The sequence below is a fragment of the Narcine bancroftii genome, chromosome 1, assembly GCF_036971445.1.
Source record: "Narcine bancroftii isolate sNarBan1 chromosome 1, sNarBan1.hap1, whole genome shotgun sequence".
Taxonomy (NCBI): Eukaryota; Metazoa; Chordata; class Chondrichthyes; order Torpediniformes; family Narcinidae; genus Narcine; species Narcine bancroftii.
In genome coordinates this window covers 459,498,133-459,642,311 of record NC_091469.1, presented here as the reverse complement: position 1 = coordinate 459,642,311, position 144,179 = coordinate 459,498,133, and the positions used below count along the sequence as shown (strand labels likewise).

The 144,179-nt window shown below is 42.4% G+C and overlaps 2 long non-coding RNA genes across 2 annotated transcripts; one reads left to right on the top strand and one right to left on the bottom strand.

The window, feature by feature from the left end:
- The first annotated feature begins 65,598 nt into the window (after positions 1-65,598).
- On the top strand, positions 65,599-99,748 carry LOC138753697 (uncharacterized). Its single transcript, XR_011351374.1, has 2 exons — positions 65,599-65,680; positions 99,395-99,748. It is a non-coding gene; the product is annotated as an uncharacterized lncRNA (long non-coding RNA).
- On the bottom strand, positions 97,481-143,866 carry LOC138753703 (uncharacterized). The gene is made up of 3 exons (XR_011351375.1): positions 143,773-143,866; positions 112,281-112,340; positions 97,481-97,615 (listed from the first exon to the last, which is right to left on the bottom strand). It is a non-coding gene; the product is annotated as an uncharacterized lncRNA (long non-coding RNA).
- Positions 143,867-144,179: the final 313 nt, after the last annotated feature.

The window sequence follows — 144,179 nt, the reverse complement described above, 5'->3', positions numbered from 1 at the left end:
TGAGGCTAGGTTTTAGTGGAGCAAGAGCTCTTCTCTTTGGAGCATAGAAAAATAAGGTGGACAGCCAGCACCTTTAATTTTTCTCAGGGCAGGAGTAGCAAACATTAGAGGACATCTGTGCAAAGTGAAGGGGGAAAAAATTAGGGGAGACATCAGGGGTAAGTTTTTCACACAGAGAGTGGGCACCTGGAATGCCTTGCCAGAGGTAGTGGTAGAGCATGAAACAGTAGCAGTGTTTAAGAGACCCTTAGACAGACATATGGATGAAATAAATACAGAGGGTTACAAGGTAGGAAAGGGTTCTTTTTTTTTAATTTTGGAAGGAATATATAGGTCGGCACAACTTTGAGGGCTGAAGGGCCCGTAATGTGTTGTAATGTTCTATGTTCTATGCTAAATAGACTGGACTGTCTTCACAAGAACAAACTGAAAAATAGTATATTCATCATATTTAAGTAGAAAATCTTCCCAGGTTACTTTGAATGAGTAAAATCAAACAGCAGAAAGATGTGGATTCTTTGGGCAATGTTACAAAATCACTGGTATGGGCAGAAATGGTGTAATTAATTAAGGGAGCCATTTATGCATGACCACAGTTCTAACTCTCATTTAGTCACAAATTTATAGAGTTCTTCAGCACAAAAGGAGGACCTTCAGCCCAACTTACCTATGCTAGCCAAGCTGATTGTATTTGCCTGTGTTCTTGTCCCACTCATCTTAAACTTATGCCCCTTAAGATTTTACAAATATCTAGGTCCACCCTTCGCCTTGTATTCTCCAGCCTACCCAGCCTCTCCTTATAATTCAAGCCTGCCAGTTCTGGTAACATTCTCTTGCATCTTTTCTTAACCCTTTCCACGCAGAGGAGCAAAGGGATCTGGGGGTTATGGTACAGAGTTCACTGAAGGTGGATTCCCATGTAGACAGGGTGGTTAAGAGGGCATATGGTATGCTGGCCTTCATAAATCATAGTATAGAGTATAGGAGCTGGGAAGTGATGCTGTGGCTGTTTAAGGCATTGGTGAGGCCTGGTTTGGATTATTATGTTCAGTTCTGGTCTCCAAATTATAGGAAGGATATAGATAAGGGGGAGAGGGTGCAGAGAAGATTTAAAAGGATGTTAACTGGCTTACAGCATCTAGAGTACGGAGGAAGATTAAGGAGACTTTATTCATTGGAACGTAAATGGCTGAGAGTGGATTTGATAGAGATATTTAAAACTATGAAGGGAATAGATAGACTAGATGTAAATAGACTATTTCCCCTGAGGGCAGGGGAGCTGCAACATAATATTCTTACCCATGAGTTAAGGGTAAGGGGGCAACACTTTAGGAGAAATATTAGAGGTGGCTTTTTCACTCAGAGAGTGGTGGCAGAATGGAATGATCTTCCGAATGAGATCGTTATGGCAGGGTCCCTTCTGTCATTTAAGAGAAGGTTGGATGCGTACATGGAGGTGAGGGGGTTGGAGGGTTATTGGCGGAGAGCGAGAGGTTTGAGCTAATGGAGTTGTTCTAGTGAACCGGTGTGGACTCGAAAGGCCAACATAGCCTGTTTCTGCTCCGTAAATGGTTATATGGTTTTATGATATCTTTCCTTTAAGTGGATGGTCAAAGCTGCACACAATACTCCCATGGGATCTCATTAATATCTTGAGGAGCTGCAACATAACATTCTTGCTCCTGTATTCAATGCCAGGAGCATTGAAGGTAAGCTTGCCAAATGCCTTGTTCACCACCTTGTCTACCTGCTTCACCACTTGGAAGAATGTACTTTTCCATCAAGTCTCTCTGTTCTACAACTCCCCTAGGACCTTCCTATTATCATGCAAATCCTGACCTACCAAAGTGCAACATTTTGAACTAGTCCTGCCATTCCTTGGTCCAATTTTCCAAAATCATCCACAATCTCAGATATCTTTCTTTGCCAACCATTATGTCACCAATTTTGTTGTCATTCACAAATTTACTAACGTGCTAACAAAATTGTTATCCACATTATTTACATCAGTGACTGTCCCTGCTGCATGATCCTCCCAATAGAAAAAACAACCCTTCACTACCATTCTCTGACTCCTTCCATCAATCCAATGTTGGGTACAATTTGTTAGCTCATTCTCACCTTTCAGACCAGTCTAAAACACAGGACTTGCTAAAGTCATTTTAAAAAAAATTTTTAGACTTATAGCACAGTAACAGTGACCCATGAATCTGTGCCACCCAATTTACACCCAATTAACCTACACCTCAGTCCACTTCGAATGGTAGGAGGAAACCAGAACACCCGGGGAAACTCCACATAGGCATGAGGAGAATATACAAACTCTTTACAGGCAGTGCGGAATTTGACACCCTGGTCCCAATCGCCAGCATTTCCCTACATCGGACCTGACACATCAGTTCTATTGGTGATCTCTTCAAACATCACTATAAAATGTGTGGGACAAGGAAATCTTCCAGAATTATGGTTGAGTTCTATGCCTGTGTCAGAAATGGCCAAATCTGAATCAGATTTCCATCTGTAACATTCACTCGCCTGATCTGCTAGGCATTTCCCACAATTCAGCATTTCACAACTTTTATGTGTTCCTTTATTGGTAGGCCCTCGGATCAGGGATAATAATGCAACACCTTTACAGTGACAGCGATCGGGATCGGACTGGGGTTCGATTCACATGCTGTCTGTAAGGAGTTTTACGCTCACCCTGTGTCTGAGTAGCTTTCCTCTGGTGGCTCCGGTTTCCTCCCACTGTTCAAAACATACCGGGGGTTTAGGTTGATGGGGTGTAAATTTGGTGGTACAGACTCGTGGGCCAAAATTAAGCAACACTATCTCCAATTTCCTCTTCACCTCACATTCTTGTCTGACTTAGAAAAAAATGTCAATGCACCATTATCTTTAGCAGCAAGGTTGGTGCACATGGACTGCAGTCGTCAAAGAAAATGGTTCACTAACACTCTCCGATGAACAAATTGAGTTTCAAACCTATGCCTTCACAGCAACATCCATAAGCTGATATAAAAAAACTTCCCAAGCCTCCACTAGATGATTGTTGATGATGGTTTCTAAGTATATTCCACTGCATTCCCAAAAATAAATTGTCTCCAGTCTGCTGTCGTCAGTCACTTGTGTGTAAATCTTGTCCACATCATCCAAACCTCTCAATTGCTGGCAACAATCTGACAATTAATTTCCAAACAGATTCTCCCACTTACCCTTTGCAATCTGTCTTGGGAAACAATTTCACTTTGTTAATTTCACATTGTTTTTCTTTCTTATTTATGGGTCTTCTCCCAAGGTTCCAGGAGATGAGCAGGAAAATTCTTTATGGTGTTTATATTCTGTATCTTGCATGTTTTGTCACATACCTTAAACCTATGAATCCTAATTATCTCAGTCCAGAATAAAAGTTTCTCTACTTTATCAGTTACTATATCCATGTATTTTCAACAGGACATGTTGCATGGTTAACTGCTGGAATGTTTCTTGAACTCACAATCTTCTGATCCAGAATCAGAATTCAACATTTCTGTGTACTCAAGTAGTAGGAACTTCACACCAGCAGTTACTTTCTCACAGATTCAGGCAACTACTTCAATAGATATACAAGTTGAAAATACAAAAACGCATTTCCAAAGATGCTGGGTCTGAAATAAGAACAAAATACACACTATAAATGTTCAATAGGTCAAGTAGCATTGCAAGAAAGAGCAGGCAAGTTAAGTTTCAGATCAGTTGATCATCGACCTGAAACATTAATAACACTTTTCTCTCCATAGATGTTGCCTGTCCTATTGAGTATTTTGAGTATGTTCTTAAAGTTGCCACTTTATGATTATCTAAAACTTTTCAAAGCAGCCAAATAGACAAGTTAAAGATCAACAGATTTTGAGAGTCAAATGGAAAAGTTTTTTTTACAGAATTACAGTATTCTCTCCGTACCAGTCAATTCTTCCCCAAAAACGTGGAGCATGCTCAGACTACTTTCATAAAAGAAATAAATTTTGAGTGATTAGTTTGGTGTTAGGAAGCAGTCCAGTGTTGTCCCAATAAGGAATGTTTTTGGCAACATCCACGTCGTGCACAATTATTAAACAAATGGATTAGCCAGGAATATACTTGTTTGAAGGTTGAACCACCTAACTTCTACAAAGATCTTCCTATCACATGCCAGGATGAATCATTCACTCATTCATTAACTGTTTGCTTCTTGAAAATTTTGTTTGAATTATGTTCTTATTGATATCCAAAAGATTGGATGACCTTTCCAGATTCTTATGAATTTTTGACAATTCTAAGCATTGGTAAAATGGTTTATCGGTTGATAAAGAAGACTCATGCCATTAAAACAGACTCAGTCCATTTAGCAATCAGCCCACCTAGCAAACATCATTTCCACTGCTGCTTTTTCATCCAGTGCCTCATGTAAGTAACCACTCTTTGAACGACCAGCTCAATCATTGCCCCACTGATAGCCACATTTGCTCAGGGGGACAGTGAACAGGAATAATTTTCTTGCTTCCTGCAACATTAAGGTGGTCCCTCTGGCCTCTTCAAGAGGAGTAGTGTATAAGAGTAAGGAGATGTTGATGAGGTTCTATGGGGCAATAGTGAGACCTCATCTGGAGTACTGTGTGCAGGTTTGAGCCCCTAATCTTAGACAGGAGGTACTGATGTTGGAGAGAGTTCAGAGAAGATTTATGAGGATGATTCCTGTAAAGCAAGGGCTAAGATATGAGGAGTGTTTATCAGCTCTTCGACTGTATTCATTGGAGTATAGAAGAATGAGAGGGAATCTCATAGAAACATTTCAAATGCTGACAGGATTGGACAGAGTAGATGTTTCCCTTGGTGGGTGAGTCCAGGACAAGATGGTGCAGTCTTAGAATTAGAGGGTACCCATTTAAAGATTTGAGGAGAAATTTCTTTAGCCAAAGGGTCATGGATTTGTGGAATTCATTGCCACCTACAGCTGTGGAGGCCCGATCATTGGGGGAGTTTAAGGAGGAGATTGATAGGTATCTAATTAAGCAGGATATCAAAGGATATGAGAAAAAGGCCATAAATTGGAACTAGATGTGAGTATGGTTTTGCTAATGGTGGAGTGGTGGAGCAGACTTGTTGGGCCGAATGGCCTACTTCTGTTCCTTTATCTTGTGATCTTGAGATAGCAAATCTTGTTACTTCTTTATATCTGAGTCAGAAGGTACATTTACCAATTCAAAGACTACAGCCATTATTATTCCCGCAGGCAGCCCCCTCACCTTTGTGAAGGACAATTATGATTTCACATCTTCTTCATTTGAATGAGCACAAAATTTGAGACTGACATTTCAATAGCGAATGTGGAAGGTACTATCTTCCATATGAGATGTTAACCCCCATCGATGCCCTGAAGTGATAGAGAAGATTATATGGCACTGTTTCAAAAACTATTTATTGCAAAGTGAAAGGATTTTGCATTTATTTCACAGCAGCGGTACTCTATTCCCAGTGTTGTCATTATTGCAATAAATAGAAATGTCATATTCACATATTGTAAACTGATGAACACATGAGGCTACATATGCCAGAAAATCTGGTGCAAAATAAATAATCTGCAGGAGAAACAGAGGGTCTATTAGCTCAATGGGGGGTGGGGGGAATAAAGTGCCTGATTTGTCCTCAGAACCCGCACAGAGCAGCTAGTGGGAGTATTCATAGACATCTTTAATCTCTCCCTGCTTACAGGCTGACGTTAGCACCTGTGTTATCCTGGAACCAAAAAGCTGTTAACATATTTCAGGACTGATCCCACCCCAATTATACTTTCATCTCCCTCCTTTCATTCGACAGAAGGTACATGAACTTAAACACATGCACCTTCAGATTCAAGAACAATTTATTTCTTGCTCTTCTCAGACTCATCAAGGCAAAAGCTGATGTCCTTGCATTGATTTTTAGCAGCACTTTTCTCTGTACCAAACACTATGTTTCTGCACTTTTCTCCATGCCCTGAACTACTTGACATAGCTTAACACTGCACCCCAAAACTGTTGGCTTCTTTATTTGTTATTGCACCACTTGCCTGGATAGCACACAAAACAAAGCTTTTTTTTTAACTGTGTCAAGTTCAATTCCATTGTCACTCTCCCCTCGTGGTTGCCATGGTCAACTTCCTGACCTATCAAGACCAAGTCGCCTTTGTGCTCCTGCTTCCCACCCTAAGGCAGCCGACTCCATCTTCACTCTTCCCTCCCCCCCCCCCCCCCAGCTGGCTCTATCTTCCCTTTTAAGAACATAAGAAATAGGAGTCGGCCATCAAGCCTGCTCCGCCATTCAGTAAGATCATGGCTGCTCTGATGTTAGGCTCATCTTCACCTACCTCCCTTTTCCCCATATCCCTAAATACCCCTACTATGTAAAAATCTATCCAACCTTGTCTTAAATATATTTACTGAGGTTGCCTCCACTGCTTCAATGGCCAGAGAATTCCACAAATTCACTACCCTCTGGGAAAAGCAGTTCCTCCTCATCTCTGTCCTAAATCTACTGCCATAAATCTTGAGGCTATGTCCCATAGTTCCGGTTCTCCCCTACCAATATAAACAATTTACCAACATCTATCTTATCTATGTCTTTCAAAATTTAATGTTTTCATAAGATCCCCTCTCATTCTTCTAAATTCCAGCGAGTACAGTCCTAGACAACTCAATCACTCCTCATAGGCAAACCCCCCTCATCTCTGGAATCGACCTGTTGAACCTCCTCTGCCCTGTCTCCAAAGCCAGTTCATCCTTCCTCAAGTAACGAGACTAGAACTTCATGCAGTACTCCAGATGTGGTCTCAGCAATGGCTTGTACAGTTGCTGCTTAACCTCCCTGCTCTTAAATTCAATCTCTCTTGCAATGAAGGCCAACATTTGTCTCTCTTTGCCTGCTTCCATCATTCACCCACCTGTCTCTCAACTCCACCTCATCCTCGTCCCCATCCACCTCCACCTGTCCAACATCCTTCGCTTCTCCTCCATCAGCCTGCCATTTACTGACCACTGTCTCTCCCTTCTGCTTTTCCTCTTTATCTTTCCTTTCCACTCTCAGCCCTGATCTCAACTCAAGATGTCGACAAGTTCTTCCCCACACCCCCTCCCCCCCCCCACCCCCCCCCCAACACTGAAGCTACTCAATCTGCTGAGTTCCTCCAGCAGTTTGATTATTGCTACGGATTCCAGAATCTACAAGCTTTTATGTCTCTAAACGCCAGCCTTTACCTTTGGATGTAATGTTTCATGAAGTAATTCTACGCCTTCATATTGTGGTATCTCCAGGACTACCTGCAGAGACAATGATGTGAAATCAGCATGCAGTTACGTTTCACTTCATTGAGTAACCAAAAGCTCAGAATTACGACTGTGAATCTATGAATCCAACATTCTTCCACATCCCAGGAATTGCCTTAATGCAATGTGAAATACTGCAATGTATGACCATGTGCAGCATAAACTTTCTTCAGGCTGTATTGCAGTGGATGCCTCTGGGAAATGCTTTCAGGATATCAGATTGTGAATCTATGCTAACCCAGAATATTTTAGTCATTTATTTATCATAATCAATCACATGGTTTTTGTGTCTTTTATTACTTGGTGAAAATTGTCTCTGGTCATCTGAAATCTTCCATTGCATCTCAGGTTGGCTTTCACAAAAATGCTTTCCATCCCTGAATTAGCATTCCAACAATAGAGAGATTTTAATTTCTACCATCTTTCAGTGCGTGTTCTGCGCAATCACAGCAGCGTGCGCGAATAGTCCTACCCTGGATCAATATTGCGAAGTGTAATGATAAGGTAGTATTCAAAGTGATCTACAACACTGTTATACAGTGAGGATAATCTGAACTATTTTGTAACCATAGTAACTGTAGTAACAGTAGTGAACCACTGTGAGCGTATGTATACGTATATGAGTGTGTGAACAGTCTCCTGAGTTGGTGGAAGACATCAGAAAGCAAAATCTCTTCTGTAATTTGAATCTTGCATCTCTAAGTTATTTAAGAAGCCTCCCAAGTAACACAGACATAAGACACAACAGGCAAAATGAGTGGTGATGGGCTTATAGGTGAGTGGACTATTATTCTTCCATTGTGCCTGGCTATTGGCCAAAGGATTGAATGTCTCTAATATAGTACCATCATTTAACAAGGAAGGGAAGGATAAACCAAATTATTGCAGGTCAGTTAATATAACTTCAGTGATGGGTAATTAACTGGAATCAACTCTGAAGCACAGCGTAAAGCTTCATTAACCAAAGATAACATACATTTGTTCAGGGCAGATCATGACAGACTAAATTATTCTGTTTGTGTTGAGATAATTGATGGAACAGTTAGCATAGAGTTTAGCACAACACTGTTACAGCGCCAGGGACCGACCGAGGTTCAAATCCAGTGCTGTCTGTAAGGAGTTTCAATGTTCTCCCTGTTTCTGCATGGGTTTCCTCCAGGTGCTCCAGTTTCCTTCCACCATTCAAAACGTACTGGGGTTGTAGGACAATTGGGTGTAATTGGGCAGGACAGGAGGGCGTGTTACCATGCTGTTTAGCTAAATTTTGAAGCATTTTAAAAAATTTAAAATTTAAATGGATTGAATTTTTTGAGAAGTCACGAAGAAATCCCAATGAGGGCAATGCATTTGATAAGTTAAAAATTATTTGTCACAAAATACCTCATTCAATGAGAAGGATGTTTTTCTCTGTGAGCAAATTACCTTTAATTTTCACGCAGCCATGTAAAGAGCACAATTTACAGAGTATGGCTACGATGAAAAGGAAGAACAATTGACAAGAAACAAGGGCAGCAGAATAGCATTTTTGTGGGGTTCATTCCAGAGCCAGATGGCTGTGGGGAAGAAACTGTCTTTTAGCCTGTTGGTGTATATATTCTGGTTGACTGTTTTGAGATCTGTGTGCCTGCTGGAGATGTGGGGGCAGGGCTGGTAGTCATGGTGGGGAGCTGGCTGATGGATGACCTCAGTTTTCTTCAGGCTGACTTCCAGGCCAAACATTTTGGCAGTTTCCGCAAAACAGGATGTCATGCGCTGGAGAGCTGGCTCTGAATGGGCAACTAAAGCGGCATCGTCTGCAAAGAGTAGTTCACAGACAAGTTACTCTTGTGTCTTGGTGTGAGCTTGCAGGCGCCTCAGATTGAAGAGACTGCCATCCGTGCGGTACCAGATGTAAACACCGTCTTCATTGTTGTGGTCTTTCATGTCTTGTTTCAGCATCATGCTGAAGAAGATAGTAGAGAGGGTTGGTCCGAGGACGCAGCCTTGCTTCACGCCGTTGTCAATGGAGAAGCCCCCCCACATCTCCATCGGGCACACAGAACTCAAAACAGTCAACCAGTTTACCTACCTCGGCTGCACCATTTCATCTGATGCAAGGATCGACAAAGAGATAGACAACAGTCTCGCCAAGGCAAATAGCGCCTTTGGAAGACTACACAAAAGAGTCCAGAAAAACAATCACCTGAAGAAACACACAAAGATCAGAGTGTACAGAGCCATTGTCATACCCACTCTCCTGTTTGGCTCTGAATCATGGGTCCTCTACCGGCATCACCTAAGGCTCCTAGAACGCTTCCATCTGCGCTGTCTCCGCTCCATCTTCAACATTCATTGGAATGACTTCATCACCAACATCGAAGCACTCGAGCTGGCAGAATCCGCAAGCCTCGAATCCACGCTGCTGAAGACCCAACTGCGCTGGGTGGGTCACATCTCCAGAATGGAGGACCATCGCCTTCCCAAGATCATGTTATATGGCGAGCTCTCCACTGGCCACCGAGACAGAGGTGCACCAAAGAAAAGGTACAAGGACTGCTTAAAGAAATCTCTTGGTGCCTGCCACATTGACAACCGCCAATGGGCTGATCTCGCCTCCAACCATGCATCTTGGCGCCTCACAGTTCGGCAGGCTGCAGCCTCCTTTGAAGAAGACCGCAATGCCCACCTCACTGACAAAAGACAAAGGAGAAAAAACCCAACACCCAACCCCAACCAACCAATTTTCCCTTACAACCACTGCAACCGTGCCTGCCTGTCCTGCATCGGACTTGTCAGTCACCAACGAGCCTGCAGCAGACATGGACATACCCCTCCATAAATCTTCGTCCGCGAAGCCAAGCCAAAGAAAAGAAAGAAGTATATATTCACACTCTTAAACCTTCTCTAGATGGCCAAAGGGGCAAGAGAGTGTTTCTAGAGTGTGATTGATCCTTCGGAATGTTCCTGCCTTTCCTCAGCAGCAAGAGATAGAGATGGAGTTCATGGAGTGGCAGAAATTGGAGGGTAATTATAGCACCAGTGACCAAGGTTCAAATCCAGCACTGTCTGAAAGGTGTCATGGGGTTTTCCCCTGGTGGTCTGGTTTCCTCCCATCTTCCAAAAGTTACAGGATTGTTGGTAAATTGGGTGTAATTGAGCTGGATGGGTTTCAATGGCTGGAATTGCCTTCTACTACGTTGTAACAAAATATTTTTTTAATTTAAAAATAATGATTGATGGACAATTTTGTGACTGGAATCTTTTGCTAAAAGGATTCCTTAAGACTCAATATTTAGTAGAGTAAAACACAAATGTCTGCAGACATCGTGATTGAAGTAAAAACTCTCAGAAGAGAGATCTGTTGGATTTTCTCTCACTGCTCCCCATTTGTAATCTCAACATTTAGTGCTTGCTTTTGTTGTAAATGGTAATAAGTTTCAGTGCAGGGTGCGCGGTAAAGAAAGATGAAAACTCAGCAAAATCTGGCCATCTGGTTCACAGGGAGTATGAAATCTTCATGTTGTGGGAGGTTTGAGATGGTCGAACCAATTATGTATTAAATTGGCAAGTGGAATTTAATCCAGACAAGTGTGAGGTAATGCTTTCAGGAGGTAAACTCCTCAAGACAATAAATGAGAAGATGCAGAGAAATATGCAGGAAGGTATTAGCGATGAGAAGGGATTGGATATGCTTGGAGGGTCAGAGGTTGAAGAGCAATTTGATGGAAGTACTGTATATAAAATTATCAGGGATAGACAGAGCAGCTAATCAGAATCTTTTTCCTGGAGTGGAAGCCTCAAACACAAGAGGGCATAGGTTTATGGTGAGAAGGGGAAAAAAAATTAAAATACAGTTTGCGAGACAAGTTTTTTTTTATTGACAGTCCCGAGAAGATTCAGCCAAGAAAGGTGGTAGAAACAGATATGATAGCTGATTTTAAGAAACATTTAGACAGACACATAGATGGGCAAGGAACAGTGGAATACAGACCATGTACAAGCAGATAGGATTAGTTAGATTGGATCATGGTCAGTGTAGACATGAAGTCCAAAGACCTTAGTTCTGTGTTATACTGTGCAACTAAAGCTACAATGTGTTTTTGCTTATAGACAAATATATTCAAAAGAAATTAGAGAAAAAGAGAGACATTCAGATATATTCTCTCTCTCTCTCTCTCTCTCTCTCTCTCTCTCTCTCTCTCTCTCTCTCTCTGCCTTCTTCACCAAAAGTATCAATTAGTCCACTGATTTTTGTTTTTAATTTGGTCTCTTACTTTAGAAAATCAAAAGCATTGGGAAGGAATAAACATTTTTCAGTAATATAGGTGATAGTATTGTATAAGATGGGAAATCAAGTACACTGTATGTGTTCAGAATTCAAATCTTGCGGCAAAGAGAGATAACTTGGATGGATGAACTATATCTTACAAAAAGCCAGAACTTGAAGTCAGTGTTGCTACCCACAAATGTCATGAACCTTTGAAACACCTTTCAAACTTACTTCAAAAATATTTAACTATTAGCTACTCTTATAACAATTAGAAATATTTTTCAACCTTTGAAAGCAGAAAATTTCAAAAGGTTTAATGTTAAAAACACAAAAGCAAAATATTAAAAATCCTTTAAAATTGTTCAGTTTAAAACAATCTCAATGAATTTGTACTTACTAGAGTCCATCACAGAAACTCCCCTCCATTGTAATGAATGGGGAAGTGTCGCCTCTGCCAGATCCAACTGGCTACACAATGTTGGCTGCCTTGATGAATGGCAAGGAGTCTCTGCAACTTCATGCTCCCACACTGAAATTTATGAGCAATTTCTCAACTTCAACACATCAGTGTCTGAGCGAATATTCTGAAGTTTACCCAGGTTATTTGGGAAATATCATACAGTGCTCTTGGCATTTCATGGAATTGCAGAATAATAAGTATAGAAAAAACATGCCTTTTGAAGACCTAGTCCATAATGGCGTGAAAAAAAAAAGAGATTAATTGTGCTTTATAGCTTTTAGGCCATAGCTTTCAGATTAATTTAATTTTTCTGTTATCAAAATTTGAAAAGATTTTTTTTAATCATCACCCTTTCATGCTTGCACAGGCAAATTTTATTTCCTCACAATGTCCAGGCCAAAATGAAATATGCAAATTTGAATATTAGAAATTTCATAGACTTAGCAAACTGTAGAATTGAAAATATTTTCAGAAAAATATTACAACATAATGGTCAACATATGCTATTTAAATGTAATCCTCCATCAACATGATTAGAATTTATTGACGAACACAGTGATGGAATATTTGGGAATGTTTTTGGGAGATAAATTGGTAAAATTAGAGTAGGTTACATACATACACAAACTTTAAAACAGATCTTATTTGAAGTACTGAAGAATTCATATTCAGTGACTTTACAGAAGCTATGGAGAATACTATGCACATTTCTCAAGTAGGTGTTAATTGAAATGATGTCATGAAATGACTAGACTATTGTCTTGGAAGAATAACCGGAGCCAAATTGTCTGTTTTGGACCTTTTTGCAAGGCTTTTGACCTCTCTGCAAAGTGCTCACTCAGAGGTCATTGAGAGATTATTGTTTACCTAAAACAACATATGGAGCAGAAGACTAACTCCTATTGTTTGCTGGAGAAGGTTGGGGGGTTTTGCATTTGAGAGAGAGAGAGAGAGAGAAGGACATGCTGCTGGCAATTTGAATCTCAGATGGAGAGAGAGACAGAAGGGAGTCTTGGACTGTGTGTGACAGAAAGCTGTAACAAGCCAGGAGAAGCTTGTTGGATCTGAAATAGTAGCTCCAGAGTGGCAGATGGCTGGAAGTGCTATCTGTCTGATGTTTTTCTTGGTATAAGAGGAACAGAAGGGAACTCTGTGATAGCCTGAAAGGAAGAGGTTATCATCTGGAGAACCCTGATGGGGCAAGTTTCATCAGCAAGACATTGAGGTGACTAATGGTGGTACCTCAGTTGTGGAAATCCGGGGACAATACATTTCTCTCTGCAAACCAAGAGAACCTTCCTGAGTGGTAAACCTTTACCTTTTGAGCACCCAAGCCTGGTGAACTTTATGCATGTTAAATTCTGTGCTCAGTATAAGAATTGCCTGCAACCTGAGAACTTGGAAGAATGAGAAATGACATTGAACTGTGAACCAAAGAACTTTTCTTAGCTATACACACATATTACATACATGTGCACTTAGAATTGGAAGGGGGTTAAGTTAGGTTAATTAAGTTGATAGTGATAAGTTAAAGTTTGATTTTGTTTTCATGTTTAAAGATAATTAAAAACAACTTTTATTTAAGTAACCATTTATCATGGTGAATATCTATTGCTGCTGGGTTTTGGGATCCTTTGGGCCTGAAACAACACACAATGGCTTCTTTAACATTGAAAATATTTTCTCAGTGTCCCATGGGTGGTAAAAGGAACTGCAGATATTTAACATTTTATTTTGCCATATATGGCAAACTTAGATACCTGTATATGGAATGCATTAATGTTGTTCTAGTGTCTTTACACAATCTATGCTGCAATTGATAAAATAATTAAAAATGTTTGAACTTTTTGACTGAACAAGACAAATTAATTTCAAAATTTAAATTTGCTGAATAGCAAATCAAAACATATTGTCATTTCCAATAACATTCAAAGTCTTTTTATAAGTGGCTATGCAGTTAAATTTGTCAAGCAGGAAAATTGGACCCACTTAAATTTCCACATGTGTATAACTGCTTTATTTTCTATTTAAAATATAGCAATTGTTCCTTGACACTTTATTTGAGTCATTCCTGATTTATTGGCATTAAGGTAGCCCTTCAAACTGTCGCACACAGCTCATAGGACACTTACTGCACACAGTGTTTTCATTCAATTTAATTTGTCCTTTAGGCAATTTATAAAATATTCTCCATGAAAGGGGAATGTAAACTGTTCTACTGTTGCTTCCTCAGCTGTCTTTTTTGAGATTGTTCAAGTGGTGATTAAAAAAAACAAAGAAATCTGTATTCTTCTGAAACCACAGAGAGGAAGTCTGGGTGGAGCTTCTGTCAAAGATGCAGACACACTTTTGAAATATGGGCAATTCAGACAATTGCATGAAAAGCACTAAGGACTCCACGCTCAGCATTCCATTCAACTATATTTAACATGGTTGCACAGCATTCCCATTTGAAAGTTAATTAATGCAGGCCGGTCCGGGCACAGGGAAAGCAGCGGCGGCCCCGTCCCCTGTCCGGGCAGTATGGTCCGACCTAGGAGGGGAGGCAAGCCCCTCCAGCCCGGATAAGAAACCTGCATAGGAGAAGGCCACTCCGATATAGAACCTATGACCCAAGGACCTCGCTGTCACGTCCGAGCTTGCTTGGCCACAGCACACGAATCATGGGTGTAAAGGGTGGGGCCAGTACTGCGCACACTGCACTCCACCTAAAAGCTCCTTTGCGCAGGACTGAGGACAGGTCCACGTCCTCCCCTTCCACGTCCCCCACCACCACGTCCTCCCCCTCAAAAGATGCTCACAAACTCAAGCTAGCATGCTGGAACATCAGAACCATGCTAGACAAAGCCGACAGACACCGACCTGAACGTCGGTCTGCCCTCATCGCACATGAACTCCTCAGACATGACATCGACATAGCCACTCTCAGTGAAGTCTACCTTGCAGACATAGGCAGCCTCCAAGAATGCGGCGCAGGCTACACACTCTACTGGTCTGGCAAGCCTATGCCTATCTGGTGTAGGCTTCATGCTCAAGAACTCCATTGCCTCCAAACTCGAAAACCTCCCGACAGGCCACTCGGACCGGATCATGTCCATGTGACTCCCCCTTCAAAACAAGCGTCGCATCACCTGCATCAGTGTCTATGCTCCAACCCTCCAGGCGGAACAAGCAGAAAAGGACAAGTTCTACACTGATCTGCGCAACCTCATTCAACGCACCCCTCCAGTAGACAAGGTTGTCATCCTTGGCGACTTCAACGCTCGCATTAGCAAAGACTCAAAAACCTGGCCAGGTATCTTGGGCAAGCATGGTGTCGGCAAGTGCAACGACAATGGGCGCCTCCTGTTGGAGCTCTGCGCAGAACAGCGGCTTGTCATTACAAACACCCTTTTTCAGCAGAGGGACAGCCTGAAGACTACCTGGATGCATCCCCGATCCAAACACTGGCACCTCCTGGACTACATCCTGGTGCGAGAAAGAGACAAACAAGATGTGCTCCACACCAGGGTCATGCCCAGCACGGAATGCCACACTGACCACCGGCTGGTTCGCTGCAAGCTCAACCTTCACTTCAAGCCAAAGCCCAGGAACAGTTAAGCCCCCAGAAAGAGGTTCAATGTTGGAAACCTGCAGTCAGACGAAGTGAGAGGAAACTTCCAGGCAAACCTCAAAGCAAAGCTCAAGGATGCATTCAGCCTCACGGACTCATCCCCTGAAACCTTCTGGGAATAGCTGAAGATTACCATACAGCAATCCACTGAAGAGGTACTGGGCTTCTCTTCCAGGAAAAACAAGGACTGGTTCGACGAAAACTGCCAGGAAATCCAGGAGCTGCTTGCAAAGAAGTGAGTTGCCCACCAGGCTCACCTTACAAAGCCGTCCTGGCCAGAGAAGAAACAAGCCTTCCGTCATGCATGCAGCCATCTTCAGCGCAAACTCCGAGAGATCCAAAATGAGTGGTGGACTAGCCTCGCCAAATGAACCCAGCTCAGCGTGGACATTGGCGACTTCAGGGGTTTTTACGAGGCTCTAAAGGCTGTGTACGGCCCCTCACCCCAAGTCCAAAGACCACTGCGCAGCTCAGACGGCAAAGTCCTCCTCAGCGACAAGATCTCCATCCTCAACCGATGGTCAGAACACTTCCAATCTCTTTTCAGTGCCAACCGCTCAGTCCAAGATTTCGCCCTGCTCCAGCTCCCTCAACAGCCCCTAAGGCTAGAGCTGGATGAGGTCCTCACCCGGGAAGAGACATATAAGGCAATTGAACAACTGAAAAGTGGCAAAGTAGCAGGTATGGATGGAATCACCCCAGAGGTCTGGAAGGCTGGCGGCAAAACTCTGCATGCCAAACTGCATGAGTTTTTCAAGCTTTGCTGGGACCAAGAAAACTGCCTCAGGACCTTTGTGATGCCATCATCATCACCCTGTACAAAAACAAAGGCGAGAAATCAGACTGCTCAAACTACAGGGGAATCACGCTGCTCTCCATTGCAGGCAAAATCTTCGCTAGGATTCTCCTAAATAGAATAATACCTAGTGTCGCTGAGAATGTTCTCCCAGAATCATAGTGCGGCTTTCACGCAAACAGAGGAACTACTGACATGGTCTTTGCCCTCAGACAGCCCCAAGAAAAGTGCAGAGAACAAAACAAAGAACTCTACATCACCTTTGTTGACCTCACCAAAGCCTTCGACACCGTGAGCAGGAAAGGGCTTTGGCAAATACTAGAGCGCCTCGGATGCCCCCCAAAGTTCCTCAACATGGTTATCCAACTGCACGAAAACCAACAATGAGCTCTCTGAACCCTTCTCCATAAACAATGGCGTGAAGCAAGGCTGCGTTCTCTCACCAACCCTCTTTTCAATCTTCTTTAGCATGATGCTGAACCAAGCCATGAAAGACCTCAACAATGAAGACGCTGTTTACATCTGGTACCGCACAGATGGCAGTCTCTTCAATCTGAGGCGCCTGAAAGATCACACCAAGACACAAGAGCAACTTGTCCGTGAACTACTCTTTGCAGACGATGCCGCTTTAGTTGCCCATTCAGAGCCAGCTCTTCAGCGCTTGATGTCCTGTTTGCAGAAACTGCCAAAATGTTTGACCTTGAAGTCAGCCTGAAGAAAACTGAGGTCCTCTATCAGCCAGCTCCCCACCATGACTACCAGCCCCGCCACATCTCCATCGGGCACACAAAACTCAAAACGGTCAACCAGTTTACCTATCTCAGCTGCACCATTTCATCGGATGCAAGGATCGACAATGAGATAGACAACAGACTCGCCAAGGCAAATAGCTCCTTTGGAAGACTACACAAAAGAGTCTGGAAAAACAACCAACTGAAAAACTGCACAAAGATAAGCGTATACAGATCCGTTGTCATACCCACACTCCTGTTTGGCTCCGAATCATGGGTCCTCTACCGGCATCACCTACGGCTCCTAGAACGCTTCCACCAGCGTTGTCTCTGCTCCATCCTCAACATTCATTGGAGCGACTTCATCCCTAACATCAAAGTACTCGAGATGGCTGAGGCTGACAGCATCGAATCCACGCTGTTGAAGATCCAACTGCGCTGGGTAGGTCACGTCTCCAGAATTGAGGACCATCGCCTCCCGAAGATCGTGTTATATGACGAGCTCTCCACTGGCCATTGTGTCAGAGGTGCATCAAAGAAGAGGTACAAGGACTGCCTAAAGAAATCTCTTGGTGCCTGCCACATTGACCAACGCCAGTGGGCTGATATCGCCTCAAACCGTGCATCTTGCCGCATCACAGTTCGGCGGGCAGCAACCTCCTTTGAAGAAGACTGCAGAGCCCACCTCACTGACAAAAGACAAAGGAGGAAAAACCCAACACCCAACCCCAACCCACCAATTTTCCCCTGCAACCGCTGCAACCGTGTCTGCCTGTCCTGCATCGGACTTGTCAGCCACAAACGAGCCTGCAGCTGACGTGGACATTTACCCCTCCATAAATCTTCGTCCGCGAAGCCAAGCCAAAGAAAGAAGAAGAAGATTTGGAAAAGTGTGAACTTTCTCAAGCATAGCTTTAGTTGTGTTACAATTCACCAAAGGTCAGCATTTATTGCCTGCTCAAATAAGCCCTTGAGAAGATGGTGGTGAGTCATCTGATTGAACTGCTGCAGCCCTTGTGGAGATCTTAATCTCACATAGCTTTAGGTCAAAATTCCCTCATGTGGACCGAACAACCAATCAGGATTGTATGAAATCCAATAAATCCATAGAATTGTCTGCGAAAGGCACAGAAAAATGCCAAGCGCTCGATGATGGTGGGTCCAGAAGCATCAGTGGCAGAAAAAGCATGGTTGACATTTCGAGCCAAACCCTTAATGGAGACTCTTTAGTCTCAGTAAAAGGCTTTGTCTCAAAATGTCAACCATGCTTTTTCTCCCCCTGATATTGCCTGACCCACAGAGTTCCTCCAGCCGATTGTGTTTGGCTTCAGATTCCAGCAGCAACACTCTCCAGTGTAGCTACAGGAAAAAAAGGCCTGGAGTCCATTGGGCAATAACATCATTGCCCCACTTTTTCCTCATAGCTCAGGGATTTTTTTTTCTCCAACTCCTTTCTAGTTTCAAAGCACTGACTGATTTCACGATCTATTTGATTTCATCACGTTCATTGAGTTCCAGAGATACGTAATGTTTGCACGAAAGAAATCTCAAAACCTGCCTTGTATCTTCTGCTTTGTACACTCTGGAACAATCTGTCATTGGAAACACCTTTCCTCTATTTATCCTATTTAAATACATCATATTCCAATATAACTTTACCAAATCTCTCAATCATTCTTGCCCAGGGAAAACGATCTAAATTGTTCAATCAAAGGTGGAGAGCTTGAGAAAATATAAATTCGGGGAGGTGTGGTGCGATGGCGTAGGTGGGAGACATGGGTAGACTCCCCTCCCGACAGAACTCCTAAAAACCCGATTTTAAAAGTTTACGGTTTTTTTTTTAATTGAATATTTTGAGGAATAATGAGGAAAAACAAAGTCTCAAACAGTTAAAAAAATGATCCAGAAGCAACCATCAACTACTGAAGAATATGGACCTACCTTTGAGATGGAGCCTGGAGAGTTGATTTCTCATTATGCTCATCCACAGAGACCATCTTCAGGGAATGTACAATTGATTCGAGCGCCGACTCATTGGAGTGCCGGCTAAGATGGCACCGAACCTGGAGATGTCTTCCCTCGGACTATGTAGAACAACCTTTACATCAAGTTCAGCCTGCGGTGTGGAGGGAACCGATCTCTCTCAGCCCAGCGATGCTGGACCACTGAGGGAGAGGTTTATATCCTGCGTACAGATCAAGTTGCCATCACTTTCTGTGGAGGAAGAGGAAGGTGAAGTCGTTGGTGGAAATGAAGAAGAAGATGCTTACCCAGGAACAGAAGAGGAAACTGTGATATATAAGAGTAGGCCCTTAATATGTTCAGGAGAAATCTGAAACTTCTCATTATCCAGACTCTGAAGTTCAGTTGGATACTTTGTCTAAACAAATTGAAGTTATGTCAAAGCAAATGAATCAAGGTTTTCATCTTTGAACTTACTGGTATGTAGGAGAAAATGCTAACCATTAAGACTGATGTGGCAAAGTGTGTGAGGTTGGAGGATAAAGTTGAGAAGATTGAAGAGGATTTTCATAATTTGTCATGGTGATGTTGAGCAACGTAAAGAAAGGATGACGCCGATGGAGGATTCTTTTACTGGATGGGAATTACAACAAAATTATTTATTAAAGATTAATGCTTTGGAGAATCAGAGCCAAGGGAATAATGTTAAAATTGTTTGATTACCTGAAGATTTTGAAGGGGTAGACTGAGTACAATTCTTTCAGAAATAGATTCCTGATGTTTTGTTAAAGGAATATTTTCCAAATTGTTTAGGACTAGATAGCCTTTTCCTGGACAACCACCATGTTCCCTATTAATCATATGTCTGTCTTATCAAGATAGAAAACTGATTTTACGGGTTGCAGTTCAAAATGCAAAAAAAAAGTCAGGGTCTTTTGGTGGTCAAGAATAATAGTTATTTTTTTCAATGCAGATTTTAGTCAAGCTGTTTTTAAACATTGTAGGAAGTTTAATTCTGCCGAAGCTGTTTTGTGGAAGAAAGGATATAAATGTGATTTTTGATACCCTGCTATTCTTAAAGTTGTTTATGGAGAATTTCAATCCCAGTTTGTTTTTTTTTTAGCAATGATACTGAAGCTCTTACATTTGCTAATTCTTTGCCTGATAATAAACAGAAGAAAAGTCAAGAAAGTTTTTCTCAACAATTGAAACCAGCTCAAGAGGAGAGGAAGAGTGGAGTACAAGGGAGAGAATGTCATCATTTGGTTGAAATTGTCATTGATGATGATCAAGTTAACAGAGATTGGGGGAAGCTTATTATATTTGAAATTATTTACTTACGTTTTATTGATTGTTCTGTTCGGGGGAGATGTTTATTTTTTTACTTCTCCTTCCGAAGTTGTTAGCCACTTGTGGCATTAGTCTATTTCCATATAATTAAGGTAGGTAGTACTGTGGTACAGTACTTTTTTTTGTTGTTGTTGGTGTTTTTTTTTGCTGTTACGGAGTTTCTTTTTGTTTTATTCTTTCTATGAGGAGATGTGTCATTTTTTTTTGCATATTGATCATGGATTGGAGTCCCACTACATGGGGCATGGTGGTTTATTGAGATAAATTAAGATGATGACCAATTTAAATTTTGCCACTTTTAATGTTAATGGGCTCAATAATCCAATTAAGCGAAAAAAAAGAGTTTTGGCTTATATTAAAGAGTTGAAAGTTGATTTTACTTTTTTTGCAAGAAACAAATTTAACTGTGAAGGAACATCAGAAACTAAAAAGAGATTGAGTTGGTCAGGTTATAGCTTCTTCGTTTAATTCTAAAGCAAGAGGTGTAGTTATTTTGATTAATAAGAAATTATCATTTAAGTTGGAATCAGTAGTTGAATCAGTTGGTAGACTTTTATTTGTAAACTAAAGTTATTCAGAATCATAGACTTTGATGAGTATTTATGCTCCTAATGTAGAAGATGAGAAATTTATGTTAGATTCCTTTCTTAATTTGAATCAAGCATATGAAACAGATATGATTGAGGGTGACTTTAATTGTTGTTTAAATCAATTATTGGATACATCGCCAAAAACCATAACTAGGACTAAAATGTGTTACAGAATTCTGTTTTGTGTATCGGCCTATGTGTTGTGTGGTTTTACGTTAAAAAGTGACAGTTTGCTAAGAGTGTGGGAAACGGACAGAGCATGTGCATAAAATGGAAAAAACTTCTGGATTGGGACAATAAACCACCACTGGGTGGTGCTATGGAGTGGAAGAAGGCCCAGAGCATGAGTCATTGTCTGGAGGACAGTTTAGAATGTCAGGCATTTTAAAAGGGATGAACATTCCAAAGGTAGCTAGAAGGATCTGGTTCCTCTCTCTGCAAGCAACACAAGAAGACAACTTCGAATTTTGTGCTCTCTCTCTCTCTCTCTCTTTCTCCCAAAGATCTTTTGGCTTCATTTAACCAATAAACTGAATTTTGTTTATGATCTTTGCTTCGGTTGAGCTCGAAGTTTTGTGAGCCTTGTGTGTTTTGTGTTTGTTCTGTGTCTAAGTTTTTCTGTGGGCTGGTTGGAAATAAAACTTAGACTTTAATTACATATATTATATTTAGGCTGGGGAACTTATTAGTTTTACACTGTTATAGAAATTTGCATAGTAACGAGTGGGCATTGTTATAAAAGGGAGGATTTTGAATTAAAGTTTGAAGGTGAATTTTTTTGTTAATAAAATAATTGTTCATCTTTACCCCATGCGATATTCCTTCTTTGTGATTGCTGGTTTGATCTTGTAACAAATGGAAAAACAGTTGTTGATGTTAATGAAAGATATAAATTTAGTCGATATATGGAGGAGATTAAATCCTAAAGAGAAAGACTTTTCATTTTATTCAATTCTGTTAATAGTAAATTTGTTTTATGGATGCTTTGAATGCATAATTAAGAGGACAAATTATTAGTTTTACATGTAAAATTAAGAAACAATATTCATCTGGTTAATAAATTGGAGAAGGAAATCAAAATTTTATAAAAAGATTTACAACAGAATTCAATGGAGATTTAAAAAGTACATTTGATTAATATGAAATTAAGATATAATTCATTACTAAATTATAAATTTGAGAAGTTGCTACAGAGAACTAAACAAAGAAATTATGTATTAGGGGAAAGAGCTCATAAGGTTTTAGGTTGTCAATTAAAGATGGAACAAGTTTCAAGAACGATAAATGCTATTAGAAAGGATTCAGTGATTACATATAAACCTCAGGAGATTAATGATGTGTTTAGGGACTTTTATATAAAATTATATACATCTGAATCAGATAAAGATGAAGTTAAAATTGATTTTTTTTAAATCTGACCTTCATTTACCTTCTTTTACTAGTTTAGATATTAAAGAATTAGATGCTCCCTTTACTTCTAGAGAGATTATAGAAATACTTCAATTTATGCCTAATGGGAAGTCCCCAGGCAAAGATGGTTTTACTTCTGAGTTTTATTTAAAAATCAAGATTTATTAATTCCACTATTGATGGAAGTATTGAAACAGGCAACGGAGGTTCATTCTTTTCTGGATTCTTTTTCTCAGGCAATTATTACGGTTATTCTTAAAAAAGATCAGGATCCTTTGAAAACTGGATCTTATAGACCTATTTCATTGTGAAATGTTGATTATAATATTATAACGAAGGTCTTAGCAAATATATTGACAAAATATTTACCAGGTTTGATTCTTTTGGATCAGGATGGATTTATTGAAATTCGTTATTTGGAAGACAATATTGTGAAATTGATTTCTTTGATTTATATTTCTCGGGAGGACTCTAACCTACCAATGGTTATATCATTGGATGCAGAAAAGCCATTTGATAGAGTAGAATGGAGTTTTTTTTATTTAAAGATTTGGAAAAATTTTAATTTGGACCAATATTTATTGGTTGCATTCAGGCTTTATATAAAAATCCTACTGCTAGAGTTATGACAAATTGTCAGTTATCTTTGACTTTTACATTGAATAGATCTACTAGACAAGGCTGTTCTTTGTCACCAGCTCTTTTTGGATTAGTTATTGAATCTTTGGCTCAGATGGTAAGTCAAGATAATAACATTAAGGATATTAAAGTGAAGTCTGATGAATTATAATTAACTTATTTGCAGATGACATTTTAACATACTTAACAGAACCTCAGAAATCTTTAAAATTATTATATGATAGGTTGTAACAGTGTGGTGAAATATCAGTTTATAAACTTAATTGGGGATAAAAGTGAGATCATGCCATTAGCTGAAGCAGATATATATTTCTTGTAAACATATTGTTAAATTTAAATGGTCAGATCAAATTAAATATTTATATATAAAAGTAGATAGTAATTTTAGTCATTTGTATGAATTAAATTATTTACCATTGTTTTATAAAATAAAAACTTATTTGAATCAATGGAAAGATTTCTTTCTTTGGCTTGGCTTCGCAGACGAAGATTTATGGAGGGGTATGTCCACGTCTGCTGCAGGCTCGTTGGTGACTGACAAGTCCGATGCGGGACAGGCAGTCACGGTTTTACCGGTTATATTAATAGGTAGAGTTAATTGTGTCAAGATGAATATTTTCTCAAGGATTCAAAATCTTTTTCAATCTATTCCTTGAAAGATCCTTGAAAATTTTTTAAAGGATTTGAATTCTATTGTGGGGATGTTTTTTATGGAAATATAAAATTGTAAGGATAACTTTACAAAAATTAACTTGGAAATATGAATTAGAAGATTTACAGCTTCTGAATTTTCAAATTATTACAAAGCAGGATGATTAAAGTTTATTAGAATATTTGATTTGGAAAAGTCATTGGTATGGGCAAATATTGAATTATCTCAAATTAGTTAGAAGAAGATGGATCATTTTATTTATAAATGGAATTATAAGTTAATATGTAATTACAATTCATTTATTTTGATGCATTTAATGGAATTATGGAATAAAGTAAATGATGTAATAGGGTTAGGGTTAATAATAGGGTTGGGTACACAAGGGAAAATTTTAAGTAAGACACTTTAATATCAGAATAAGCATTTTCCTTTTACACTAAAAAATCAATTTTTGAAATTATGGGATGAAGAAGGAATTAAATTTGTACAAGATTGTTATGAACCAGGTTACTTTATTCCTTTTCAGAGAATGAAAGAAAAATATGAAATATCATCAAATACTCTGTTTTATTATCAAATCAAAGCTTTATTGGTAAATAATTTTGGACATACTTTATGGTTGCCTAGGCAATCTAAATTTGAAAGTTTACTTACTGATGGTGCAAAGAAAGGATTTATATCTGAAATGTATTCATTATTACAAAGTAAAATGCAAAAGTTGCATTTGCATAAATCTAGGTGCTATTCTGCGAAGAAATCATCGAGATCTTCAATTGGGACCAGCCACAGTAGATGGAATGACCTGAATAGACACCTGAGAAGACTTCATCTGAGGCACAACTCAGATTCAAGGACCATCAATTAGGAAATCGTCAAGGCACTTGAATCCTCCTAAGAGACTCATAGAGCAAATTTAAAGACTCCTGTTATAGAATGAAGTAGTGCTATCTTATTCACTCATCAGATTTTAGTGTATGTAAATGTGAAAACAATTTTTTTAAAATGTTAACAATGTTGATAATAATTAAAATGTAAGTTCCTGATGTTAAAGTTAAAAATTTCAGAGTTATACAACATGTTAGTTAAAAGTAAGCTACTTTTGTTTTAAGAAAGGGAGATGTAATGATGGTGATCATGTTTGCATGGCCACTAGCAAGGCCGTGATTATAGTTACTGTATGATTAGACTTGGCTGCCAGCAGGGTGCTGACACACAGCATGCAAGATCTGTAATGCAGGCTGGCAGCATCATGACATGCCTCATGGTGCTTTTGCATCAAGTTTAAAGTAAAGAACATTTTTCCTTCATCCATCTGTTGTCTAAGAACTCACACATACGAATACAAGATGAAACGATGAGAAAACTAATGGGATTGAAAGTGGACAAATACCCTGGTCCTGATGGGATGCAGTTCAGGGTACTGAAGGGAATGGCATGAGTTATAATCGATACATTCATAGTCATTTACCAAAATTCTCTGGATTCTGGGCAGGTCCTGACAGATTGGAAGACACCAAATGTCACCCCACTTTTTAAAAAGGAATGTTTAAAACTTAATGTCTGTAGACAGGAAAATGCTTAACATTGTCATTAAGGATGAAATAGCGACACATTTAGAACAAAGGGGTTCCATCAGGCAGCCGCAGCACTGATTCAGAAAAGGCAGGTTTTGTTTGTCTGGAATTCTTTGAGGATCCAATGGGTGTGGTAGATAGAGGCGAATGGGTTGATGTGGTATGTTTGGATTTCCAAAAGCATTTGATAAGGTGCCCACAAGAGATTTACCAATAAGCTACAGATGAATGGAGTAGGGGGAAATATATTGGCATGGATTGAAGATTGGTTAACTGACAGAAGGCAGAGAGTTAAGATAAATGTTTTTTTTTCTAATTGGCAGACAGTGGTAAGTGGGGGGCTGCAGGGTCAGTTCACCATTTACATTGATGACTTGGAAGAGGGGACAGAGTGTCGTGTAACTAAGTTAGCGCTTCATACTAAATTGAATGGAAAAGCAAATTGTATAGAGGATGTGGAGAGGCTGCAGAAGGATATAGTTAAGTGAGGTGAGTGGGTAAAAGTCTGGCAGATGGAGTACAACATTAGCAAATGCGAAGTCATCCACTTCAGTAGCAAAAATAGAAGGCCAGATTATTTAAATTGTGGAAAAGCTGCAACATTCTGTAGTGCAGAAGGACTTGGGAGTGCTTGTGCATGAATCACAAAAAGATGGAGATGAGGAAAAACTTTTTCCCAGAGAGTAGTGAATGTGTGGAATTTTCTGCCCAGGGAAGCAATTGAGGCTACTTCATTCAACTTATTTAGGTTCAGTTAGTTAGATTTTTACATAAAAAGGAATTAAAGGATATGGAGAAAAGGCAGGTAGGTGAAGTTGAGTCAATGATCAGATCAACCATGATCCTATTGAATGGCGAAGCAGGCTTGATGGGCCGGATGGCCTCCTCCTGCTCCTATTTCTTATGATTCTTATATCTTCTTATTTGTTGTATAAAGTGCACTGTTTTACCTATTGAGTTTCTCCTGCCTTGGGTTTCAATGGGCCATGCCCAAGTTTAGTCCAGGTTTTGTTTCATGGCTTCTTCATTTTAAGAAATAACCTGAGTACAGTCTTACTGAATCTTAACCAGAGATGAGGACAATTGGTGGGATCCAGTTTTCCTTCCTACTTACTGTTAATCTTGCTGAAAAATGTGCTTCGAGCTTGGAAGTTGAGGATATTATGTGGCTCATTGATGCAGATATATTGAAAGAATGGCATTGTACTGGAGCAGGGCTGGCATCCATATCTTAACAAATGAGTTGATTATTTTTTTACTTTAAATTTAGGCATACAGAACTGTAGCAAGCCATTTTGGCCCACGAGTCTGTGCAGCCCAATTTATATCCAATTATCCTAGGCATTTCAAATGGTGGGAGGAAACTCGAGTCCTCAGGGAAAGCCCACGCAGACACAGGAAGAACGCACAAGCTCTTTGCAGACGGCATGGGATTTGAACCCTGGTTCCGAATGCTCGTGCTGTAAAGGCGTTATGTGAACCGTTACATCAACCGTGCCGGCCTAAATAAGCAGGCTCTACCACTATGTATTCAATTTTGGTTAAAGGCAATTTGGGTGAATGGCAATTTAAAGTAACTGTGGTCCATTTATAGTCGGGCTTAACTACTTATTTTCCTACAATTCCAAAGTAAAACAGGTGTATTAGAGCATTTAGAGGAACGATGCTTGGCAATGTCTGACACGCATGGTGAAAGCTCCAATAATCTTGTTCCTACTGTTTTTCTAATTTCATTTCAATTAGTTTTCATTTATGGATGGGCTTCCTGCTAAGTCATCTCTCCTTCATATCAGTGCCTCAGTCCAAAGAACACTACCAATGATAAATATACTTCAGGCTCTAAATTTTCTAGTACATGCTATTAAACAATCTAATTAATTTCAGAGGTGGTCATGAAGCACACTAGAGAGTTAAAGAGTAACTTTTGATTGCATTTTCTATCTCAGTAATCAAAGTACATTTACAGTTTCTGCCAAATATGTAACCTACTCACATTTTGGGAGTGGGAACAATAAATAGTCTTCCCTTATAAATAAATCAAATAATTTATCAGTGTAATGCCTTAAAAAGGAAATGAAATACAATGGAAGCCTGTCATTTCATTACAGTAGTTAATTATCCATTTAATTCTTCTAATCATTGTTCAAGACACTTTAATCTTCAATTAAAGTGTTTAGTTCTTATTTATGTCGACCACCTGGGTTGGTGTGAGGTTGAAAGGATGTCTGAAAGCCTGGGAGTTACTTGTCAATTCCCTCGAACTATCAGGATGCTTATTCAAATATATTGTTGAAAGTTTTCCTTCTACTCAGAGAGCAGAGTGGCAAAAGCTGAACAAAGTTTTGCCATTCTGATTTTCTGAGAATGCTGGTGAGACTAGAGTGTAGAAGTGAAGTCTCAGAAAGCAACCTCCAGGTACTGTACGTGTCAGCATCTTTGTTCAGTCATACCTCCGTCCTATGGCCACTCCTCCCTTGTAAGTCAGAACTTACAGAACGTTATGAAGAACTTCACACTCTGTTCATGTAAACTGTTCTCCCTTCTGCCATTTGGTAGGAGGTACTGTAGCACTCGGGCCTTTATGTCCAGATTGGGCAACAGTTTTTTTCACCCAAGCCATCGAGCTCCTGAATTTCCAGACCATGTACCATGGACTTTTATTGTATACGTCTTAATAGTTTAATATTTCAATGTGTTTAAATTCTATTCGAACTTATATTTATGTAAATCTGCTCCATGGTTCCGGAGAAACACTATCTCATTTTTACCGTACAAAGTATGGTCTGAACAACAAATAAAGATGACTTGTTACCAAATTACAATATACAGCTGAGATAGGCATGGTAACCAAAGCTTATATTGGATTGATATCAATGCATGCATGCTTTCCAGTTCAAATTGTTGTTAAGAACATATGAACATAAGAAAGAGGAGCAGGAATAGACCATCCAGCCTGTCAAGTGCATCAAGCCTGCTCAATTATTCAGAGAGATCATGACTGATTAGATCAGTGGTTCTCAACCTTTTTCTTTCCACTCACATACCACTTTAAGTATTCCCTATGCCATAGGCGCTCTGTGATTAGTAAGGGATTGCTTAAGGTGGTATGTGGGTGGAAAGAAAATGTTTGAAACCCATACTTAATTGACTCGTTATGTGCATGGTTTCATAACTCCAAAGGAAATGGGTCAATGATATTTTTTATCAAGCAAAATATTTCATTAACAATTAGGTCTAGATCAGTGATTCTCAACCTTCCCTTCCCACTCATGTAGCACCTTAAGCAATCCCTTACTAATCACAGAGCTCCGATGGCATAGGGATTAATTAAAGTGGTATGTGAGTGGAAAGAAAAAGGTTGAGAACCACTGGATTAGATGATAACCCTAAATATATTTACTGAGGTCACCTCGACTGCTTCATTCGGCAGCAAATCCCACAAATTCACCACCCTCTGGGGAAAGAAGTTTCTCCTTATCTCCATCCTAAATATAGTACCCCGAATTTTGAGGCTATGTCCCCTGATTCTGGTTTCCCCAACTAATGAAAGCAACTTACTTATCTATGCCATTCATAATTGTATATGTTTCTATAAAATCTCCCATCTTTCTTCTAAGTTCCAGTGAGTACAGTCCCAGATGATTCAATACTCCTCATAGGCTAACCCCCTCATCTCTAGAATCAACCTGGTGAAGTAAAGAGAGGGCAAACAGACTCTAGATGCTGGAAAGTGAAGTAACAAACAAACTACTGCAGGAACTCATTGGGACAAGCGGCATCATTGGGAGAAAGAAGACTGTCAATGTTTCAGCCCAGATCCATTCATCAGGACTGATCACTTTTTTTTAATTGCCAAAGTAAAACAGGTGTATTAGAGCATTTAGAGGAACGATGGAACGAGGAACAATCCACACTTCCATGCAACTAGCTCAGCATAGTCTAAGGATCAACCCAGGCTTCACAAGGCTCTCCAGCTCAATATCCAGCAGATATTTAGATATCAGTCTTACCATAATGTTGAGCTTTTAATGCGGAGTGATCCACACTTTGTGTGATGGCATCACAACTTCTTCTAATTCAGTAGCACCATTAATCAAACTGAAATAAACAACGTGTCCAGCTCAAAAAACTGTATTGCTTTAAGAATGTTTTTGCTCATATTGTCAGCATAAGGTAGTAAAACACGAAAGTCTTCAGACACTGTGCTTGAAGTAAAAACACAATCCTAGAGTAACTCAATTGATCAAAAAGTCTCAAATAGCAAAAATAAAGACACATAGCCATCGTTTCGGGCTTGAGCCCTTAGAACATATAACATTAGAAATAGGAGCAGGAGTCGGCCATCCGACCCATTGAGCCTGATCTGCCATTTAATAAGATCATGGCTGATCTGATCATTGACTCAACTCCACCTACCTGCCTTTTCCCCATATTTTAATGTAAAAATCTATCTAACTGAACCTTAAATATGTTTAATGAAGTAGCCTCAATCACTTCCCTGGGCAGAGAATTCCACAGATTCACTACTCTCTGGGAAAAACAGCTTTTTTCTCATCTCCATCTTAAATCTACTCCCCTGAATCTTGAGGCTGTGTCCCCTAGTTTTGGTCTCACCTACCAGTAAAAACAATTTTCCTGCCTCCATCTTATCTATCCCTTTCATAATTTCATGTTTCTATAAGATCTCTTCTCATTCTTCTGAATTTGAGTGTGTGTAATCCCAGGCGATTTAGTCTCTCCTTGTAGGTCAACCCCCTCATCTCCGGGATCAACCTGGTGAACCTCCTCTGGATTGCTTCCGTGGCCAGTATATCCTTCCTCAGGTATGGAGACTAGAACTGCACACAGTACTCCAGGTGCAGCCTCACCAATACCTTGTATAGTTGTACCATTACTTCCCTGCTCTTGAATTCAAGAGCCAACATTCCATCATCAGGATTTCAAGAATCATTGTAAGACTGGTACTATGAAGCATTGGAATTAAGTCCTAGTGTCATAGTGGAACATCATTGCAGGTGTTAATCAGGTCAAAGGATTTAAGACAATCATACTCAGCAGATCTGCCTTCCCTGTTCAGAGGTAGTGTTGTTTTATGATGGCTCATAGTCCTGAACTTCTTGTAAAATCTTTTGAAGAATGTAATTATACTGATAGACCTAATTAATAAGCAAATGTTAGCAAATGAAATATAGAAATATGAAAAAGAGTCTGATGATCATTCCAAATATGGGAACCCACCAACAGCTCCCTCACCAGCACATCATAAGGGTTATTATTGATCGAAAGCCCACCTGGGTCAACCATAAGAATGGAACTTTCATCGACCACGAAATCAGGAGAGACCAGGATGAGAACCCTTACCCTAAAGAAAGACAACATCACCCAGAAATTAGAGAAATTTCCTCATTGATCCCTTTGCCATTGGTCCCAATACTTGGGTAAAAAGCAGCATGGATCAGACATTGAATTGAATTCAAATAGAATTGAATTTTCATTGTCACATACACTGAGATGCAGTGTAAGAACCTTTTTTTTTGCATGCTATCCAGGTAAATCAACCCACATTTAAATGCAGTAATGAAACAAATCCGCAGAGCGGAGTGTCACAGGCATCCAAAGAGTTATAAAGCGCAGTGTTTAGAGAAAAGTACAGTTTAAGGACATCATCTTTTACAAAACAGAGGAATATTTAGGAGTCTGATATCAGCGGGAAAGAAGCTGGTAGTTTTTGTTCTCAGGCTCCTCCCATTCTGCCCAATGGAAGATAGGGGAACGAAGTGGGACTGGAGTGAGGAGGATTGCTGCACATCTCCAAGCTTCCCCTTCCAACATATCCCTGCTCTGATAGCCGGCAGAATACTGAAGGATGAAAGCATGAACATTCTCAACTGACCTCAAAGTTTCTTAAAAGTATAGTGACACAGAAGGAAGCCATTAGATCCATCAGGTCCAAGTCAAATCAAGTCAAGTTTATTGTCATCTGATTGCACAAGTACAACCTGATGAAACAGCTTTTTCCGGACCTTGGTGCGAAACATGCAGACGCATAACCAGCCATAATTGGGGTCAGTCAGGTCAGACTCGGGGTCAGGGGAGACAGTGAGTCAGTGCCTGGTGTCGGATGAGAGGAGGAGGAGGAGCCGGGAGTTAATTGGGGTTAATTGGTAAGGGGCAAATAAAAGGAGTAGAAAAGGGGGGAGCAGCCAGTGAGGAGTGGCGCAGTGAGTGAGTGGCCCAGTGAAGGAGTGGGCACTTTGGTTCGAGGGACTTCGGTGAGCAGGGGTTAAGAAGGAGCTTATTAGTAAAGGGTATTATAGTAAGAAAGGAGGAAATGGAGTCAGTTGGGATAGTTAAGTGCTCCAATTGTGGGATGTGGGAAGTCAGAGACTGCACAGCTGTTCCTGATGACTACACCTGCAAAAGGTGCATCCAATTGCATATAATGAGTGACCGTGTTAGGGAGCTTGAGCTGCAATTGGATGAACTGAGGATCATAAGGGAAGCAGAGGCAGTGATAGAGAGGAGTTACAGGGAGACAGTCACCCCGAGAAGGCAGGAGTCAGGGAATTGGGTGACTGTGAGGAAAGGAGGGAGAGCGCCAGTGCAGAGTACCCCTGGGGAAGTGCCCCTCAGCAACATGTATTCGGCTTTGGATACTGCTGGGAGGAACAGCCTATCAGGGACGAGTGGTGGGGGTCAGGTATCTGGCACGGGGGCTGCCCCTGAGGTTCAGAAGGGAAAGAAGGATAAGAATAGGATTCTTGTAGTTGGGGACTCAATAGTCAGAGGGACAGATAGAAGGTTTGTGGGATGAGATCGGGGATCCAGGTTGGTCTGTTGCCTCCCTGGTGCAAGGGTCAGGGATATCTCTGATCGAGTACATAGCATTCTGCAAGGGGAAGGAGAACAGCCAGAAGTCGTGGTCCATGTGGGGACCAATGACTTAGTTAGAAGTGGGGATGAGGTCCTGAAACAGGATTATGTAGAATTAGGTAGGAAGTTAAAAAACAGGACCTCCAAGGTAGTAATCTCTGGATTGCTGCCCGTGCCACAAGCTAGTGAGGGTAGAAATAGGAGGATGTGGAGGATGAATGCATGGCTAAAGAGATGGTGCAGGGGGCAAGGGATAAGATTTCTGGATCATTGGGATCCCTTCTGGGGAAGGTCGGACCTGTACAAGAGGGACGGACTCCACTTGAACTGGAGGGGGACCAATGTGCTGGCAAGTAGATTTGCTAGAGCTGTGAGGGTAGGTTTAAACTAGTTTGGCAGGGGGGTGGGGAACAGAGGGTGAGAGCAGTGTCCAGGGAGTATGGCCACCTAGCTAGGAATAAAAAAGATAACAAAGGTAGGATGGAGATTAGGGTAGAAGGTAAAAAAGAGAATATATGTGAGGGTCATTCTCTGAGATGCATATATTTTAATGCAAGAAGCATAGTGAACAAGATAGATGAGCTGAGAGCATGGATAGATACTTGGGGTCACGATATTGTGGCAATTAGTGAGACCTGGCTACAGGAGGGGCAGGACTGGCAACTTAATGTTCCGGGATACATTTGTTTTAGATGTGATAGATCAGGGGGTAAAAAAGGAGGAGTTGCTCTGCCTGTTAGGGAGGACATTACTGCCGTGAGGTGGCAGGATGGTATGGAGGGATCGACCAGTGAGGCTGTTTGGGTGGAATTGAGGGGTGGAGGAGGCAAGAGGGTGCTAATAGGGGTGTATTACAGACCACCAAATGGGCCAAGGGAATTAGAGGAACAAATTTGTAGGGAGATAATGTATATGTGTGAGAATCATAAGGTAGTGATCATGGGAGATTTTAACTTCCCACACATTGATTGGGATACCCATACGGTTAGAGGGCTGGATGGGCTGGAGTTCATTAAATGTGTTCAGGATTGTTTTGCAAATCAGTTAGTGGAAGAACCGACTCGGGATGGTGTAATACTGGATCTCCTGTTAGGGAACGAGCTAGATCAGGTAGCGGACATTAATGTTGGAGAACCAATTGGGTCCAGTGACCATAATTCTGTTAGTTTTGGGGTAGTTTTAAGGAAGAGCAAGGAGAGGCCTAAAGTTGAGGATCTAGATTGGAAAAGAGCAAATTTCGTAGGAATAAGAAGGGATTTGGGGAGTATTTGGGGACAGGATATTTTCAGGTAAGGATGTTAATGAAAAATGGAGGCTATTCAAAAAAGCAATTTTGAGGGTACAGAGTAGTTATGTCCCAGTCTGGATCAAAGGAAAGGCTGGAAGTCATAGGGAGGCTTGGTTTTCGAGGAATATTGGAAATTTGGTTAGGAGAAAAAGGGAGGTGTACAAGAGGTATAAAGAGCAGGGAGCTGAGAAGTTGAAGGAGGACTTCAAGGAGTGTAGCAGGAATCTTAAGAAAGAAATTAGAAAGGCCAAAAAAAAGGCATGAAGAGGCTTTGGCTGACAGAGTAAAAATAAATCCAAAGGGTTTCTATAAGTACATTAAAAGTAAAAGATTAGTGAGAGATAAAATTGGACCCCTTGTAGATAGCGAGGGTAGGCTGAGTGAGAAGTCTGAGGAAATGGGGGAAATTTTGAATGATTTCTTTGCCTCGGTATTCACTAGGGAAAAAAATGTTGAACCAGTTGAAGTAAAGAAAAATAGTGGGTAGGTCATGAAGCATATAAGGATAACCGAGGAGGTAGTGATGGCTGTGTTAAAAAAGATAAAGGTGGATAAATCTCCTGGACCGGACAAAATATTCCCTAGGACACTCAGGGAGGCTAGTGGACAGTTAGTGGGGCCATTAACAGAGATATTTAGGATGTCACTGGCCACGGGGGTGGTACCAAAGGATTGGAGGCTGGTCCATGTAGTTCCTCTGTTTAAGAAAGGGTCCAAATGCAAACCTGGGAATTATAGGCCTGTAAGTCTGACGTCTGTGGTGGGCAAGTTGATGGAAAGTGTTCTGAGGGATGCTATTTACAAATTTTTGGAGGTACAAGGATTGATAGGGAGTAATCAGCATGGTTTTGTCAGGGGTAGATCATGCTTGACAAACCTGATTGAGTTCTTCGAGGGGGTTATAAAAAAGGTTGATGAAGGGGAAGCTGTGGATGTTGTCTATTTGGACTTTAGTAAAGCTTTTGACAAAGTTCCCCAGAGGAGGTTAGGAAAAAAGGTGGAGGCATTAGGTATAAATAAGGAGGTAGTGAAATGGATTCAGCAGTGGTTGGATGGAAGGTGTCAGAGAGTAGTGGTAGAAAATTGTTTGTCCAGTTGGAGGCCAGTGACTAGTGGAGTTCCTCAGGGTTCGGTCCTGGGTCCACTATTATTCGTTATATATATTAACGATCTGGATGTAGGGGTAGAAAATTGGATAAGCAAGTTTGCGGATGACACAAAGATTGGTGGTGTTGTGGACAGTGAGGTAGATTACCGTAGATTAAAAGGTGATTTAGGAAGGCTGGAGGTGTGGGCTGAGAAATGGCTGATGGAATTTAATACAGATAAATGTGAGGTGCTGCATTTTGGAAAGGCAAATTTAAATAGGTCATATACATTGAATGGTAGACAATTGAGGAGTGCAGAGCAACAAAGGGATTTAGGAGTTATGGTAAATAGTACCCTCAAGGCTGATACTCAGGTAGATGTTGTGGTGAAGAAGGCATTTGGAATGTTGGCCTTCATAAATCGGAGTATTGAATTCAAGAGTAGGTAGGTTATGATGAAATTGTACAAGGCATTGGTGAGGCCAAATTTGGAGTACTGTGTACAGTTTTGGTCACCAAATTATAGGAAAGATATAAACAAAATAGAGAGAGTGCAGAGAAGGTTCACTAGAATGTTGACAGGATATCAGGGTCTGAGTTATAGGGAAAGGTTGTGCAGACTGGGGCTTTTTTCTCTGGAGCGTAGAAGATTGAGAGGGGACTTGATAGAGGTGTTTAAGATTTTAAAAGGGACACAACAGAGTAAACGTGGATAGGCTTTTTCAATTAAGAGTGGGGGATATTCAAACCAGAGGCCATGGTTTGAGATTGAAGGGGGAAAATTATAAGGGGAACATGAGGGGAAATTTCTTTACGCAGAGGGTGGTGGGGATGTGGAATGAGCCTCCGGCAGACGTGGTCGAGGCGGGATCATTGGTTACATTTAAGGAAAGACTGGATCGTTACATGGATAGGAGGGGACTAGAGGGGTATGGACCGGGTGCTGGTCAGTGGGACTAGGAGGGTGGGGATTTGCTACGGCATGGACTAGTAGGGCCGAACTGGCCTGTTCTGTGCTGTAAGTGGTTATATGGTTATATATATGGTTATAACATATATACAGACAAACAATACAGGTCACGTATTCACATGTAGAAATAAACATTGTTTCAGAAATATGAAAGTTTTGGATGGTTAGAGTGAGCAGTCATTCACCATTCTCACTGCTGGTGGGAAGAAGCTATTCCTCATTCTGGTGGTGCTGGCTCAGATACTCCTGTATCTTTTCCCCAATGGGAGCAGCTAAATGATGCAGTGCGGAAGGTGAAGGGGTCTTCAATAATTTTGCGCGCCCGCTCCAGATGACGATCCGGATAGACCACATTAATGGAGGTTTGGTGGGAGGGTGGGGAGGAAGATTCCAGTGATCCTCCTGAGTAGCCAGAGCATCAAAGGTGAAGGGGAGAAGGCCAGGCAGTGGGGCTTAGTGGGAAAAAAGGATTAGCTCATGATTAAATGATGGGGCAGACTCGATGAGATGAATAGCCTGACTGTACTCTTACATCATCTGGCTTTATGGTATTAAGAAAAGTACAGTTTAAGGATGTCATATTTTACCAAAGAGAGGAATATTCAAGAGCCTGATAACAGCAAGCATAATGTTATATAACCATATTACAATTACAGCACAGAAACAGACCAATTTGGCTCTTCTAGTCTACACTGATCCAAGTACCCTCCTCTAATCCCACTTACCAGCACTCTGCCCATATCCCCTCACTCCCCCTTCCATCTATATACTTATCCAACTCTTTCTTAAATGACAAAATTGACCCTGCCTTCACCACCTTTCCCAAAAGCCCATTCCACACAGTAACCACTCACTGAGTAAAGAAGTTCCCCCTCATGTTACTCCTAAACCTTTGCCCGTCAACTCTCAACCCATGACCTCTTGTATTCATCTCTCCTACTGTCAATGAGAAAAGCCTTTCCACATCAACTCTATCTATCCCTCTCATTATCTTAAACACCTCTATCAAATCCCCTTTCAGCCTTCTATGTTCCTAGGAATAAAGACCTAATTTGCTCAATCTCTCCTTGTATTCCAGATGCTGAAACCCAGGCAACATTTTTGTAAATCTTCTCTGCACTCTCTCTATCTTGTTAACATCCTTCCTATAAATCAGTGACCAGAACTGCACACAGTGCTCTAAATTTAGCCTCACCAATGCCTTGTACAGTTTCATCATTACTTCCCAACTCCTATATTCTATGCACTGATTATATAGGCAAGCATACTAAAGGCCTTCTTCACTACCCTATCCACATGTGCTCTTACCTTCAGGGAACAATGCACCGTTATTCCTAAATCTTTCTGCTGCACTGCATTTTTCAATGCCCTCCAATCTACCACATATGTCTTGCTTTGATTATTGTTTCCAAAATGAAGCATTAAATACTTATCAGCATTAAACTCCATCTGCCATTTATCTGCCCACTCATCTAAGCAGTTTAAATCCCTCTGCAATCTTTGAAAACCCTCTTCATCATCCACAATTCCATCTATTTTAGTATCGTCTGCATATTTACTAATCTAATTTACCGCCCTATCCTCCAGATCGTTAATATATGTGACAAATAGCAACGGTCCCAATACCGAACCCTGAAGTACACTGATTGTCACCAGCCTCCATCCTGACAAACAATTATCTACTACTACTCTCTGGCACCTTCCTTCCTTGAAGCTGGAGGTTTGTGTTTTCAGGCTTGTATATCTTCTACCCAATGGAAGATGGGAGAAAAGAGTATGACAGAGGAGAGTGGATCATTGCAGATCTCCAAGCTATCTTCACCATCAATATTAAGTCAAGTCAAGTTTATTGTTATCTGATTGCACAACTACAACTCAATGAAACAGCATTCTCTGGTCCTTGGTGCAAAACACACAGACACTCAAACAGACATAACATACATACAGATTAGCAATACGCACGAAGGACAATTATTCAGAAATAAAACTAAATATCCCTGTTCTCAGCTGTCACAATACTAAAGGATGGAAGCACAATTGTGGTGAACTAACGACCAAATTTCCTAAACTTGGAATGACATGGGGAGAAGGCCATTAGATCCATTGTGTCCATGCCTTAACGTCTGAACACTAATTTGAACCAGCCAATTAACAACGAGATGTGGGAGGAGAGCAGGGCGCCCCGAGGAAACCCACATGGAGACTCTTCAGAGATACCACCCAAAGTCAGGTTTGAAGCCCCAGTCCATGGAGCTGTGAGGCAGCAGCACTAACTGTTGTTCCAACAGCCCTCTCAAGCAGTTTGGCTTCTTAGAAGACACTTGCCATCCTTACTTGGATAGCTAATATAATTCCCACATAGTTACTCTTACAACTTCACTGGGCTTGGGCCATTATCAAACAAACTTCAGCCATTCCAAGAATAGTTTATCCTCACTTTTTTTCAGGAAAGCTGGTGAAAATCAAAATGCATTTTCAACTTGGCACAATCTTACACAGAAATTAGTCTTTAAGCAGGGAATGTGCTTCGTTCCAGAAATCTTCATGAAAACACTTGAAAAATGATGGGTAATGAGAAAAAGGAGCCTCAAAACACCAACCCCATGGCTTTGCCCTGTCCATCTCCCCTATTTTGACATCTGCAGTGCAATTTTTCTTGTACAAGTCATATAAATGCCAAAAAATCTGGAGTAAATTTGGACATGAGCCAATCAGCTGCAAATGTGATGAGGATTACCTGGGGATTAAATGTGAAATGAAGTGTGAAGGACAGGAAATGTGGGCTAGACATTTTTATTAGATTACATAAGTATCTCCTGTGGTTTTGCTCTCAATAAATTAAAGGATGAAATTTAATGTGGAGTATATGCTATTACCCTCCTTACCACCCTCTCACCTCCCACCCACCCATCCACCGCCTCCACCAGCACATTAGAGGTAAGTTACAAAGAGCGTTAAATATTGAGACAGCCTTCATGATAATGAAACCAGCAAGCTATGCAAGGTAAGTATTGCATATCTGAGCTGAATGAGTGGAAAAGCCCGACTGTAAAGGCAGAGATTCTCTGTCGTTACATCGGGAAACTTACCTCTATGAATGCACCGTAGCTGGCTCCAAGGCTCCGCCTGCAATCCCATGTTGGGGAATGACAATTGGTGGAGCACAGCGCTCCATCCACTACTACTCTGTTTTTACAGGCAATCATAAATTTGCATCTATTGGCAAACACTCAATTACACAAATTCCATTTTATTCTCTCCATATTCCAATTAATTCTGCAGAGATTTTACTACTAACCCACATACAAGGGTCAATTTGCAGTGGACAATTAATCTTCCAGCCAATATGACTTTTGGATGTGGGAGGGAATCAGAGTCAGAAGGGGTGCAGAAGAAATTCACTAGGATGTTGCCAGGACTGGAGAGCTTGAAGTTAGATAGTCCTGGAGTATGAGAAGAATGAGGAGAAATTTTATAGTGAAATACAACAATTTGAGGGATATTGAAAGAGTAAATGCAGTCAAGAAATTTTTCTACTGAGGTTAGGTGAGATACAAACCAAAGGTCATGGGTTAATGGTGAAAGGGGAAAAGTTTAGGAGGAACAACACTCAGAAAGTGGTGAGAATGTGGAACAAGCTGCCAGCTGAAATGGTCATTACAGGCTCAATTTCCACATTTAAGAAAAATTTAAGACAGGGATGGGAGGGGCACTGAGGGCTTTAGTCCAGGTGCAAGTTAATGGGACTAGGCAGAATAATAGCTTGGCACAGACTTGATGGGGCAAAGGGCTTGTTTCTGTGCTGTTGTACTCCATGGTTTCCAGAGACTGGGACTTTATTCTCTGAAGCATAAGAGACTGAGGAGTAAATGACCTTTTTGAGGTTTATAAAATTTTGAGCAACATAGATAAAATGAATGCACATCGTCTTTTTTTTTCCCCAGGGTAGATGTTTCTAGTTTCTAGAGGGTAAAGAAATAAGGTGAGAGGCAACTTTTTTACTCAGAGGGTAGTTTTTATCTGGTTCATTCTGCCAGTGGAAGCAACAAAAGCTGGTACAATTATAATGTTCAAAGGATATTTGGACTGATATTTGGTTAAGAAATGCTTAGAAGGACATGAACCCAATGCAGGTCAAAGGGACTAACCCAGAATGACAACCTGGTCAGCATTTTCAAATTGTACTGACCCATTCTTCCAAGCTGTAACACTCTCAGACTTCCAATGACACCGAGAAAAAACTATATGGGTCACAGGGCGAGCATACAAACTCAATACAAATAGTACGTGTTCAGGATTCAGATGTTGATCATTGGACTCTCTTCCAGGGCAGGTGCAACTTTTGCAAGAGGGGCACATTACATCTAAACTGGTGCAAACTGATAACCTTGAGTGGCAAGAGGGCAAAATCGTCTTTGGCAAGCAGGATTTGAGAATTAGCAGCAGAGACCAATGGAAGAGTTGAGATGATTGCAGATGTTAGGGCAAATAAGGTCTGTAAAGAAGAGACAGGTAATTGAATGCAGTCAGACTGAAGGGCTGAAGAGTGTTTATTTTGATGTACATAGCATTATGGAGGAGGAACAGGACCTGAATCAGTACTTGGACTTATAGAGAGTGAGAATCAGAACTGGCAGCTCAATATTCCTGGGCTTATGGCTTTAGACAAGATAGATAGGGATGTCAAAGAGGTGGAGAGTTTGCATTTCCAGTCATGGCCAGTGTCACAGCAACCTTCAGAGTGAATGTAATCAAAGGCTCATCCACTGAGGCAGTTTGGGTAGAGATCAAAAATAAGAAAGGTGCAAAGTGATATCATGAATCAAGTCAAAAAAGAACAAAGGAAGTGCTTTTCTGCATGAGTTGATTCTGTATGAATAAAAAACACAGAGAATGATTTAACACATAAAAAGAATCCCAAGGGACACCTCAAATCACAAATTACTTTATGCTTTCAGCATGTTGAACTGTGAGTTCATTACCAAGGACAAAAATTTACTATCTTTTGATTGCATTTCTGTTGGGCACTGGGCATGTTTATGGTACTGGTGTGTGTGTCAGATAAGATGGGCAGATGACATTGACATTGGAGCGGCATTACTCTCTCTCTACTTTTTTGAAATGCAGGCCTTAATTATGAGATGGGTGCAATCATTTCAAAACAAATTCTTGATGATAATGATAAATAGTAATAAGTTTATTCTGATATACATTGCACAATGTATTTATACACCAAAACACTTACTGTTAAAATCACATTAAGATTGTGGCCATGAATATTGTGACATCAATTGTTGTATATAATCAACTCACATGGTTAATTTTTTTTTTAAATACCCTCCTATGGAAAGAACCAGTGACATTCAATCTCTCCCGAGCACACAATATACGCGAAAGAATTTCAAAAAGATTTAACCATGCGAATTAATCATACTCAAACATTGATGTCTCTTCATGTTGCCAGTTACAACTCAAGCTTCTACAATTCAAGATCCATTTTCTCCATTCACCTTAAGACAAGCAGTCGCAAGCCATGGTGGACAAGACAATATTAGATTCCAGAAACCATGAGAACCTGTCTGTGAATTGTGCAGTTTGAAATTGAGCCAATGTCTGGCCAGACACCTGTAACCTTGAAAAGATAAGCCAGAGCTTTGGCAGCAGAATTGGCAGGAAGCCCAGCCATATTATATGAGCAAACACAGATAAGAAAGCTTGTGTGCATATCCACAGATTCAAGATAATTCAGCTTCTCCAACTCTCTTAAAGGACAATGTAAAATACAAATTTGTTTACAATTCCCAGAAGCCAGGGGAAGCCAGGTTGCATTGTGAAGAACCTAAGATGGATAAGACAAACTTTTGTTGGGCCAAAGACCTCGAGCAAGCAGTTTTTCTCAAAGAACTGTTTGATTGTGAGTTGAGCCAGCAAGGTGGACCGACAATGCCTGGCAGGAGGTTAGAGTCAGTAGCAAAGAAGAAATGGCTTCAACTACCCAGCAAGGAGAGGACTCTGTCAAGGCACTGCAGGCTTCATTAGCTGGCTTAAAGGTTAGTGGAACTGGAAAAGATGATTGTATGTTGAAAATAAAAGTGGTGTTACAATAGTGCAGACAATTCTTTTGTGCTTTTGGGCAGTCGATAATTAGTGATACAAGGGAAGGTTCAAGAAACTGATTGGTAAAAACCTAGAGGTGCTAGTCTTCACCCAAAGGTAGCAATGAGAAGAAATTGTGACAGAGTGATGGGGTTCCTTTATGATGCTGGCTGCCTTCTTGAAGCAGCTCCTCACATAGATATCTTCAGTAAATGGGAGGTTGGAGCCTGTTTGCTATCTTCTGCAACCTTCTGCATTCCTGGGTATTCAAATTACCAAATCAGGCTGTGATGCAACTACTTTCCACAGTTCACCTGTAGAAGTATTTAATGACATACAAAATTTCCTCAAACTTCTTTAAAAAAAAGGTTAATTGGTGAGAAAATAAGTTGGTGTGACTTCTTCATGACTGATGGAGCCAAGAGAGGTCTTCTGAAATATGGACACCCAGGGTCAGGTTCAAGGTTCCTCACACACGTCGTCCTAAAATCAACAATATATTCCTTGGTCTTAGTGAAGTTGAAAGGAAGGTTCTTGATCTGAAACCACACTATTAGATTCTAGATCTCCATCCTGACTTATTACCAATGAGTTGGAGCTGAGCTTAACTTCACAGTCATGAGTGTACAGGGCTTAGACAAAAAGACTTAGCCTGCACCCTTGAGGTGGCATTGTTGATGGTTAACAAGGAATATCTTCTTCATATTGGAGTTGATCCACTCCATAACCAATTTCATCACAGTAGACATTAGTGCCACCAGAAAGTAAACATTGAGGCAGGCCACCTTTCTCCTCTTGGCAACAGAATAATGGATGTATTTTTGAAGTAGTTGGGGGAATCTGACTGTTGTAGCGGGAGGTTCAAAATGTCTGCAAAAACTTCAGCCAAGTTGCTTAATGCAGGTTTTAATAACTTGGCCAGGTACACCATCTGGGTCAAACTCCTGAAGGTTCTATTCACGTCAGACTCAGATTTGGAGAGCATAGAGACGCTGAGGGGTGTGGGGGCTCACGAAGGCTCATCATTGTTTCTCTTTCGAAGCCAGCACTGAAGCCATGGAGCTCCTTGCACTTAAAGAATCAGCCTTATTTGCCTTGTGTGTAATTTAAATATTTTTGTCTGATACAATTCTGGGACAAACTTTTCTGTGTAATGCAAATTTTTTTCTCTCTCTCTCTGACATATGCAGCTCTCTCTGACTCGGGCCAAGCGCAATGTTGGAGCAAGGACCTCAGGTAGCCAGTAATGGAGGCTTCAAGCTTCTTCTTGCATTTATAGCATTGGAGCAAGCAATGCATCTCTGGTTGAACACATGAACAGACATGTTCGGTTCACCAGAATCAGAACTTATTGTCATGAGCATTTAACAAAATTTGTTAGTAAAACTCAGATGTCTGCAGCCACCACGGTGAAGCTAAAAGCCAAAATTCATTGTTTTGAGGCAACATTTTTGTGCAAATATTGTGATAAATTACGTTTTAAAATAAATAAAGTTGTGCAAAAAGAAAAGAAAATGAGGAGGTGTCTATAGTTCATTGTCCATTCAGAAATCTGATTGAGGAGGGGAAGAAGCTGGTTCTGTGTGGGCCACTGAGTGTTCATCTTCAGGCTCCCTGACCTCCTTTCTGATGGTCGCAGTGAGAAGAGGGAAAGGTGTGGATGGTGGGGGTCCTTGAGGATAGAGGCTACTTTCTCAAGACCCTACATCTTTAAAATGACCTTGACAGAGTGAAGACCGATAACCTTGATGGTGCTGAACAAGTTCACAACCCTCTATAGTCTTTTCCTGTCCTGTGAATTGATATCTCCATACCAGAGAGTCATGCAACTTGTCAGAATGCTTTCCAGGGTATACATATAGAAATTTGCAAGAGTGTTTGGTGCTGTACTAAATCTCCTAAAACTCCTCACAAAGTACATACAAGCCTGCTTCATGATTGCATCAACAGAGAGCCCCAAGGACATATCTTCAGAAATGTTGAGACCTTGGAATTTGAAGTTCTTAACACTTTTCGCTACTGACTCCACAATGAGGACTGGTTAATGTTCTCCTGATTTTCCCCTCCTGAAGTTAGTGCAAGATTGTTGTTGTGACTCCAGGGACGGCGCCAAAATGAATGTTAGAGGGGGGCACAGTGCAACGCTTATAAACTTTCTCAGCGGGGGTTAGGAGTTGCTGTTAGATGCAGGGACCTACCTGCCGACGATCATTAACACCATCTTCCCCTCTGACATAGGAGATGAGGGGACTGTTTTTATTGCCCCAAGTGTCGCTAGACGCTACTGATGCTTGACACATGCTAGAGACGCGGCCAGGGATGGGTGGAGAGTTGCTAGCATGCGTCAAGCTAGACACTAGTGATACTTGATGCACACTGATGATGCAGGTGTGGCTGGTGGCAGGTCTGGGGGCGAGCAATGGCTGTGACAGTATGGGGGCACAGCAGATTCTCCCCCTTGGTACTGACCCTGTGAGACTCCATTCAACTAGTTGATCTATCTCACTCCTGTACATTGCTGTCTGTGATTCTGCTATTAACCATGATATCTCGCCAAATTTGTGTCTATCTTTCTTCCAATATAGTTATTTCTTTTTCTAACTTGTCTCTGTCCCTCATATATTCATTCTTAATCTTTGAGGTAACACTTATTATTTGATCTCTTAAATATGCTTTCAATGCATCCCAAAAATAAACTTATCATCCATTGATTGTAAATTAATATCACAAAATAATTTAATAATATCTTACAAAATCACAAAAATCTTTCCTTTTTAATAACATAGAATTTAATCTCCATCTATATACTGACTGTTGCTTTTCTGCAAACTCCATTACCATCAAAAATAGAGAATGATCAGACATTATTCTTGATTTATAATCAACATTCAATTCTCTTGAATGATCTTGAGCTGAAATTAAAAATAAATCAATTCTAAAATGGGAATCAAACTGATTAGAATCAAAGGAATAATCTCTCTCTCTCTAAGATGAACTTTCATTCATATATCAACTAAATTTAAATCCTTCATCAATTGTAGCATAGCTTAAGCTGCTTTAGACTGAACTATTGATCTCGAAGACCTATCTAATCAAGGATCCAAACAAAATCTAAATTCACCACCTATTAAAACATCTTCATATGCATCTGCCAAATTTTAAAAAAGTATCTTGTATAAATGTTTCATCGTCTAAATTAGATGCATAAATATTCAAAAGAGGCCACATTTCAGAAAATATTTGACAATTCACCATTATATATCTACCTGCAGGGTCTGTAACAATGTTCTGAATTTTATTTGGAAGCATTTTCTTAATTAAAATTGGTACTCCCGTAGTCTTCGAATTAAATGAAGAAAAAAATTACTTGATCTACCCAATCTCTTTTCAATTTCAGGTGTTCTTTTTCAGTGAAATGAGTTTCTTGCAAAAAATCTATATCCACCTCTAATTTCTTTATATAATTTCTTTCATTTTAATGAAAGACAAAGGAGGAAAAACCCAACACCCAACCCCAACCCACCAATTTTCCCTTGCAACCGCTGCAACCGTGCCTGCCTGTCCCACGTCGGACTTGTCAGTCACCAACGAGCCTGCAGCAGACGTGGACATACCTCTCCATAAATCTTTGTCTGCGAAGTGAAGTCAAAGAATGTTCTATTAATCCCATTAATATTAAAACTAACAATTTTAATTGCTTTGTTAATAATTCCTTATTTTTAAATTCCTTTTCCTCTCTACCATTAAAGAAGAATTACCAAACATTAACATGCGATCTCAAACATCACCACCTGCAATCCAATTAAATAGAACACAAATTAACAAAAGAAGAAGAAAAACATAAAATCCTACTCAAAAAGTGCCATAGAATATAGATATAGTGTTGCATCTGCAATGACAGAGCTACAGAATAAAGAGATGTCCACACAGTGCGAGGATGAACCAGTAAATGACTTTATTGTTTGAATTCCTAACGCTGCACACAGGGGAACTCCTACTTCTGGTCACATGGGGGGCCCAGCGGAGTTGCTGAGACTGCTGCTCTGATGGCGTAGATACGCTGCATGTGGATGGAGCTCTGTTGTGAGGTACGGAAAAATCTTTCTGCCTCCTTGGCTACCAGGTGTTGGGTGCTGAAATCCATGTTGGAAACTGCCGAGGAGACGTGTACTGGCAGCTTGGAAAGGAATATGTCCTCCAAGAGGAAGCAGTTTGTGTGTCCATCCGCGAGGGCCACCATTTCATGCATGAGCTCGGAGGGGTTCCTATAGTCCAGGCCCTGCATATTTAGGATGCAAACACCGTGCTCGTGCCAGCTGAGTCTGAGGGAATTGAGGAGGAAACCCCGGAATTGCTTGTACCTACACTCCGTGGCAGGATTACTTTGACAGCAGTGGCAGCATCCAAGTTGTTAACAATGTGCCAGAACTTGGTGTCCTCTGAGACAATGTCTCTGATGTGGAACTGTGAGTCAGCCAGTTGCAGCCAATTCCTAGGCTGGTTTGCCCAGAAGGGTGGCAAATGCACACCGACCACATTGGTAACGCCCATTACGACGGTAGTGGTAGCAGCATGCTGCATCCTGTCGCATTCGAGTTGGGTTCCAAAAGTGGGGTCACCACTGTAGCATTTGCTACAGCAGCGCTAAGAAATAAAGAGATGACCACACAGTGCAAGGGTGAACTGGTAACAGAATTTAGTATTTGAATTGCTCATGCTGCACGCAGGGGAACACCTGTTTCCGGTGATGTGTGCGCCAGCTTCCTGAAATGACATTAGTGTGTTGCACCTTCACTCCCTGGCCAGTGGTGCGTCACCCGGAAGTGGAGAGTTTCCCTGGGCAACATATGGCATCAACCATGGGCTTCTCCTTGGGAGCGAAGGGGGGCTCACGCCATTTTGAGTCAGACAACTGGGGCAGAGATCCGGCCAGTCTAACTACAATAGCACTCTCCTCAGCCCCCCCCCCCCCCCCCATTTTACGGGTCATGGTATTACCACAAAAACACACTTAAACTGTCAGAAATCAACACAAACACATCTCCCAAACCCATGGGAAAAAATTGTTAATTAATTAATCAAAACGTCAGTTTTCATCTAATAAAAAAACAAAAATAATGTTGCTCAGTTTTCTCATCTATGAAAAAGATCAAAAATTAACTGAAAAATGCAGAAAATAACATATTATTCATTGCAACAAGTCTGTACTACCAGATGTTTGAGTTTTAGGCAAATTTTGTGCATATTCCTCAGTTTGTGCAAAATTTGTAAAGAAAACATTTTGTTGATCTCGAACAAAAATTTTCAACGTAGTACGATAACGCAGTACAAATTTATACCCTTTGTCATACAATTTTTTTTTAACAGGATTAAATTCTTTCCTCCTATCTAACAAAGCTTGACTCAAATCTGCAGAAAAAAAAACTTTATCTCCTTCATAAACCAAAGGACCATGTTCCTTCGCCCTTTTCACAGCCAAACCCAAGAGCCTTTCTCTATCCTCAATTCGATCAAGGCCTCTAGGACCTCTTTCAATTAAAATCTTTTCTTCATAATGTTCTTCTCCAAATATCCTCAAGATCCACTCTTTTTTTTAAAAAAATTATTTAGAATTTTAAATCACGCAACATTGATATATTGATACAAACCTCCCTCAACCACCCTCCCACCTCCCCTCCCCACCTACAGAGAGAGAAAGAAGGAGATCATCAATAAAAACAACCATAATCAACGTTTTAGCTGCGGAAGCAGAGACGTCCACCGGAGCGACCGAGAGGTCAAATTTTAAGACCAAGAGTGTTTAAATATGGGCTCCACACTTTTACAAAAATAAAGATATTTATCTCTCAGATGATACATTATCTTTTCCAAAGGAATACAAGTTTTCATTTCATTATGCCATCTGTTCATGTAATAGCTAAATATTTTTTAGAAACAGCTAAAGCCAAATGTAAAAATTCAATTTGATACATAGTCAATCTCAACCCGAAGCCCATCGACTTAATATCCCCTAATAAAAATAACAATGGATCAAATGGTAAATTCACTTTTAATATCTGCTCTAAAAACGATTTGATTTTGTAACCAAAAGTTCCTCCAAACACTTTCATCTACCTTTCTGTTCAAATCAAGTTCCCATTTCATTCTTGATTTATGAACATATAATTTAGGCATTTTGTTTTGTAATATTACCATGAAATGCATATAATTTTTCCAGTGTTTTAGAATATGGGCTTTGGAGTCTACTAATTACACAATGAAATATGTGGCCTCCATGTTTTGCAGATCAAGAAATTAATTAGTAACCCAGGAAAAACATCCAGTTGTTGCAACATCCATAGGTACATGCATGCATTCCTGCAACATATATTGGAGAGCTGGCATATGAAATAAGAAACAAAGAAGTTTTACAAATCTTGCTTACAAAAGAAGCGTCACAAATATACTGGATATGTTCCTTTTACTTTCTTTGTGGAGCCAACCTTTTACAGGAACGCTATCAAGAGTGGCCTGGCTAGCTGAATCACAGTGTGGTACAGTTGCTGCAGAGAAATGGATCAGAGGTCAATCCATAAGGCAGACAGAATCACTACCATTAATGTGATCTAGTGGGATAGTTGTCTGAAGGGGATGTGTAAAATCATTGAGGACCCCTTCTGCCCTGCACACAGCATCTTTCAACTGCACCCATTGGGAAAATATCAGAGCCAGCACACAATGAGACTGAGAAACAGCTTCTTCCCATGGGCAATGGAAGGTTGAATGACCAAAGGAAGTGCTCACACTAACCAGCTGAGATACTCATATTTACGCAGCAATACTTATTTGTATACATGAATATTTGTCCTACATACAGTATGTATTGTCTGTATGTGTGTAATGTCTGGTTGTGTGTCTGCATGTTTTGCACAGGGGTCCAGAGAACACTGTTTCATTGGGTTATACTTGTTTAATCAGATGACAATAAACTTGACTATACAATATACATTCTTTAACTCAGACTTTAACTCTTTTTTGAATGCCTTCAGAGTCAGTTAATATTATGCAAACCCTTCCGGGACCAAGTGAAGTACTTAATCTTCAATCAAGTCAAAGAGGGAAAGGGTGCAGAAAGGATTCACAATAATGCTATCAGGGCTAGACACTGGAAAGGTTAAGGGTTTCTTCTTTGGAGCTGAGAGGTGACTTTTTAATGCACATAACATCATAAGGAGCAGAGATAAAATCGATGGTCACAGTCTTTTCCTAAGGAAGGAGAGTCTGAAACAAGAAGTCATAGGTTTAATATTAAAGGGGAAAGAATTAAAAGACACCCAAGCAACAACTTTTTCATATGGTAGTTGGTATGAAAGGAGCTGACAGGAAGTGGTAGAGGTGGATACACTCACAGCATACAAAACATTAGACCCTTTTAAGCTGCCATTTAAAATGGGGTTAACCGGGCAATTTGCCCAGTTAGCACCCCACTCACGCAGCAACTTGAAAGGGTCCGAAACGTTCAGGGTTGTCCCAATTCAACCAGGTCCCTGCCCTACCTCGGAGGTAGTCAGGGAACCCTGTAATACTCACCTAGGTTACGCCCTCCTGCAGCTTGAAACCAAAAATAGCCGACCCGGTTATTCCAGTGATGTCAGCCTTATGCATCACAGAGAAACCCCTGGTGAATTGCCTGCCATGATCGGGAGTGGAGAAAGAGGTCGCTGCCACGGGGCCAGGGTTGGGGGGAGGAAGGTCGCTGCCATGGGACCAGGGGGATGGAAACTCATTCCCACAGGGTGGGGGGGGTGCCATGATCAAAGGGAGAGGGGTCGCTACCACAGGGAAGGGGAGAGGAGTCACTACCGCAGGGAAGAGGCGAAGGGTCACTACCGCGGGGAAGGATTGAAGGATTGTTACCACAGGAAAGGGATGAGGGGGTCACTATTGCAGGGAAGGAGAGAAGGGTTACTACCACAGGAAAGGGGAGAGGAGTTGCTACCGTGGGGAAGGAGTGAGGGGTTGCTACCACAGGGAAGGGGAGAGGAATCGGCTGCCTTGGGGTGGGGGGAGCATGACTGATGATAGGAGGGAGACTGACAGCTGATGAGGGAGCGACTGACAGTTGGTGGAGGGGGGGGAAGAGGGGAGACCAGTTTGCGTGACACGTCACTTACCGTGTGATCGTGGGAACGAGATCCCCCCCTAAATGGCCGGGTTGGTGATTTACTGGGGCTATCCCCCCTCAGCTTGAAAGGTGCTAGAGGCACCTTTGCCCCACTAATTGCACCTGAGTCTCAGGAGGGCTACCCGGGTGCTGCAGCTTAAAAGCACCTATTGTTTTGACAAGTACATAGATGCGAAAGGGCCAAACACTGAAAATAAACTAAATTAGATGGTTAATTTGGCTCCCATGGATGTTTTCTTTTAAATTTAGATGTAGAGCACGGTAACCTCCATGCCACCCCCCTCAATGAGTAAAATCAGAGGGTCTCTTTCCATGCTGTATGGCTCTAATAAGGTAACATCAGTCCTCCTGAAACTGGATAAATAGAATGAGGTGCACAAGAAGTCCAAGTAAGCATGCTGTGGTTGGTCCAAAGCAGGTCCCCGGCTTTGATATTTAGCAGAGCTCAAGGGAAGTCCAAACCAGGTCTGCACAAATCATGGAAGATGTAGAGAGTTGATACACAAAGAGACAATTATAAAGTCTCCACTGGGCGACTATTCTCACCCAGAAAAGAGCATGGTGTATGTGGCAATTCAGTGGTTGGTCTACTAATGTGAAGGAGATATCATTATGCCACTCATAATGTGGTTTGACTGCCTGAATGCTAAGTTGCAGTTGCTATTCTTCATCTGTATATAGAGACGTACAGACACAGAGTTATTTTACCCTTTTTTTTCATTGGAGCCTCTTGCTTTCAGTATAACGAGTGTGTGTCTTGTGCTGTACTGCGGGAAAGATTCAGAACTTGCTACCACTGGAAACTGGGCTCCAGGGATCAATAGAAGTAAAAAAGGTCAAAGGCTTTGTCATTCAAGGATGATTTAGGAGTGCAGAATGATCCGTAGTTATACTGTACATAGCCATCAAGTGGAGATAGAAGAAAACACATGGTTCTACCTAGATTCCAATCATAATGGCTTATCCCAGTCCTGAGGTTTATGCATTAAATCAGTGAAAAATATGAAGGAATATTTTTTTAAATTAGAAATATACTTGGTTGAGTTCAGTATGTTTTTATTCTACAGGAGAGTTCAAAGTTATTTCTTAATAATTGATGAACTATTTCCTTCTCTTCGTTCAGTTGAGAATGTATGAAGGTTAGATTTCTTTCTAATTTTGAATTGAATTACTTTATTTTCGTGCATACCAAGGACCAGCCGGTGAAGTTGTGAGTGATTCTTTCCAAAAGCCACCACTGGCACACAGCACTCACCATGTTATATTATGTTCAAATGGGCTGATCTCATGATCTGCAGGAGGGACACAGTTGTGAAGCATACAAAGAAACTGACTCATCAGTGAGATGAGTTAGAGCAGTGGTTCTCAACCTTTACCTTTCCACTCACATACCCCCTTAAGTAATGCCGATGCCATAGGTGCTCTGTGATTAGTAAAGGGAAGCGAAGGTTGAGAATCACTGCTCCAGACCGAATCATTACTGAAATATTTTGCTTGAGAAAAATTTGTCATTGGCCTATTTCCATTGGAGTTATGACACCATGCACATAACTAGTCAATTAGGTATGATTAAAACAGTGGTTTTCAAACCTTTTTCTTTCCACCCACATACTACCTTAAGCAATCCCTTACTAATCACAGAGCAACTATGGCATAGGGAATACTTAAAGTGGTATGTGAGTGGAAAGATAAAGGTTGAGAACCACTGAGTTAGAGGAACCAGAAGACTGTGGAACTGCTGTAGCTGATAAACCACAGTGCTGGTACTGATGCAGATCTGGGAAGTGCAGGGAGTGGGGCCACAACCTTTCAGCACTCCGCTACGAGGGCCCACTGCCTACCTGTTCCACCCAACAGCTCTGTTCAGGTTCAAATTGCTTGTAGATGAGGGCCAGGAGTGGTTTTGATGGCAAAGATTTTGGAGGTCTGTGTCCAGGATTTCTGCCACCATATTTAGCAGCTCAGCTCATATTTAGGCCTTTGTGTGTTCTGAGGAAGTGGTGAGTCAGCACAGGGCACCAGAGCAGGAGAACACCCTTCCCCAGGCCACTGCTAAGAAGAGGAAGCCTTGGAAAGGACCCTGCAGAGCAGGAAACCGCAGCTCGAGCTTGGGTCTCAGCAACTGAGGGCATCACTCCAGGCTGCAGGATGCTGGCAACTGGCTTCTGGGGACCGGGACCAGGATCCATTAAGGCCCATTGATGAGGAGGCTCCCAAAGGTCTCAGGAACTGACAGCTTCCTATCTTCAAATGAAGTGGTTTTGAACCAAAACCAAAGATTGAGGAGGGGCAACTTGGATGCCTCAAGCTCAGGTTAAGAAGGCCAACATCACGCTGGGCTTCATTAGTCAAGAGCATTGGGATCAGGAGTTGTGAGGTGATGTTGCAGCTGTATAAATCTCTGATGAGACCACACTGTCAATATTGTGTTCAGTTCTAGTCGCCTCATTACAGGACAGATGCAGAAGCTATGGAGAAGGTGCAGAGAAGATTTACCAGGATGTTACCTGGATTGAGTTATGTTGAATGGCTGGCAGAAGCAGGGCATTTCTCTTTGGAACAAAGAAGGATGAGAGGACACTTAATAGAGGTCTACAAGATTAAGAGAGACATAGATAAGGTAAACAGCCAGCATCTTTTTCCCCTGGATAGGAGAAGCCAACACCAAAGGACATCAGTACAAAGTGAAAGGAGGCAGGCTTAGGGAAGACATCGGGGTAAATTTTATACACAGAGAGATGTGGGAGCCTGGAATGCATTTGTCAGGTATGGTGGTGGAGGCTGGAACAATAGGGGCATTTAAGAGACTCTAAGACAGGCACATAGATAAAAGAAAAATAGAGGGTTATGAGAGGTTTTCTTTTTTTTTAGGTATATGTACTGTACATAGGTTGGCACAAGGCACAACATTGTGAGCCAAAGGGCCTGTGCTGTGCTGTAACATTCTATGTTCTATGTTCACCTCTGGACAAGAGGTCATGTCACTACAGAGGTTATAGAGGTTGCTGAAGGGGGCAGGATCCACAGACTCTCAATATCTCAAAAGGGGCACTCATTAGCTTCTCTTTCTTGTCTTGATGGCAGAGCTGTATTAAAAGAGTTTTTTTTTACAGGGTAAATAAATTTGTATGTGTTCTATAAATGGAATTGATCTTGAATCTTGAGGATTTTTGCCTTAGATTTCTGCTTGTTATGTGTCATATTGTTTTTGAAACATTGTGACTTCTTTGGGCAGATCTGTGAAGCTGTTTCCTAACGGGAGGGAAATCTATAACCAGAGTGCATAGTTTGATGACAGGACTAAGATGAGGAGGAACATCTTCTCTGCGAATTTCTGCCCCCAAGTGCTCTGGACACTGAGTGCTTGATTAAATGCGGAGGTTTGAATGAGCTGATCCTGATGTTTCTGTGAGGCAAGAGGGCTTAGCGTGAGCAAATACTGAGCCACTCCAGAATATCTTGGTCGCTGTAAACAGCTTTTAAACATAACAACATTGGTCAGCCATTCATTCCATAGAATTTTTTCCATTCCTCAAGAAATTCCTGGCTGACCTTTTACCTCATTGCCATTTGTCCAGCCCACGCTCATTCGCCTTGACCCCTTCAATACCAAAAATCTATCAATCACAATTTCGAATGTGATCAATAAATGAGTCTGTATATTTTTTTAGTTAGAGAATTACAAAGAATTACCACACCCTAAATGAAGTAATTTCTTCTAATTTCAGACAATTACTGGTCTCGTTTTATTCTGAGACTATGGCCCATGGTACTGGACTCCTCCACCAGTACCTACTCTGTCAAAGCCATTCTTCTAAACTCTAGGAAATAGAAGTTTGATCTACTCCATCTCTCTTCTGAAGACAGACCCACTATCCAAGGAAACATTTCCTTTTCTTTAACAAAGCAGACCAATATTGAACACCATATTCCAGGCATGGTCTCTCCAAGGCCTATTTTATTGCAGTAAGACTTATTTACTCTGCCATTCAATCAAATCTTCTGCTTTTGAATGCTTACTCGATACAATGAAAAACATTTCAAATCAGATTATATAGTCTAACAAAAAAAAACAAGGAAATGAAATTAATCTTAAGTGCCCTGTACAGAATAAAATGTTGAGTTAACATAAAGTAAATCACTAACGGCCAGCAACCCGAGTTCAAATCAGGCTCTGTCTGTAGAGGAGTTTGTACATTTTCCTCATATCTGCATTGGTTTTCTCTAGGTGCTCCAGTTTCTTCCCATGTTCCAAAGACATATGAGGTCCATAGGGCAAGGTTTCGTGAGCTGGAAGGGCCCTGTTACCACGTTGCATCACTACATTAAAAAAAATTATTAAAATTAAAATAAATCAGTTACTTATCCATTCCTTTTGGTTCAGGTTTAGTCAAAAGATTTGCAACCTCACTCTGTTTCTATTTCCACTGATGCTAAGGCATAACACTACTTTTCTCTTTTATTTTTGCTCAGCTGCATCCTCAACCAAAAATATGGTGCTGCGTTACTAAAGAGTCATGGAGCCATACGGCAAGATTAGCACAGCAGTTAGAACAACATTGTTGCCGCACCTGCAATCGGGTCCTGGGTTCGAATCCCACGCTGTCTGGAAGGAATTTGTGCATTCTCCCCATCCCTGCATGAGTTTTTCCCAGGGGCTCCAGTTTCCTCCCATCATTCAAAATGTACTGGGGGTTCTATGTTAATTGGATGTAATTAAGCGCCAGGGGCATGTGGGCTGAAATGGCCTGTTACCCTGCAGAAAATTTAAATTAATCTAAAATTTATCCCTCGTTAAGCACCCGTTTTATACATTCAGCATTCTTAAGTTTGCATCTATCGACAAACACTCAATTATACTAATCCCATTTTATTCTCTCCACATTCCCATCTACTCCCCACAGACTTTTCCGCTCATTTAAACATGCTTGCACCAATGTACAGTGGCCAATCGCCTGACCAACCTGGTGTATGGGAGGAAACTGCAGAACCCAGGGAAACCCATGCAATTACAGACCAGACCTGCCCAAGCCCAAAATCCTGTGGATTTTGCGAGATTCGCTGAGCTACTTCAGCACATTTGTGTATGACATGTGACCCCAGCATCTGCAGATGTTCTTGTTTAACAGATCCAGGGAGAACATGCAAATTCCACCCACAGTATGTCACCATTGGTGTAAAGCTAAGCAGCTGGATACAATGGGCTCTGCCACTGAACATCGTCATGCAGGGAAAGAAGACTGAGATGAGCTGGCCAGCATGGAAGATAAAGTCAGCAGTTTTGTATGGAATAAACATCCAGAGTTGTCATGTTTCCACACATCAGTTCCATTGATGATTAATGTCAGAGGTAAATGGATCAGAGGTTAATCCATAGGACTGTAAGAGCAGGAGAGAGTCTCCCTCCACCCTACTGACGTGATCTTCCGGGATCGTAGTCTGAAGAGGGTGTGGAAAATCATCAAGGACCCCTTCCATCCTCCACACAGCATTTTTCAGATGCTCCCATCATAAAGAGAAGCAAGCATATCAAAGCCAGCATCACCTGGCTTAGGAACACCTTCTTCCCATGGACAGTGAGAATGCTGAACGACATTAACTATCTGAGGCTCTCCTAGTCATGAAACAAAACTTATTTATTTATTTGTATATATGAATACTTGTCCTGCGTGTGTATTGTTTATCTGTAAATGTGTGATGTCTGATTGTGTGTCTGCGTGTTCTGCACTGAAGACCGGAAAACGCTGTTCCATCGAGTTGTGCTTGCGCAGTCAGTTGACAATATGCTTGATTTAACTTGACTTGTAGAGTTATAGGCTTCATGACTTATGGAGGTTAAGTAGGAAAGTTAATTTGAAGCCTTTTTGACTTTCTTGAGGAACTGTGAGACCCCCTTCAGTTCTTGCTTCTTGGTTTTATGGATAAGGATAACCTGCACCTGTCAGAGGATAGATAGTACGTTCATTTTAATGGGAGCAAGTGGCCCAGTCCTGATCTGGGGCACCCAAAGCAGGTTAGCTTACTCAATTAATAAAGAAGTACAGATGGAACAAATTGATGCAGAATTAACTTTACTCCTGCACCCCCAGCTGTTCTTTCTCCTAGTGAGGAGTTAAATGGAATTTAATAGCTCATGAGAGAGAGTTTATAATCCAACCTGAATCAGTCACATTCTGCTCTCATCCTGTTGCAAGAAATAGTTTTCCTTGTGATCATTATCTGCTTAAGTATTTGGATATTTACAAAGCGCCAGACTGCTTGGAAATTCATGTCTGCATTGTGTTCTGTTGTCTGAGAAGTTGCCAAGAAGGCTTGGCACTATTTTGCAGAATCTAAAAGAACTGATAGTCATTTTGGAAATAGAGTCCTCAGAATTATGATGGATATTTAACACAGGATGAAATCCAGACATTACCTACTGTAACATATTTCCAGCTAAATCAATGATGAAAGTTTTAATCAGCCCTATTAAACAGGAATTATATCCCATGAGATCGTAACTGCTTGGTTTCACATGACATTCATTATTTTCTTCCTCTTCAATTTCCCAAAATCTTCCAACCTCACTGTATACACTTAGACAATGAGGCAAGCAAGTAATGCTCACTCTCAATTCCACCCTGTGTCAACAGTGCCTTGTCCAACTGTGAAATGAACAGGGCCTGCTTCACTATTTATCGATTTCCCCATAGTCATTCAGTAATATAGTTTATTTTACTTGTGATCCATACCCCAGGAAACATGGCAAAGCAACATTACAGACTACACACAAGTATCATATATCCAATGAAAATATTTGCAGCAAAATAATACTCTTTCTTCTTTTTCAAAGAGGCTGACAGCCCTACAGTGTATTTCTGCCACTTTTTAATTTTGAATTAAATTACCAATGTTTTGAGCCCTAGCTGTAGCAAAAAAATGTATTATGTCAGCCTGGAAATTAGAAGATAACTTGAGAATACAACAATGGTATATAGAAATGAATAAATGTATTCCACTAGAAAAAATAACATATAATTTAAGAAATAATATTGCAATATTTGAACAAATATGGGAGCCATACATGAAACACAATAGAGAAAACCTACCGGGGACATCTACCACCTAAAATGACAGAAGGAGAAGGAAATGAAAAGAATTGACTCAGTGGAACTTCTTGTTTATTTTTATTGAGTGACAACATTGTTTGACGTGTTTAATGTATCTTAGATTCTGAACTTTAAATGAATGGGAGGGGAGGTAGGGAGGGTGGGATGGGAAGGTGGGGGGAGAAAACGACACTGTATATATTTGAAAAGGAAAATGTATGTATCTTGATCAATGTGTTTATAGTGTGAAAAATAAAAATAAAAATTTTTTAAAATTACCAATGTTTTGGAGATTTTCTTCTTTTACTTGACTTCACCCTTCTCAGGTTATCAAGACATTAAAAGCACATTTGTTTCATTGGATCAGATATTAAGTGGTGCTGATTTGGGCTCTTTTGAATTACTTTTATCTCTGGCAAAGACAAACAACGGCAACGGCAGTTAGTTTCACATTCAATTCTTGTAAACATGGGATACAAAGCTATGAAATTAATATGGAGTATCATGTGTTGATGCACCAACCTCAATAGTTAGATTCCCAAAGGTGCAGCTGTTTAATTGAAACCATGCCCTGGGAAATACCAGTATAATAAAGTTCTAACTTTTCCTATTCACAAAATGGTAATAATTTGTGTTGCCCATGATGTGGCTTTTAAGTCAGCTTGTAAAGGTCAAGAAGAGAAGTCATCTACTTTTCATGCTATATGCAGAGGTTAACTTCCATGGATCGCACGCAAAACAACGTTTTTCTCTGTACTTAGCAGATGCTATAATTAATAACTCAATATTCACATTGTTTATCTAAAAGTCAGAACAACTGCACAATTATAGGTTAGTTTATCTAAAAATATTTTGCCTATGCTTCCAAAGCCATTTAAGTCGGAAAGGTTTGTGGGCCAAACACAAGCAAATGAGAATAAGACACGAAAGTCTGCAGACACCATTAAAAAAAACAAGGCTGGAGAAACTCAGCAGTATTGATGAAGGACTCAAGCCCAAAACTTTGGTTCTGTATCTTTATATTTGCTACATAAAGTACACGGTTTGACCTGCTGAGATTCTCCAGCATTTTGTTTTTACGAGCAAATTGGACTAGTCTGGTTGCCATGGACAAGTCAGGCTGAAGGGCTTCTTTCCCTGCTCTACACTCTTATGACCCTAAAAAGTTAATATATCAAGGAGCATCTCAGGAATGGTACAGTTAGCAAAATGCTATTACAATTGCCATCAACCTGGGTTCAAATGCACTGCTGTCTATAAGGAGTTCATATGTTCTCTCTGTGACCTCATGGAGTTTCCCCTGGGTCTCCAGTTTCCTCCCACATACAAAAGGCTTACAGGTTGGTAAGTCAATTGATCTCTTGGTAGAAAATGGGCAGAGCAAGAAGGGTCTGTTACCATGCTGTATCCGTAATTTCTTCTTAAATAGAATGTTCCACTAATCCTGTCCATACCCTCCTGGCCCTTCCTTTTCAATATCTGATTTCCTGTTATCTCAGTTAAGAATAGGCAGTTCCTGAAAAAATTCTCTTTGGCCTCTTGGAATGAGACCATCAATGTTTTTTGCATTGGTCCAGAAGACAGACGATGTGAGACTTTAACATCTGTGAGCGAATGAATGTGAAGGAGGTGGCTGTGGTGCATCTGGTATCATATTCTAAAGACAAACAATAAAATTTAGCCCTTTTCTATAGCGGTGTGATCCATTTTGCCTGTGTGCTACATCCATAAAAGCATTAATTACAATTTCCTGAATTAAAATTTTTAGATGGCGAAGAATATTAGAATGGACAAATCTGGCATAACTCAGATCATGTCAAGATCCCAATGATCGGAGAGCTGCTTTGTCTCCAGTTAACCAAGTTTATCCGCATAAAAATTCATCATTCTGGTTTTCAATTTCCATCACAGAAACTGCTCTTCCGAGTTATGATTGGATATAGCTAAGTTAAGAAGATGTGTAAAAATTTGAGAAATAAATGAGGAAATAAGATAGAACAGTGCAGGTGCTTCAGCCCACGATGCTGTGCGCCAACTTATATGCACCAAGAATTATAGAAAGAAAAGAAAATCAGAACGAGGTCACAGAATTCAACGGCAATCTGCTGGAGGAACTCAGCGGGTCAGACAGCATCAGTCTGCCACTGATGGTGCTCTTCCCCACTGATTTCCTACAGTAGATTGTGTTTAGAACCATCGAACGCTACAGCATAGAAACAGACCTATCAGCCCTTCCAGGCTGAACCAAAATGTTGTTCTGCCTTGCCCCATTGAACTGCACTCAAACCATAGCTCTCCATACACCCCACCCCCCACCCTCATCCATGTACCTATCTTTCTCTTAAATGTTGAAATGGAGCCCACATTCATCATTTCAGCTGGCAGCTCAATCCACACTCTTACCACTCTCTGTGTAAAGAAGATCCCCCATGTTTACTTTAAATATTTCACCTTTCACCCTTAACCCATGTCCTATAGTTTTTGTCTCACCTAACCTCAGTGGGAAAAAAAACATGCTTGCATTTACCCCATCTATACCCATCGTAATTTTGTTTTCCTCTATCAAGGGTCCCCTAATTTTCTGACACTCCATGGAATAAAGTCCTAAACTATATAACCATTTCCTGTAACTCAGCTCCTCAAATCCCAGCATCATATTGTAAATCTTCATTGCAGTCTTTCTAGCTAAATGATATCTTTCCTGTGGTTAGATGACCAAAAGTGCAGACAATACTCCAAATCTGACCTCACCAATTTCTTATACAACTTTACCATTACATCCCAACTCCTATACTCAATGCTTTGGTTTACGAAGGTCAATATACCAAAGCTCTTGATACAACCTGCAATGCCACTTTCATGGAATTATGTATCTGTGTTTCCAGATCCCTCTGTTCCACTGCACTCATCAGTGCCCTACTGTTTACCATGTATGTCCTACCTTGGTTAGTCCTCATTAAATTCCATTTGCCATTTTGCAGCCCATTTTTCCAGCAGATCTAGATCCCACTGGAAGCTTTGAAAGTCTACCTCGCTGTTCATTAAACTTTAATCTTTGTGTCATCTGCGAACTTGCTGATCCAACATACCACATTATCATCCGGATCATTTATATAAATGACAAATAACAATTGGCCCAGCACCAATATCTGAAAAAAAAAACTAAAGTCACGGGCCTCCAGATAGAAAATGATTATCGACTATTACTTTGTGGCTTCTCCCGCAGAGCTAATGTCCAATCCAATTTACTACCTCATTGTGATACCTTCTTGACCAGTCTCCCATACAGGACCTTGACAAGGGGGCCAGACCCAAAACCTCGACTAACCATTTCTATCCATAGATGCTGTCTGATCTGCTGAGTTCCTCCAGTAATTCTTTACTGCTCAATTAAATTAGATGCAGGCTGACCTTATTCCATCTGTCTATTTGCTAGAGCTCCTAAATCATAAACAGCAAAAACTTTTTACACTCTCAAGTCCCCCTCTCTTTTATTCCAGCCTCTGCCCAAATTTCAACCCTCCTTTGGAAGGGGTCAGGCCCAAATCGTCAACTGCCTTTTACTCCCTGCGGATGCCTGCTGAATTTTTCCATCACTTTTGTGTACTGAAGCGTATTTATAAACATGTACATCAATGCAGCTGATCATCTTCTTATGTTTCTTCCCTATGCCATAAGTGTTCTGTGATTAGTAAGTGATTGCTTAAGGTGGTATGTGAGTAGGAAGGGAAGGTTAAACCCAATTATTACTGAAATATTTTGCTGAGAAAAATTGTCATTGGCCCATTTCCTTTGGAGTTATGAAACTGTACACATAACGAGTCAATTTGGAGTGATCAAAACAGCGGTTTTCAACCTTTTTCTTTCCACCCACATACCACCTTAAACAATCCCTTATGCCATAGGGAATACTTAAAGTGGTAGGTGAGTGGAAAGTAAAAGGTTGGGAACCACTGCCCTGGAGTAATAAATAGGCACTTTTACACAGCCATTGAGATCCAGAACATTTGCACAAATTTTCGGCTCTGCCAGCAGTCTAAAAATGCTGTGACGCAATTTATTTGCTAAATCCCATCCCGTAATTTTTCCACCAAGACCCCTGCACATTTTTACAAGGCAGATGCAGTTTAAATTGACTGGCCGGCACTCCGTAAGCAACTGGGCAAATTAAATCGATGTCCACCCACGATCACCTCCTGACAAATTTTGCCACACCTGAAGGCAGTGTAAAAGTGCTTCCTGTGTGAATGACCGTTCCGGAGGTAAGAATGCAATGTTTCCTTACAGAGTTTTTCCCTTTATTTCTGTGTAAAAATCATAAGTGTTTTTGTTGGGCATCACCACCTCTCCATCTGCTGCCGCCGTTATACAACACTAACGATAGCATGGTTGTGCGGTGCTACTCTGAGTTCCCATTATGTAGGACCTCTCCAGTTGCAAGATACCTGCCTCAAATGTTTAAATCGTGCAGAACTTAGAATTAGTATTAACCATGAGGTAATGAAGGGAAGAAGATCTGCCCCAATGGATGCTTCATCCTGAAGAGTTTTGCAGAATTTCTGGCTTCCAGTGTTCATTTTCCATCTGTTTCGCTCATTTTTTTTTCCGCAACAACGTCACAAACATTTGAACCGGCAGATGTTATTCATGTTATCACATTCTTTAGTAGGTCATTATAATGCACATTATAATACTCTGATTAACATAGTGTAAGATTTGATGTGTAAAATACATTAATTATACCACTCAGCTGTGTGTTGCCCTCAAGCTATTACTGGTGGTTTGAAGTGAAAGTATTTGAATTTCATTTGTTACGTTCATCAGATATGACAGGACTTCACTGACTAATAAAAGTTCTATTTGGCATTTTTAGTGAAATATATACATTCATTCTAAACAAGAGGAGTGTTTACAATACTTTCCTGAAAGTCCATGAGAAGAATTGCCATAGTTTGTAAAGCCCAAGTACAGGGCAAATGGGCTCCAAGTATTTATTGAAATGAAAGCACAACTATTTTTCCCTCCCCAACATGTCCCATCTGCCCATCATCCACATTCCCTTTTATTTCCTCCCATAGTTCACCTTTCTTTTAACTTCCCCAAACCCCAGTTCCATCTGCCCTCTGGGCTCCATCTACCCATCATCCTCTCCCTCTGGGCTCCATCTGCCCACCATCCTCCCCCTCCTTTCTTCATCTGTCCACCATCCTCCCCCTCTGTGCTTCATCTGCCCATCATTCTCCCCTTCTGAGCTCCATCTGCCCATCATTCTCCCCCTCTGGGCACTGCCCATTATTCTCCCCCTCTGGGCTCCATCTACCCACTATCCTCCCCCTCCATGCTTCATCCGCCCATCATTCTCCCCCTTCGGGCTCCATCTGCCCATCATCCTCCCCCTTTGGACTCCATCTGCCCTCCATCCTCCCCCTCTGGGCTCCATCTGCCCATCATTCTCCCGCTCTGGGTTCCTTCTTCCCCTCATTGACAGTGCCCATCCACCTTTATTTTTACTCCCATGATTCAACTGTCGTATCCTCTCCCCATCTTCACTTGACTCATCTGCCCATCATCCTCCCCACCATCTTTCATCTGTCCATCAACTTCCCTCACCATGGTCCATCTCTCCATCATCATCCTTCCCTCCACCAGGCCCCATCTGTCCATCATTCATATACCTATCACGTTTTTATTTTTCATTGCTTTCCTATGCCTTTCCTGCCCCCCTCCCTCCACCTGCAGCTGGTTCCATCATCCTACCCCATCTGGCTCCAACCTTATCTCATGTGACTCCACTCATCATTCACCAGCTCTGCTGTGCCCCACCCTTTCATTTCTATGTATTGGCCATCTTCCTTCTATACATGCAATGTCTAAACCGGAAATGTTGATCATCCCTTTGCCCCTGCATATCCTGTTTGACCCTTTCCAGCGGTTTATTTTATCCAAAAAACACTAGGCACTTTTATAGTGAACAAAAAAAAATGATTGAAAAGACAGATATTCTCTGTCTTTAAATTGCTTCACTTACCTCCAGAAAAGGAGGATTGACTGGTCGAACTCGCGCTATATTCAATCCACCTCGGGGGGTAGACTCAGAGGTGGAGTGAAGTCACCCTACCTCCTCCATAAAAGGAATGCTGCTAAATGTGGCTCCAAAGGGGAAAGCTGATGGCGTGGTGATGACACTGTCAGCTTTCGACCCAGAGCGTGAATTTTTAAAAATCTATATGGTTAAAAGAGGCTATCACGTTGCACAGGAGATCTGCCTGCTTGGACAGATCTCCACTAGTCCTCTTACCTGCTCTTCAGTTGCCATCTTCGAGTATAGACCGCTTTCCCTTCTCGGCGCATAAATTTGGCGCCGCGGTGGTGGGCAGTGCAACTGCACCACCCGCCCCACCTCCTTCAGCTCTGGAAGCCAGCTCCCAACTCAGCTCTGCATAAAGGCACCACGGGATCCACCTTTCTGGGTTGTCACACTAAAAGGTAAATTTGCCTTTTGTTTTAACTTGAGCCGGCTATAATGTAGGATTTCAGCATGAAAAGGGTGACTGACTGGGGTTAAATTTCCTCAGAGCACAGGAGGCTTTTGGAGACATACAAAATTATGAGATGTATTATCAGGGTAGATGATAAAAAAAAGCGATTCTCCCTGGTGATGGTGTCTAAGTCCAGAGGTCACAGGTTCAAGGTAAGCAGTAATGATAATGAGTTTATTGTCATATGCACATGCCTACCAATATCCATATACATAGAAATTCTAGTGCTGCACCTGGACTTTGTCAAAACAAATTTGAAAAACAATGACAATTGAATTAAAAATACAAAATAAATACGAAATCAATAGTTAATAAATCTTCTGTTTTCCCAATGCGATAAAAGTGCTTTACAGCTGTGCAGATAATCCTTCTGTGGTTTCTGAGTAAGTGGTTTATAGGGGATCTGAAGATTTTTTTTCCAGAGGATAGTTGATCTGGAAAATGCTGTTTGATAAGTGAGGAAGGTGGACACTCTCACAGTGTGAAAAGCATCTGGACCAGTGCTTCAATCACCAAAGCAGAGGAGGTTAGCGACCAAGGGAATAGTAGAGGTCAGCCCCTGATGGTCAGCATTGACATGATTGGCTGAAGGGCCTGTTTCTGTGTGACTCTATGACTTCTGAATATCCACCTCTAGATCGCTAAGTTGTCCGTGACATGAGACAGACTGTGCTTGTGGATGTGATCAAGGCGGTTACTAAGAAAGAACCAGAGAACCAAAGAACATCATAACACAAAAAAAGACTCTTCAGCTCTTCTAGTATGTGCCAAATTATTATTCTGCCTAACCCCACTGGCCTGCACAAGGTATATAGCCCTCCATACCCCTCCCATGCATGTACTTGTCCAAATCTTTCTTAAATGTTAACATTGAGCCCACCATTTACCACTTCAACGGGCAGTTTGTTCCACACTCCCTCTAATCTCCGCGTTGTCATTCCCCTAAATATTCCCCCAACACTTTTCCCCTTTCATCCTTAACCCGTGTCCTCTGTTTGTATCTCACCTAAGCTCAGTGAAAAAAAGCCTGGTTGCATTAACTCTGTCAATCCTCCTCATAATTTTGTGTACCTCTATCAAATCTCCCCTCATTCTTCTATGCTCCAGAGAATAAAGTCTAACTTGCTTATCCCTGAAGTTCCTGGCAACATCCTAGTACACCCTTTCAATCCTTCCCGTAGTTAGGACCCCAAAACTGCACACAAAACTCCAAATTTGGCTTCACCAATGTCTTATACAATTTACCATAACATCCTAACTCCTACACTTAATACTTTCATTTATGAAGGCAAATATGCCAAAAAGCTCTCTTTACAACCCAATCTACCTGTGATGCCACTTTCTGGATTCCCAGATCCCTCTCCTCATTTACCACATACTTGTCTGCATTAAATTCCATCTTTAAAGAAGTGAATATCACCATTGACCAGCAAACCCCAAGATTGACACCACCAAAATGTTTCTAGTGTGGAAACTTGAGCTCATTCTTTTGGTAAAATGCAGCATAATATTTTAGAATGTAGATGCTCGTCTCTGCAGAAACATATCAAAGTTAAAAGTGAGGACTGACTGCGTCATTTTGGGATTCACTTGTGGCAAAATGTGATAGCATGCCTCCAGGCTTATAAAATTGAGGTTAGATTTCGCTGTGCACTGAAAGCATTTTCAGGTTGGATTTGAATCCTCATGCCATTGTTATACAAATGGACAAACAGCATTTACAATTTAGTGCGGAGTTGCTGCAACATATTCTCCCACTGCCTGGGATAGACAGTAAGCATTCTGAAAGATTCTTCACACCCCCCCCCCCCCCACCCAACCCCCCCCACCCCGACACACACTCTTCTCTCTCCTCCCATTGGAAAGAAGTGTTAAAACACATACCAGACTTATAGACACTATTTTCTCTGCAGCCATCATAAATAAAGCCTATATATAATTAGTGCTCTCATACTGCCCTTGTTTGGTGAGAATTGATCATTCCTTTCAGTGTAATCATCTCAGGGTCGGGGAGGGGGGCATTGCAGGCATTGCCCCCATCCCCAAGCGAGGCATTGTGAGCCCTCTGACCACTCTTGGCCATAGGTCAGCCCCTCCCCCCCATCAAATTAGGTTATGTGACCTGCAGCCACACGTCACGAGTATCACTAGTCTCCAGGCAATATAAGCAGTGCATTTGTCTGCTACGTCGAAGGGAGGGGGAACGATGAAACACGGAAGAGGTTCATGGTAGGTAGGCACCACAAACACGCCCACCCCCTGCTGAACGAGTTTTTGAAGTTCAAATTGCGCCCCCCTCCGCCCCCCCGTGGTTACCCTAACGCCCCCTGCTAAGACTTGTTCTGGTGTCAAGACCCTGAATCCTTTACTCTGTAAATTTTACATGGCTTTATGCAAAACGCAATGCTGGAGGTCAAACAGATGCATAACCAGCATTTCGGGCTTGAGCCCTTCATCAACGTAGGAGCAAAATGTAGATGGTCGTCTGAACAAAATGGTGGTGAAGGGGCAGGGGAAGAGCACAATCCCACAGGCAGGGTTGAAAAGAATAGAAATTCAGCCATGATGGAATGGTAGAAGAGTTGAAGAGCTGAATGGTCTCATTGGTCTTGTGGTCTAAGTTCAAAATTTTTTTAGACATCCAGCAAAGTCACACCCATGAGTCCGTACCGCCTAATCACACCTAATCACACCCCGGTGCCTTTTGAAAGGTGGGAGAAACTGGAGCACGTAATGGAAACTCAGCAGACATGGGGAAAACATACAAACTCCTTACAGACCCTGCTGGTGTTAAACCCCGGTCACTGGAGCTGTATCAGCGTTACAATGACCACTACATTAACCGTGCGACACATTAAACACAGTTTAGAATGTGTGCCTAACACAATAGTTTGCATAAATATATTGGATCCAGTTGTCTGCAATTGGAGAAGTAAATCTTTGTCAGCTGAGTGATACAGTTCTCTGCCATCCAAATCTTTGGGAGAACAAATTTAATCCATAAATGAATGAAACATACAAGAATTACATTTAATTGTCCCTTAACATGAAAGCAATTGACCAAGGAATCACACCAGATTTTTTAAAAATTCCAAGCACTGATAGAGCAGCTTCCAGGCTGCCTGTCAGCCAACACTCTGAGGAGCAAAAGTATCTGTGTTTAACAGTTTCTCCATGAAATGTATTGGCTTAAAGATGCTCCCTTAGGGGTTCCCCCAGCAGGCTTTCTTATGAAAATGTGTCACACAATCAGTTAGCACACAATGGTCTTGTTTGCAGAACAATTAACTCTTGTTTGCAGAGCAGCATTTTGTCTGTTTGCCAGTACATGTGTTAATTATTCTTGTTAGTGAGGTGCAAGATAATCATTATCACTTAATAACTAAACTCAAACTCACGCAGCTTCTTTCTTCCTGCTGGGAAATCCATCCGTTCCTACAAACAGAAAGAGATACTGCTTTAGCTTTTAAGCTTATTTTGTTGAGGTCACAGATTTGGCAGGTGCAGATGAAGAAGTCTTGGTGTGGTGTGTTGGTATGGAATGAGGGAATGCTTTGGATGGTTGATGGTTCACAGTCAAGCAAACTGCTTCATCTGGAGGAGTATTGTTGGAAATACACTAATCAAGGCAAGTGGAGAGCATTTTCAATGCACAACCAAGTGGTGGAACACTATCCTTCAGCACCGTTCACTCCGCCGATTTAGCGGGTCCATTCCCGTTAATCGTGCGGTCTGAAATGTCCCAACCTGGCAGGGCGAGTTAAATTCAACTGGGCTCTGACACTTGGTGGGTGCAAGTGTCAGCTGAGTTTACTCACTAATTGTCTTCTAGCAGTGTGAAAGCACGACCTGCACTTATTGTCACTGCTGGAGGGGGATTCCACCCCCCCCCTTAAAATGTTGGGTTGCCGATGAACCAGTTAAATCAGGGTGCAGTGGAAAAGCTTTCCCGCTTGCTATGAGGGTTGGCAGTGTGAAATGGAATGCTGGCAAATAGTATCAGACGTAGGCCACTGAATGCAATTCGTTACTCAGTTTGCTCAATAGATAGTGGAAAGCTTGTGGGGTGGGAGTCAGGAAGTGAGTCAATAGCCCCTTTCACACTGCCAATGCTTCTAGGAAATGGGAAAAATTATAGGACAAGCTGAACTCAGCAATGTTGCACACAGCACCATTATTTGCAAGTAATTCTGCAATTCACGTGTTTTAAGGGATCCTGCCTCCAGTGGAGATGTCACGAGTGATAGGTTATGTACAGTGCTCTGGCAGCCCAGCTGACTGCACAGTTAAATTTTGCAGCCGTGCCCTGACAATCCTGTCAACTGATTCATGGCCAATATTTTTTTAATATACACACCAAATCAGCTGCAAGTGAAAATTTCCTTCCCTGCCATAAAATGATAAATACCCCTATTTCCTCTTCACTGAGAACGGTAGAAAAAATGAAATCTGGTGAAATTTTTAATACACAGTTTCAATTCAATTACCAGTTCATCAATGAACCTGATTGAGATGATGACCTTTCGGTTTCCCATTTAGTTATGCCTATTTATGAATTACACATGTACATCATCAAGAGAAAAGAATATACATTATGTACAGGAAAGTTTAATTGAGCCACACAGACTGTTTTCTTGACAACATTTTAAAATCTGTAAGAGATAACAATTCTTGAGAATTTTAGCATTAATTCTGAAAGTGATGTGTGCGTCATGCCCAAAAATGAGGAAAGTAATGTTGCAAATGACTTCCAAAACTTTGTAATAAACAGGTGCTTATCTGTGCTTAGCATGGGTTCTTTTATCTGATGAATTTTGGGAAACACCCCTGACCCAAATGTCAGAAAGAGCTCATCTCTTCACTCTCTAGCTGCTTTCAGGAGGTCAGAATACCTGACTGTAAAGCTGTCTATTCTACCTCAATGCGGCCGTCGGGTGGCCACCTGAAGGTGGAGAACCTGGCCAGGAGGATTACTTACCTGACCCTCCTCCTGTAGGTATAATCTCCAGCTCGGAGAATCCCCCGTTGCATCTGAAAGCAGTGGTGGGACTACGGCCACAGTTCACAGGAGCTGGCGTTCGCTCGGGCGCTGCTCTCCCTCAGGCGGCACGTTCAGGAGACAGAAAGGCGTCTTCTCCGCAGCCACCTGAACCTCCCAGCTGCACTCCCCAAGCCACGACTGCCGACACATTATCTGCGTCCAAGCACCTGAAAGTGGCTTCTCTCTCTGGCCCTTTCAGATGGACCCTCCGCCTTGAGGGCAGCAGCAGGAGCTGATCCTAACCTGCAGACTCACCTTTCAGGTGGCAGCTCTAAAAGGCTGCTTGCAGTGTTACTTGGTACATCTGAAAGGACCTGTTCAGCTAGAGGTGCCTCGGAGTACTCTCTGGAGCTGGTTGACTGGAGTGTGTTGAAGCAGAAGAGCACAGGGTTGACCTGCAGCAGGCAAGGGAAATACATATTTCCAGTGTCAGTGTTCAGGCTGGGATATGCTGAATCCATGGTCAGGCCATTAATGCTATTGAAGCTCTTCTCACCTCCTTGAGATCTGAAAATTGAATAATTGAGATCAGGAAACAGTTCTTGCAGAGGTTATGAAGAACAAGGCGGCAATTAGAAGTGGAAAGGCATGCAGAGCGTTGGTGCCACAGACCAAGGCGAACACTGCTTTTCAGCCAATTAGCTGTGATAACAAATCGGTTTCTCTGGAAGATAAACAGATCCCAGGGGGCTGAGTTTTGGAGTCAAGTCCTCACCAAATTTGATAATGATGAGTGGAGGAGACCCTCACTTTCGTATGTCGCGTGGAACTCAGAGAACCTCACTTAAGGCCTCAGACATCAAACTGGCAGCAACCATTGGAGCCTGGACTTCGATTAGCCTGGCTGCATTAAGATTATTTGGGGGAGCTCGGCTCTCCGCCGATGATCCCTCCCAGAGGATAATTGGCGTTGGTGCCTCGGAGTGAGTACTTCATTAGCCGCATACGGCTTTACAGAGGGGTGTTCAGGCCACCTGAGAGGGCCCTTTCTCTCTTTCTCTCTCTCTCTTTCTCTCTTCACTCCCCCCACCTTCCCATTACCAAGGGAAAATAGCAACAGGCACAATGATAATTGTCTCTTCAATTTTCTCCATCGATCTCCTTCTGCACCCGAGAAACTGTCGATATCAGATCGATAATGTCAGAGCTTCTGACTGGTAAACAGGCAATATCCCATTTAAAGATACCATTTAACACATGGGTGGAACAGACATTGCAATATTTCACAGAAAATAGATACATTTATTGGATTACAAACAATACGTCGCCGACGTGACCACAGAAAGAAATGCCCCAAATTACTTTAATGAAGTGCGTATTTGCTGTGTTAATGGTACTCAATTTTAATTAAAGAAAATGCAGCATTATAAACATGTTGGTCTCTGGGGGGAAAAACCATGACAGATCTCCAATTTCTATCATGGATTTTTTTTTCCGGAAAGTGATAACCATTGGAGAGAGCATAACTGAGTTGATCTCCGCACTGTGATTAGACCATTGAGTGTAATTGATTGGATTTGTGAGGGAATAGCATTTACTAGACCTGTTGTTCAGGTTGCCGAGTATTTTTGTGTCAGGATGGTGGGATCGGTTTGGGGCTGTTGGGGGGAGATGGGGTGGGGAAGGAGGAATGGAAGAGAGAGGGAGGAGGTGGGGAGCGAGGGGAATGGAGGAGGAAGGGAGCAGGGTGCCGGGGCTGTCAGGCAGCAGGGCTCAGGAAGCGGAGCCGGGGGGCTGTCAGAGTGTGGTCGGCTGCGCTGTGAAATATAACTGCCGGACTGACACAAGCAGGTCATTAATGGTACCCGGTAAGTCGATTAGACCGGTCACACCGTGAGAAGGTGCCTGACCTGCTTGTGTTGCCACAATATTTATGTGACTAAACCAATGAAGTTTCTGGTCCACATCAAGTAAGTGGTAGGTGGAACTAGTGGAGTTTCACGTAAATCGGTGCGGACTAGAAGGGTCGATATGGCCTGTTTCCGTACTGTAAATTGTTAAATTGTTATATTGTGCCCCAGTCCGGGCACAGGGAGAGCAGCAGCGGCCCCGGCCCCGGTCCGGGCGAAGGGTAGACGGCGGCGGCCCCGATACGGGCAGGAGCAAGGGGGAGACGGCGGCCCCGGCCTCGGTCGAGGGAGGCAGGCGGAGGCCCCGGTCCGGACAGGGAGTGGGAGGCGGCGACCCAGTCCAGGCACAGGGAGAGCAGCAGCGGCCCCAGCCCCGGTCCGGGCGAAGGGTAGACGGCGGCGGCCTCGATCCGGGCAGGAGCAAGGGGGAGACGGCGGCCCCGGCCTCGGTCGAGTGGGGCAGGCGGAGGCCCCGATCCGGGCAGAGAGTGGGAGGCGGCGGCCCCAGTCCAGGCACAGGGTGAGCTGCGGCGGCCTCGGCCCCGGTCCGGGCAGTATGGACCGACCAAGGAGGGGAGGCAGACCCCTCCAGCCCGGGTAAGAAACCTGCATAGGAGAAGACCACTCCGATACAAAACCTACGACCCAAGGACCTCGCTGCCACGTCCCAGCTTGCTTGGCCACGGCACACGAACCATGGGTGTAAAGGGTGGGGCCAGTACTGCGCGCACTGCACTCCACCTAAAAGCTCCTTTGCGCAGGCCCGAGGACAGGTCCACGTCCTCCCCCTCCACGTCCTCCCCCTCCACGTCCTCCCCCTCCATGTACTCCCCCTCCACGTCCTCCCCCTCCACGTCCTCCCCCTCCACGTCCTCCCCCTCAAAAGATGCTCACAAACTCAAGCTAACATGCTGGAACATCAGAACCATGCTAGACAAGGCTGACAGCCACTGACCTGAACGTCGGTCTGCCCTCATTGCACATGAACTCCTCAGACTTGACATCGACATATCCGCTCTCAGTGAAGTCCGCCTGGCAGATGTAGGCAGCCTCCAAGAACGCGGCGCGGGCTACACACTCTACTGGTCTGGCAAGCCTTCGGATGAACGACGCCTATCTGGTGTAGGCTTCATGGTCAAGAGCTTCATTGCCTCCAAACTCGTAAACCTTCCGACAGGCCTCTCGGACCGAATCATGTCCATGCGACTCCCCCTTCAAAACAAGCGTCACATCACCCTCATCAGTGTCTATGCTCCAACCCTCCAGGCGGAACCAGCAGAAAAGGACAAGTTCTACACCGACCTGCGCAACCTCATCCAACGCACCCCTACAGCCGACAAGGTTGTCATCCTGGGCGACTTCAACGCTCGTGTCGGCAAAGACTCAGAAACCTGGCCAGGAATCCTGGGCAAGCATGGCGTCGGCAAGTGCAACGACAATGGGCGCCTCCTGTTGGAGCTCTGAGCAGAACAGCGGCTTGTCATTACAAACACCCTTTTTCAGCAGAGGGACAGCCTTAAGACTACCTGGACACTGGCAACTTCTGGACTACATCCTGGTGCGAGAAAGTGACAAACGAGATGTGCTCCACACCAGGGTCATGCCTAGCGCGGAATGCCACACTGACCACCGGCTGGTTCGCTGCAAGCTCAACCTTCACTTCAAGCCAAAGCCCAGGAACAATAAAGCCCCCAGAAAGAGGTTCAATGTTGGAAACCTGCAGTCAGACGAAGCGAGAGGAAACTTCCAGGCAAACCTCAAAGCAAAGCTCGACGATGCAACCCGCCTCACGGACCCGTCCCCTGAAACCCTCTGGGATCAGTTGAAGACTACCATACTGCAATCCACTGAAGAGGTACTGGGCTTCTCCTCCAGGAAAAACATGGACTGGTTTGACGAAAACAGCCAGGAAATCCAGGAGTTGCTGGCAAAGAAGCGAGCTGCCCACCAGGCTCACCTTACAAAGCCGTCCTGTCCAGAGAAGAAACAAGCCTTCCGTCGCGCATGCAGCCATCTTCAGCGCAAACTCCGGGAGATCCAAAATGAGTGGTGGACTAGCCTCGCCAAACAAACCCAGCTCAGCGCGGACATTGGCGACTTCAGGGGTTTCTACAAGGCTCTAAAGGCTGTGTACGGCCCCTCACCCCAAGTCCAAATCCCGCTGCGCAGCTCAGACGGCAAAGTCCTCCTCAGCGACAAGATCTCCAACCTCAACCGATGGTCAGAACACTTCCAATCTCTTTTCAGTGCCAACCGCTCAGTCCAAGATTCCGCCCTGCTCCAGCTCCCTCAACAGCCCCTAAGGCTAGAGCTGGATGAGGTTCCCACCCTGGATGAGACATATAAGGCAATCGAACAACTGAAAAGTGGCAAAGCAGCAGGTATGGATGGAATCCCCCCAGAAGTCTGGAAGGCTGGCGGCAAAACTCTGCATGCCAAACTGCATGAGTTTTTCAAGCTTCGTTGGGACCAAGGTAAACTGCCTCAGGATCTTCGTGATGCCACCATCATCACCCTGTACAAAAACAAAGGCGAGAAATCAGACTGCTCAAACTACAGGGGAATCACGTTGCTCTCCATTGCAGGCAAAATCTTCGCTAGGATTCTACTAAATAGAATAATACCTAGTGTCGCCGAGAATATTCTCCCAGAATCACAGTGCGGCTTTCGCGCAAACAGAGGAACTACTGACATGGTCTTTGCCCTCAGACAGCTCCAAGAAAAGTGCAGAGAACAAAACAAAGGACTCTACATCACCTTTGTTGACCTCACCAAAGCCTTCGACACCGTGAGCAGGAAAGGGCTTTGGCAAATACTAGAGCGCATCGGATGTCCACCAGAGTTCCTCAACATGATTATCCAACTGCACGAAAACCAACAAGGTCGGGTCAGATACAGCAATGAGCTCTCTGAACCCTTCTCCATTAACAATGGCGTGAAGCAAGGCTGTGTTCTCGCACCAACCCTCTTTTCAATCTTCTTCAGCATGATGCTGAACCAAGCCATGAAAGACCCCAACAATGAAGACGCTGTTTACATCCGGTACCGCACGGATGGCAGTCTCTTCAATCTGAGGCGCCTGCAAGCTCACACCAAGACACAAGAGAAACTTGTCCGTGAACTACTCTTTGCAGACGATGCCGCTCTAGTTGCCTATTCAGAGCCAGCTCTTCAGCGCTTGACGTCCTGCTTTGTGGAAACTGCCAAAATGTTTGGCCTGGAAGTCAGCCTGAAGAAAACTGAGGTCCTCCATCAGCCAGCTCCCCACCATGATTACCAGCCCCCCCACATCTCCATCGGGCACACAAAAATCAAAACGGTCAACCAGTTTACCTATCTCGGCTGCACCATTTCATCAGATGCAAGGATCGACAATGAGATAGACAACAGACTCGCCAAGGCAAATAGCGCCTTTGGAAGACTACACAAAAGAGTCTGGAAAAACAACCAACTGAAAAACCTCACAAAGATAAGCGTATACAGAGCCGTTGTCATACCCACACTCCTGTTTGGCTCCGAATCATGGGTCCTCTACCGGCTCCACCTACGGCTCCTAGAACGCTTCCACCAGCGTTGTCTCCGCTCCATCCTCAACATCCATTGGAGCGCTTTCATCCCTAACGTCGAAGTACTCGAAATGGCAGAGGTCGACAGCATCGAGTCCACGCTGCTGAAGATCCAGCTGCGCTGGATGGGTCACGTCTCCAGAATGGAGGACCATCGCCTTCCCAAGATCGTGTTATATGGCGAGCTCTCCACTGGCCACCGTGACAGAGGTGCACCAAAGAAAAGGTACAAGGACTGCCTAAAGAAATCTCTTGGTGCCTGCCACATTGACCACCGCCAGTGGGCTGATAACGCCTCAAACCGTGCATCTTGGCGCCTCACAGTTTGGCGGGCAGCAACCTCCTTTGAAGAAGACCGCAGAGCCCACCTCACTGACAAAAGGCAAAGGAGGAAAAACCCAACACCCAACCCCAACCAACCAATTTTCCCCTGCAACCGCTGCAATCGTGTCTGCCTGTCCCGCATCGGACTTGTCAGCCACAAACGAGCCTGCAGCTGACGTGGACTTTTTACCCCCTCCATAAATCTTCGTCCGCGAAGCCAAGCCAAAGAAAAAAAGAAAAAAAAGAGAAAAAATTGTTAAATAACATCATCAATAATCAGTGATAACTATACAAGGAAAATAGTAAACATTAATTTAGTGGGAGAGGACATTATTACAGCAACTTATTATAGGAAGGGGCAATGCAGTAAGCCCAATCATGTTATTTCCTTTCCCTGACTTCCAATAAGTTCCTGATGTATTTTCAAATGAAAGATAATTAGTTAAACATAAGAGCTCTTAGAACTCAAGATAAGGGTAAAAATGAACAAAAGAAACAGCTTTAAAGGTTGGAATGTGGAAACAATGAATTCTTGTCCTGAGTCATAACGTGGCTGCTGCAGGAACTACCATTTTACATTTAGATTTAAAAATTCAATGCGATGTTCAATATTTTAGATTTTTTTTTGTTATTGCCTCTCTAGTAACCAATGTTGGCGACAAGGATCATGAAAACTCTGCTCATGAGTAGCAGGTACAGAGTCACCATCCTCAAATAGTTTATAGAATCATAGAATGCTACAGCACAGAAAACAGGCCATTTGGCCCTTCTAGTCTGTGCTGACCATTATTCCACTAGTCCCATTGACCTGCTTCCATTCCATAACCATCCAAACCTCTCCCATCCATGTATCTATCCAATGTATTCTTAAAACTTAAGAATGAGCCAGCATTCGCCACATCAGATGGTAGCTCATTCCACACTCGCACCACTCTCTGAGTGAAGAACTTTCTCCTAATGTTCCCCCTAAACCTTTCCCCTTTCAGCTTGAAACTATGTCCTCTTTTATTTATCTCCCCCAAACTGTGCTGTGGAAAAAGCCTACTCACATCCATTCTGTCCATACCTCTCATAATCTTATAAACTTCTATCAAATCTCTCTTCATTCTTCTTAATTCCAAGGAATAAAGTCCTAACCTGTTTAGTCTTTCCCTATAACTCAACTCCTGAAGACCCAGCAACATCCTAGTAAATCTTCTCTCACTCTCTCAATCTTAACCCTTCCTGTCGTTAGGTGACCAAAACTGCACACAGCATTCCAAATTTGGCCTCACCAATGTCTTAAACAACTTCAGGGAACAATGTACCTGAATTATCAGATCTCTTTGCTCCTCCACAATCCTCAAAACCCTACCATTTACTGTGAATGTCCTACCTTGATTTGCCCTTCCAAAATGCAACATCTCATATCAGTCTGCATTAAAATCCATCTACCATTTTTTGACCCATTCTCCCAGTTGGTCTAGATCCCTCTGCAAGCTTTGAAAATCTTCCTTGTTTTTCATAACACCTCCTATCTTAGTGTCATCAGCAAACTTGCTGATCCAATTTACCACATTATCAATCAGATCATTGATATAGACAACAAACAACAATAATCCACTCATCACAGGCCTCCAGTCTGAGAAGCAACCATCCACTACCACTCTCTATTTTCTCCCAGACAGACAATTTTGAATCCAGTTTACAACCTCTCCATAGATACCTAGTGTCTGAACTTTCTGAACTAACCTCCCACGTGGGACCTTGTCAAAAGCCTTACTAAAATCCATGTAGACAACCTCAGCCTTTCCTTCATCTACCTTCATGATAACCTCTTCGAAAAACTCTACAATATTCATTAAGCATGACCTACCAAAAACAAATCCATGCATTCCAAAAATATATTTTATTCATAAAATTTACAATTATCCTGCACAATAAAAACACCTCTGTTATCTCTCTCTGTGCCTAGTATAATCACTCACAATATTTTCATAAAGTACATCCACCTCGAGGTGGTGCTGGACAGAGGACAGAGTGCTCAAAAGCCGGACTGTCCGACCTAGTGTGACATCTGGCCACACTAAGCAGTGATTTCCCCACCCCTCCCATGGACAGCCCTCTCTGTCGAGCACCCCCCTCATCTACCTGCCCCCTCATCTAGTCCACCACCCCAACCCCAGCACCCACCCCCGTCCAGTACTGGGATTCCATGCCTGGGGTTTGATGAGGGACTATGTAGTCCCTGAAGGTGTGGACAGTGTAAAATAAGACTGGTGCCCTGTCCTAAAATACAGCAATAAAGAGCTTCAGTTACAAACCACAGTCTTATTGTCTACTTCTGAGGAGAGGAGTATATCCCAGGGCCATAAAGACATACAGCACAAAAACGGGTCTTTCAACCCACCAATCCAGTACCATTCTATAGGGAGGCATGGTTAGCGTAGCGGTTATGGCAACAATACCTCAGTGCCAACAACTGTGATTCAAATCTGTGTTATCTGTAAGGAGTTTCAATGTTCTCCCTGTATCTGTGTGGGTTTCCTCCAGGTGTTCCTGTTCCTTCCACTCTTGGAGGTAAATTGGAGCATTTGGGCAACATCGGCTTGTGGGCCAGAATAGCCTGTTACAGTGATATTCATCTAATTAAAAACAAATGGAAAAGGGAAAAATATAATTTGCGGGTACTTGTACCATAGCCTTCTCTGTCTTGTAAATGCTGTGAGAGTACCTCCCACCATCACCAATCAGACACTGCATTCCGGATTCCATTCACAGTCTGGGTAAAAAAGTACTTGGATGAATGCAGAGACATTCGTCATGAGCTGTTGGGGAAATCATGAACTCGATGAAAGACACTCTTTGGTCTGTATGAAACTTGGTTTTCCAACACAGTGAGACGTGAATGTGGGAATGCTGCCAGCTGGGAAATTCCAGTCTGCAGGAATACATGTGGAGCGATGCGTTGAAGATTGATGCAGCTTTGTGGGGAAGGATCACAATCTAGTGATCTTCCATGACTATATACTGAGGATCTGAGCCTGGTGGGGAAACCTTTTGAACAAGTGGAGTATACTGGCCCAGGGGCTCACATGAGAAACAACGGTGCTGTGGATTAAATTGGTGTTGACAGTGCTGCGTACAGAACCTGAAAGCATACACTGAATGTCAATAAAAATGTATAGTGAATGACACAAAGAATCATAGAATCGTAGAAATAGAAACAGAAGTAGACCATTCAGCCCTTCAAGCCTGCACCAACCTTCAATTGTATCATGGCTGATCACACATCTTGAGTACCCTAATTCTGCTGTCTCTCCATACCCCTTGATCCCTTTATCCATAAGGGAAACATCCAAGCCATTTTGAATATATCTAATGAACTGGCCTCCACAATTTTCTGTGGCAGGGAGTTCCACAAGTTCAGAACAGAATGAAGCCATTTCTCTCATCTCAGTCCTAAGTGGCATATCTCTTATCCTTAGACTGTGACCCTTTCTTCTGGAGTTCCCCAACATCCACAACATTTTTCCTCCAGTGGAATTCGTGTCAGAATTTTACATGTTTCAATGAGATATCTTCTTATTGTTCAAATTTGAATCTCTCCAGTCTTTCTAAACAAGTCAGTCCAGCCATTGCAGGAATCAGTCATCAGTCAGAGATCGAGTATCCTGAATGGTATGTTGCCTCCCTGGTGCCAAGGTCCAAGATATCTCAGATCGACTTCACGGGATTCTTAGAAGGGAAGGTGAGCAGCCAGATACCATGGTCCATATAGGGAACAATGACAACAGTAGGAAAGGTGAGGAGGACCTACAAGGAGAGTTCAGGGAGTTAAGCCCTAGGTAGAAGGACAGGACCTTCAGGGTTGTAATCTCAGGATTGTGCTCGTGAGGTTAGAAATAGGAGGATAATGCAGCTTAACATGTGGCTAAAGACATAGTGTAGAAGGGAGGGCTTCAAATTTCTGAATCATTAGGCTCTCTTCCAGGGAAAGTGGGACCTGTTCCAGCAGGACAGTCTACATCTGAACAGGAGGAAGACTAATATCCTTGCAGGAAGATTTGACAGTACTCTTCCAAGTTGAGGAAACTTCACCTTCCACCCTTCACCCTCACTACATTCTATAGGGGATGCATTGAGAGCATCCTTTGTAACTGCATCACCACCTGCTTCAGGAACTGTACCATCTCAGAATGCAAGTCCCTGCAATGGATAGTAAAGACTGCTGACAGGATTATTGGAGTCTCTCTCCCTGCCACGATGGACATTTATAATGATTGTTGTTTGCAGAAAGCTATAAACATTGAGAAGGATTCCACACACCCCTCCCACAATCTATTCTTCCTCCTGCCATCTGGGAAGAGGAACCGAAGTATTCAGGCCTTTGTGACCAGATTACGAGACAGCTTTTTCCACCAAGCCTTGAGGCTTCTGAACTTCGAGGACACAGGGCTAGCATATGTAACATGATATTTAATGAGTGACATGTTATTTATAAAAATTGTTTATAAGGTAATTTATCCATGTCAATAAATAACTCCATTGTCCAGAGAAGTGCTATTTCGTTTTCACTGTAAGTTTTATGGTATGAATGGCAAATAAACACAACTTGACTTAAACTAGATTTGCAGGGGGATGGAAACCAGAGACTCAGTGCAGATAGACGAGTGGACGATGGAAAAGATGAGGTGAAAATTAAAAGCACCATTTCAAGTCAACGGATTGTACGAGGTGGAAATTTTCTAAAGTGCATCTATTTCAATGCAAGGAGTATTGTAGGAAAAACAGATGAACTTTGATCGTGGATTAGCACATGGAATTGTATCACTGTGGACATTCATGAAACTTGGTTGTAGGAGGGACAGGATTAGCAACTCAATGTTCCAGGCTTCCGTTGCTTTAGACTCAATAGAACAGAGTTGGTGGGGGGATGAAAGAGGGAGGAGTGGCATTGCTCATTAGGGAAAATCTCACAGCTATGCTCAGACAGGACAGACTAGAGGGTTCATCTACTGAGACTATATGGGTAGAGCTGAGAAATGGGAAAGGAATGACCCCGGTTATACTATAGACCGCCCAAATGGCAGCAAGAATTGGAGAAGTAAATCTGTAGAGAGACAGCTACAGAAAAGATAAGGTTGTGATAGCAGAAGATTTTAATTTTCCACATATTGGCTGGGATTCCCATACTATAAAAGGGCTGGATGGCTTGGAGTTTGTCAAATGTGTTCAGGAAAGTATTCTAAATCAATATATATAGAGGTAGCAACTAGAGAGAATGCAATACTGGGTCTCCTTTTAGGGAACAAGTCAGGAAAGGTGATAGAAGTATGTGTAGGGGAACATTTTGGCTCCAGTGAACATAATGTCATTAGTTTCAAGTTAATTATGGAGAAGGATAGGCCTCAACCTCTGCTTGTGATTCAAATTGGAGAAAGGATCTAGAATGTATTGATTGGAATAAGATGATTTCAGGCAAGGATATGCAAGGTAAGTGGACGTTCAAATGTGACATTTTGAGAGCACAGAGTTTGTATGTTCCTGTCAGGATTAAAGGCAAGATTAGTGGTCATAGGAAACCTTGGTTTTCGAGGGATATTGGGGATCTGATTTGGAAGAAGAGAAGTGTATAGCAGATATAGGCAACATGGAGCAAATGAGGTACTTGAAGAATATGAAAAAGTGTAAGGCAAACTTCAAAAAAGAAATGAGGGAGGCTAAAGGAAGACATGAGGCTGCTTTGGCAGACAAAGAGAAGGAAAATCCTTAGAGTTTCTACAGGTATATTAAGAGCAAAAGAAGAGTAAGGGACAAAATTGGTCCCCTTAAAGATCGGAGTGGTCAGCTTTGTACAGAGCCAAAAAGATGGGGGGAGATCATGTGCTTTCTTTTCATCAGTATTCACTCAGGAAAAGGGCACAGGGTCGTGAGAAGTAAGGGGAAAACAAGCATCGAGGTTATGAAACCTATACAGATTAAAGAGGAGGAAGTGTTTGTTGTCTTAAAGCAAATAAGGGTGGATAAATCCTCAGGGCCTGACAAGACATTCCCTCGGAAATTGAGGGACGCTAGTGTAGAAATTGCAAGGGGTCTGGCAGAAATATTTGAAATGTCCTTAGACACAGGTGTGATGCTGGAGGATGGGAGGGTAGCTCACGTTTTTAAAAAAGACTGCAAAAGTAACCATGGAAATTATAAGTCAGTTAGTCTGACATCAGTAAATCATTGGAAAGTGTTCTAAGAGATCAGATATACGATTATTTGGATAGCCATGGACTGATTAAGGATAGTCGGTGTGGCTTTGTGTCTGGTAGGTCATGCTTAACCAATCTTATAGAGTTTTTCAAGGAGGTTACCCGGAAAGTTGAGAAAGGAAGGAATGTTAATTTTGTCTACATGGACAAGGTCTGACATGGGAGGTTAGTCAAGAAGGTTCAGACATTGGGTTTTCATGGTGAAGTAATGAACTAGATTTGACAATGGCTGGACAGGAGAAACCAGAGTGTAGTGATGGATGATTGCTTCTCAGACTGGAGGCCTATGTCTAGTGGCGTGCCTCAGGGATTAGTGTTTGCTTGTCATCTATATCAATGAACTGGATGATAATGTGATAAATTGGATCAGGTAGTTTTCAGATGACACTAAACTTGGAGGCATTGTGGACAATGAAGAAGGTTTTCAAAGCTTGCAGAGGGATCTGGACCAGCTGGAAAAATGAACTCAAAAATGACAGATGGAATTTAATTTAGACAAGTGTGAGGTGTTGCATTTTGGAAGGACAAACCAAAAAAGGATGTACATGGTGAATGGTAGGGCATTAAGGAGTGTGATAGAACAGGGGGATCTGAGAATACAGATACATAATTCCTTGAAAGTGGCGTCGCTGGTGGAAAGGGTTGAAAAGCGGGCTTTTGGCATATTGGCCTTCATATAACCATATTACCATTTACGGAGTGGAAACAGGCCACGTTGGCCTTTCGAGTCTGCACCGGTTCACTGATTTTGTGTAAATCAAAGTGTTGAGTTTAGGAGCTGGGATGCTATAGTAAGGTTGTATAAAATATTGGTGAGGACAGATTTGCAGTATAGTGTGCAGTTTTGGTCACCTAACTGCAGGAAAGATATCAGTAAGATAGAAAGAGTGCAGAGAAGATTTACTAGGATGTTGACCAGACTTCAGGAGCGTAGAAGAGTGAGGGGAGATTTGACAGAGGTATTTAAAATCATGAGGGGATAGACAGAGTAAATATAGATAGGCTTTTTCCACTTTTTTCAATCTTCTTCAGCATGATGCTGAACCAAGCCATGAAAGACCCCAACAATGAAGACGCTGTTTACATCCGGTACCGCACGGATGGCAGTCTCTTCAATCTGAGGCGCCTGCAAGCTCTCACCAAGACACAAGAGAAACTTGTCCATGAACTACTATTTGCAGACGATGCCGCTTTAGTTGCCCATTCAGAGCCAGCTCTTCAGCGCTTGACGTCCTGCTTTGCGGAAACTGCCAAAATGTTTGGCCTGGAAGTCAGCCTGAAGAAAACTGAGGTCCTCCGTCAGCCAGCTCCCCACCATGACTACCAGCCCCCCCACATCTCCATCGGGCACACAAAACTCAAAACGGTCAACCAGTTTACCTATCTCGGCTGCACCATTTCATCAGATGCAAGGATCGACAATGAGATAGACAACAGACCCGCCAAGGCAAATAGCGCCTTTGGAAGACTACACAAAAGAGTCTGGAAAAACAACCAACTGAAAAACCTCACAAAGATAAGTGTATACAGAGCCGTTGTCATACCCACACTCCTGTTCGGCTCCGAATCATGGGTCCTCTACTGGCACCACCTACGGCTCCTAGAACGCTTCCACCAGCGTTGTCTCCGCTCCATCCTCAACATCCATTAGAGCGCTTTCATCCCTAACGTCGAAGTACTCGAGATGGCAGAGGTCGACAGCATCGAGTCCACGCTGCTGAAGATCCAGCTGCGCTGGATGGGTCACGTCTCCAGAATGGAGGACCATCGCCTTCCCAAGATCGTGTTATATGGCGAGCTCTCCACTGGCCACCGTGACAGAGGTGCACCAAAGAAAAGGTACAAGGACTACCTAAAGAAATCTCTTGGTGCCTGCCACTTTGACCACCGCCAGTGGGCTGATAACGCCTCAAACTGTGCATCTTGGCACCTCACAGTTTGGCGGGCAGCAACCTCCTTTGAAGAAGACTGCAGAGCCCACCTCACTGACAAAAGGCAAAGGAGGAAAAACCCAACACCCAACCCCAACCAACCAATTTTCCCCTGCAACCGCTGCAACCGTGTCTGCCTGTCCCGCATCGGACTTGTCAGCCACAAACGAGCCTGCAGCTGACGTGGACTTTTTACCCCCTCCATAAATCTTCGTCCGCGAAGCCAAGCCAAAGAAGTGAGATACAAACTAGAGGAGATGGGTTAAGAATAAAAAGGTAAAAGATTAGGGGGAACTTCTTCACAGAGAGAGTGGTGGGAGTGTGGATTGAGCTGCCAGCTGAGGTGGTGAATGCTGGTTCAATTTTAACATTTTAACATTTAAGAAAAAATTCGACAGTTACATTGATAGGGGAGGTATTGAGGGCTATGGTCAGGGTGCAGGTAGGTGGGACAAGATAGAATAAAAGTCTGGTACAGACTAGAAAGTCTGAAGGGGCCTGGTTTTGTGCTGTAATGTTCTATGGTTCTGAGAAGAAAAAACCTGACCCTTTGTGTCAAAAATAGATACAGGTACATGTGATTCATTCTTGTTTTTGAATCAAGGATAACCAGCAAGATTATTAACTGAGCTGAAAGCGGCTATGGTGGAATCCTCACCATTCAGAAATGCGACTGAACTCCATGTTAAATCCATGATAAATTCTAACTCAGTGTTAAAGGCGAGCTAATTTTTAACATTTAAGAAGAATTTGGACAGGTACATGGATGGGAAAGGTATGGAGGGCTGTGAACTTGGTGCAAGTCAGTGGACTAGGCAAAAAAAAGTTTTTTGGCATAGACTAGATGGGTCCAAAAGAGCCTGTTTCTATGGTTATAGTGACAATTTTTTTAAAGAGCCACATCCATAAAAAAAAATATGGAAATTATAACCATATAACCATATAATCTTGGCCCATTTGGTGGTCTGTAATACACCCTATTAGCACCCACATACCTCCTTCACCCCTCAATTCCACCAAAACAGCCTCACTGGATGATCCCTCCAAACCATCCTGCCACCTCACGGCAGTAATATCCTCTTTAACAAGCAGAGCAACTCCTCCCCCTTTTTTACCCCCTGATCTATCACATCTAAAACAAACAGCCTCACTGGATGATCCCTCCAGACCATCCTGCCACCTCACGGCAGTAATGTCCTCCTTAACAAGCAGAGCAACTCCTCCCCCTTGTTTATACCCTGATCTATCACATCTAAAACAAATGTATCCTGGAATATTAAGTTGCCAGTCCTGCCCCTCCTGTAGCCAGGTCTCACTAATTGCCACAATATCATGACCCCAAGTATCTGTTCATGCTCTAAGCTCATCTCCTTGTTCACTATGCTTCTTGCATTAAAATATATGCATTTCAGAGAGTGACCCTCACCTATATTCTCTTTTCTACCTTTTACCCTAATCTCCATCCTACCTTTGTTAACGTTATTATTCCCATCTAGGTGGCCATGCTCCCTTGACACTGCTCTCACACTCTGTTCCCCACCCCCCTGCCAAACTAGTTTAAACCTTCCCCCATAGCTCTAGCAAATCTGCTTGCCAGCACATTGGTCACCCTCCAGTTCAAGTGGAGTCCGTCCCTTTTGTACAGGTCCGACCTTCCCCAGAAGAGATCCCAATGATCCAGAAATCTTATCCCTTGCCCCCTGCACCATCTCTTTAGCCACATATTCATCCCCCACATCCTCCTATTTCTACCCTCACTGGCGCGATGATTTCTGGGTTGAATTGCTGGCATTCCAGGAATTCAATCAGGTACCTTCAGTTGGGAATCTAGCCAGGCTGATACCTCCTCAGGGAGGGATGTTGTAAGGACCAGATTTCTGAATGACAATGTCTCAAGGTAGTGTTCCATTGGAGCATTACACAGAGAACACTGCTAATGTGTAAAACATATGGATAATGCAAATACATTTCAAAATTTCAAGTTAAGGCATGATTCAACTGGGTAAAATTTCCACTCTGTTAAAAAAAATAATTTGTGTTCAATACAAACTTGAAAATTTTATTTCATTAAAGTAGAATTTTATTTTTGTTACTTCATTCAGTGCTTTATGTATTTCACTTCAACTTCAATATTACGAGTAGCAACTCTGAATGTAATATCAAGTGCAAAACAGCTTTTTTATAAACTTGGAGTGTATATTGCATCCCTTCATCAACCACGCAGAGAAAACCATGCTTACTCCTGTATGCTATTGCTAATGTGGTGATCATGCTGTTTTTTCCTGTAGCAATACAGAATAAAATTGAAGGAGCTATTCAGCAAGCACAAGCAATTTTATATGGAAGAGAGTCCAAAAAAAAAAGGATGGAGAAGTTAAAAATGACAGGAATTTTATCCAGTCATTTGTTTTGAGCTTTTTTTAAAATAAATTTAGGATTGAAAACATCCAGAAGTCGTAGGTATTTTGTTAGCACAATCAAATTGAAGTTAAAGATTTACATGGCTTAGTCAAGGCCTCGTAAATTTGCTCCTTCCAGGGAAGCCTAGATTAAGCTTCTCTGCATGCATTCTTACGCGTTGTGACAATAGCAACACTTCCTTTTGGGCTAATGGTTCCTGAGCCTTGTTTATTTTTTGCTGATTAACTGGGCCATTCATTGCTTAGTCCACTAATAGCATACTCTTCATAGTTTCCCTGGATTACTGTAAGCAATAATGAGACACAGTTACAGCTCACAGCAATTTTCAGGCAACCATTACTTAAGTGCTTTTTAAAAACTGAATGAGAGTCCCATCAGAATCGAGCTTAAATTCACTTTCATTGTTGAAAATATAGTCAAGGAGTTTTTGTTCAGGAAAAAAAAAGTGTTTATCTGAAGCTGCCTAATAATTAGGCCTGGAAAGAATGGAGATTAGATTGGGGGACTAGTTTCCAATTGAGATAGATTGAGAAGACAAGAGGTGGATGCGCAATTTAATTATGAGAAAAATAAGGAGATTGGCGCAGAAAAAAAGATTTGATCGAGAGGAATTGTTATCCTGACCTATATTAACCCACAGTTCAGATGAAAAACACTGAAAAGAATTTAAAATTAAAAATATGAAAACCTGCTAAAGTCAAAAATGTCATATTATTGCAGAGGAATCGTTAAAATTAAAAACAGTAAATTAGTGTTATGAAGTAGGTGGTGGGTTTTATTATTCCATAGACAAGGATTACTTAAGATGCAGAGAAAGAAAGGCTCTCCTTGCATTTATGCGCCACTTGTGAAGCTCTTATTTGCCTCATCCACATTTGTTAACATAGCCATTTATTTACTTCTCACTTGTGCTTGACCAAATTTCCTTTAAACCAATGTTTTTCAAACATCTTCCTTTCCACTCACATACCACCTTAAGTAATCCTTATGCCATAGCTGCTCTGTGATTAGCAAGGGATTATGAATGGGAAAAAAAAATGTTGAGACCCACTGCTCTCGACCCATTTGGAACCAAAATATTTTGCTTGAGAAAAATTGTCATTGGCCCATTTCCTTTGGAGTTATGAAACCGTGCACATAACGAGTCAATTTGGTACGATTAAAACAGTTTGAAGAAATAGCAGGAAGGACAGACAAAGGAGGATCAGTGGTTGTAGTTTACTTTGAGGTTCAGAAGGCCTTTGACAAGGTTTTCAAACTTTTTCTTCCCACTCACATACCTTAAGCAATCTCTTACTAATCACAGAGTACCTATGGTATAGCGATTACTTAAAGTGATATGTGAGTGGAAAGAAAATGTTTAAAAACATTGTTTTAAATGTATTTGCATTATTCAAACCTCCACCACTCTTTATGCCAGGTCGTTCCATGTTTTCATCACTCTTTACGCACAGACATTTCTTCTGAATTTCCTATTGGATTTTTTGGAGATTTTTCTGCAGTTCCATCAGCCCCGATCTTGATTGGCAGCCTCACCTTGTCAAAGACCTTCTCAACATCAAAGTAGATAACAAACACTAACTCTCCTTTTACTGTCCTTATTAGCCTCTTTTAAATTGCAGCACTTGGGTAGCCCTCCTGGAACCCAAATGAGGTTACTGGGGCAAAGGTGCTGGAAGCACCTTTTAAATTGCAGGGGGATCGACCCATTAAATCGCCAACCTGGCACTTTAATGGGGATCCCACCCAACAGTGATGTGTCATGTAATCACCGGAAGTACTGCTGGATGTTCAAATGTTGGCTGCCCGGTGACGCACGCACTCAAGCGCTGGCGTCACTGGAATAAGTGGGTTGGACATCTTCTTTTGAAATCATCTGTGGACACGAACTAGGTAGGTTTAACTGGGTTCCCTGACTATCTCTGAGGTAGATCAGGGACCCGGTTGGATTCCGACAGGGTTGACCAAGTCAGACCCTTTCTAACTGCTGCGTAACTGGAGCACTAACCGGGCAATTTGCCCAGTTAACCCCATTTTACATGGCTGTTTGAAAGGGCCTACTGCTACCTGTCGGACAATGCTCATGTTTGTACGCGTGCGTGAGTCTAAGCTCTGCCTCCTGCAGTGAGTGCCGCGTCACTCACGGGAGGTTTACTTTATTAAAAAACTCTCCCTTCTGTGTTATTTTCTATCGAGACTATTTTTTAGATCTGATTTTATTTATTCTTTTGTAACTAGCAGACTTTTCAAATATTTGGGACCAGCAGACGGCTTCTGTAAAGCTTTGTTTGATCTTAATGAAGTTTTTCCTTCCCTCCTCCAACCAAACCCCAACTGGTGAATTTCCAGCACACATTCGACGAATAAATGCAGAATATGGGAGGGCATCATGCCCAAAGGCTAATAAATAGAATAATTTAACTTTATTCTATTCAGCGAAGGGTGCGGGCCATGGGGTAGAGGGGCAAGGTCAAGGAGGGCCAAACTAAAGCTCAGCCTAGAGCCCAGGTGGTAGTTAATCCACCACTGCTGCTTGCCACACAATAACGCAAGTAGAAAGCTTTTCATGCACCACCACGAGATCTGGAGATAGAGATGGACAGTAATAATAACTCCTTTAATCCTCAGGGACAAAGCAGAGATAGGCACAGTAACACCTACCTTTCCCAAACACTCAGGAACTGCTCTACCTCTTGAAAATAATATTTAAAGGCCATTTAACCCATTGGGTGCCACCAGCAATATTTGCCCTTACTTTTGAGCCTCACATTTTTAAACTCTGGTTTTCAAAGCTCTCCTTCATGTCTGATGGGTGCCAACTGGCATAATGGCTTCTGCACAATCCTTCTCTAAAGTCTTTCTGTTTTCATTCAAACAAATTGAAAACAAAGCCATCCAAATAACTCCTTCTGAAGCACAGAGCCTAACTTAGATTTCACTCTGCGAAGCGTCTAAGGAATAAAGGTGCCACAAAAGGTGCTGATTTTATCTTGGAATGTAATAAGAGCCATCAAAAGGATTCTCATTCCACCAGCGCCTACTGCACTGGCCAGATGGTCTATATTCATGCTGCTCACAGTTCATGTGTACGAGTAAAAATTGCGTGGAAATAGAGTAACTATGAAAAGATGAGGGCAATAAAAGTTATGCATTACCAAAGGCACTTTGAACCCAATGCAAATAAACGAGATGGAGAATTTACCTAGACCATCCAACCTGTCAGGTCACCAAGAGCATTTTGATCAAAATTTAAAAGTGATGCAACTCATGTTTTTAAAAAAACTTAGTTATTTAAGCCAGACCAGCATCAAATCATATATTTTGTTGAAAATAACAAGAGGGTCTTCTGGCAAAAAAGCAGTGAATGGTTGTTAATGTCAATCAGGGGCCAATTTTAGTTCACTCATAATTGCCACAATGTAGCATAAATGTACTTCTGTTTGAGTCAAATTATTGCAGGGAGGAATTGAACACAAAGGCTGTATCCCATTTGGAGTCATTGAGTCATACAGCATGGAAACAAGCCCTGTAGCCCACCTTGTCCATACAGGCCATCAGGTACCCTACTGTACTAATTATGTTTCACAGAACTTGGTCTTCTAAATCATAGCATTTCAGGTGCTCATGTAAATTTTTCTTGAACATTCCAAGGCCACCTGCTTCAACCATCCTCTCATTCCAGATACAGGTTCGGCATCAGAACTACTCTAATCGGGGTGGGGGCATTAGGCTAACTGACATTTGAAAACTTGCTCAGTGGCCAGGGCGGAGGGGTGGTGCCTTCCTACCATGAACCTCCTCTGAGTGCTGCCGTCATTACACTTCCCCCTCCCTCCAAAGTAAAAGACAAATGTACTGCTTGTGTTTGTGGAGACTAGTGACACTAAAGACACTAGTGCTGCGGGTGGGGGGTGGGGGGGGGGGGTGGAGGTGTCACAATACCTCGTTTGGGGAGGAAGGTAATGCTCACGAATGCCCCCCTCCCCCTTGGTGCCGACCCTGTCCAGATAGCAAACACTCTGATTGAAAAATATATTCCTCAAATCTCCTCCAAATCTCCTAAGTCTTACTTTTATTGACCAAAAGTAGACTTTATTTATAAAGGTTAGACTGTTTAAAGTCTCTTTCCACCCTTCGTTTCATATCCATACATTTTCATCACTCTACATTGTGACAGTCTATTTACACAGTGGCACCTTATCACCTGCATGACAGGGCTTCCCCTCTGTCTCAGCCCGTAATGCCCAGTAATGGAAGAAGTCTGTAGTGAAATGTATTTGCATAGATGTAACCTACCTGAACATTCCCTAACCCCTTCCTTGGCTCCTTCCCGGATTTCCCAATGAAGGCTGGCATGCCCGGATTTTCCCCCTCTTGCTCCTGTACCTGGAACCTGGCCAGGTCATGTATCAGTAATGCTCAGTGTTTTGGTAATTAAAGCCGTCTAATTACTCCATCATGTCGATGTGATTATTGTGTGCACCACAAAAACTAGAGTGTCTTCCTTCCCCACAGTGCCCTTGCGTTAGCTGCACCAAGCCTCAGCGCGTCCCTCAGCATGTACTCCTGCAGCCCGGAATGTGCCAGTTGGCAGCATTCCCGCACTGACATCTCCATGTGCTGAAAGGTTTCAGACAGACTAAAATGCATTTTTCACCCAATTAATGGTCTTCAAGCAGTTCTTGGTGTCGTTCTCTGAGTGCATCATGAGTACACATGTAGATCAGAGGGTTCTCTGACATGCTACTGCTGGGGATGAACTGTGACAAGGATCCTTGCATCCTTCTTCACACACTTTTTGCAAATCTGCATTCTCTAAAGTGACTGTCTCCTCTCCACTGCAGTCACATCTCGGGGACAACTTGTGCTCCGGCTGTACAGGAGCTCCTCTGTCTGCCACAGGACAAGTCCTGGTGCTTGTTTCTGAGCAATGGCAATTCTGCCAGATGACTTGGACAGTCATCGAAACGTGCTATTCATTAGCCCGTTGTTCACAGAATGCCTGCAATTCACTTTAGACAGCAGCTGTTCCGGGAAATTTACAAGGGGTCCAGGAGGTAAAATAGTGGAATGGAAATGGCGCCCTCATTCCCGTTTCGACCTTTATACACAGGAGAAAATGGGAGTAACTTGCTGGAACACAGCAGCTGTTCAAAAAAACATAATTAATGAGTTATCAGAGACAGCATTGGAAAACAAGAAAAACAGCTTAACTAACCCTCTCATAACTCCAGCTCTCCTTGTGAATCTTTTCTCCATGCACTCCAGCTTAATTACCCACTTCCTACACTATGCCAACTACAGTTTCACAAAATATATCAGTTGCAGTCTAACCATTGTATTATAACATGTCATCTCAATGTCCTATCCATTAAAGGCAAGGGATTCTTTGGTTGCCATTTTCAGGGAACTATGTGTTCTACGACACTCCCAGGGCCCTGTCATTTACCGTTGAAATCCTGCACTGGTTTAACAACATAAAACTTACCTTTCATGGAGCAGTTCTAAAAGGCTGCACCTTGTAGCGCCCTCCGGAGTCGATGGAGGCGGGATGACTTGTGCGATAGTGCCACCCATCATAAATATGCGGCAGAGCAATGGCCGTCTTCCCTACCCATAATCCTCCTTGCAGTTGGAACTGCTTTGAGTTTCCCAGAACAGTTCCAGTTGTGCGGAGGATTATGGGTATTGCTCTGCCATGTTTTGAGCTGCAGACAGTGGCCCTGAACGCCGAAGTGGCCCGGTGAGTCTGTCATAGCCCGCGTGGGCTGCTCCTGACGGCCCCCGCCGCCCCCTACTGCCTGATGGCCCCTGATGGCTCCTGCCGGCCCCCGCTACCCTGACGGCTCCTGCCTGCCTGCCCTGCCCTGATGGCTCCTGCCGGCTGCCCCTGCCCTTACTGCTCCTGGTGGCCCTGATGGCTCCTGCCAAAGGTCCCTGGCCTAAGGGGGCAATGGAGGGAGAGGGGTGAGTTGGGAGATGGGTTACAGGCTGACGGTGTCATCAGCCTGCCCCTAACCAGCCGCTTGCAGGGGCTGTACATTTACATGAGTCAGCGGAATGCAGTGCTCCGCCGATTATCCTTCCCCGAAAGGGATTGCAGTCTACGCTTTGGAGCATTCAAGAAGGTAAGTCTCCCGACGTAAAGGCAGAGAACCTCTGCCTTTATAGTTGGGTTTTCTCTTTGCATGCAATTCTGAAGAAGGGCTCAGGCTTCCCTTTACTTCATATAGATGTTGCATGACCTATTTAATTTATCCAGCAATCTTGTGTAAAGGTTAAAACCTTATGTTTATGATTCTTAGTTAACTTTGTGCCTGTCTCTTTAAGAGGTCTATTGTTTGTAGTGTTACCATAGTGAGACTATGCTGCAATATGTCATAATATCTGCCGAGGCTAACAACTTGCCTCTCCTTCAACAAGATGTGAAAGAAGTGTGAGCATGAGAAATTTGTCTTTGGATTTGTTTATCTCTTTAAAATTTTTGTATCTCTTTAAGATTTTGTATCTTCATATACTTTTGAAAAAATGTCTATATATCTTTGTATGTTTGTACAGTAAATAATTTGTTATTCATCATTATGAAAGTCTTATTGTGAAGCTATGCAAAATGTTTATCCGTGCTATCAACTAATAACAATGACCTAAACTAACAGCCACAGAGTTTAATTTGTTGGATTAAAGAGATCAAAATTTGGGATATCGCAGCTCACGCTTTGGAAGATAATACTCTGAAATTAGGATTTATTAGAACAAAGAAAGTTTTGTCTATACTTGCATATTGCGCTACAATCACAGCGACTGCAGATTTTCCTGTTTAACAACTTTTAAAATAGAGGATTGCAGAGAATAAAAAAAATATTTGCAATGATCAGGGGAGTGGGCATTAAAAAGAAAAAAATTAACCTAAAACATGAAAAGAGGCAATAATAGTATCCCACAATATGGCAAATGCACAGCTGGATTCCCCAGAAGCCCTGCATTCCCTTGAATGGCTTTGTGGGTAGCATTTTGCACCCAGGGACCTTGTTTTTCAGATGCTGGCGGGAATGCTTGAGAACTTCTAAAGCGGGAAGAGTCTTGAAGGAGATAGCTTGCCAGGCAGATGTGTATTTTGAGAGTTGGCCTGATTCAGCAATACCAGTGGACGGAGAATTCCATAGTTTAGAAGCACAGCTGAAAATGGAACCCTTGGTATTGCTGAGCTGGAGAAAGGAGAAAGGAAAGAAATAGAAAAGTTACAGCTTACATCAGAAAGGCCGCTGTAGGTGATAAATAATAAATAGTAACGAGAAGTTCAAATTACATTGCAGGCTTGCTCTTTTTATGTGGGCAATGGTATATTATTTTTTCATGCTGCTGTTCTCTTTACTTGAGAGGCGTATTCACATAACAGATGCAGACCAACATTATTTCCTAAACTATTTCAGGATGGTAAATGGTAATCCAGACGAAGCATTCCTCCCTCCTTCAGAATAATCAGAATTTTGTAACTTTATGGTGTAGGCTTAATAGCTGAAAAGAAATTGACTGAAGAATAAGTTTTGAATAAATTTATTTACTTATTTTCCCCTGATGTCCTTGGGTGTCATTCACTTTCCAAGTCAAGGAGATCTGCTTTCAGGGACTGCCAATATTATGCACGAAGCAATAACTAGTTGGCTTGTGAAGACACTCAGATATGATTGGAGTTTCAATTCGCCTCTTTAGCTCGGGCTGGAGAGAAAGGCAGCTTCTATATGATTTTGTCCAAAGTGGTAATTAAATTCCATTTTCTGACTTTCTCCACATTATCAGTTCTGGGCTGCCAATCATGGGGAAGCAATGACAAATTGCATGTATGACGCTATTTAGTGAGATCAGGTGTGAGCGTGTGCTTGCCTACAAGGTCACTTTTGTTCAAAGTCCCTTGTAGCACAAAATGAGTCTCCACCCCTCCTCGCATCCCATAGGGACAGCTCTCTCTTCACATCCCATAAGGACAGCTCCCTCCATGACTCCCTCATCCACTCCTCCCGCCTCACCAATCACCCCCTTAGCACTTGCCCCTGTGACCACAGGAGATGCTCCACTTGCACCCACACCTCCTCCATCACCATCATTCGGGGCCTCAAACAGTCCTTCCAAGTGAAGCAACATTTCACGTGAATTTCCAGGTGGTCATCTCCTGCATCCGATGCTCCCGTTGTGGTCTCCTCTACATCGGAGAGACTGCTTCATTGAGCACCTGCCATGGACTGGAATATCTATGCTATTATCTCTCAGTGACCACCCATTTCAATTCCCCTCTGCATTCCCTTGCAGACATGTCCATACATGGTCTCATGCACTGCCAGAGTGAGACCAACTGCAAACTGGAGGAATAATATACTCCATCTGAGCACCCTCCAAATGGACTTCTCCATTAGGCATCTTTCCCAATCAATTGTCAAATTTACTCTTTTCTGTTCTCTTATCATATCCATATAACCATATAACCATATAACCACTTACAGCACAGAACAGTCCAGTTCGGCCCTACTAGTCCATGCCGTAGCAAATCCCCACCCTCCTAGTCCCACTGACCAGCACCTGGTCCATACCCCTCTAGTCCCCTCCTATCCATGTAACGGTCCAGTCTTTACTTAAATGTAACCAATGATCATGCCTCGACCACGTCTGCCGGAAGCTCATTCCACATCCCCACCACCCTCTGCATAAAGAAATTTCCCCTCATGTTCCCCTTATAATTTTCCCCCTTCAATCTTAAACCATGTCCTTTAGTTTGAATCTCCCCCTTTCTTAATTGAAAAAGCCTATCCACATTTACTCTGTCTGTCCCTTTTAAAATCTTAAACACCTCTATCAAGTCCCCTCTCAATCTTCTACGCTCCAGAGAAAAAAGCCTCAGTCTGCACAACCTTTCCCTGTAACTCAGACCCTGAAATCCTGTCAACATTCTCGTGAACCTTCTCTGCACTCTCTCTATTTTGTTTATATCTTTCCTATAATTTGGTGACCAAAACTTTACACAGTACTCCAAATTTGGCCTCACCAATTCCCTGTACAATTTCATCATAACCTCCCTACTCTTGAATTCAATACTCCGATTTATGAAGGCCAACATTCCAAATGCCTTCTTCACCACACCATCTACCTGAGTATCAGCCTTGAGGGTACTATTTACCATAACTCCTAAATCCCTTTGTTGCTCGGCACTCCTCAATTGTCTACCATTCAATGTATATGACCTATTTAAATTTGCCTTTCTAAAATGCAGCACCTCACATTTATCTGTATTAAATTCCATCAGCCATTTCTCAGCCCACACCTCCAGCCTTCCTAAATCACCTTTTAATCTAAGGTAATCTACCTCACTGTCCACAACACCACCAATCTTTGTGTCATCCGCAAACTTGCTTATCCAATTCTCCACCCCTACATCCAGATCGTTAATATATATAACAAATAATAGTAGACCCAGGACCGAGCCCTGAGGAACTCCACTAGTCACTGGCCTCCAATTGGACAAACAATTTTCTACCACTACTCTCTGACACCTTCCATCCAACCACTGCTGAATCCATTTCACTACCTCCTTATTTATACCTAATGCCTCCACCTTTTTTCCTAACCTCCTGTGGGGAACTTTGTCAAAAGCTTTACTAAAGTCCAAATAGACAACATCCACAGCTTTCCCTTCATCAACCTTTTTTGTAACCCCCTCGAAGAACTCAATCAGGTTTGTCAAGCATGATCTACCCCTGACAAAACCATGCTGATTACTCCCTATCAATCCCTGTACCTCCAAAAATTTGTAAATAGCATCCCTCAGGACACTTTCCATCAGCTTGCCCACCACAGACGTCAGACTTACAGGCCTATAATTCCCAGGTTTGCATTTGGCCCTTTCTTAAACAGAGGAACCACATGCGCCACCCTCCAATCGTTTGGCACCACCCCCGTGGCCAGTGACATCCTAAATATCTCTGTTAATGGCCTCACTAACTGTCCACTAGCCTCCCTGAGTGTCCTAGGGAATATTTTGTCCGGACCGGGAGATTTATCCACATTTATCTTTTTTAACACAGCCATCACTACCTCCTCGGTTATCCTTATATGCTTCATGACCTCCTCACTACTTTTCTTTACTTCAACTGGTTCAACATTTTTTTCCCTAGTGAATACCGAGGCAAAGAAATCATTCAAAATTTCCCCCATTTCCTCAGACTTCTCGCTCAGCCTACCCTCGCTATCTACAAAGGGTCCAATTTTATCTCTCACTAATCTTTTACTTTTAATGTACTTATAGAAACCTTTTGGATTTATTTCTACTCTGTCAGCCAAAGCCTCTTCATGCCTTTTTTTTGGCCTTTCTAATTTCTTTCTTAAGATTCCTTCTACACTCCTTGAAGTCCTCCTTCAACTTCTCAGCTCCCTGCTCTTTATACCTCTTGTACACCTCCCTTTTTCTCCTAACCAAATTTCCAATATTCCTCGAAAACCAAGCCTCCCTATGACTTCCAGCCTTTCCTTTCATCCAGACTGGGACATAACTACTCTGTACCCTCAAAATTTCTTTTTTGAATATCCTCCATTTTTCATTAACATCCTTACCTGAAAATATCCTGTCCCACTCAATACTCCCCAAATCCCTTCTTATTCCTACGAAATTTGCTCTTTTCCAATCTAGATCCTCAACTTTAGGCCTCTCCTTGCTCTTCCTTAAAACTACCCCAAAACTAACAGAATTATGGTCACTAGACCCAATTGGTTTTCCAACGTTAATGTCCACTACCTGATCTAGCTCGTTCCCTAACTGGAGATCCAGTATTACACTATCCTTAGTCAGTTTCTTCCACTAACTGATTTAGAAAACAATCCTGAACACATTTAATGAACTCCAGCCCATCCAGCCCTCTAACCGTATGGGTATCCCAATCAATGTGTGGGAAGTTAAAATATCCCATGATCACTACCTTATGTTTTTCACACATATACGTTATCTCCCTACAAATTTGTTCCTCTAATTCCCTTGGCCCATTTGGTGGTCTGTAATACACCCTTATTAGCACCCTCTTGCCTCCTCCACCCCTCAATTCCACCCAAACAGCCTCACTGGTCGATCCCTCCATACCATCCTGCCACCTCACGGCAGTAATGTCCTCCCTAACAAGCAGAGCAACTCCTCCTCCTTTTTTACCCCCTGATCTATCACATCTAAAACAAATGTATCCCGAACATTAAGTTGCCAGTCCTGCCCCTCCTGTAGCCAGGTCTCACTAATTGCCACAATATCGTGACCCCAAGTATCTATCCATGCTCTCAGCTCATCTATCTTGTTCACTATGCTCCTTGCATTAAAATATATGCATCTCAGAGAATGACCCTCACATATATTCTCTTTTTTACCTTCTACCCTAATCTCCATCCTACCTTTGTTATCTTTTTTATTCCTAGCTTGGTGGCCATACTCCCTGGACACTGCTCTAACCCTCTGTTCCCCACCCCCCTGCCAAACTAGATTAAACCTACCCTCACAGCTCTAGCAAATCTACTTGCCAGCACAATGGTCCCCCTCCAGTTCAAGTGGAGTCCGTCCCTCTTGTACAGGTCCGACCTTCCCCAGAAGAGATCCCAATGATCCTGAAATCTTATCCCTTGCCCCCTGCACCATCTCTTTAGCCACGAATTCATCCTCCACATCCTCCTATTTCTACCCTCACTAGCTTGTGGCACGGGCAGCAATCCAGAGATTACTACCTTGGAGGTCCTGTTTTTTAACTTCCTACCTAATTCTACATAATCCTGTTTCAGGACCTCATCCCCACTTCTAACTAAGTCATTGGTCCCCACATGGACCACGACTTCTGGCTGTTCTCCTTCCCCTTGCAGAATGCTATGTACTCGATCAGAGATATCCCTGACCCTGGCACCAGGGAGGCAACAGACCAACCTGGATCCCCGATCTCATCCCACAAACCTTCTATCTGTCCCTCTGACTATTGAGTCCCCAACTACAAGAATCCTATTCTTTTCCTTCTTTCCCTTCTGAACCTCAGGGGCAGCCCCCGTGCCAGATACCTGACCCCCACCACTCGTCCCTGATAGGCTGTTCCTCCCAGCAGTATCCAAAGCCGAATACATGTTGCTGAGGGGCACTTCCCCAGGGGTACTCTGCACTGGCGCTCTCCCTCCTTTCCTCACAGTCACCCAATTCCCGGAGTCCTGCCTTCTAGGGGTGACTGTCTCCCTGTAACTCCTCTCTATCACTGCCTCTGCTTCCCTTATGATCCTCAGTTCATCCAATTGCAGCTCAAGCTCCCTAACACGGTCACTCATTATATGCAATTGGACCTTTTGTCTGTTCATCTGTATTCTTCCTCCTCCCATTTTTTCCCTTTTCCCCAACCTTTAACACAGATGCCTGTCTTTTTAAAATTCATATCTTGATGAAGGGCTTAAGGTTGAAATGTCAATTTTATTATCTTTACCTCCTATTGATGATGTGAGACAGGCTGAGATCCTCCAGCATTTCTGTGTTTTTACTACAATCACAGCATCTGCCGACTTTCATGTTCACTCATTTAAAAACAAAGTAGTCTGTCTTTGTGCCCTAACTTGCTCTAGTTGCAGATTCACTGGGTTCTTTTGGTAAGAAATTCAATCACACTCAAAGACATTCAGAATTGATTTAATACTTCACGTTGATGAATCTCTTCAGAACTGCTGAAACATTGACTCCATTTCATTTTCCATAGTTTTCCTTGATCATCTTAGTGTCGCAGATGACGCAACAGTCATTGGCCTCTTCTGCAATAACAAAGAGTTGCACTTCAGAGGAGAGGCGGAAAATTTTGTGAAATGGCACGAGAGCAACAACCTGAGTCTCAACACGGACAAGATAAAGGAGATGATCGTGGACTTCAGGAGGACCAGGAATGACCACCCTCCACTGCACACCAACAACTCCATAGAAGAGAGAGTGGAGAGAACTAAGTTCCTTGGAATTCACTTAACTAGTGACCTATCGTGGACACTCAACTTGTCAGGAAGGCACAACAGCAGCTGCACTTCCTGAGAAGTCTGGAGTGGGCAAGCCTACCAGCCACCATTATGTCAACCTTCTACAGGAGCTCTCTTGGGAGCGTCCTGGCCGGCTGCAGTGCATGGTGACCACTTCATTACTCAATTGTTTTCAACTAGATTACAGTTGAAAACAAAAGAATTTCCACATCAATTAATATCTATGCCCTGACTTTAACATAGACATTCATTAGTGTAAAAGTCCATCTGTATTAGATTTCAAATTTATTGTCAGCGAATACGTGACATCACATACAACCCTGAGATTCCTTTTTCATGCGGGTGCAGCAGAATTACCACTAAATTAGTAGAGCAAAAAATAAACTGTACACAGCATAAACATGTAAACAAATAAAAGAAATGTAAACAGATGACAAATATAAACAAATGATTGTGCAATTCATAGAGAATAAAAGAAAATCAATAAAATGCACAAGAGTCCTTACATGAGTCTCTGATTGAGTTAGTCATTAAGGAGTCTAATGGTGGAGGGGTAGCAGCTGTGGCTGAACCTGGTGGTGTGAGTCTTGTGGTATCTATATCTCTTTCCTGATGACAGCAGTGAGGACATTAAGGGTCTTTGATGATTGCTGCTACCCTCCGACAGCAGCGTTCTCTGTGGTGCAGGGATAAGGGGTGAGGGTTTCGCCTGTGTTGTACTGGGCTGTGTCTACCACCTTTTGTATGATGTTCCCATACCAGACCACCACATAGCTAGTCAGCACCCTTTCCACCTCATCTCTATAGAAATTTGCCAGTGAGTCTGGTCTCCTGAGTCTGTGTATTGCCAAACACTGCTTCATCAATGCATAATGGCAGGTCTTTTCAGAAGTGCCTAGAGCCTCACTTCAAATCATTTAATCTTGAGAATCTTTCATTGGTAATTATTGCTTTGTGCCAATCTGTCAGCAAATATCCAGGAAATTTACATAGGGAGTTTTTTGGATGATTTTCCCATTTAATTCATTTACACAAGTGGTCATCTCTGGCAATTGACCTTTTCTAACTGGTCCTGAGCCAGTTCACTTCTTTCACATGACAACTGAGTCATGGAGTTTTAGAGTAATGCATAACAGAAAGAGGGCCTTCAGCCCATCATTCCTATGCTGACAATCAATTAGCTTTTTTAAAAAAAAATTATAATTAAAAAAATAGACATGCAGCATTATTGCAGTATGAGTCCATGCTGCCCAATTTTCACCCAATTAACCTACACCCCCAGTGTGTGGGAGGAAACCAGAGCCCCCGGGGAAAACCCACAAAGACACGGGGAGAACGTACAAACTCCTTATAGACAGCGCAAGATTTTGAACACCTGTCTCAATCACGTAAAGGCATCGCGTTGACCGCCACACCAGTCATGCCGCCCCTAGCTCTACCAATCCCTGGATACCTCTTTCACATTGTGTGTATCGCAGTATCCACCACTTATGTGGGCACCGTCATCCAGATCCCAGTCGCACACTGGGTGAAAAAAGTAATGACAATTTTTTTTTAAATCTTCAGAGTCCCTCCATTTGGAGTGATGAAGGAGGAGAGGTGATGCAAATCCATTCTTCATTGAAATGAAGCAAAGGAGGGCTCTCACACTTGAGCATCAAAAGAAGTGCCTGTTTTTCTGCCTGCGTGAATGCTCATTAACTCAAGCATGCTCCTCCAATCAACTAATTTCAGCACTTTGGAATGGGCATTAGCTTGAGTGAAGGCATCATTTGAAGGTTGATAATGATCCAGTTTGGCCCATGTTCAAATGTTTCTGACAGAGAGTCTTTCACCTAACTTTTACCGTGCTTTGCTCTCCTTCCCATTTCCACGCTCTATTATTCCTTTTAATGTTCATAGTAAATAAGATTGAAAAGATATGCAGAATTTAATAACCAATTTGCATTCATGCACACTTTCTGCAGAAGTCATTGAAACATCATAAAATATTCATCATTGCATTTGGACGAAGTGGGTTACAGGTATATGAGTGCCGTGTTATTTGCAAGCCTCACAATTTTACCAAGTGGTATGTCTCTCCAGAGATGAGGCATAGCATTGACACGGTTCTGTAAAATCACTGAAGCAACGGTCAGTTTGAAATTAGATGGGATGCAGAAACAAGAGTAGGTCGTATGGGCCCTTATCCCTGCTCCACCATCCAATAAAACAGTGGCTGATCATCTGACAGTGCCCTGAATGAACAATGCCTTGATTCCCCAAGCTCATCAACATGGACAAGAAGGACTACATTCATTGACTGAGGATCTGCTGTACCCCTGCTTAGATGATTTCAAAAATTCACTTCCATTTGGATGAAGAAATTTCTTCTCAGCTTAGTACTCAGGTGTCAATCATCCTTATTTAATACAATGAAGCAGAAAAACAGAAATTTTGGCCCATTTGGTTTGCACTGAACTACATTTTTGCCAAGTCACTTTGACCTGCACCCGGAACATAGCCCCACACCCCTCCCGTTCATGTACCTTTGCAATCTTCTCTTAAACGTTTTATATGCCAGCATCCTGTCACGATCCAAAGGCTGAGAATGCCTATGGCCCTGAACTCCACAGGAATTGCAATCAATTCGCACATGTAAGACTGCCCCTGAGCTTATAGAAGTTCATAGAACAAGAGATACATTTCAAGTGTTGGCCCGCTTGAAAGCAGCTTCAAGATTAATAGTATCAGTGAAAGAGGGTTGATCTGTGAGTAACTAAGAACTGTTACAATTAACAAATTGCTGGAGGAACTCGGCTGGTCAAGCGGAATCAGTGGGAGATAAAGAATTGCTGACACTTTGGGTCAAAACCAACATCTGTAGTTTTTTTTGTGTATCCAGAATAAATCTAGGTTGAAAATGCAGGTGAAATTTTGCTCACACTGACAATGATGAAATTTTTGAAGACTGGTAAGGGTGAGTCAAAATCCAACAGGAAATCAGTAGATTAATTTTCCATTGGGCACTTAACGAGTTTACAACTGCACGGAGCCACACTTGGGGAGGAGTTGCACGAAGGAACTTCTGGGTGAGAAAACAGTTCATGAGATCTGCTTCTCATGGATCAAAATGGCTCACTTTATTTGCCAAAGAACCAATCCAGGTAACACTGACAATGCATTTTCTCATTTCCATGACTACTGTATTAGTTGAGGTTCATAGAACACTCTTTCTCACCAGGATGTGAGTTCACTAGAAGAATTTGAAGAGGAGGAAGATATATTTTTGAAAAGTCCGGGTCTTGGAGCATGGTGATCTCGGACAGACGAGCCTCGGCTCTCAATCGGACATGATCACATTGAGTGATGGGGGTAGGGTTCTGGGGCCACATGGCCTACTTTTGCTCCTATCCCTTCATTTTCAACGTTCGTCTTGGTCGCCTTCAACGTTTACTTTGCATTTTGGTACAAACTATATTTGAGGGTTATCGTATTGAAGGCTTCATGGGGAGGAAAAAATATCACCTAATTTAACTTAGCTGTTCTTTTGTTTGCACACTATTGGTTAACTCTTGCCAACTTGGAACATTTCAAAGCTGTCACGCTGCCATCTTAATGATGTGGAACATCGAAAACGAGAACAGCTCCAACAGGACACAGATATTTAAAACTAGCCCATTAATTTGTGAAGAACCTCATTAAGTGTAGAACCAGTAAAAAGAGAAAAATAAATCCAAAGGCATTGGAGGCTCTCAGACTTGTTTTTCCCCCACACAAAAGAAAACCTGCCAACATAGAGACAGCGTACACACTACAGCACGATGCAAGTGTGTTGGATTAAACAAGAAAGTCTGCAGCTACTGGGCTTGAGTGCAATACCCAAACATGCTGGAGGAACTCAGCAGGTCACAGCATCGATCGGACAGAAAGGATAACCAACGTTTCAAGCCTGGGCCCTTCGTCAGGTATAATGCAAGTGTCTGGAAAAAAATGGAGGGGGGGGAAGGGAGGAAGAGAGAAGAGGATAGGTAAGAGGTCATGAGTGCATTCATGAAGGTAGAAGACAAAAAAAAATGTTGAGGTATAGGGGCAGGAGCTACCTCTCTGATAAGGAAAGGGAAGGGTGTGGGGAGCTGGAGGAAAGGAGACAGGGAGAGGGAAAGGCAGAGAGAGACCCAGGGGAGGGCTTAACAGAAACTGAAGAAGTCTTTAGTCCTTCCCGTGCCCCTTCCTCTCCCCTCTACAACCCCCACACCTCCAGCCCATACTACTCCAATTATGATCAGAACACATATATTTAGTATACCAGTAGTTGGAAAAGGTCCATTCCAATTAATGTAGTGGAGTGGAAAAGGGTGAGCACCCAAAGTTTATGGTTCTCCCCCTACCAGTGCCATAAGGAGAAAGGAGTTTGAATCTTCCAAGTAGATTTTGCTTGGAAAGGAATTATGAAACAAGAGCTCAAAATTAGTAATTTCCATTTTATTATCAGGAAGTGCTGTACTTACAAAAATCTCTGGATTTTTTGATTCCTTGCACCATCAAACCTTTTGTCACTTAATCTGTCCCGCTCCACATTATCACTTCACTCCTTTAGTTCTCCCCATCCTCTCCCCCCCCCACCTTTCTCTTAATTTTGCAAACCCGTTTCTCTGTTACAAGTCACGATAAAAAGGCTTTGAACTGAAATATTAATTCTGCTTCTCTTTGCAAAGATGTGACCTGATTTGCTGAGTATTTCCACCATTTTCTGATTTATTTACTTTCTGCCACATACCAGTGAATACAGCATCGGACACTGCTGGAGAATTTGAAGCTGGAGATGGTGATGTACTTTAAATTTTATTATATTCTCATGACATTAAATAAAACCAGCCAATCAGCCCATTGAATCCATGTTGACACATGGAGAAATCGAATCATTCTCATTCACCGATTTATTTCTCCGCTGTCCAATCTCACAAAGGCCACTCTAATTCTCCTGCCACACACAATCCAAGGGGGCAGTTTGCAGTGGCCTTTTAAACTAAAGCAAATCTTGAGAAGATGGGCGGTTACGGGAGCAAACTGGTAAGCCCGTGTCTGCGAAATCACCACACAGAGAGTAGCAAAGATCAGGATGGAGCAAGTTCAAGCTCACTATCATGGTACCAAGAATTAATAGTTTCTTCTCTGAGCAGTTCAGCTGGTCATCTCATACATAGTACAGGTTTGACACAGTACAGAGCAAAGACAAAATAATTTTACGAATGTGAAGAGGATGGGGCAGAGTTAGCCTAGCAGTTAGCGCAATGCGTTTAGAACACTAACGACTGCAGTTCGAGTCAGTCACTGTATGTAAGGAGCTTGCACCTTCTCCTCATGTCGCCGTGGGTTTCTAGTTTTCTCCCACATACCAAAGGTGCTCAGAGTTAGTTGGTTAATAGATCACATTCATGTGATTGGGCTGTGTGGCCCAGAATGACCTGATACCATCCTGTATCTCTAAATTTTAAAAAAATTAAAAATAAAAGAGGTGCTGGAGCTGTGAGGCAGAAGTACAACCTGCTGCACCACTGGCATCTATATATTTAAGACAAGGTTGAATAGATTTTAATGAATTAGGGGAATTAAGGGATATGGAAAAAAGGCAGGTAGATGGAGATGAACCAATCATCAGATCAGCCACAATCTCATTGAATGGCGAAGCAGGCTTGATGGGCCGGATGACCTACTCCTGCTCCTATTTCTTATGTTCTCACATTCTTGCATTATGATAGGGTCAGAGCTGGGGTGGGAACAGTACAAACTGGATAGCTTGTACCTAAACCAGATTGGTACCAGTCTATAAGGGGAGAAGTAAAAGACAAAGATGGATATGAAAGGCAAAGATATGGTGAAGTAGCTTGGAAGGCAGAAACGAGGTCTGCAAAGTAGATTTTTAAAAATTAGCTTGCCATTGCTTAATGAATCAAACTTCATTGCAAGTTGTGAATAAGGCAAATGTACGGAGGGCATATTGATATTAAAGACGTAGCCTGGAGTTGTTACGGGAAGGAAGGCCATGCTTTTCTAATCAATTCATTTTATTGAGGAAGGAACAAGGTGATGTGTGAGAGTAATGGTTTTGAATCTCCTGCATAGAATTTTGCAAGTAATTTGACAAGGTGAGTGATCAGAGAATTAAAAGCTCATGAGACCAAGGAAAAGTGACAAGTTGGTGCTAAAATTGGGTCAAAGGCAGGAAGAAAAGGAGAATATTGATTATATTTTTAGCTTTGTTTTGCAGTGGGGTCCTACAGGACTGAAGACTAGGTTCTTTGATGTTCATGGTACAGTATAGCTATCAACGATGTAGACTTACATAGAAGGGACATGATTAAGAACTCTAGAAATGTAATAAAAATGGACATGTAGTTGATATAGAGGAAGAATAATGGTAGGAAACTATCAATGGGCTAGTCTTAAGGCAAATAGGAATGGATAAATCCCCAGGGCCTGACAAGATATTCCCTCGGATATTAAATGCAGAAATTGGAGGGGCCTTGGCAAAGGCATTTGAAATATCCTTATTTGGAGGAAACCTAATATTTTTCTGCTATTTAATAAAACCTCTAAGAATAACCTAGGTAATTGTAGGCCGGTGAGCATGACTTCAGTAGTAAGTTATTGGAAGGTAGCCCATGAGACCAGATATGTAAATACTTGAATAGAGAGGGATTGATTAGGGATAGTCAGCATGGCTTTGTGTATGGTAGGTCATGTGTAACCAATCTTAAAGGCTGTTGAGGTGGTTACCAGGAAAGTAGATGAAGGAAAGGCAGAGAATGTTGTCTACATGGACTTTGACAAGATTCTACATGGAAGGTTGAGCAAGATATTTCAGTCACTCAGTATCCAGATTGAAGTAATAAATTGGATTAGACTGGCTTTGTGTGAGAATCCAGAGAATGGTAGCAGATGGTTGCCTCTCTGACTGATCTCCAATGCCTAGTGGTATGCCTCAAGGATCAGTGCGGGGTCTATTGCTGTTTGTCACTTTATCAACAATCTGCATATTAACGTGGTAAATTGGATCAGCAATTTTGCAGTTGAGACAAAAATTGGCGATGTGGTGATCAGCGATGAAGAGTCAGTGTGATCTGGACCAGCTGGCAAAATGAACTGTAAAATGCCACATAGAAATTCATGCAGACAAGCGTGAAGTGTTGAATTTTGGGAGGACAAACTAGGGTAGAACTTGCATGGTAAATTATAAGGAGCTGCAGAGAGTGGTAGGTCAGGACATCTGGGAATGCAGATACATCATTCCCTAAAAATCGCTTGACAGGTTGATAGGGTCATAAACACATTGGTCTTCGCAAATTGAAGTATTGAGCAAAGCAGTGGAGATATTCTGGTGAAGTTACATAAGACAATGGAGAGGCCAAATTGGGAATATTGTGTGCAGTTTTGTTCATCTACCTACAGGAATGATACTAAAAAGTTTGAAAGAGTGGAGAGTAGATTTACAAGGATGTTGCCAGGGTTTAAGAAGCTGAGTTACAGGGAAAAGTTAAAAAGATGAGGGCTTTATTCCCTGGAGTGTCGAAGAATGAGGGGTGATTTGATAGAGGCATGCAAAATTATGAGGGGTATGGATAGGGTCAATGTACGTAGACTTTTTCAACTGAGGTTATGTGAGACAAAAACTAGAGGACATGGGTTAAAGGTGAAAGGTGAAATTGTGGGAACTTCACACAGAGTGGTGAGAATACAGAACAAACTGCCAACAGAAGTGACGAATGTGAGCTTGATTTTGACATTTAAGAAGAATATGGATATGTACATGGATAGAAGTAGTATGGAGGGTTATAATCTGGATGAAGGGCCTGTTTCTCTGCTGTAATGTTCTATGGTTCTATATAGTGCTCTCTGGCATTATACATAGAGAGATTTGCTACTGCCAGCACTTCCCCTTACTGCATGGCAAGGAATGATCTCATGGCTATGAGGACTGGGACAGGAAATGTGGTGTCAGTGCTGAGATATCAAGGTCAGACTTGATCACTGGCCACCTTGGGGAAATCAAACCATTTCTAGGTCAGGCAGCACCTGCTTCACGTGTTGACAGATTCCCTGGACCCTTCAGTCTTCCTCATTATATCCTGTCAGATTTGAAAGAAACTGCTGACCTCTCTCTTTGCTTGGCTGCATGGCTCTCCCCAGCCAGGTTATGCCTCTATGGTGACAAACTTCACGGCCAATGAGTGACCTCCAGACTGCAGAAAGCCATGCAGTTAACCAAAAAGATGAGGAAAAAGCAGTTTTCATCAAATCGGAGGAGGTGGAGAAGGAGTCTGCAAGATCTGGGTGGTCTGTCAACACACAGAGATTTCTGGAATGGTCTACATTCAACATGCCACTCAGGGTGCTGGCCTAAACCCAACAGCTCAATGTTAAATAAATGCACTGCTAGCTTCAACCCACCCAACACCGTCACAGACAGCCTCTCCACACCAATCCTTTGGTCAATTCATTCCAATGGGAATAACATCAGAGTGCAGGGATTGGCACAGTGAATGGCAGCCTGAATAGATTTCATATTTTAAAGTAAGGGAGTGACATATCTGTGAGAGTTTGAAACAGAGGACCAAGAGTGCAATAAACTGGGTGCCAGACCATGGAGAAGAGTGAGGTGATCCATCTGCGAGTGGCAAACAAGATGAAGAAATGTATCATGTGCTTAAAAGGTGTAGAATGAGTTCAAAGTCCACATCCACAGTTCCCTGAAATTAGTAAGACAGGTAGTGAAGGAAGATACCTGAAAAAGAACACAAAGGTTGAAATACTTGACAGATTAGCCAGTATCAAAAACAAGTTCTAAACAAAGGTCAATTAAGCATTGCTCCTGCCACAGGTGATGCCTGATTTCTCCCAAATGTTTTCATTAACTTGTGCTTGAATTTCAAAATTATTTTTTAATTTAACTTTATTTAAATGTAAATTAAAATAAATTTATTTACAATACAGTAAGTCAATTTTGGCCATTGAAACCCATGCAACCCAATTACACCTGTTATGAGCCCAAAGGACCCCAAAACCCAGCAGCAATAGACATTCACCAAGACAAGTGACTTTTAAAACAAAAGTTATTTTTAATCAACTTTAAACATGAAAGTAGAATCAAACTCTAAACTAACTCTATACTTAATGAACCCAAATTAACCCCCTTCTAATTCTAAGTGCACGTGTATGATGTGTGTATGAATTCAAAAAAAGTTTTTTGGTTCACTGTTCAATCTCACTTCTTCTTCTTCCAAGTTTTCTGGATGCAGGCAATTCTTATACTGTGCACAGAATTTAACGTGCATAAAGTTTACCAGGCTTTGGTGTTTGAAAAGGTAAATGTTTACCTCAGGAAGGTTCTAGTAGAGTTTGCAGAGAGAATTATTTGTTGTTCCAGGATTTCCACATCTCACTTCCTCTAGGCCACCACAAAGCTCCACTCTCTTCTACTTATTCCAAGAGAAACATCAGTCAGATAGCACTTCCAGCCATCCACTGTTTTGGAACTTTTCATCAGTTCTTCCTGGATTGAACTGTTCAGTGTCCCACACACACTGACTGAGAGAGCTGGTTAACTTGACTTATCTCTTTTTCTCTCTCTCTCCAACTGAAACTTCCAGAAAAAGCATGTGACTCATGTGACCTGCAAAACCCCCGCCTTCTCCAGCAAACAACAGGAGTTCCTCCTTCTGCTCAAGTTGTTATCTTAAGTATAAACAAAACCCAGGAGTGACCTTTCAGTGAGCACTTTGCAGAAAGGGTTCTGATAGACAGCCTGACTCCAGCAAGACAATGGTCAAGCATGTTCTGAGCCATTAGCACCTACTGGTGAAATACGAGAGATCCTGCAAATGTGAATTCTTCAGTCTTTCAAATAAGATCTGCTTAGAAATGTGTGTATGTAGGTAACCTACTCTAAATCTCACCAAATTCTCCCCAAATTATTTATACTATTACACACCTAATTAACCTACCAACCCACATGTTTCTTGAGGGTAAGCAGAAACTGGAGCACCCAGGGAAACCCCACACAGGTCATGGGGTGAACATACAGGAGTTATACAGTGAAAGCTCTTTCCCCACTCATAGTGTTACAGTTGGATATATACAAAGAAAAACACAGTAAAACTTTATTTAAACATTTTTAATGTCACATTCTTTTGTACATCCTGTTATTACACATTGTAGAATTACCATTTATAGTATTATTGCCACTAATGGGCCTCCCACACCAAACCACCTCCTCCCCCCCACCAAGAGTCACACTTCCCCTTCTTTTGCTTCATTTGTTTTCTCATCAATCTTAGCCCCTCAATGACCAGTAGCTAAAGCATCCTGCACTGTGATCCTTCCCCACAAAGCACTCGTGTTGTCTGCACCAAGCCTCAGCAGAATGGAATGTGCCAGCCCCTCACTGACATCTCACTGTGCTAAGAGACCAACGGGTTTCAGGCTGTCCAAAGGGCGTTTTTCACCACGTTGAGGATCTTCCAGCAGCTCTCGATGTCTGTACCTGCGTGCGTCCCCAGGGACAGCCCATAAATCAGAGAACCCTCTTACACGGCTACAGGGTAAGAAACATGACAAGGACCCTTGCATATTTCTCCACACACTCTTAGCAAATCCACAGTTTGCAAGGAGGTGGTTTCACAACAAGGAGATACTACCAAAAAAATGACAAGAAACTCTAATTAGACCACAGCTGAAGAACCACATTTTGTGTTATGGTAACTACATTACAATAGGATATGACAGCACAAGAGAGTGCATGAAGAAGATTTTAAAAGATCTTGCGTGTGCTCAAGAATGTTATAATAATTTGGGCTTGTTCTCCTGAATTGAAGATTTAAATGAGGTGCATCAAGTTATTAAAAACTCAGCTCCCTGGCCCCTACCTGCTACCGCAGCGGCCTCCATAGTCAATGGATTGTCGTTTGTAATTTCCACCACTTCGTTAAAATTCCTTTCCCCTTTCAAAATTCTGAAGGCATTGTTTTTTTATGAATCCCTGGTCTGCTCTTCCTTCTCTACCAACCATTTCCCTTTTCATAGCATTTTCTCATTCAACAAGTGGATGGAAGACTGGTTCTTTTACTTAACCCCTTCCCACCATCCAAAGACCCCAAAGCACCTTCCAGACGAAGCAGTAAGTTGCATGCTAGATGATTGAAAGATTTTCTAATAACAAAGAAAAATGTCAAGTACATCATTTCCACATTTTTTTGTATTTCACAGCATGAGTTGCACCTGAACATCCTACATGCTTTCTACATCATATGTACGCTACATGACATTCCTTTGAAGCTTTGTGAAGGAGGTTGGACCAATTTGTCCTGAAGTGATCATCTTTTGGCACACACAGTCCAGAACAGGAATGAGACCCCACTGTGAAAACTTCCACGCTGAATTTTGATCTTGAATGCCCCAAGTAGCTCAGAGACTCAGCTGGACCCCATCCAACCCACCATTAATCTTCTATTTACTTGCTATTTTTGCAGAGAATGAAGCCCATTTGTACCTTGAAAACTACTAATATTTCCATTTCTCAACTCAAAACCACTGTGTACAGAACATCCCATGGACTATGAGGTATCACCAGAATTCTGAGGCTTCAATGTTCTTAGTTAATGTAGTAGCAAATGTGAACTAAACAAAGATATCTGACTTCTAGCCAAATGATGAAAGAGCTGAGGCATGGGGTTAATTAGGTAGCCTGTCTTCATTCTGTGTGATCTTACAGTTGAGTCTGCCAAAGAGAAGGACCCTATGTTTTTTGAAGTAATGAGCTAAAGGTGGATTAATTGTCAAGGTGCACATTTCATTACCTCATGGTGCTAACACTGCATGGGGTCAGGCAAGAGGCTTTTACAAAGCTCAATTCTATTTATGACAGATTAACAGAAAACCCATGAGCAAATAAATACCAGGGGTAGCTAATGGAAAAGACAGCAAAGAGGGGAAAGGATAAACCTCCATAATCTGAAGCAGTGTGATATGATTAAGGTTAGCAGAGAATTCCTTGAAAATAAAGAAGTGTTGAAGCCTATTTTTTGTTCGTTTCTGAAAGGATAAGTTAAATCAAATGAAGACCTACTCTTTTTTTAATTACTATAATCTTAGGAAGAATCTAAAATTTGGTTCTAAAGATTTAAGCAAACAGCTAAATATTTACTTAAAGTTAAGCACATTGAATAATACAAGTTAGCAATCAATCTAGCCCGAACTTCTATGTTGTTCGGGAAGTGAAAATGATTTATGATTTAGTACATTTTTCTATTTTTCTCTGCTTTCCTGTTCCATCGTTTAGGATGGAATGACAGGCAGCCTCCAGAGTTTTGATGGAGTAACCATTCTTCATAGGATCTTGTTGACACTGGTTAAGTGAAAAAACACAAATGCTGGAGAAACACAGCAGGTCAAACAGTGCCTTTATGTAGTAAAGGTAAAACTACATCACCTTTGCTACATAAAGGCTCTGTTTGACCTGCTGAGTTTCTCCAACATTTGTGCGTTCAACCGTTCTTCATGGGTGAGCCGAAGGAGTGAGCGTCAGCCTGCTGTTTGACAACTGAAGCGCTGGAGCTGAGCCGAATTTCCTGCTTTCTTGCAGTGCCAGTGACATGATTGGTTAGGCGTGATAATAGTTTACCTGCAGTTAGATCAGTAGATCATTTGTGCTTGACCTAGGCTTACTTTTTTTTAAAAGTGATCCTCACCTTTAATTTCATTGTGCGACAATTTTTTTTCCAGAAAGTCTATTTACTGAAAAAAATAGTACTGTTTATATTCCTCTCTCTGTTACACTTCAGCATACTCTAGATTTTGCCCTGAACTGAGTAACAGCAGGCTTGACACCAAAAATATTGGGCTAATAGTTGATGCCCGGACTGTTTTGAGCATATGGCACAAGTTATGTCCTCAGTATAATCATTCTATTTCACCAAGTTCCACCGATAGGAAGGTCTCTAGAGCTGAGTGGATCAGTAAATGCTGAAAGGGCTGTAGGAACTCAGCGAATCAGGCAGCATCCATTGAAAGAAATAAGCAGATGATGGATGTCATGGGCCAGAACCCTTGGTCAGGAATACCAAGAACAAATGATAGCGTGGAGTGGGTGGTGAGGGAGGAGGAGCACAGGTTGGTAGGTAATGGATAGATTTAGGTGGAAGGGAAAGAAAATGAAGGAACGAAGATGTGTTGAGGAAAGGGGCCGAGAACTAAGAAAGGATAGGGGGAAGGAAATAAAGGGTGTGCAGATAGAGGAAGGAATGTGTGCATGACAAGCTGGTTAGATGGGTCAGGGAGGGGATAGGGAATGAAAAGAAAATGAGAGAAGGGATCAGAGATATGAAGGAAAATGAAGGTGGGTAGCAATGTGGGGGGGGAGCAGTTACTGGAAATTAAAAGTCGATATTGATAATACCTGTTTGGTCATTGCCAAAAGGGGATATAACGTGCTGTCCCTCCAATTTATGTGTGGCCTCGGCATGTCAGTGTGGGAATGGGAAGTGGAATTGAAGTGGCAGGCCACTGGGAGGTACTGGCTGTTGCAGTGGACAGAGAGAAGGTGCTCGATGAAATAATCTCCAAGTCTGCTTCCAGTTTCTCTGATGTCGAGGAGGTCACACTAGGATCAAGTCTGACAGTCAATCACATGCCACAATATTTACCAGAAGTCACAATATATCTGGAATGGCAGGGACATAGGAAGGTTAGATCATTCAGCCCTCTCCATCTTCTTCCACATTCGGCAATTTCTTAGCAAAATTGTCTTGATCTAGTAACCTATTGATGACGGAGACAGAGTGAAGACTCCCCACATCTGTCCTGTAATGTCATGGCCAGAATTGTTCATAGGACAATTTGTGAAGTTCTAGTGTGAACTCCCTGCTTTTACCTTCTTTGCATTAGCCAATGAAGGCTTGTTTCTCATGATGTCTCAGCCTATTTTCTTTATCTCCTGCTAATTTCAAAGTTGGGTACAAGTGCTCTGCAAGGTCCCTCTGTTCCTTTATATTTATCAGTCATATCATCTCCCGCCCTACCCAATACATGCTCGTCTCTATCCATAGATTTAATTACCCTTCTAATGAATTCAGCTTTTATCTTATTTTCTAAAATCTAAGTAATATCTTATATTGCTGCTGCTTTTCTTTCTTCCTACAGAAGTGCACTCATAATTATCTAAATAAAAGTCAATTTTCCCCATACAGAACTACCTGGTCCACGGGGTTTCAATGGTTTTATTTTATGCGGTCTGGCCATTGTCTAACAACATCTCTACACCCATTTTAGTGCTATTTGTTATTGCATTCGAACATTTCCATAGCTGTCGAGGACTTTAAATTGAATAAATCTGGGAAATGAAAATATAGAGCAGTTCTGGTCGCCGAGAAAACACTGGATTGTTGTAAAACGCATATAGTAAAACCTGCGTCCTCACCCAATCAGAGTCCATGTGATTCTGGAGCCCACAAATCTGGTTGACACTTAACTCTCTGCTCTGTTAAGAGGCAAGAAGGGAAGTCAGATTGGTCAGCAATATCCCATGAATAAAAAGCCAAATTCCTTAAAGCAGTTCAAAACCTTGATGTAAATCGTGAAAACAGTGGTTTTAGCACATCACACACTTTGTACATTTCACTGGTGTGAAAAACCATATTATCTACTGCTTCCTTTACAACTAAAGTAAAAATATTGCAGATGTGGCAACTCTGAAATAAAATATATTGTGCGAAAAACTTTCAGCAGGTCAGGTAGCATTTTCAAGGACAGCACATTTGGTGTAATAGTTAACGCAACGCTGTTACAGAGACAGCAATCGGGACCAGAGTTCGTATCCCATGCTGTCTGTCAGGAGTATGTACGTTTACCTTGTGTCTGCATGGATTTTCTCCAGGGGCTCCAGTTCCTCTCACTGTTCAAAAACACACCGGGGGTATAGGTCAGTCAGGGGTAATTGCACAGCATGGGCTTGTAGGCCGAAAAGGCGTGTTACCATGCTTTATGTCTAAATTTAAAATTAAAAAAAGGTCAACATTAACTGTCCCTCACTCCACAGATGCTGTCTGACATGCTGAGTATTTCCAGCTGTACATATTTTGCTGATTTGTTAACCATTCAGCTGTTTGTCCTCTCATTTAACTGTCCTAAACATTGACATCAGCCCACCACCTGGTATCACATCAAAGGTCCTGTAAAATATTCACCATGAATTAGACATTCCTGCCAGAACAGTTGCCACTGAAAAGTCACTGTTGAACACAAGAGCTCAACAGGATGAGCAACATGCATTGGGGGAAAAGGAATTATCAACATTTCAGGTTGACACCCTGCTTCAGGACACATTAACCTGCTCTTTATGGATTTTAATGCTGCCAGGATTGTTTGTTTTTACACTAAGACTGCTGCATTTATCAGCCAGGTTCTTTTTATTTCGAACGATAACTTCAAACCCGTAAGAGGAGTACAAAATGATGAAGCATGGAGCAGGGGAAAAGTTGGAAACTTCTCTGCATAGCACAGATATCTGAAACGAGCAGACATTGGTTTAGAATGGAGGGATAGATGTTAATGAAGGAAAACATTTTCACTGAGAGGATGCTCTGAATCGAGAATGCACCGCCTGAGATGTGGGTATCCTCACAGCATTTAATGTTTCCAAACAAGCTATTGAATTGCCAAACCATAAAAGGCTTTGGTGCATGGAAATGCGATGTTCAGATGGTTGGTGTGGATTAGGTGAACCAAAGAGTCTGTGGACTCTCTGATTCTATACAGAGTTTCACCACTGGCTCAATGATCTTGCCTCAAACTTGTGACAGGTTAGTCCACAATGAAATTGACCTCTCCCAATACAAATAAGGGTAAAAAAAAAACAAGTTTTATTTTCTGTGAGTTTCAACAGTGAAATGTGCATGGGGTTTCTAGTTGACATGACATCAGGCCTGAGTGTCATTGATCGATGCCTCTACTTGGAAAGGCTGTTGAGCTTCAACATAAACACTATAACTTTTTTGAGTAATACAAATAACAGAAGTCCAACATTAACTTTCCAGTTGGCAATGAGCTATCTAATCAGGTGGCCAGATGCAAAGCTGCATATTCTACCCCAATGCGGCTGTCAGGAGGCCATCTGAAAGAGCCTGATGTGGCTCAGAGGAGTACTCACCAACCCTCCTCCGGACGTATACTCTCCACATCTGAGTAGTCTCCTGAGGCACCTGAATGCAGCTGCCTGAAAGCAGCTTCCAGGAGGCAGGCTGATGACAATCAGCCGGAGACCCAAATCCCCACACCTGACAGCCCCACCCCACCCCCGCTACTCCTGCCCTGACATCCTGCGCCGGCCAACCCTGCCTCAACATCCCGCGCCGACTGCCCCTGCCCCGACATCCCATGCCGGCCACCCCTGCCCTGACGTCATGCGCTGACAAGAGCCGGATTGCGCTGCAAGGCACCTCTCCTGCAGCTGTCCTTTTCAGGTGGACAGCGCAGCGCTTTCAGGGCTGCGACCTGAAAGACCATTTCACAGGGCTGTATCCGGTTCTGCAGGCACATTCTTGGCGGAGAATGCACCTGAATTTAACTGGAATAGCAGCATAAAAGAAACGAATGCATTTACAAAAGATCTCTCACAGCCTCAGGTGTTATCAAAGTTTGTTAAAATGCTTTTGAACTGCAGTCACTTTAAAGGTGCCCCAAGTGGCTACAATTGTTCTTGGAACCTTAACCCATTTCTCCCTCTCCACATGTTATCCACTAAGTATTTTCACCATTTTCCATGTTTATATTTGTGGTTCAGCTACTAGATTTGTAACTAAATGCCTGGATGATTTATCAGCACCTATGTCATTAAATTCCATCCAAGTTAAATTTGTTTATTTAAATAAAAGTGGAATTTTTAAAAAAAGCTAGTTTAATGACAGGATTGTATTATGAAAGGTGAACGCGTGGCTGAAAAATTGGTGCAGGGGCAGGGGTTCAGGTTTGTGGATCATTTGTATCTCCTCTGGGGAAAGTATTACCTGTACAAAAGGGGCAGGTTACTCCTGAACTGAAGAGAGACCAATATCCTTGCAAGCAGGCTTGCGAGAGCTGCTTGGGATGGGTTGAACTGGCTAGGCAAGGGAATCAGAACCAGAGTCTTTGGTTAGATGATAGACCAGTAGATACTATGTGTATTGAGACTGTAAAGAAGGAAAAGCAATGGATGGATAGGTTGAAGAGTGTGTACTTGAATGCAAGAAGTATTAAGGAGAAGATTGATGAACGTTGAGCATGGATCAGTGCATGGAATTAACACAGAACACTACAGCAGAGAAATAGGCCCCTTCAGCCCTTCTAATCCATGCCAAACTAATTTTTTTTAGCCTCGTCTCACTGACCTGCACCCTATATAACTATACCAATGTTAAAATTGCGCCTACATTCACCACTTCAGCTGACAGTTTGTTCCAAACAGCCACCACATTCTGCGTGAAGAAGTTCCCCTCGTTCTCCCTAAACTTTTCCCCTTTCACCCTTAGCCCATGTTCATTGATTTATATCTCACCTATGCTCAGTGGAAAAAGCTTATCCACATTTACTCTGTCTATTCTCCTCATAAATTTAAATACCTCGATCAAATCTCCCATCATTCTTAAATGCTTCAGGGAATAAAGTCCTAACCTGTTGAAACTTTCCCTATAACTCAATTTCTGAAGTTTGGGCAACATCCTAGTGAATCTTCTCTACATTCTTTCTACCTTAATGATATATTTCCTATAGTAAGTGACCAAAACCGTACACAATGCTCCAAATGTTGCCTCACCAATGTCTTATACATCTTTACCATAACATCCCAGATCCTATACTTAATACTTTGATTTATGAAGGCCAATATACCAAAAGCTCTTTTTACAAACATATCCACCTGTGATGCCACTTTCAGGGAATTAAGTATCTGATTTTCCAGGTCCCTCTGTTCTTCCACACCCCTCAGTGCCCTTCCATTCTCTGAGTATGTCCTTTCTTGGTTTATCCTTCCAAGATTAAATACCTCACACCTCTCTGCATTAAATTTCATCTGCCATTTTTCAGCCCCCTGCAAACTTTGAAAATCTTCATTGCTGTCCACAATGCCTCCAATCTTAATTCTATCTGTAAACTTCCTGATCCAATTTACTATATTATCATCCAGATCATTGCTATTGATGACAAACAACAATGGTCCCAGCCCTGATCCCTGAGACACACGACTAGTCACAGGCCTCCAGTCTCCAGCTTCTTCCGTCCAACCCATTGTCAAATCTAGTTTATTACCTCACCATGAATACCAAGCATCTGAACCTTCCTGACTAACCTCCTTTGTGGGACCTTTTCAAAGGCCGTGTAGCCAACATACACAGCCTTTCCTTCCTCAACTCTCATTAAAAGAACTCTATGAGATTGGTTAAACATGAACTACCATGCACAAAGCCACGTTGATTAGCCTGAAACAGTCCCTGGCTTTTCTAATAATTGTATATCTGATCTCTTAAAACACATTTATTTTAAGCATCTAGAGTATAGGGAGAGATTGGACAGATTAGGTCTTTATTCTTTGGAGCGTAGAAGGTTGAGAGGGGATTTGATAGAAGTATTTAAGATTATGAAAGGGATAGACAGAGTGGATGTGGATAGACTATTTCCGTTAAGAGGAGAAAAGATTAAAACAAGAGGACATGAGTTAAGAATTAAGGGGCAGAGGTTTAGAGGTAACATGAGGGGGAACTTCTTTACTCAGAGAGTGGTAGCCGTGTGGAATGAGCTTCCGGGAGAAATAGTGGCAGCGGAGTCAATTGTATTATTTAAGAAAAGGTTGGACAGGTATGTGGATGAGAAGAAGATGGAGGGTTATGGGCATTGTGCAGGGAGGTGGGACTAGAAAGGGGTGTTTGGTTCGGTGCAGACTAGGAGGGCCTAATGGCCTGTTTCCGTGCTGTAATTGTTATGTTATGTTATGTTATGTTCATTATTTTTTCAAACAGATTATATTGTTATTATTTTATTATTTTTAGAAAAAGGAAAATCTAAATCTACAACCAATAAGAAGTTATTTGGCCAAAAAAAGGATAGAATTCTTAACAGAATGATGAATTACCTCATTGGTCAACATTTCTACCTTGATAAGAAATCAAAGATTATTAAAGTAATTCAAAAAAGGTCCCTACACTATTTGAAAATTTATCTTCAAATTGTAAATTGATCATCTAATCTTCTCTAAATTTAAATATGACATGACATGACATCACGTAGCCATTAAGCATGATTAGGTGAGGTAAGCAACATCACCCTCTTAGCCATGAGAAATTAACAGCTAATACCTACAGCTCAGATGTCATTAACATTATATCACTCTCTCCAATAATACCAAATAAAGCAGTTAAGGGATTTTTTTTGGTCTTAAAATTAACTTTTAAAAATGCAGAGAAAGTTTGAAATACTTCAATCCAATATTTCTTATGACTCTGACATGTTCAAAACAGATGAATTAATGAAGCATCTCCATTGTTGCATTTATCACAAAGAGGAGATACATCCTCATATTAAAAAAAATAGTTTGACTTTGGACATGTGAGCCCGATGGACTACTTTAAATTGTAACAGAGAGTGGCAGGCACATAAAGAAGATGTATTAACTAATTTGAAAATTACATTCCAAGTTTCTTCAGGAATTAAAAGCTGTAGGTCTTCTTCCCAGGCTTCTTTTTAAATTTTATGTGAGGAAGCCTCTCTAACAGATTGATTAAATGGGATCTACTACACACAAAGCCATGTTGACTATCCATAATTAGTCCTTGGCTATCTAAAAACTTGCATATCCAATCTCTTAGAACACCTTTAAATAATTTTCCTACTACTGGCATTAGGTTCACCGGCTGATAATTTCCAGGGTTACTTTTGGATCCTTTTTTAAACAATGGAACAACATGCACTAACATCCTATCTTCTGGAACCACATCTGTGGCTAAAGACATGATAAATATTTCTGCCAGAGCCCCCGCAATTTCTACATTAGCCTCTCTCAAGGTCCTAGGGAATGTCTTGTCAGGCCCTGGGGATTTATCCACCTTTATTTGCTTTAAGTCAGCAAGAACATCCTCATCCTTGATTTGTATAGGTTCCATAATCTCACTGACTATTTTCTTTACTACCCATGAATCTGTGCCCTTTTCCTGAGGGAATACTGATGAAAAAAAATTCAAAATCTCCCTTATCACTTTTGGCTCCATAGCCAACCACTCTGATCTTCAGGGCGACCAATTTTCCTTCACATTGGTTGCCAAAACAATCTAATGCCTTCGTGATTTCCTTCTAGAGGATTTTCCAAGATTTTTTATACTCCTCAAGTACCTCATTTGCTCCATGTTGCCTATACATGCTTTATACCTCTCTCTTTTTCTGAACCAAATCCCCAATCTCTCTCAAAAACCAAGGTTCCCTATGCCTGCTAACCTTGCCTTTAATCCTGACAGGAACATTCAAACTCTCTACTCTCAATTTTTCACCACTGAAGGTCTTCCACTTTCTTCGCACATCCTTGCCTGAAAACAACTTATTCCAAACCACATATTCTAGATTGTTGCTTATTTCATCAAAATTGGCCTTTCTCCAATTTAGAATCTCAACCCAAGACCCAGACCTACCCTTCTCCATAATTGAAACTATGGTATTATGATGACTGGACCCAAAATTTTACCATACACATACTTCTGTCACCTGTCCTGTCTTGTTCCATAATAGGAGATCCACTATTGCATTCTTTCCAGTTGGTACCTCAATATATTGATTTTAAAAACTTTCCTGAACATATTTGACAAACTCCAAGCCATCCAGCCCTTTTACAGTATGGGAGTCCCAGTCAATATGTGGAAAGTTAAAATCTCCTACTGTATCCTGCAGCTGTCTGCTATCTCTCTACAGATTTATTTTTCCAATTCTCATTTACTATTGGCCAGCCTGTAATATAACTCAATGAGTTCCTCAGCTCCACACATATAGCCTCAGAGAATGAGCCCCCTGGTCTGTCCTGCTTGAGCATAGCTGTGATACTTTTCCTGACGAGCATTACCACTCTTCCCCCATTCTATCATGTCTAAAGCAATGGAATCCTGGAACATTGAGCTGCCAGTCCTTCCCCTCCTGCAACCAAGTTTCACTAATGGCCACAGTGTCATAATTCCATGTGTCAATCTACTCTCTAAGATCACCTTCCTTTCCTACAATACTCCTTGCATAGTTATAAATGCTCCTGAGAACATTTCCACTACGTACAACCTGTTGACTTCTAACGATGCATGCAATTTTCACATCATCTTTTCCCTCCTCCACTCCTCTATCTGCTCTGGCACTCTGCTTCCCCTCTCCTTGCTTATCTAGTTTAATCCCATTTGAGCAGCACCAGCAAACCTTACCACAAGAATAATAGTCCCCTTCCAGTTCAGATGCAGGTCCCATCTTCCCTGGAAGAGAGCCCAATGATCCAGAAACCTGAAGCCCTCCCTCCTACACCATGTCTTTAGCCAGTGTTAAACTGCATTATCTTCCTATTTCTAACCTCACAAGTATGTGGCACAGGTTGCAAGCAATCCTGAGATCACAACCCTGAAGGTCCTGTCCTTCAACCTAGTGCCCAACTCCCGGAACTCTCCTTGCAGGACCTCCTCACCCTTCCTACCTATGTCATTGGTCCTTATCTGGACCACAACATTTGGCTGCTCACCCCACATCTTGAGAATGTCATGAACTCGATCTGAGATATCACGTATTCTGGCATCAGGGAGGCAACATACTTTCTGGGCTACTCGATATCTTCCACAGAACCTCTTATCTGTCTCCCTAACTATGGAATCCCCTATCATTACAGATCGTCTCTTCTCCTCCCTTCCCTTCTTACCCACAGAACCAGACTCTGTGCCAAAAACCTGATTGTCATGTCTTGTTCCTGGTAGGTTTTTTCCCCCCACCACCCCCCTCCACCAACAGTAACGAAAATGTTATTGAGGGGAATGGCCACAGGGGTGCCCTGCACTGCCTGTCTGCTCCCTATCCCTCTCCTGACTCTCACCCATCAACCCTCCTCCTGTCTCCTAGGTGTATTAATGTCTCTGTAGCTCCTGTCTATCACCGCTCTCTGCCTCTCAAATGATCTGGAGTTCATCCAACTTATCAGGAGCTTCAGCTGGATGCACCTCACAGATGAAGTTATCAGCAATACTGCTGGCGTCAATAATGACCCACATTCTGCAAGAGGAGTAATCCCCTGCCTTGGCTGCCAATCCCACTGTTTGTGACTTGAGAAAAAAAAAAATGTTAAGGCCATTACAGAGACTTGGCAGTGCAAGGGAAAAAAATTGCCTGATTCAAATTCTGGGGTTTAGATGTTTCAAAAGGGATAGGAAAGGAGGTAACATTGCTAACCAAGCAGAGTATAACAGCTGCAGAAAGGGAGGACATGGTGTAGAGATTGCCTACTGAGACTTTGCGGGTGGAAGTTAGAAGCAAGAAAAAAGTGACTACTCTGTGGGAGTTTTCTATTGGCCTCCAAGTAGCCACTGGGACACTGAGGGCAGATCAGTAGGCAGATTTTGGAAAATAACAGGCTTGTTGACATGGGAGACTTCAACTTCTTTAAAAATGGCTGGCAATTTCCTTAGTGCAAAAGGTTCGAATGGGGCAGCATTTGTAAGGTATGTCCAAGAAGGATTCCTGACATAGTTTGGAAGCTAGCCAACTAGTGGAGAGGCCTTCTGGATGTAGTACTGGGTAATGAACCTGGTCAGGTCTCAGACCTCACTGTGGGGGAGCATTTTGGAGACAGTAACTACAAATCCCTGACCATTGACATAGCTACGGACAAGGGTTGTAGACAAAATGGGGAAGTGATTAATTGAAGAAGGGCTAATTATAATGTGGTAAGGAAAGAACTTGAGTGAAAAATTTGGGAATAAATGTTCTCAGGGAAATGCATAGCAGAATTGTTGAGGTTGATTTGGGACCAGAGGCAAGATGTCCAGGTTAGGTTTGTCTCAAGAGACAAGACTAGCATCTTTTACATTGGGCAACAATAGTAAATATTAGATGACATCTGTTTATGGTGTGAGGAGGAAAATTTAGAGGAGATTTCAGAGGTAATTTTTTTTTTAGACAGAGAATGGTGGTGCATGGAATGCATTGCCAGCAGTGATGGTGAAGGCTGTTAATAATGGACATTCTTAGATTGGCACATGGATGTAAAGAAAATACAGGGTTATGAGTGTGAAGTGGGGAAAAATTGGATTGCTGTGATTGGAGTAGGTTGACTTAAGTCGGCACAACATCATGGGTTGAAGGGCCTTTTCTGTGGTGTTATGTTCCAGTTCAAAAACATCCTACAGGAAAGGGAATCTTGACATTACCATTTGACCTGTATGTGACTCCAGATCCACAATGTTAATGAATTTTAACTGCTGTCTGAAATGTCTATGTACAATTGGAAATGGGCAATGGCCTTATCCGGTTATTTCCACACCACGTACCAGTAAATGAATTGCAGGAAAGGTTTTAGGAAATCGGCAAGGAACATAATTGTGATGTGCTCCAATAATACTGAAAGTAAAATTTGTGGTATTTTTGGCAAAGCAGAGGATCAACTTTGGAACTGATGATAAAGGTTCACATCTGAAAAGTAGTTATTTTTTTGGGGGGGGCTTAATATTTTATCTCTCATCCTGTAGACTGGATCGTGCCAAGGAGTGTCAATAGCCAGTTGCATTTTTTACACAGGCGCGGATATCCTCATTTAAATTTATTTCCTAAAAGTTACTTGGAAGCAACGGTTATATCAAAGGAGTAGCTACTTTTTTTTTCACATTGGACAAAAAAAATTACAAGCCTGTATAATATATTTCCAGATCGATATTTTAGCACAAAATCTCAAACTTATTTTAGACCTTAACTCCTATCTTCCTTATTTGTGCATACCTATTTTTGTAGCCTCTTGTCCAATGAGACAAAAAACTTGCTAAGGAAAAGTTTGCTAACATCAGTCATATCCACAAAACCTTTGAATATCAATCCTATGAATTTTTACAATTATAACATTTTCTGCTGCTCGTGGAAATGATTTGACAAAATCGTTTGATGGAACAGACTCTATCGAATTAACATGAGGCTGACTGGTGCCATTGTGAAGTCTTTGCAAACCCTTCTTTCTTCAGCCCTCATTTTGTATGGCAGCACATATCCACCAAACCCTTGTAGTTGTAAATATGAAACAGCAAAGATTTAAGCAAAATCGAGAAAGCAGGCTTAATTCTTGCGAGGGAGCCAAAAACAACTCTGATTAGTTCTGCTTGATTCAGTCCATCTTCTGAACTGTTGAAATCAATGTCACGGAAATTACTGCCACAGCAGAGAGAGCGGCTATTGTTTTTCTCAGCGCAAGACTCACTTCAATTGGCCATTGTTTAAATATGGAATCCTTCAGTCCCTTTTCAGTAATGGCATTCGGGTCAACTGTTGATGACAAAAATATTGTGAAGTCACATGAGATACCAGCGATTCATATGACTGCAAGGAGCAAACTTCAGATCTACATGCTTCAGTAAACTTGGCAGGCTATTGTGCAGTCTTAATGTGGCAATTGTCTTTTGTTTTATTAATTCACAATTACATTTATTCCCTTAACTATCAGCATGTTAATAGAGTGAACAGAAAGGCCAGCTATAAAACAGACAAATTTCTACTTGGAATAATATAATCAAATTCCTGATTCTTCACACATTTTGTTCTTCTCCTATTAACTTCTAAATGCCAGATTGATCAACATTATGCACACCCTGTGCTCACTATTAGACCAACTGGGAACATCACAAGTTGTGATTTGCATATATTTTCCCCAGTCATTGCAGTAAGACCATTTGCTCCACAATATCATATGTCATTTGTTTAAAGTTCAACTAGGGTGACAATATGCTGAAGTTACATTATAAGTAAAATGTGTGGACTAACACAATCCATAAGACCAGTCATTGTATTCAACACTGGCCAGAAAAAAATATAAATACCTGGTAATCTCTAAAACACGGCCTTGCATATTTATTTTCTTTGTTGATTGTCTTCCGACCTTCCTGAAGATATGAAAGTCTCTAAAGGTATGTACTAAATAAATTTTAACCAAGCCACAATTCTTCATGCTTGATCTTTGACAAGGAGGAGTATGTACTTTGCCTTTTTAATTTAAAAAAAAATTAGACATACAGCACGGTAACAGGCCCTTTTGGGCCACAAGCCCCATGCTGCCCAACTACAACAAATTGATCTCTACCCATGTACATTTTTTGAACAGTTATTAGATCATGAACAGACTCTTTGGCTCAACTTGCCCATGCTGACCAAATTGCCTACACAAGCTTGTCCTATTTGTTTGTTTTTGGTTCATATCCCTCCAAATATTTCCTATCCATTTACTGTTAAAATTTATCTTTTAAATGTTACAATTTTAACTACTTCTACCAGTTTTTCTGGCAACATGTTCCATATACCCTGTATCCTCTATATGAAAAAAGATAACCGTCTGGTCTCTTTTAAATATTTCCCCTCTCACCTTAAATCTATGCTCTGCAGATTTTGATTCCCCAACCCTGGAAATATTACATTTACCTGTGTCCCTCAATGAGGTTCCCACCCAGCCTTCTAGTTCCAACAAGAAAATTCCCACCTTCTTATAATTCCAGCCCAACAGCATGGGTCATGGGCTTGAATTTTCTGACAAAGGGCACATATACTCACGGAATGGTGAGTGGTCAGCTCCAACATTGGCCCCATTCAGGCTGACACTTAAAACAGTCACTAGCCCCCTAAATGCACGAGACTACTGCACCTAATTTCCAAAATTAGTCTTCAATAAGGAAGAGAGTCATTGACCCTCCATCACCCATGATTCAGCAGTATCCTCTGAAGTCTTGCAACAAAATCCTTCAAAAGCCAGTACCGAGCACTTGCTTTTACAACTCAACAAGCTTCACCTCCGAAGGATGGGTGAAACGTGGACGCTTTTGTCTAATCCAGCATTGCTCCAAGCAGCTACCTGACTGACAGAAATATGTGAGGCTACTTTGTTTCAATGCATTGATACTCATCTTGCAGCACTGGAGTTCAAATTACTAGACTTTTGATTGAGTTGAACAAGGTCGGGATAATAGCAATGAGAGGCCACCAAAATCATATTGTCAGGAAGATAAAGATTAGGAGAAATTTCTTTGTTCAGAAACTATTAGAACAAATGTTTGGCTCTTAAGAGCTGTTGAATGAGAGATCACTGTCACTTGCTAGAGAGGATGAATGAGTTTTAGAGGTAGTTTTACTCTTAAGGTTCTTCAAAAAAGCAATGAACTGTGTCCCATCTGTTCAAATGTGCATAGCTCCTATTGTTTTAATGGACATATACAGGCTGCACCCTTGTGCTTGTGAATTTGTGCCATTGGTTAATAGTTTTGTAGAAGCATTGATCTCCTCACCAATTTTGTCCCTGCAGATTTGACTATAAACTGGGACTTCAATGTGAACAACTAACTCAACCTCAAGAAGCCATTGAGATCAATGAAGTCTAATAAGTTTGAGCACCTTTGCTCTGTCTGCCACAACAGCAAGGATTCCCCATTGGCCAGCCATTTCAGCTCCACATCCCATGTGTCAATAGCCTCATGGTTGAGGTCATGTGAATATTAGAGCAACAACATATTAGATTCAGTCTCACCAGTCTTCAACCAGACAGCATCAAGATCGACTTCTCCAACTTCTGGTAACTCCTGTTCTCTCACTTTCCCCCATCTATTTAAATTTGACATTTAGACATACAGCACATTTACAGGCCCTTCTAGCTTATGAGTTGTTGCCATGAAAATACTCCAAATAGCACTTTGAAGGGTGTGAAGAAACTGGAGCACCCAGAGAAAACACAAGGAAAAAATATAAACTCCTTAACAGAGAGCACTGGGTTCAAACCCTGGTCACTGGAGCTATAATATTATTGGGCTAACCACTACAAGGAATGGTGGGGGCACATGCCAGTTGTTTGGAACAGGTTTGCTGATTGCAACATCATGTCGAAGCTGCTGAAGGACACCCAGGTCAGAGTTGGATGAGAAGTGAATGTCCCCTGGAACTGTAAGGACGGTACCATAAACCATCTCTGCGGATGATGTAGGCAAATCTTCCTTGGGAGCAGTGCGCACTCCCAGTAGAATCCATGGTAACTCATCGACCCAATTGGGATCAGTGAGTCGGGCCTTGAGTGCAGACTTGAGTTCCACAAAGCCGTTGGACTGAAGGTGGCATGCTGTAGTGTGATGCAGAAGCGTGCAACAAAAGCGTGCAAGAGCAGTCCACAACACAGAGGTGAATTGCGCTCCATGATCTGAAGTTATGTGCTTCAGGACACCAAATCTAGAGATCCAGTTGACAATGAATGCTCTGGTGCATGTCTCAGTGTCACTGGATGGCAATGGGTAGCCTCTGGCCAGCATGTGAAACGGTTACGACTGTTTGGATGTATCTGATGTTTTGAGATACTGGCAATGGTCCGACCAGCTGGCGTACCGCCGAGAAATGTTGGAAAGGCACCTTGGTGTGTCGCTGAATTTTTGAAGTCTGGCAGGAGGTACATATCCGGGCCCAATGCGCAACATATTTTATTCAGTCCATGCCATACGTATTTATTCAACATGAGCTTGACGGTTGTTCTGTTGGATAGATGAGACAAGCTGTGTACCTGGGCAAAAAAGACATCGCCACCAAGATGCCGGAATCACCAGTCGAGGATAGCCTAAAGACATGGCACAAAGTAAGGCTGGGTGCCAGGTGTATGTCCACGCTAGTAATGGCAGTACTGTAGGCCTGAACATCAGGGTCTATGGACTATGCACTAGCCAATTCAGGAATATCAACGCCATCCTAAATATGGTGTACAGTCAGACTGGACAACACGTCAGCGACAAGAGTGTTTTTACATCCGTCGTGAATTCAGAAATGTATGGCAAGTCACGCTGCTGTCTGGCCGACCATGTGTCCGTTATTTTCCTGAAGGAAAATACAAGTGGCTTTTGGTCCGGAAAAGCAATGAAATGGCGACCCTCCAAAACATATCGGAAGTGTCGTGTGCTGGATATAATGCTAACAGCTCTCCATCAAGTGCACTGTATTTTATCTCCAATGGCTGTAGGTGTCGGCTAAAGGAAGCGAGGGGTTGGCAATGGCCATCGACTGACTGCTCAAGAACTGCACCCACGGCCATATCCGAGGCGTCAGTGGTAAGTGCCAGGGAAGCATTGAGATAAAGATGCGTGAGCATGAGCCACCACTTGTCTCTTGCTTCTCTTTTCTCTTCCCATCACCCAGACCTTTCTGCATCCGGATCCCCACTCCCTTCCCTTCCTGTCTCCTATCAGAGTGTATCTTTCTCAGCCCTCTGCCCCCTCCCCCTATCAACTCTGAGTTTTCTTCCCCCTCCCACCCATATCAACCTATCACCTGCAAGTCTGTGCTTCTCCCCTTTCCCCTCCTCCTGCCCACACCTTTTTATTAGGCATTTGTCTGATATTTGTTTTTCCCATTGAAGGGTTCATCTTGCAACATTAGGCTTTTTCAGGTGCATTCTCCACCAAGAATCCGCCTGCAGAAGCAGAAGCAGCCCTTTAAATTGCTAAAAGCGCAGCGCTGGCCACCTGAAGGGACAGCTGCACCGGATGCACCTCTGAGCACACTCCGGCTCCTGTCCCTTTGGGCCGTCAAGTTTGGGATGGCTGGCTGTCAGAGCTAGGACAGCCAGCACGGGCTATCATCATGGCGACGTCTCACGCGAAACGTCCCCACACTGACAGCCCATGCCGGCCGCCCCACAGTGTGGGGACTCATGTCAAGCTGTTGCGAGAGCGGGTGTGGGAACTCATGTCAGGCTGTTGCGAGAGCGGGTGTGGGGACTCATGTCGGGCTGTTGGGAGAGCGGGTGTGGGAACTCATGTCAGGCTGTTGGGAGAGCAGGTGTGGGAATTTATGTCAGGCTGTTGGGAGAGTGGATGTGGGGACTCATGTCAGGCTGTTGGGAGAGCTGCGCAGCAGTATGGAGACGTCCCCGCGCTGACGTCCCGCGCCTGGGGAGAGAGGCAGCTGGGAGGGGAGCTGTCAGATGCTCGCCAGCTGACTGTCATTCCTTAGCAGCCACTTTTAGGCGGCTGCATTCATGTGCAGGGGGGCACCTCAGTTCTCTGGCGATTATCCCTCCCAGAGGAGGGTTACAAAGTTCGCTTCGCAGGCGCCTCCTGCACTTTCAAGTGGCCTCCCGACAGCCACATGTGGGCATAATATGCAGCTTTACAATCAAGGATTTTGGCCACCTGAAAGTGCCTGTTGACTGCCCTTGCTTTCCAAGGATGTTGCATGACCTGTTGAGTTCCATCAGAAATTTTGTGGGGTTTTTTTTTAAAGTTGAGAAACCTTATTTTAAAATAAAGATAATAATTACTTTAAAAGTTTTACTAAAAGGATAAAGATTCCACAAGTGTAAATATTTATATCCTATTCATTGAGCATTCACCAAGATGAGTCCCATTGTGCCCTTATATGTTATCTGAAGCTCTGTAGAGTTTCCAGTGCTCAAATTTTGACAGGTTAAACAAAGAACAATAAGGCTAAAATAGAATAAAAGAAGAAAATACAAGAAATGTTAAGAATGTTAGATACATTTGTGGAAAGAGAAATGGTGTGAACATTTCAGATTGAAGACCTTTCATTAGAATTCAGATTTCCACCATCGGCAGTTTTTTTAATGAGGCGGGAATTTGCTTTATCTCTAAGGCTTTTGGCAAAAGAAGCATGTTTCCTTATGTTATTCGCTGTCTTCTTCGTTGAAGAGAATGTGTACCAGAGAGGCAACAAAACAAGAGAACAGAAAATAGATACTATTGGCATTTTTGCACAGAAACTTCAGAATTATTCCGAAAAACGTTAGCATACTTACCTCTGGTGTATCCCAATGTGGTCATTTACACAGGGGCACTTTTATACAGCCTTCCTGTGCTGCGGAGTTTGTCGGAGTTTGTCATATGCTTTAGGCCTATTTGTTATGGAGTAGCTGCTGTCCTTTTACTCAGCAGCCGCTCTGTGAAAATGTGTAGGGGTCCCAGTGGGAAAATTATGGGATGGAATTTACCTAATAAATTCCATTGTGATATTTTTATACTGCCACTGGAGCAGAAAAACTTCCTGAAATTTTCTGCTCTTCAGCGGCTGTGTAAAAGTGCCTTGTGACATCAGGCACACTTCCTCGCAAATAAAATCTACTTTAGACCTTAATTTTTTAAATTTAGACATACTGCATTGTAACAGGCCCCATCGATCCAGGATGCTTCCCAATTGTACCCAATTGTACCTACAACCCCTATGCTTTGAAGTGTGAGAGGAAACTGGAGCCCCCGGAGGAAATCCACCCAGACACGGGGAGAATGTACAAACTCCTTTCAGAGCAAGCCGGATTCGAACCTGTGTGACTGGTGCTGTAACAGCATTTTGCTAACCCCTACCCTAACCGCACCACCCATTATGCAAACTGTGCCGCAATTACACTAACCGCGCTGCCCATTACATTTACCCTGCCACCCATTATGCTAACCATGCAGTCATTACCCGAACCGTGTCACCCATCGTGTTTACCGTGCTGCCCTTTATGCTAGCCGTGCTCTCCATATTGAGGGCATGGCATGGAAACCACTGAGAAGGGACACTTTGAGGAGAATGCTACTATGGAATGCAAGTATCTTTCCCACCTTGACAAAGGCATCAATTTCTATACCTGGCTGAATTTGTACAAAGCTTTTCACAAGATACTGGAAACTTACTTGGTTCAAAGCGTGAATCACTCTGAGAGGTGTGGTGCTTGAAACCATCACTATCTTGGAATCATCTGCCTTGAGCCCCTTTCACATTTAATCGGCCATTCAGTGTCCAGGGATAGTAATGGGGGTTTCGCCTTTCATACTAGATCACTCCTAACTGGGTCACTGAACATTTTCACACTTGCAAGGGTCTATTCCCAGTATTTGGTCTGTTCTATCTTTAATAGAAAGGACCTTCATGAAGTGGCACGCAAAAGAGAGAAGTGATTGCCCGTCTCATACTTGTCTGATCTCAACACCGGCAGATGCCGGGGATTGTACTAGGGGTTGAGGCCGTCAATCCCTGGAGTGAGATGACATCATCTGACGCCGACATCGAGCAGATTTTGCTTTTGCACTTACCACTTTAAAGGCCAATTGGTGTTTGATTCCTGAGATCAGTGGCAAGTGTGAAAGGGGCTTTGGATGTTGTGCTTTCATTTGGAGTTGAAGGCACTTCAGCCTCAACAATGCTGGCCTCTTTCATCTTACATGCTGAACGTGACAGCTTTTAGCACAGACAAAATGATTCCAGGAATAAAAGGGTTATTATATTAAGTGCATTTGACAGCACTTGGCCTGTATTTATTGGAATTTAGGAAAACGTGGGGGGAAGGGGGGGGGGGAATGGAAATCTCACTTAAATATTTTAAATGTTGAAAGGCATGGACAGAGTAGATGTAGAAAGTTTGTTTCCCCTGGTGGGGGAGTCTCAGAAAAAAGGGCACAACTTCAGGATTGAAGGGTGTTTGCTTAGAACAGATGCATAAGGATATCTTCAACCAGAGGGTGGTAAATCTCTGGAATTTGTTGCCTCAGCTGGTTGTGGAGGCCAAGTCATTGAGTATATTTAAGACAGCTATCGAAAGGTTCTTAATTAGCCATGGCACCAAAGGTTATAGGGTGAAGGCTGGGCATTGAGGGTGAGTGGTGAAATGGTTCAGCTCATGATTAAATGGCAGGGCAGACTTGATTGGCTGACTAGCCTATTTCTGTTTGCTATGTCTTATGGTCTATAATTATAGTTCATCAGGGAACTTTGCGACCCATCGACTTTATGCTTACACCTAGTTCTGCAATTCCAATGTATCCATTCTGCACTCTTTCCCATAGCTGTTCCATTTACCAAATGCAAACCCTTTTTGAAATCACTGGTCGATTTAGTTTCCATCATCGCTGCAAGTAACACATTCTAGGTCAAAACTACTCTCTGAATAATATATCTTCATGTTTTTCTACTCTACTTTGGTCAACTTTTTAAATCTGGTTCTTCCAGTCCTTAAACTATTCACTAATAGGAACAGCTTTCTTCCAATCACTCTAACTAAAGCCAACCTTTGTCAGCCTTCAAAATCTTGCACACAACTGAGGTAAGTTATAGTCTTATGTTCACTGCCTTTCCTCAGTAGAGGGACATGTAGATGGAGTACATGAAGTAGAGGGAGGTTTGAGTGATGTGATGAGCTCCTTTCACTACCTCCTGTAGCCTCTCCCAAACTTGAGCAGAGCAACTTTCAAGCCATGCTGTGATGTATCCATTAAGTATGCTTTCAATAGTGCACCTGAAGTTGATAAAGATAAGGAGAATGTGCCAAACTTCCTTACTCCTCTGAGAAAGTAGAGGCAGTGGTGCACTTTCTTGGCTGTCATGTTAACGCGTTTTCCCCAGGTCATATCATTCCTTCTCCTTACTGATGTTGAGAACAAGCTTCTTATTTTAGCACCATGCCATGGGACTTGCAATTTCTTTCTTATATTCTGTCTCATTGTTATTTGATACTCGGCCAAGTACTGTGGTGCCAATTTTGAGTGTGATTGTGGAGATGTTGTTACCCATCTTCAATGATTGCTGTCTGATACACAGAAAGTCTTGCATCCAGGTGTGTGCGTGCGTGCGTGCTTGTGTGCACGCACACGGGGGGGGGGGGGGGGGAGGGGAGGACGCTGCGGTCTACATTCCGAAGTTTGGGAATGAGTGATGCACCATCAATAACTCCAAAAGACTGAAGTAAAGTAAACCTGATAGGCTTCTATGGACTGGAGCCATATCCTTGCTAGTTGACTGCAATCACCTTTATTCAGGAATCTGTGAGAGGGGCCACAGGAACAGTCAGCCCATGGGGGTGGCCAGACAGGTTAAAACATGGTTTAAAAATGGTTTACCACAATGAGTTTTCTAGGAACTCTATTATTGAAGGTGGATCTGTAGTTCATGAAAATAGATTGCCGTCCAGACGTTCAGGCTGAGATGACATCTGCTGCAGATCTGTTTAACTGGTAGGCAAATTGAAATGGATCAAGGCTGCATGTTAGATTTGATGTAAACCCCAATTTAAGTGCCTGTCTAAATGTCTCTTAAAACAAAGTGAATGTGTCTGACGGCCACCTCCTCCTCTGGCAGTGAGTTCCAGATATCAGCTACCCATTACATAAAATATTCTCCTTCCTCTTTCCTCTCATCCTGTTGTTTTTGATACTCCTACAATGGGAAATAGATTCTGACCATCTCCCTTCTCGGTGTCTCTTTCTGATTTTATATATATCTCTATTATGACAGTTTAGCTTCCTTCACTTCAGAAAACAAGCTCATCTTATGCCCCATAAGTAAAATCCTCCAATCCGGGCAACATCCCCTCAGCACTCCCTCCAAAGCAACCATATCCTTCTCACATTTGAGTGACTAGAACTGCAGATGGTATTCCAAATGTGGCCGAGTCAGTGTTTGTAAAGTTGCAATATCTTAAATTTTTATAATCTATGCCCTTCCTCTCATCTTAACCTTGTCACCACTTTCAGGGAACAACAGGCTTGATTGCTAAAATCCCTCTGTTCATCAATAAGTTACATCGTTCACCCATCAAATTTTGTTGGAATCACCCCTTCAAATTGCCATCGCCCTTTAAAAATAGCAGCCGACGAGTTTGGGAACCCCAGATGGAGAAGCTCCTTGTGCGAGAGGTGCACTATCTTTATGCAAAATTTTCTAATGCTGGAAATTTTGTTGTCAGCTGTCATCTCAGCAGATGGACACAATCCTTGCTCAACGATTTTACGAGCCCAGATTTCACTGAAGCGTAACATTCGGTCCCTCTCTTCGACAATAATCAATCAGCATATTTCACAATTGAGAAAAAAAAGTACATATTTATTGTTTTATCACTTTTGAAACCTTCAGTCTGAACTATTCTACCCACAAACACATTCAGGATCATTCTTATTTTAGTCTCAATACATTTTTATTAACTCACAAAACCGGAGCTATTGTAATTGCATTTTTTTTTGGTCCGTCACATCTTTCATGACCAAAGGAGGTTTGATGTTATGGCACCCATCTCTATGCAAAAAGTTATATATCTGAACTTTTCCCTTTGAATGATCATTCTTAGATTCATAGTTTTACAACGGGGAAATAGGTCTTTCAAACGAACTTGTCCATGCTGACCAAGTTGTCTACCGAAGCTTGTCACATTTGCCCACATACCTCTGAATCTTTCCTGTCTATTTACCTATCTAAATGTCTTAAATTTTTGGGATTTGGAAGCTCGTTCTTTTTAAAGATCTATTTTAAAATGTTCCTTTTGAATCTTGCTGCTCTCACCTTAAATCTACACCATCTAGTTTTAAACTCCCCCCGTCCTAAGGGCCTATTTTATCTATGATTCTCCTGAGTTTTTTATACCTCTGTAAGGAAACCTCAGCTTTCTTCAATCCAGGAGAACAGTCCCGGCCTATCCAGCCTCTCCTTATAACTCAAGCCCAATAGCATTCTCATGAATTACATCTAATTACATCCTTCCAATTGATTGATGACCAGAACTGCACACAATAATCCAAGTATGATCTTATCAATATCTTGTAACTTGACGCCCCAGCTTCAGTACTCGATGCCATGGCATATCAAGGCAAGAAAGTCAAATGTTTTTTTCACCATCCTATTTACTATGTTGGCACTTTCAAGGATCTATGCACCTGTACATTTAGGTTTCCCTCTTCTACAGCACTCTCCAGAACCCTACTGACTGCTGCCCTGGTTTTTTTTTTTTTTAAAATCATTTATTTATTTATTTATTTTCACACCATAAATCACATTAGCCATGATATATACTTTTTCTTTTTCACACATATACAGTTTAACTTTCAAAAATGCATCACCTCACACCTTTCCAAGTTAAACTGCCATTTCTTGGACATCTTCTCCAGTTGATTAGATTCTGCTATAAACTTAATGCCATTTCAGGTAGCCAAAAAAGTTGAGATGTAAAGGCAGAATAACTCACTTACCTTTCTGAATGTGCAGAGGTGGTCTCTGAGCCGCATATTCCAACCCCTCTCCGAGAGGGATAATCTCCACAGGGCAGCCCTCTGCTGATCAATCTGAATGTACAGGTCACTAATGTAGGGACGGGCTGATGATGCCATCAGACCGCGATCCATCTCCCCACTCACCTCTCTCCCTCCGTCAGGGGTGGCGGGGAGCCCTTGGGGCAGTGGGGATTGTCAGTGGGGGCAGTTGGGGCAGCGGGAGCTGTCAGTTGGGACCATCGAGGCAGTAGGGATCATCGGGGCAGTGGGAGCTGTCAGAGGGCGGCCAATGCAGGCTGGGAAAGACACTTGGGACACTTGGGGCCACTCTCTGTGGCTCAAAACATGTTGGAGCAATGGCCGTCTTCCCTACCCATAATCCCCCATGCAGTTGGAACTGTTCTGGGAACCATAGAGTGGTTTCAGCTGTGTGGGGGATTATGGGTAAGGAAAACGGCCATTGCTCTGCCGCACATCGATGACGGGTGGCGCTGTGGCACCAGTTGCCCCACCTCCGTCAGATCCGGAGGGCACTACGAGGCATCTCTGGATATAAATGGGATGCTGGAGCAGCTTCTTAGGCCTGCTGTCTGAAAGGTAAGTTCCCATTTTTCTATCCGCTCTGTAGCTGGACTCAAGGCAGAGACCTGACATGAAATGGCCTTTAGATAACCTTCCTCCCTGCGCACTACACCACCGAATTGATGTTAGGTGATAAAGTTGCATGTGAGATTGATAATTTTTTAGAATATGTAGAAGACATAGAAAATAAGGTCTTTGAGCATCCATTCACTTACTTGAAAGACGGAACATGTTTAAGGGTTCTTACAACAATCTTTTTTTTTAAAATTACTTATGAATATATATAAAAGACATCATAAACAAAAAAAACAGAAAACCCAACCCCCCCAAAAAGAAAAAAAAACCCTATATATTCCCACCCCCCCTCCCCATAAACCCCCTAGAAAAAACGTCCCTCTACCGAGGGAGAAAATAAAAAAAAACATATGTATCAGTTGCTGTGGAATGTGCCAAACTTTTACATTAAAAAAAACACAGAACACCAAAAATTATTATTATTATATTTCCAAACCCATATATATCAGATTTGGAGACCATATCTTCACATAAAACGAATAATTATTATGTAAATTATGTTATCTTTTCCAAACAAATCTTACAACAATCTTTGTCTGCCTTTCCGTTGACAAAAGGAAACTTCATATCACATCTTTTATTTTATTACATGACAATAAAATAATCTTTATTCTTGAACATTGTATTACAACTTACAGCCACTGAAGTACTTTAGAAGGAAATGCTTTGTCGGAAATCTGCAGACATTCAGTGACTCTTGGGGGGACTCTCTTTTGCTTCTCTTTCTCTGACTGTAAGAGTCGCTTCAGGCAATTTCTGCCGATAGCGAATCTGTCTACCTTACAACAGACAAAACCAATTTCATGTAATAGGACACTGTTTTATTACAATGACACTAATTGAGTCTTGAATCTTGATCTTGAAGTATGACAGTTAATTAGATGTACAGCAAGGTTCCACAAGGATGTACCTGACCAAGCTGCTATCCAGCTTCAGTCTAGTGTGGAGTTTGCATTCTCCCTGTGAACATATGGAATCCTTCTGCATGCTCCAGTTTCCTCCCATCAAAGATAAACAGGTTGATGGATTAATTGGGTTCCATGAATTGCTACTGGCAGGTGGTAGAATCTGAAGCATTTTAATAGAAATGTGGAGAGAATGAGTTGCAGGCAAATGAGTGGAGATTGGAATTGTATTGGAAGTGGCATGCACTTGATGGGTGAAAAAGGCTGCTTTATATATCATAAAGAAATATGACCATATAAACTATTTCTGGGAAGTATGTGCAAATAGGGAAAAAATAATTAGTAATAAGTAACGTGCACAGTAAGAGTCCTTAAATTAATGTCTGTTGTTGAGGAGCTTGATGGTGGGAGGGTAGCAGCTGTTCTTGAACCTGGTGGTACAAGTCTTGTGACATCAGTACCTCTTTTCTGATGGCAGTAGTGAGGACGGAATGGATCCTGGGTGCTGTGGATACATGATGATTGCCACTGCTCTCCAAAGTAGATTTATAGACCAACACACAATATGCCTCTAAACCACGCAACCAACCTTCCCACCTACCTTGAGGGTTCTACGGACTTGAACTGCAAGATCCCTCTATTCTACTGCTATGAATCCACACTGCTGTTTCCTGCCATTAACCATGCACTCTGCTTTCAAGTTTGTCCTTCCAAAGTGCATCACTTCACACTTCTCTGGATTGAACTTCATCTATCATGTCACCACCCAAATCTGCATCCTGTTTTATAACTTGTTAGTATCCTAAAACAAACTTCGACAATATCCAGACCTTTGAGCTTTGTGACATCTGCAAACTTATCCATCCATTTCATCATTCTTCATTTAGAAAAATCACTAAGAGAAAGGGTCCCAGAATAGAACCCTACAGATCTCCACTGGTCACTGACCTCCAGGCTGAATATGCTTCATCTACTACTACTCTCTGCCTTCAGTGAACAAGTCAATTGAAATCCACAATGCTAGATTTCCATGGATTCCATGCCTCACAATTTTCTAGATGAGCCTACCATGGGAAACCTTATCAAATGCCTTACTAAAATCTGTATTGACCATCCTACCTTCATCAATAGCTCCTCAAAAAATTCATTTAGACTCGTAAAGCACTAGATCCCTGTCAGACTGTTGATAATAAGTCCATTCAGTCCATTAAGTCTGTTCGGCCATTCAAATCATGGCTGATGTATTCTTCTCTCAATTCCCATGACCTTTGATGCCCTAACGAATCAAGAACCCATCAAAGCCATGCTAACCAACCTTAAAAAAACCATTCTTCTCCAAATGCTCATATATTCTGTACCAAAGAACTCGCTCCAATAGTTTTCCCACCACTGATATAAGAGTTACTGGTCTATAATTCCCAGTACCAGTTCTGAGAACAGGAAAGATACAAAGATAATCTCCAACACCTAATCAATCTCTTCCCTTGCTTCCTGTAGAAATTGGGAATATCCCATCAGCCCAAGGCTGATGTTTTTCATAAGCTCCATTTCCTCTTTATTAACCTCCAAAACATGAGCCTGTTCTACACTGACCTCACATTCATCAAGGTCCCTCTCGATGGTGACCACTGAAGCAAAGTAATCATTAATAACCTCCTTTACCTTCAGGCACATTCCCCCTGTCACTAGTAATCTTCCAGTTTTTCACTTATGTAGAACACCTTGGTGTTTTTTCTTGATCTGATTTACCAAGGCCTTCTTGACCCCTTCTAGATCTCTTAAGTCCCTTCTTAAGTTTCTTCCTAGCTATCTTATAATTCTCAAGTGCCAATCCCTATCTTTGCTTCCTAACCCTTAAGTATGCTTCCTTCTTCATCTTCACTATATGTTCCACCTCTTCTGTCACTCACAGGTTCCTTTACCATTCTTTCCCTCTCTCAGTGTGACAAAATCTCCCTTTTTTCTGTATTTTCATTTATGGGATTTTTTATGTCCATTTGAAATAGCAGATGCTGTAGTAGCGGATACCCTGCTAACTGAAGGATCGCACAACCAGACGGGTTGAGTTCAGTGAGCAAAACTAATTTATTGCAGGCTGCCTGGCTGGTCTTATACTCCCAGCCCGGACCTGGCTGAGAACTGCGCTGTGGGGGCCCCGATGTCACCGGGGCATCATGTGGGCCACCAAGCACGGGCTTCTGAGCTCGATGCCGAGGTCGGGAGGAAACATCCGACGACACCATTTTGGCCGGCTGTCCCGCCGCGTGCATAACAAGCGGGGCCGGTTCGCCTGCCTAATGGCATACCACCACACAACCCCCCCAGAACTGGCGCCAATGTCCTTTTTTGCCAGGCGGCCTCGCTTCTTGGGTTGGGCCACAACTACTGGTTAGGTGGGGTCGAGGTGGGCTGGCTTTAACCTGTCCACAGTAAACAGTTCCCTCTTACCATCGATGTCCAGTGTGAAAGTGGATCTTGAACGCTGGATGACTTTGTACGGCCCTTCATATAGTTTTTATAGAGGTGCTGTGGACGGGCCCTGCCTGATAAAAACGTACTCTGTGGAGTCCAGCTCGCTGGGGACATAAGAGGCCCGTGTGCCGTGTCTGGGCGGCGGTGGGGGTGTGAAGGAGTCCAACAGGGCCTGGAGGTGGGGAAGTAGACCGTGCAGAGACTGCTGTGGGTTGTGAGGTGCGTAGACAAACTCACCGGGTAGGGCTTGCAGTGCACCATAGACCAGTTCGGCTGATGAGACCTGTAGGTCTTCTTTGGGTGTTGAGCGAATGCCCAGGAGCACCCAAGGCAACTCGTCCACCCAGTCGAGGCCGGTGAGGTAGGCCATAAGTGCCAAATTAAGGTGGCGATGCAATCGCTCAACTAGTCCATTGGTCTGTAGGTGATAGGCCATGGTGTGATGTAGCTTGATCCCCAGCCTGTTGGTGAGCTGTGCTCAGAGCGCAGGGTGAACTGTGCATCACGATCACTGGTGAGGTGGTTCGGGACGCCGAACCGGAGAACCCAACCATTCAAAAGTGCTCAGGAGCAGGAGTTCGTGGAGGCATCTGGCATCGGGATCGCCTCTGGCCAACGAGTGGTGCGGTCTACCACTGTGTAAAGGTAACGGTTACCTCAGGAAACAGGTAAGGGTCCGACAATGTCCACATGTATGTGGCTGAACTGTTCCCAGATGTGTTTGAAATCTTGTACGGGTGGTCTGGTGTGCCTGTGTACCTTGGAAAGCTGACAATGGGTGCAGGTTCTGGCCCAGTCCACAATCTGCTTCCGATGCCCGTGCCAGATGAAATGTTTTGCCACCATACGGACCGTGGGCCTGATTGAAGGGTGGGAAAGATCATGGATATGGTGGAAGACTTGGCTGCGCCACTGCTGGGGAACCACTGGTCGCAGGGTGCCCATGGAGACATCGCACTGGACGGTGCCCTCACCATGAGGAGTCGGGAGGTCCTGGAACCACAGGCCTATGATGGCAGTCCTGAAGGCCCACGTCTCCTCATCGGACTTCTGGTCCCGGGCGAGTTGGTCGAAGTCAAGGCTGGGTGTCAGAACACAAATGGCCGGTTATGAGAGTGTGTCGGCGACCACGTTATTTTTCCCCGCCTTGTGCCGAATGTTGGTGGTGAACTTCAACACGAAGGAGAGACGACGCTATTGACGGGCCAACTGGGGATCTCTTGCCATAGTGAGTGCCTGAGTAAGGGGCTTGTGGTTGGTAAAAATGATGAAAGGCCTTCCTTCCAAGAAATAGTGGAAATGACACAGCTCAGGTACATGCCCAGCAACTCATGATCAAAAGCGCTATACTTGTGCTTTGGCGGGTGAAGAAGTCGGCTAAAGAATGCCAGTGGTTTCCACTGTCTATTCACCTGCTGCTCCAGGACAACGCCGATACCTGTGGCAGAGGCATCGACGGAGAGCGCCATATGCAGGTCGGTGCGTGGGTGGACAAGCAGGGTAGCCTTTGCGAGGGCATCTTTCGTGACTCTGAATGCCTTGCTGGCCTCTGGAGTCCAGGCGAGTGTCTTGTCTTTGGCTGCGATGATGCGCGCAGTGCCTGGAATGAAGCAGTTATAGAAATTGACCAAACCCACGAACTCCTGTAGCTCCTTGAGGTTGTCCGGGCGTGGGAACTCCCTGATTGCAGCAACCTTCATAGCAGCAGATGTGGCTTCTTTGGCAATGATGGTATGGCCCAGTAACTGCATGGACTCTTTCCCGAACTGGCACTTGGCCGGATTGATCGTTAGGCCGAAGTTGGCAAGTCTGGAGAAGAGAGTGCTCAGATGAGACTTGTGTTGTGCCCGGTCTCTGATGGCGACATGGATGTCGTCCAGGTAAATGAATATGAAATTCAAATCCCTGTCCACTGTGTCCATAAGCCGCTGGAAGGTCTGGGCAGCGTTCTTGAGTCCGAACGACATGCGTAAGAACTTGAACAAGCCAAAGGGGGTGATGATGGCCGCTTTGGGTATGTCCTCGGGGTGCACCGGGATTTGGTGATACCCTCGCACCAGGTCAACCTTGGAGGATACCCCTGCGCCATGCAGGTTGGCCGTAAAGTCCTGGATGTGAGGGATTGGGTAACAGTCGGGTATTGTTGCGTCGTTAAGCTGTCGATAATCTCCACAGGGGTGCCAGCCGCCAGAGGCTTTTGGGACCAGGTGGAGTGGTGAGGCCCAAGGACTGTCAAAGTGTTGAATGATCCCCAGCTTCTGCAGATGCGAGAACTCTTCCTTTGCTATCTGGAGCTTATCTGGTGGGAGCCGATATGCCTTGGCATGGACCGGCGGGCCTTGGGTGGGGATGTAATGAAACACCCCGTGGCATGGTGAGGCGGCGGAGAACTGCGGCTTGAGGAGGGATGGGAATCGTCCTTGGACGTGGTGACCGTGGCCATCTGCGGCTGCTCTGTGTGGGAGGCGTTGAAGCGAATGGATTGGAAGGTACGGACATCTATCAGTCACCTACCTTGAATGTCAACCAGGAGTCCATGGGCGAGGAGGAAGTCGACACCCAGGATGGTGGTTGGAAGGGACAAAACGGTGAACCTCCATGAGAACCTCCGCTGGCCAATCTGGAAGTGGACGGTCTTGTCTCCATACGTTCGGATGTCCGTCGAATTGGCTGCATGGAGGGGAGGTCCTCGAGGCCTGTTCCGGGACTCGATGCCTGTGGCCGGAATGATGCTGATCTGGGCCCCGGTGTCGATGAGGAAGTGTCAGCTGCTGACTGAATCCCACAGGTAGAGAAGGTTGTGTTCTTGGCCAGCCGCCACAGACATTAACAGTGGCCGGCCTGCTCATTTCCCTGCAACGAGCAGGGCTGACGACACTTCCGAGCTTTGGTTCCCCATCGCTGGTGGAAGAAGCAGAGGCCTGAAGTGGATGGCTTGCTTCTGGCTATGCTCTTTGAGGCCCCAGCAGTGGCCCGGTGTTCCACCCCAGCACTAGAGGAAGACTTGGCGTGGTCATGCCCGTGTCTCTTAACCTGCTGGACTCCTGAGCCTTTTGAGCAACCTTCCTAGGGTCGACGAAGCTCTCCTGGGACAGTAACGGCCGGATGTCTTCAGGTAGAAGGAGTCGGTGAGCACCCGCTTGATGGTCACGTACTTATCTTCTGTGGGTGGGTGCTGAATGAGGTCGATTCGCCTGCCTAATGACGTACGGCCACAATGCCATCTTTATTTATTAGCACATCAAAAAGACAGTTCCTTCAACAGTGAAATACGGACACGTCAAATTACTCTGTCAGTTCAGACTGAGATTTGAACACAGCCTTTGAACTCAGAGTGAGAGTGATTCCACAGAGTCATCACAAAAACCAAGTTAAAAGTTTATGAAGCAGTTAATGTCAAATGTGCTAACAACAGTCAATTTTAAATGAAACAGTTGCAGATAATATTCTTTCTCAATTTGCTAGTCCAACAGAAAGTGGCAAATAAAATATAGTGTTAGTAACTGTATGACCATGCACTTTGGTAGAGACAAAAATAGATGGACAGACTCTTTTTTAAATATGGATAAAATTGAAAATACCCAGATGCAAAGGGACCTGGGAGTCCTTGTGCAGGGTAGCCAGAAAGTAAACTTGCAGGTTGAGTCAGTGGTGAAGAAGGCAAATGCAATGCTGGCCTTCATTTCAAGAGGAATAGAATAAAAGAGCAGAGATGTAATGTTGATGGTTTATAAGCTACTGATGAGACCTCATTTGGACTATTGTGAGTAGTTTTGGGTTCCTCTTTTTAGAAAGGATGTGCTGACATTAGAGAGGTGAGGAAGTTCACAACGTGGATTCTGGCAAAGAAAGGGTTGTCATATGAGGAGTGTTTGACAGCTCTTGGCCTGTGCTCAATGGAATTTAGGAGAATGAGGGAGGATCTCAATGAGACCTTTTGAATGTTGAAAGGCATGGGGAAGAGTAGATGTTGAAAACTTTTTTGTTTCCCATGGTGGGAGAGTCTGAGACAGAAAGGCACAACATCAGGATAGATGGGCATCTACTTAGAACAGGGATACATAGGAACTTCTTCTCCCAGAGGGTGATAAATCTGTGGAATTTGTTGCCACAGGTGGTTGTGGAGGTATTGCAGGTATGGTGTGGGCCCTGGGCGCCACTTGAAGGGGCGCCACTGAGTAGTTTCAATCCATCCTCGGATAGTGAAAAAATAATTTTCTTCAGATGTATGATCTCTCTGTCTTTGATTATCATGGGTGAGAAACATTAGGACGGCCAGATTGTTAAATCACTTCTATAAATTATTAGGTAAAAATACAGTGTTGTGGGCTACATGACCACATACTTCATAGAACAACTGCTCAGTGCCAACTGGCAGTAAGATCATTCTCCTGAATAAACTAGAGAAGTAGCCTAGAATTTTGTGAAAATTTAATGTTCTTATTAAAAATGCCATTTCCTTATTTCAGAGCTTTGCGTAAGAAGACCATGAAATATTTCTTCAAAAAGAAGGAAAGTGGAGCTGAAGGATGGAAGAGATGAAAGTTGGAGGCAGAAGAGGCCAAGAAATCAAACGAGTTCTCCATGCCTTTCTTTGAAAAGCCCAGAACAGGTAGTTCGACACGTTCCATGTGGTCGCCTGCACCTGCTACAAGTTTGTTAGAATCCAGAAGTGGTGGTGGTGGTGATGATGTTGAGAAAGATACTGAAAAAAACTGACTTTGATCACATCTTAGTCTAATTTGCATCAGTGAAAGCAAGGAAGGCGTAGTTAATATTTTCATGTAGTGCCATAATTTGTTAAATAAAAGATTAATGAGCTTGACTTGAATTTTTGAGCTGATATTATGGTAAAGCTGTCAAAGAGATGGTTGTCAGATGTTTGGACAAGGGCAGAATTTCAGTGCTTGCCATAGGCACTATTTTCTGTAGATACGCCCATGTGTGGAGACCAGGTCTTTGGGAGTATTTAAGTCAGAGATTAATAGGTTCTTGATTAGCCAGGGCAACAAAGGTTATAGGGGAAGGCCAGGCTGAGTGGGAAAAAGGGTCAGCTCGTGATTAAAAATGGTGGAGCTGACTCATTGGGCGAAAGAGTCTATTTCTGCTCCTATGTCTTATGGTCTTATATTAATCACAAACATTGTTAACATCTACAGCATGGTTACACAGCAGAGTGTCACAACAGTGAGACTCCCCTGTCCACTTTAATGGTGCTGAAGTGGAGACAGTAGAAAGCTTCAATTTCTTGGGAGTAAACATTTCAAGTGACATGATCTGGACCAATATTGATTAGAATCTACGGAATAGCAAGGAGATTTTTTAAAATTAATTCTGTATATGTTAACTGTTGGCCATGTCATCAGGAACTGTGAATTTTCCTTAGTGTCCATGAATTAAACATCTCCTCCAAAGGACAACAAAGGATAGCGTCAGCATAACGATCAAGAAATTAGAAATGTCTCTACTTCCTATGAAACATTAGGAAGTTAGGCATGCTTCCATGTCTCTTAAGAGCTTCCACAGGTACATGATTTAAAGCATGCTTGCGTGATGCCTTACTAGAGCTGCTCAACCAAAAGTTGGAAGAAGCTGCAGAAGGGGGGAGGGGGGGTGTGAATAAAGTTCAAAACCCTCCCCAACCCCCCCCCCCCCCCCCCCCCCACCATCAATCCTGCTAGATATCCTGGTGCTTCAGAAAGGCAGCCAACACACTGAAGGACCCGTCACACTCCTGTCCTGTCCGGGAAAAGGTTTCAAGAGCGCCACATCACACACCAACAGGTTCAAAGATAGTTTCTCTCCACAGCCATCGGGCTCCTGAATGAACCCCACAATAATAATAGACAAAAGTGCCAGAGAAACTCATTATACCCTGATCAATTAATCATTTCACTATAACATCCTCTGCTCTTCCATTCTGCATGACTTGCTGGACTGCTCGTAAAATAAACTCACTGCAGCAGGCACATGATGACAAAAAAAAATTGAAACATCAAAAACAAAATTATCATTACTTTCAAAGTTGTTAATGATTCAAAACACTTTCTCCCAAAGCTCTATTTCCTGATTTCAGGGAACACAAATTATTTCAGTCACTTGTGATTCCTTTTAGATGGAATTTTAGATAGAAATCAAAGCAGATTGATCATTTTGGTTTGGAAATAAAAAGGCCAATCTTTTACAACAATCACAGTGTTCATCCAGTGTCTGGATGGGTAAAGGTTCCATTATTGTCAAGTTACCCTACATTGAGAATGCAACACGTGCATAAATTTCTTTAAATTTTTTCTTGCTTAAGGAAGGAAGACAGAGATTCACCACCTTGTCCAGTGCCCCTCACAGAAATGAGGCCCCAGTGAGGAATAAACTCGCGACCCTCTGCTGGACAAGACCGGTGCTCTTACCACTGAGCTATTGGAGCCTCGATTAACAACTCATTTCCCAGTTTTTTTTCCCCCGCACTTTTTAATATTGTCCTTCAGATCATTTCTATCTCATTACTGTTGAAATACTGTGTTTGATTGCAAATCCAGAATTTTTCTTCAGTTCATATTCAATTTTTTAAATAATTCTCAGAATTTGAAAGTGTGTAGAGCGGTGAACTGCAAGCAAATCAGCCAACTTGTTTATCATGTACTGATGTCAGTTTGATTATTTTACTTACAGTCACCATGGAGTTTTGAAGGGTATGTGTTTACATCCTATTGAATGAACAAAAACATCATGTCTTCCATGTTGATAACCAACACTCCATTGACAGAATGGTTGTCCTTTGGAGGAGATGTTTAATTAATTGACCCTAAGGAACCTCAGAACATCCGACAGTCAACCTATACAGAATTAATAATAAATATCTCATTGTTATTCTGTAAAATCTAAAAAAAAAGATACTGCTGAGTAATGATAAGGCATTATATAAAATTATTGAACCAATAATTCCCTTAGGCACATCTGGACAAAGGGTTAGAGAGAGCTGCTATGTTAATACCAGAGTGGCACAGTGAGATTTTTTTTTCTGAAGCCAGGCTTATGAAACAGTGCTTAGATTTACCCTTACTGATTTTTGCAAAC